This window comes from Engystomops pustulosus, chromosome 5, assembly GCF_040894005.1.
Source record: "Engystomops pustulosus chromosome 5, aEngPut4.maternal, whole genome shotgun sequence".
NCBI classification, from domain to species: domain Eukaryota; kingdom Metazoa; phylum Chordata; class Amphibia; order Anura; family Leptodactylidae; genus Engystomops; species Engystomops pustulosus.
In genome coordinates this window covers 1,379,617-1,519,521 of record NC_092415.1, presented here as the reverse complement: position 1 = coordinate 1,519,521, position 139,905 = coordinate 1,379,617, and the positions used below count along the sequence as shown (strand labels likewise).

Sequence of the window (139,905 nt, the reverse complement as noted above, 5' to 3'; positions counted from 1 at the left end):
CGAGGTCCGCCGGAGTTCACCTGCTTCTTCCCAGTGCATATAAGTTCTGAAGATCTTGCAACACATTTGGTTTTTTAAATTTCGCAGCTTTTCCGAATCCATCGGGCTGTCCGACGGCCACGCCCCCCCCCCCCATTTCTGTCGCATGCAAGCCGGAGCTAATGTGCCACAATCCGATCGTGTACACCAAAATCCTGGGGCACTGTGGTGCAAAACGGAAATATTCCGTGGACCCTTAGTAAATGAGCCCCATTGTGTTGTTGTTTTTAACCAAATGCTGGACTTAGAGAAATGGACGTCACCCCCTTCACAACCGCCGTACGGCTCTCACTGCCCTGAGCGGGGCCACGTATATATACGTCATGACATTGTCCCACTAGCAATGACTGGGAAATAATTCTCTCCTCGATGTCATCTAGAAAACTTCTCTGACCACGCGGTTATTGTTGGTCGTATTAGGGACGGGGAGGACGAACTCTACCGGGAGGTCATCAGCAAGTGAGAACAATAAACTCATCCTAAACGTGGACCAAACCAGGGAGATGGTCCTTGACCCGAGGAACGGTGCCCGGAGCCGCCATCAGAACAGGGAATAGAACAGGATCGCACCTACAAATACCGGGGTCCAGTCATCGGCGATAAACCGGAATGGCCGGCCAATGGCGACACGGTGCATGTTCTGCCCGAGGAAAAGCCTCCACAAGTCAGGGAGATCCCCGTGTGCAGCCCCCCTGTCCTCTACATTACACCCGCAACTGCTTCATCCCCCAAACCACAAGCGGGGCTCATGGGACACATCGCCTGTAACACTGGGCACAAACTATCTCATACGGAATCTATAACGTTCTATCGTAACAAGGATTGTGCTTCTGGGAGACACAGAACCGGAGATCCGATGTTACATTATATAATAAACAATTCCCGGCTGTAGATGTAATATATGATGTCTCCGGATTCACCTAGAAACAAAATACAGCATACAGGAGATTCTCCTCTTTACAGGGACACCAGAACTGTGTGTCAGGTGATTGACCCTGCGGCCGGTCACCATAAGGCAGAAAGCAGGAGGAGAAGTACATGCACCCTCTCCCTCTGCACCCACTGCAGCCTCTGCATATATGTCCCCTATATGTGTCTGACATATGGGGGACATGCAGGTGACATACAGGTGACATATGGGGGACATTCAGGTGACATACAGGTGACATGTGTCTGACATATGGGGGACATGCAGGTGACATACAGGTGACATATGGGGGACATGCAGGTGACATACAGGTGACATATGGGGGACATTCAGGTGACATACAGGTGACATGTGTTTGACATATGGGGGACATGCAGGTGACATGTGTCTGACATATGGGGGACATGCAGGTGACATACAGGTGACATATGGGGGACATTCAGGTGACATACAGGTGACATGTGTTTGACATATGGGGGACATGCAGGTGACATGTGTCTGACATATGGGGGACGTACAGGGACACATACAGGTGACATGTGTCTGACATATGGGGGACATGTAGGTGACATACAGGTGACATGTGTCTGACATATGGGGAACATGCAGGTGACATACAGGTGACATGTGTCTGACATATGGGGGACATGCAGGTGACATACAGGTGACATGTGTCTGACATATGGGGGACATGCAGGTGACATACAGGTGACATGTGTCTGACATATGGGGGACATGCAGGTGACATACAGGTGACATGTGTCTGACATATGGGGGACATGCAGGTGTCATACAGGTGACATGTGTCTGACATATGGGGGACATGCAGGTGACATACAGGTGACATATAGGGGACATGCAGGTGACATACAGGTGACATATGGGGGACATGCAGGTGACATACAGGTGACATATGGGGGACATTCAGGTGACATACAGGTGACATGTGTTTGACATATGGGGGACATGCAGGTGACATGTGTCTGACATATGGGGGACATGCAGGTGACATACAGGTGACATATGGGGGACATTCAGGTGACATACAGGTGACATGTGTTTGACATATGGGGGACATGCAGGTGACATGTGTCTGACATATGGGGGACGTACAGGGACACATACAGGTGACATGTGTCTGACATATGGGGGACATGTAGGTGACATACAGGTGACATGTGTCTGACATATGGGGGACATGCAGGTGACATACAGGTGACATGTGTCTGACATATGGGGGACATGCAGGTGACATACAGGTGACATGTGTCTGACATATGGGGGACATGCAGGTGACATACAGGTGACATGTGTCTGACATATGGGGGACATGCAGGTGACATACAGGTGACATGTGTCTGACATATGGGGGACATGCAGGTGTCATACAGGTGACATGTGTCTGACATATGGGGGACATGCAGGTGACATACAGGTGACATGTGTCTGACATATGGGGGACATACAGGGACACATACAGGTGACATGTGTCTGACATATGGGGGACATGCAGGTGACATGTGTCTGACATATGGGGGACATGTAGGTGACATACAGGTGACATATGGGGGACATGTAGGTGACATACAGGTGACATGTGTCTGACATATGGGGGACATGCAGGTGACATGTGTCTGACATATGGGGGACATGCAGGTGACATGTGTCTGACATATGGGGGACATGCAGGTGACATACAGGTGACATATGGGGGACATGTAGGTGACATACAGGTGACATGTGTCTGACATACAGGTGACATACAGGTGACATATGGGGGACATGCAGGTGACATACAGGTGACATATGGGGGACATGAAGGTGACATACAGGTGACATATGGGGGACATGCAGGGGACATACAGGTGACATATGGGGGACATGTAGGTCACATATAGGGGACATGCAGGTAACATACTGGTGACATGTGTCTGACATATGGGGGACATACAGGTGACATACAGGTGACATATGGGGGACATACAGGTGACATGTGTCTGACATATGGGGGACATGCAGGTGACATACAGGTGACATGTGTCTGACATATGGGGGACATGTAGGTGACATACAGAAGACATGTTGGTCAGGTGTAGCAGGGCTGAGGTGGGCAGGTGTAGCAGGCCTGAGGTGGTCAGGTGTAGCAGAGCCGAGGTGGTCAGGAGCAGCAGGACTGAGGTGGTCAGGTGTAGCAGAGCCGAGGTAGTCAGGTGCAGCAGAGCTGAGGTGGTCAGGTGCAGCAGAGCTGAGGTGGTCAGGAGCAGCAGGACTGAGGTGGTCAGGTGCAGCAGAGCTGAGGTGGTCAGGAGCAGCAGGACTGAGGTGGTCAGGAGCAGCAGGACTGAGGTGGTCAGGAGCAGCAGGACTGAGGTGGTCAGGTGCAGCAGAGCTGAGGTGGTCAGGTGTATCAGGACTGAGGTGGTCAGGTGCAGCAGAGCTGAGGTGGTCAGGAGCAGCAGGACTGAGGTGGTCAGGTGCAGCAGAGCTGAGGTGGTCAGGAGCAGCAGGACTGAGGTGGTCAGGAGCAGCAGGACTGAGGTGGTCAGGTGTATCAGGACTGAGGTGGTCAGGCGCAGCAGAGCTGAGGCGGTCAGGTGCAGCAGGACTGAGGTGGTCAGGCGCAGCAGAGCTGAGGCGGTCAGGTGTAGCAGGACTGAGTTGGTCAGGTGTAGCAGGGCTGAGTTGGTCAGGTGTAGCAGGGCTGAGTTGGTCAGGTGCAGCAGAGCTGAGGTGGTCAGGTGCAGCAGGACTGAGGTGGTCAGGTGCAGCAGAGCTGAGGTGGTCAGGTGCAGCAGGACTGAGGTGGTCAGGTGCAGCAGGACTGAGGTGGTCAGGTGCAGCAGAGCCGAGTTGGTCATATGCAGCAGAGCTCAGGTGTAGCAGAGATGAGTTGATCAGGTGTAGCAGAGCTGAGTTGGTCAGGGGTAGCAGAGCTGAGTTGGTTAGGTGTAGAAGAGCCGCGGTGGTTAGGGGTAGCAGGGCTGAGTTGGTCAGGTGTAGCAGAGCTGAGTTGGTTAGGGGTAGCAGAGCCGCGGAGGTCAGGGGTAGCAGAGCTGCGGAGGTCAGGGGTAGCAGAGCTGAGTTGGTCAGGTGTAGCAGAGCTGAGGTGGTCAGGAGCAGCAGAGCTGAGGTGGTCAGGAGCAGCAGGACTGAGGTGGTCAGGTGTATCAGAGCTGAGGTGGTCAGGCGCAGCAGAGCTGAGGTGGTCAGGAGCAGCAGGACTGAGGTGGTCAGGAGCAGCAGGACTGAGGTGGTCAGGTGTAGCAGGACTGAGGTGGTCAGGAGCAGCAGGACTGAGGTGGTCAGGTGCAGCAGAGCTGAGGTGGTCAGGAGCAGCAGGACTGAGGTGGTCAGGTGCAGCAGAGCTGAGGTGGTCAGGAGCAGCAGGACTGAGGTGGTCAGGTGCAGCAGAGCTGAGGTGGTCAGGTGTAGCAGGACTGAGGTGGTCAGGTGTAGCAGGACTGAGGTGCTCAGGCGCAGCAGGGCTGAGGTGGTCAGGAGCAGCAGGACTGAGGTGGTCAGGTGCAGCAGATCTGAGGTGGTCAGGAGCAGCAGGACTGAGGTGGTCAGGTGTAGCAGGACTGAGGTGGTCAGGCGCAGCAGGACTGAGGTGGTCAGGAGCAGCAGGACTGAGGTGGTCAGGTGCAGCAGAGCTGAGGTGGTCAGGAGCAGCAGGACTGAGGTGGCCAGGAGCAGCAGGACTGAGGTGGTCAGGTGCAGCAGAGCTGAGGTGGTCAGGAGCAGCAGAGCTGAGGTGGTCAGGAGCAGCAGGACTGAGGTGGTCAGGTGCAGCAGAGCTGAGGTGGTCAGGTGCAGCAGAGCTGAGGTGGTCAGGAGCAGCAGGACTGAGGTGGCCAGGAGCAGCAGGACTGAGGTGGTCAGGTGCAGCAGAGCTGAGGTGGTCAGGAGCAGCAGGACTGAGGTGGTCAGGAGCAGCAGGACTGAGGTGGTCAGGTGTAGCAGGACTGAGGTGGTCAGGTGCAGCAGAGCTGAGGTGGTCAGGTGCAGCAGAGCTGAGGTGGTCAGGAGCAGCAGGACTGAGGTGGTCAGGAGCAGCAGGACTGAGGTGGTCAGGTGTAGCAGGACTGAGGTGGTCAGGTGCAGCAGAGCTGAGGTGGTCAGGTGCAGCAGGACTGAAGTGGTCAGGAGCAGCAGGACTGAGGTGGTCAGGTGCAGCAGGACTGAGGTGGTCAGGAGCAGCAGAGCTGAGGTGGTCAGGAGCAGCAGGACTGAGGTGGTCAGGAGCAGCAGGACTGAGGTGGTCAGGTGCAGCAGGACTGAGGTTGTCAGGTGCAGCAGAGCTGAGGTGGTCAGGAGCAGCAGGACTGAGGTGGTCAGGTGTAGCAGGACTGAGGTGGTCAGGCGCAGCAGAGCTGAGGTGGTCAGGTGTAGCAGGACTGAGGTGGTCAGGAGCAGCAGGACTGAGGTGGTCAGGTGCAGCAGGACTGAGGTGGTCAGGTGCAGCAGAGCTGAGGTGGTCAGGTGCAGCAGAGCTGAGGTGGTCAGGAGCAGCAGAGCTGAGGTGGTCAGGAGCAGCAGGACTGAGGTGGTCAGGTGTAGCAGGACTGAGGTGGTCAGGTGCAGCAGAGCTGAGGTGGTCAGGTGCAGCAGGACTGAAGTGGTCAGGAGCAGCAGGACTGAGGTGGTCAGGTGCAGCAGGACTGAGGTGGTCAGGTGTAGCAGGACTGAGGTGGTCAGGTGTAGCAGGACTGAGGTGGTCAGGCGCAGCAGGACTGAGGTGGTCAGGCGCAGCAGGGCTGAGGTGGTCAGGAGCAGCAGAGCTGAGGTGGTCAGGAGCAGCAGAGCTGAGGTGGTCAGGTGTAGCAGGACTGAGGTGGTCAGGCGCAGCAGGACTGAGGTGGTCAGGAGCAGCAGGACTGAGGTGGTCAGGAGCAGCAGGGCTGAGGTGGTAAGGTGCAGCAAAGCTGAGTTGGTCATGTGCAGCAGAGCTGAGGTGTAGCAGAGATGAGTTGATCAGGTGTAGCAGAGCTGAGGTGGTCAGGGGTAGCAGGGCTAAGGGCACATTCACATGGCCGTCTGTGGGGACGTACATGCGGCCGCAAATTTGCGGCCGCATGTACGTCCCCATAGACGGCAATAGCGGCGCGGCGCAGATGCATGCTCTATCTTTTGGCGTGTGTGCGGCCGTGCGCCGCTATTCTCTATGGAGGGAGGAGGGGCTGCCTCCTCCTCCTCTCCAGCACACGGCGGTATGCCCGCAGGGCGGGCATACCGTTGTGTGAATGTATCCTAAGTTGGTCCGGTGTAGCAGAGCTGAGTTGGTTAGGTGTAGAAGAGCCGCGGTGGTTAGGGGTAGCAGGGCTGAGTTGGTCAGGTGTAGCAGAGCTGAGTTGGTCAGGTGTAGCAGAGCTGAGTTGGTCAGGTGTAGCAGAGCTGAGTTGGTCAGGTGTAGCAGAGCTGAGGTGGTCAGGAGCAGCAGGGCTGAGGTAATCAGGAGTAGCAGGGCTGAGGTGGTCAAGTGGCATACCGCTGTGTGAATGTATCCTAAGTTGGTCAGGTGTAGCAGAGCTGAGTTGGTTAGGTGTAGAAGAGCCGCGGTGGTCAGGGGTAGCAGGGCTGAGGTGGTCAGGTGAAGCAGGGCTGAGTTGGTCAGGGGTAGCAGTGCCGAGGTGGTCATGTGTTGCAGAACTGGGTTTGTTAGATGTAGCAGAGCTGTGGTGCTCAGGGGTAGCAGAGGCTTGTTGGTCAGGTGTAGCAGAGGCTTGTTGGTCAGGTGTAGCAGAGCTGAGTTGGTTAGGGGTAGCAGAGCCGCGTAGGTCAGGGGTAGCAGAGCTGCGGAGGTCAGGGGTAGAAGAACTGAGTTGGTCAGGTGTAGCAGAGCTGAGGTGGTCAGGAGCAGCAGGGCTGAGGTAATCAGGAGTAGCAGAGCTGAGGTGGTCAAGTGGCATACCGCTGTGTGAATGTATCCTAAGTTGGTCAGGGGTAGCAGAGCTGCGGAGGTCAGGGGTAGCAGAGCTGAGTTGGTTAGGTGTAGAAGAGCCGTGGTGGTCAGGGATAGCAGGGCTGAGGTGGTCAGGGGTAGCAGAGCTGAGTTGGTTAGGTGTAGAAGAGCCGCGGTGGTCAGGGGTAGCAGGGCTGAGGTGGTCAGGGGTAGCAGTGCCGAGGTGGTCATGTGTTGCAGAACTGGGTTTGTTAGATGTAGCAGAGCTGTGGTGCTAAGGGGTAGCAGAGGCTTGTTGGTCAGGTGTAGCAGGGCTGAGGTGGACAGGGGTTGCAGTGCTGAGGTTATCAGGTATAGCAGGCTGATTTGGACACGTGTAGCTGTGGCGAGGCGGTCAGGTGTAGTAGGGCGGAGGTTATCAGGTGTAGTAGGGCTGAGCCATTAAAGCAGCTATTAAAATGCCGCCCCCAGGTTGACCAGCAGGAGTCGCCGCCTGAGGTGAGAGTCTCAGGTCGCCCCTTGGCAGTTGAGCTGCGGTGGATCCCGGAGCCGCACAGCGATACCCGGAGGCTCTAGGACCGCGCACCCCCCGTTCCCCCGCACTCCGCGCAGGCGCAGTGTCCTCTGTGGCGCTGAGAGATGGCGGCTCCGGGCACCGTCACCGTCCTCGTCCTCTCCGTCACCCTCGGCCTCTTCTTCGTCTTCATGGGAACAATCAAGATGACGCCGAGACTCAGCAAGGAAGCTCACAGCGAGATGGTAAGACGCGAGGTGCAGGAACCGCAGGACACTACCGCTGTGTGCACGGGATCCTATCAGTGCTGACATACTGCGGCTTAGATACATCACCCGCTGTATCCAAGGAGCCCTAATGTATGTAATGTAATGTAAGGAAGCTCACAGCGAGATGGTAAGACGCGAGGTGCAGGAACCGCAGGACACTGCCGCTGTGTGCACGGGATCCTATCAGTGCTGTGATACTGCGGCTTAGATACCTCACCCGCTGTATCCAAGGAGCCCTACTGTATGTAATGTAATGTAAGGAAGCTCACAGCGATAGATAGGGGGAGGTGCAGGAACCGCATGACGCTACCGCTGTGTGTACAGGATCCTATCAGTGATACTGCGGCTTAGATACATCACCCACTGTATCCAAGGAGCCCTACTGTATGTAATGTAATGTAAGGAAGCTCACAGCGAGATGGTAAGACGCGAGGTGCAGGAACCGCAGGACACTACCGCTGTGTGCACGGGATCCTATCAGTGCTGACATACTGCGGCTTAGATACATCACCCGCTGTATCCAAGGAGCCCTAATGAATGTAATGTAAGGAAGCTCACAGCGATAGATAGGGGGAGGTGCAGGAACCGCAGGACACTACCGCTGTGTGCACGGGATCCTATCAGTGCTGTGATACTGCGGCTTAGATACCTCACCCGCTGTATCCAAGGAGCCCTAATGTATGTAATGTAATGTAAGGAAGCTCACAGCGAGATGGTAAGACGCGAGGTGCAGGAACCGCAGGACACTACCGCTGTGTGCACGGGATCCTATCAGTGCTGTGATACTGCGGCTTAGATACATCACCCGCTGTATCCAAGGAGCCCTAATGTATGTAATGTAATGTAAGGAAGCTCACAGCGAGATGGTAAGACGCGAGGTGCAGGAACCGCAGGACACTACCGCTGTGTGCACGGGATCCTATCAGTGCTGTGATACTGCGGCTTAGATACATCACCCGCTGTATCCAAGGAGCCCTAATGTATGTAATGTAATGTAAGGAAGCTCACAGCGAGATGGTAAGACGCGAGGTGCAGGAACCGCATGACACTACCGCTGTGTGCACGGGATCCTATCAGTGATACTGCGGCTTAGATACCTCACCCGCTGTATCCAAGGAGCCCTAATGTATGTAATGTAATGTAAGGAAGCTCACAGCGAGATGGTAAGACGCGAGGTGCAGGAACCGCAGGACACTACCGCTGTGTGCACGGGATCCTATCAGTGCTGTGATACTGCGGCTTAGATACATCACCCGCTGTATCCAAGGAGCCCTAATGTATGTAATGTAATGTAAGGAAGCTCACAGCGAGATGGTAAGACGCGAGGTGCAGGAACCGCATGACACTACCGCTGTGTGCACGGGATCCTATCAGTGATACTGCGGCTTAGATACCTCACCCGCTGTATCCAAGGAGCCCTAATGTATGTAATGTAATGTAAGGAAGCTCACAGCGAGATGGTAAGACGCGAGGTGCAGGAACCGCAGGACACTACCGCTGTGTGTACAGGATCCTATCAGTGATACTGCGGCTTAGATACCTCACCCGCTGTATCCAAGGAGCCCTAATGTATGTAATGTAATGTAAGGAAGCTCACAGCGAGATGGTAAGACGCGAGGTGCAGGAACCGCATGACACTACCGCTGTGTGCACGGGATCCTATCAGTGCTGTGATACTGCGGCTTAGATACATCACCCGCTGTATCCAAGGAGCCCTAATGTATGTAATGTAATGTAAGGAAGCTCACAGCGAGATGGTAAGACGCGAGGTGCAGGAACCGCATGACACTACCGCTGTGTGCACGGGATCCTATCAGTGCTGTGATACTGCGGCTTAGATACATCACCCACTGTATCCAAGGAGCCCTAATGTATGTAATGTAATGTAAGGAAGCTCACAGCGATAGACAGGGGGAGGTGCAGGAACCGCATGACACTACCGCTGTGTGTACAGGATCCTATCAGTGCTGTGATACTGCGGCTTAGATACATCACCCACTGTATCCAAGGAGCCCTAATGTATGTAATGTAATGTAAGGAAGCTCACAGCGAGATGGTAAGACGCGAGGTGCAGGAACCGCAGGACACTACCGCTGTGTGCACGGGATCCTATCAGTGCTGTGATACTGCGGCTTAGATACATCACCCGCTGTATCCAAGGAGCCCTAATGTATGTAATGTAATGTAAGGAAGCTCACAGCGAGATGGTAAGACGCGAGGTGCAGGAACCGCATGACACTACCGCTGTGTGCACGGGATCCTATCAGTGCTGTGATACTGCGGCTTAGATACATCACCCACTGTATCCAAGGAGCCCTAATGTATGTAATGTAATGTAAGGAAGCTCACAGCGATAGACAGGGGGAGGTGCAGGAACCGCAGGACACTACCGCTGTGTGCACGGGATCCTATCAGTGCTGACATACTGCGGCTTAGATACATCACCCACTGTATCCAAGGAGCCCTAATGTATGTAATGTAATGTAAGGAAGCTCACAGCGATAGATAGGGGGAGGTGCAGGAACCGCATGACGCTACCGCTGTGTGTACAGGATCCTATCAGTGATACTGCGGCTTAGATACCTCACCCGCTGTATCCAAGGAGCCCTAATGTATGTAATGTAATGTAAGGAAGCTCACAGCGATAGACAGGGGGAGGTGCAGGAACCGCAGGACACTACCGCTGTGTGTACAGGACCCAATCAGTGATACTGCGGCTTAGATACCTCACCCGCTGTATCCAAGGAGCCCTAATGTATGTAATGTAATGTAAGGAAGCTCACAGCGAGATGGTAAGACGCGAGGTGCAGGAACCGCAGGACACTACCGCTGTGTGCACGGGATCCTATCAGTGCTGACATACTGCGGCTTAGATACATCACCCGCTGTATCCAAGGAGCCCTAATGTATGTAATGTAATGTAAGGAAGCTCACAGCGATAGACAGGGGGAGGTGCAGGAACCGCAGGACACTGCCGCTGTGTGCACGGGATCCTATCAGTGCTGACATACTGCGGCTTAGATACATCACCCGCTGTATCCAAGGAGCCCTAATGTATGTAATGTAATGTAAGGAAGCTCACAGCGATAGACAGGGGGAGGTGCAGGAACCGCAGGACACTACCGCTGTGTGTACAGGACCCAATCAGTGATACTGCGGCTTAGATACATCAAGGAGGAAGAGGATGGAGACAGCTCACCCCATTGTTCTGTCTCGGCCTTTGTTTGGGTGGGGGAGGGGGGTCACTATCAGGTCACGGGTCATAGGTCACACACTGCAGGATATTATCAGTATCAGGTGCAGGTTATACACTGCAGGATATTATCAGTATCAGGTTATACACTGCAGGATATTATCAGTATCAGGTGCAGGTTATACACTGCAGGATATTATCAGTATCAGGTTATACACTGCAGGATATTATCAGTATCAGGTACAGGTTATACACTGCAGGATATTATCAGTATCAGGTTATACACTGCAGGATATTATCAGTATCAGGTGCAGGTTATACACTGCAGGATATTATCAGTATCAGGTTATACACTGCAGGATATTATCAGTATCAGGTTATACACTGCAGGATATTATCAGTATCAGGTTATACACTGCAGGATATTATCAGTATCAGGTGCAGGTTATACACTGCAGGATATTATCAGTATCAGGTACAGGTTATACACTGCAGGATATTATCAGGATCAGTATCAGGTTATACACTGCAGGATATTATCAGTATCAGGTGCAGGTTATACACTGCAGGATATTATCAGTATCAGGTACAGGTTATACACTGCAGGATATTATCAGTATCAGGTTATACACTGCAGGATATTATCAGTATCAGGTTATACACTGCAGGATATTATCAGTATCAGGTTATACACTGCAGGATATTATCAGTATCAGGTTATACACTGCAGGATATTATCAGTATCAGGTTATACACTGCAGGATATTATCAGTATCAGGTTATACACTGCAGGATATTATCAGTATCAGGTTATACACTGCAGGATATTATCAGTATCAGGTTATACACTGCAGGATATTATCAGTATCAGGTTATACACTGCAGGATATTATCAGTATCAGGTTATACACTGCAGGATATTATCAGTATCAGTATCAGGTTATACACTGCAGGATATTATCAGTATCAGGTTATACACTGCAGGATATTATCAGGTGCAGGTTATACACTGCAGGATATTATCAGGTGCAGGTTATACACTGCAGGATATTATCAGTATCAGGTTATACACTGCAGGATATTATCAGTATCAGGTTATACACTGCAGGATATTATCAGTATCAGGTTATACACTGCAGGATATTATCAGTATCAGGTGCAGGTTATACACTGCAGGATATTATCAGTATCAGGTACAGGTTATACACTGCAGGATATTATCAGTATCAGGTGCAGGTTATACACTGCAGGATATTATCAGTATCAGGTACAGGTTATACACTGCAGGATATTATCAGTATCAGGTACAGGTTATACACTGCAGGATATTATCAGTATCAGGTACAGGTTATACACTGCAGGATATTATCAGTATCAGGTGCAGGTTATACACTGCAGGATATTATCAGTATCAGGTGCAGGTTATACACTGCAGGATATTATCAGTATCAGGTGCAGGTTATACACTGCAGGATATTATCAGTATCAGGTTATACACTGCAGGATATTATCAGTATCAGGTGCAGGTTATACACTGCAGGATATTATCAGTATCAGGTACAGGTTATACACTGCAGGATATTATCAGTATCAGGTTATACACTGCAGGATATTATCAGTATCAGGTACAGGTTATACACTGCAGGATATTATCAGTATCAGGTTATACACTGCAGGATATTATCAGTATCAGGTGCAGGTTATACACTGCAGGATATTATCAGTATCAGGTTATACACTGCAGGATATTATCAGTATCAGGTACAGGTTATACACTGCAGGATATTATCAGTATCAGGTACAGGTTATACACTGCAGGATATTATCAGTATCAGGTACAGGTTATACACTGCAGGATATTATCAGTATCAGGTTATACACTGCAGGATATTATCAGTATCAGGTTATACACTGCAGGATATTATCAGTATCAGGTACAGGTTATACACTGCAGGATATTATCAGTATCAGGTTATACACTGCAGGATATTATCAGTATCAGTATCAGGTTATACACTGCAGGATATTATCAGTATCAGGTGCAGGTTATACACTGCAGGATATTATCAGTATCAGGTGCAGGTTATACACTGCAGGATATTATCAGTATCAGGTTATACACTGCAGGATATTATCAGTATCAGGTTATACACTGCAGGATATTATCAGTATCAGGTTATACACTGCAGGATATTATCAGTATCAGGTTATACACTGCAGGATATTATCAGTATCAGGTACAGGTTATACACTGCAGGATATTATCAGTATCAGGTACAGGTTATACACTGCAGGATATTATCAGTATCAGGTTATACACTGCAGGATATTATCAGTATCAGGTTATACACTGCAGGATATTATCAGTATCAGGTTATACACTGCAGGATATTATCAGTATCAGGTACAGGTTATACACTGCAGGATATTATCAGTATCAGGTACAGGTTATACACTGCAGGATATTATCAGTATCAGGTACAGGTTATACACTGCAGGATATTATCAGTATCAGGTGCAGGTTATACACTGCAGGATATTATCAGTATCAGGTACAGGTTATACACTGCAGGATATTATCAGTATCAGGTGCAGGTTATACACTGCAGGATATTATCAGTATCAGGTACAGGTTATACACTGCAGGATATTATCAGTATCAGGTACAGGTTATACACTGCAGGATATTATCAGGTACAGGTTATACACTGCAGGATATTATCAGTATCAGGTACAGGTTATACACTGCAGGATATTATCAGTATCAGGTACAGGTTATACACTGCAGGATATTATCAGTATCAGTATCAGGTTATACACTGCAGGATATTATCAGTATCAGGTTATACACTGCAGGATATTATCAGTATCAGGTGCAGGTTATACACTGCAGGATATTATCAGTATCAGGTTATACACTGCAGGATATTATCAGTATCAGGTACAGGTTATACACTGCAGGATATTATCAGTATCAGGTGCAGGTTATACACTGCAGGATATTATCAGTATCAGGTGCAGGTTATACACTGCAGGATATTATCAGTATCAGGTTATACACTGCAGGATATTATCAGTATCAGGTTATACACTGCAGGATATTATCAGTATCAGGTACAGGTTATACACTGCAGGATATTATCAGTATCAGGTACAGGTTATACACTGCAGGATATTATCAGTATCAGGTACAGGTTATACACTGCAGGATATTATCAGTATCAGGTACAGGTTATACACTGCAGGATATTATCAGTATCAGGTACAGGTTATACACTGCAGGATATTATCAGTATCAGGTACAGGTTATACACTGCAGGATATTATCAGTATCAGGTTATACACTGCAGGATATTATCAGTATCAGGTACAGGTTATACACTGCAGGATATTATCAGGTACAGGTTATACACTGCAGGATATTATCAGGTGCAGGTTATACACTGCAGGATATTATCAGTATCAGGTTATACACTGCAGGATATTATCAGTATCAGGTGCAGGTTATACACTGCAGGATATTATCAGGTACAGGTTATACACTGCAGGATATTATCAGGTGCAGGTTATACACTGCAGGATATTATCAGTATCAGGTTATACACTGCAGGATATTATCAGTATCAGGTGCAGGTTATACACTGCAGGATATTATCAATATCAGGTACAGGTTATACACTGCAGGATATTATCAGTATCAGGTGCAGGTTATACACTGCAGGATATTATCAGTATCAGGTACAGGTTATACACTGCAGGATATTATCAGTATCAGGTTATACACTGCAGGATATTATCAGGTACAGGTTATACACTGCAGGATATTATCAGGTACAGGTTATACACTGCAGGATATTATCAGTATCAGGTACAGGTTATACACTGCAGGATATTATCAGTATCAGGTACAGGTTATACACTGCAGGATATTATCAGTATCAGGTACAGGTTATACACTGCAGGATATTATCAGTATCAGGTGCAGGTTATACACTGCAGGATATTATCAGTATCAGGTGCAGGTTATACACTGCAGGATATTATCAGTATCAGGTTATACACTGCAGGATATTATCAGTATCAGGTTATACACTGCAGGATATTATCAGTATCAGGTTATACACTGCAGGATATTATCAGTATCAGGTGCAGGTTATACACTGCAGGATATTATCAGTATCAGGTTATACACTGCAGGATATTATCAGTATCAGGTACAGGTTATACACTGCAGGATATTATCAGTATCAGGTGCAGGTTATACACTGCAGGATATTATCAGTATCAGGTTATACACTGCAGGATATTATCAGTATCAGGTTATACACTGCAGGATATTATCAGTATCAGGTGCAGGTTATACACTGCAGGATATTATCAGTATCAGGTTATACACTGCAGGATATTATCAGTATCAGGTACAGGTTATACACTGCAGGATATTATCAGTATCAGGTTATACACTGCAGGATATTATCAGTATCAGGTACAGGTTATACACTGCAGGATATTATCAGTATCAGGTGCAGGTTATACACTGCAGGATATTATCAGTATCAGGTTATACACTGCAGGATATTATCAGTATCAGGTTATACACTGCAGGATATTATCAGTATCAGGTTATACACTGCAGGATATTATCAGTATCAGGTTATACACTGCAGGATATTATCAGTATCAGGTTATACACTGCAGGATATTATCAGTATCAGGTTATACACTGCAGGATATTATCAGTATCAGGTTATACACTGCAGGATATTATCAGTATCAGGTTATACACTGCAGGATATTATCAGTATCAGGTACAGGTTATACACTGCAGGATATTATCAGTATCAGGTACAGGTTATACACTGCAGGATATTATCAGTATCAGGTTATACACTGCAGGATATTATCAGTATCAGGTACAGGTTATACACTGCAGGATATTATCAGTATCAGGTACAGGTTATACACTGCAGGATATTATCAGTATCAGGTACAGGTTATACACTGCAGGATATTATCAGTATCAGGTGCAGGTTATACACTGCAGGATATTATCAGTATCAGGTACAGGTTATACACTGCAGGATATTATCAGTATCAGGTACAGGTTATACACTGCAGGATATTATCAGTATCAGGTGCAGGTTATACACTGCAGGATATTATCAGTATCAGGTTATACACTGCAGGATATTATCAGTATCAGGTTATACACTGCAGGATATTATCAGTATCAGGTTATACACTGCAGGATATTATCAGTATCAGGTTATACACTGCAGGATATTATCAGTATCAGGTGCAGGTTATACACTGCAGGATATTATCAGTATCAGGTTATACACTGCAGGATATTATCAGTATCAGGTGCAGGTTATACACTGCAGGATATTATCAGTATCAGGTACAGGTTATACACTGCAGGATATTATCAGTATCAGGTTATACACTGCAGGATATTATCAGTATCAGGTTATACACTGCAGGATATTATCAGTATCAGGTTATACACTGCAGGATATTATCAGTATCAGGTTATACACTGCAGGATATTATCAGTATCAGGTGCAGGTTATACACTGCAGGATATTATCAGTATCAGGTACAGGTTATACACTGCAGGATATTATCAGTATCAGGTACAGGTTATACACTGCAGGATATTATCAGTATCAGGTGCAGGTTATACACTGCAGGATATTATCAGTATCAGGTGCAGGTTATACACTGCAGGATATTATCAGTATCAGGTACAGGTTATACACTGCAGGATATTATCAGTATCAGGTTATACACTGCAGGATATTATCAGTATCAGGTTATACACTGCAGGATATTATCAGTATCAGGTACAGGTTATACACTGCAGGATATTATCAGTATCAGGTACAGGTTATACACTGCAGGATATTATCAGTATCAGGTGCAGGTTATACACTGCAGGATATTATCAGTATCAGGTTATACACTGCAGGATATTATCAGTATCAGGTTATACACTGCAGGATATTATCAGTATCAGGTTATACACTGCAGGATATTATCAGTATCAGGTTATACACTGCAGGATATTATCAGTATCAGGTTATACACTGCAGGATATTATCAGTATCAGGTTATACACTGCAGGATATTATCAGTATCAGGTTATACACTGCAGGATATTATCAGTATCAGGTTATACACTGCAGGATATTATCAGTATCAGGTTATACACTGCAGGATATTATCAGTATCAGGTTATACACTGCAGGATATTATCAGTATCAGGTTATACACTGCAGGATATTATCAGTATCAGGTTATACACTGCAGGATATTATCAGTATCAGTATCAGGTTATACACTGCAGGATATTATCAGTATCAGGTTATACACTGCAGGATATTATCAGTATCAGGTTATACACTGCAGGATATTATCAGTATCAGGTTATACACTGCAGGATATTATCAGTATCAGGTTATACACTGCAGGATATTATCAGTATCAGGTTATACACTGCAGGATATTATCAGTATCAGGTTATACACTGCAGGATATTATCAGTATCAGGTTATACACTGCAGGATATTATCAGTATCAGGTTATACACTGCAGGATATTATCAGTATCAGTATCAGGTTATACACTGCAGGATATTATCAGTATCAGGTTATACACTGCAGGATATTATCAGTATCAGGTGCAGGTTATACACTGCAGGATATTATCAGTATCAGGTTATACACTGCAGGATATTATCAGTATCAGGTGCAGGTTATACACTGCAGGATATTATCAGTATCAGGTTATACACTGCAGGATATTATCAGTATCAGGTTATACACTGCAGGATATTATCAGTATCAGGTGCAGGTTATACACTGCAGGATATTATCAGTATCAGGTTATACACTGCAGGATATTATCAGTATCAGGTGCAGGTTATACACTGCAGGATATTATCAGTATCAGGTTATACACTGCAGGATATTATCAGTATCAGGTTATACACTGCAGGATATTATCAGTATCAGGTTATACACTGCAGGATATTATCAGTATCAGGTACAGGTTATACACTGCAGGATATTATCAGTATCAGGTTATACACTGCAGGATATTATCAGTATCAGGTGCAGGTTATACACTGCAGGATATTATCAGTATCAGGTTATACACTGCAGGATATTATCAGTATCAGGTACAGGTTATACAGTGCAGGATATTATCAGTATCAGGTACAGGTTATACACTGCAGGATATTATCAGTATCAGGTTATACACTGCAGGATATTATCAGTATCAGGTGCAGGTTATACACTGCAGGATATTATCAGTATCAGGTGCAGGTTATACACTGCAGGATATTATCAGTATCAGGTTATACACTGCAGGATATTATCAGTATCAGGTACAGGTTATACACTGCAGGATATTATCAGTATCAGTATCAGGTTATACACTGCAGGATATTATCAGTATCAGGTTATACACTGCAGGATATTATCAGTATCAGGTTATACACTGCAGGATATTATCAGTATCAGGTTATACACTGCAGGATATTATCAGTATCAGGTTATACACTGCAGGATATTATCAGTATCAGGTTATACACTGCAGGATATTATCAGTATCAGGTTATACACTGCAGGATATTATCAGTATCAGGTTATACACTGCAGGATATTATCAGTATCAGGTTATACACTGCAGGATATTATCAGTATCAGGTTATACACTGCAGGATATTATCAGTATCAGGTGCAGGTTATACACTGCAGGATATTATCAGTATCAGGTTATACACTGCAGGATATTATCAGTATCAGGTTATACACTGCAGGATATTATCAGTATCAGTATCAGGTTATACACTGCAGGATATTATCAGTATCAGGTTATACACTGCAGGATATTATCAGTATCAGGTTATACACTGCAGGATATTATCAGTATCAGGTTATACACTGCAGGATATTATCAGTATCAGGTACAGGTTATACACTGCAGGATATTATTAGTATCAGGTACAGGTTATACACTGCAGGATATTATCAGTATCAGGTACAGGTTATACACTGCAGGATATTATCAGTATCAGGTTATACACTGCAGGATATTATCAGTATCAGGTTATACACTGCAGGATATTATCAGTATCAGGTACAGGTTATACACTGCAGGATATTATCAGTATCAGGTTATACACTGCAGGATATTATCAGTATCAGGTGCAGGTTATACACTGCAGGATATTATCAGGTGCAGGTTATACACTGCAGGATATTATCAGTATCAGGTACAGGTTATACACTGCAGGATATTATCAGTATCAGGTTATACACTGCAGGATATTATCAGGTACAGGTTATACACTGCAGGATATTATCAATATCAGGTACAGGTTATACACTGCAGGATATTATCAGTATCAGGTACAGGTTATACACTGCAGGATATTATCAGTATCAGGTACAGGTTATACACTGCAGGATATTATCAGTATCAGGTACAGGTTATACACTGCAGGATATTATCAGTATCAGGTGCAGGTTATACACTGCAGGATATTATCAGTATCAGGTTATACACTGCAGGATATTATCAGTATCAGGTTATACACTGCAGGATATTATCAGTATCAGGTACAGGTTATACACTGCAGGATATTATCAGTATCAGGTGCAGGTTATACACTGCAGGATATTATCAGTATCAGGTACAGGTTATACACTGCAGGATATTATCAGTATCAGGTACAGGTTATACACTGCAGGATATTATCAGTATCAGGTTATACACTGCAGGATATTATCAGTATCAGGTTATACACTGCAGGATATTATCAGTATCAGGTACAGGTTATACACTGCAGGATATTATCAGTATCAGGTGCAGGTTATACACTGCAGGATATTATCAGTATCAGGTACAGGTTATACACTGCAGGATATTATCAGTATCAGGTGCAGGTTATACACTGCAGGATATTATCAGTATCAGGTGCAGGTTATACACTGCAGGATATTATCAGTATCAGGTTATACACTGCAGGATATTATCAGTATCAGGTTATACACTGCAGGATATTATCAGTATCAGGTTATACACTGCAGGATATTATCAGTATCAGGTTATACACTGCAGGATATTATCAGTATCAGGTTATACACTGCAGGATATTATCAGTATCAGTATCAGGTTATACACTGCAGGATATTATCAGTATCAGGTACAGGTTATACACTGCAGGATATTATCAGGTGCAGGTTATACACTGCAGGATATTATCAGTATCAGGTTATACACTGCAGGATATTATCAGTATCAGGTGCAGGTTATACACTGCAGGATATTATCAGGTGCAGGTTATACACTGCAGGATATTATCAGTATCAGGTACAGGTTATACACTGCAGGATATTATCAGGTGCAGGTTATACACTGCAGGATATTATCAGTATCAGGTTATACACTGCAGGATATTATCAGTATCAGGTACAGGTTATACACTGCAGGATATTATCAGTATCAGGTACAGGTTATACACTGCAGGATATTATCAGTATCAGGTTATACACTGCAGGATATTATCAGTATCAGGTACAGGTTATACACTGCAGGATATTATCAGTATCAGGTACAGGTTATACACTGCAGGATATTATCAGTATCAGGTACAGGTTATACACTGCAGGATATTATCAGTATCAGGTTATACACTGCAGGATATTATCAGTATCAGGTTATACACTGCAGGATATTATCAGTATCAGGTTATACACTGCAGGATATTATCAGTATCAGGTGCAGGTTATACACTGCAGGATATTATCAGTATCAGGTGCAGGTTATACACTGCAGGATATTATCAGTATCAGGTTATACACTGCAGGATATTATCAGTATCAGGTTATACACTGCAGGATATTATCAGTATCAGGTGCAGGTTATACACTGCAGGATATTATCAGTATCAGGTACAGGTTATACACTGCAGGATATTATCAGTATCAGGTACAGGTTATACACTGCAGGATATTATCAGTATCAGTATCAGGTTATACACTGCAGGATATTATCAGTATCAGGTACAGGTTATACACTGCAGGATATTATCAGTATCAGGTGCAGGTTATACACTGCAGGATATTATCAGTATCAGGTGCAGGTTATACACTGCAGGATATTATCAGGTACAGGTTATACACTGCAGGATATTATCAGTATCAGGTACAGGTTATACACTGCAGGATATTATCAGTATCAGGTTATACACTGCAGGATATTATCAGTATCAGTATCAGGTTATACACTGCAGGATATTATCAGTATCAGGTTATACACTGCAGGATATTATCAGTATCAGGTTATACACTGCAGGATATTATCAGTATCAGGTTATACACTGCAGGATATTATCAGTATCAGGTTATACACTGCAGGATATTATCAGTATCAGGTACAGGTTATACACTGCAGGATATTATCAGTATCAGGTACAGGTTATACACTGCAGGATATTATCAGTATCAGGTACAGGTTATACACTGCAGGATATTATCAGTATCAGGTTATACACTGCAGGATATTATCAGTATCAGGTGCAGGTTATACACTGCAGGATATTATCAGTATCAGGTTATACACTGCAGGATATTATCAGTATCAGGTGCAGGTTATACACTGCAGGATATTATCAGTATCAGGTTATACACTGCAGGATATTATCAGTATCAGTATCAGGTTATACACTGCAGGATATTATCAGTATCAGGTGCAGGTTATACACTGCAGGATATTATCAGTATCAGGTGCAGGTTATACACTGCAGGATATTATCAGTATCAGGTGCAGGTTATACACTGCAGGATATTATCAGTATCAGGTTATACACTGCAGGATATTATCAGTATCAGGTACAGGTTATACACTGCAGGATATTATCAGTATCAGTATCAGGTTATACACTGCAGGATATTATCAGTATCAGGTACAGGTTATACACTGCAGGATATTATCAGTATCAGGTGCAGGTTATACACTGCAGGATATTATCAGTATCAGTATCAGGTTATACACTGCAGGATATTATCAGTATCAGGTTATACACTGCAGGATATTATCAGTATCAGGTGCAGGTTATACACTGCAGGATATTATCAGTATCAGTATCAGGTTATACACTGCAGGATATTATCAGTATCAGGTACAGGTTATACACTGCAGGATATTATCAGTATCAGGTACAGGTTATACACTGCAGGATATTATCAGTATCAGGTACAGGTTATACACTGCAGGATATTATCAGTATCAGGTGCAGGTTATACACTGCAGGATATTATCAGTATCAGGTTATACACTGCAGGATATTATCAGTATCAGGTTATACACTGCAGGATATTATCAGTATCAGGTTATACACTGCAGGATATTATCAGTATCAGTATCAGGTTATACACTGCAGGATATTATCAGTATCAGGTTATACACTGCAGGATATTATCAGTATCAGGTGCAGGTTATACACTGCAGGATATTATCAGTATCAGGTGCAGGTTATACACTGCAGGATATTATCAGTATCAGGTACAGGTTATACACTGCAGGATATTATCAGTATCAGGTACAGGTTATACACTGCAGGATATTATCAGTATCAGGTGCAGGTTATACACTGCAGGATATTATCAGTATCAGGTACAGGTTATACACTGCAGGATATTATCAGTATCAGGTACAGGTTATACACTGCAGGATATTATCAGTATCAGGTTATACACTGCAGGATATTATCAGTATCAGGTACAGGTTATACACTGCAGGATATTATCAGTATCAGGTTATACACTGCAGGATATTATCAGTATCAGGTACAGGTTATACACTGCAGGATATTATCAGTATCAGGTTATACACTGCAGGATATTATCAGTATCAGTATCAGGTTATACACTGCAGGATATTATCAGTATCAGGTACAGGTTATACACTGCAGGATATTATCAGTATCAGGTACAGGTTATACACTGCAGGATATTATCAGTATCAGGTGCAGGTTATACACTGCAGGATATTATCAGTATCAGGTACAGGTTATACACTGCAGGATATTATCAGTATCAGGTTATACACTGCAGGATATTATCAGTATCAGGTTATACACTGCAGGATATTATCAGTATCAGGTGCAGGTTATACACTGCAGGATATTATCAGTATCAGGTGCAGGTTATACACTGCAGGATATTATCAGTATCAGGTTATACACTGCAGGATATTATCAGTATCAGGTTATACACTGCAGGATATTATCAGTATCAGGTTATACACTGCAGGATATTATCAGTATCAGGTTATACACTGCAGGATATTATCAGTATCAGGTTATACACTGCAGGATATTATCAGTATCAGGTTATACACTGCAGGATATTATCAGTATCAGGTTATACACTGCAGGATATTATCAGTATCAGGTACAGGTTATACACTGCAGGATATTATCAGTATCAGGTACAGGTTATACACTGCAGGATATTATCAGTATCAGGTACAGGTTATACACTGCAGGATATTATCAGTATCAGGTTATACACTGCAGGATATTATCAGTATCAGGTTATACACTGCAGGATATTATCAGTATCAGGTGCAGGTTATACACTGCAGGATATTATCAGTATCAGGTGCAGGTTATACACTGCAGGATATTATCAGTATCAGGTGCAGGTTATACACTGCAGGATATTATCAGTATCAGGTTATACACTGCAGGATATTATCAGTATCAGGTACAGGTTATACACTGCAGGATATTATCAGTATCAGGTGCAGGTTATACACTGCAGGATATTATCAGTATCAGGTGCAGGTTATACACTGCAGGATATTATCAGTATCAGGTGCAGGTTATACACTGCAGGATATTATCAGTATCAGGTTATACACTGCAGGATATTATCAGTATCAGTATCAGGTTATACACTGCAGGATATTATCAGTATCAGGTGCAGGTTATACACTGCAGGATATTATCAGTATCAGGTTATACACTGCAGGATATTATCAGTATCAGGTTATACACTGCAGGATATTATCAGTATCAGGTGCAGGTTATACACTGCAGGATATTATCAGTATCAGGTACAGGTTATACACTGCAGGATATTATCAGTATCAGGTGCAGGTTATACACTGCAGGATATTATCAGTATCAGGTTATACACTGCAGGATATTATCAGTATCAGGTTATACACTGCAGGATATTATCAGTATCAGGTTATACACTGCAGGATATTATCAGTATCAGTATCAGGTTATACACTGCAGGATATTATCAGTATCAGGTTATACACTGCAGGATATTATCAGTATCAGGTACAGGTTATACACTGCAGGATATTATCAGTATCAGGTTATACACTGCAGGATATTATCAGTATCAGTATCAGGTTATACACTGCAGGATATTATCAGTATCAGGTACAGGTTATACACTGCAGGATATTATCAGTATCAGGTTATACACTGCAGGATATTATCAGTATCAGGTGCAGGTTATACACTGCAGGATATTATCAGTATCAGGTACAGGTTATACACTGCAGGATATTATCAGTATCAGTATCAGGTTATACACTGCAGGATATTATCAGTATCAGGTTATACACTGCAGGATATTATCAGTATCAGGTTATACACTGCAGGATATTATCAGTATCAGGTTATACACTGCAGGATATTATCAGTATCAGGTTATACACTGCAGGATATTATCAGTATCAGGTACAGGTTATACACTGCAGGATATTATCAGTATCAGGTGCAGGTTATACACTGCAGGATATTATCAGTATCAGGTGCAGGTTATACACTGCAGGATATTATCAGTATCAGTATCAGGTTATACACTGCAGGATATTATCAGTATCAGGTACAGGTTATACACTGCAGGATATTATCAGTATCAGGTGCAGGTTATACACTGCAGGATATTATCAGTATCAGGTTATACACTGCAGGATATTATCAGTATCAGTATCAGGTTATACACTGCAGGATATTATCAGTATCAGGTTATACACTGCAGGATATTATCAGTATCAGGTGCAGGTTATACACTGCAGGATATTATCAGTATCAGGTACAGGTTATACACTGCAGGATATTATCAGTATCAGGTGCAGGTTATACACTGCAGGATATTATCAGTATCAGGTACAGGTTATACACTGCAGGATATTATCAGTATCAGGTTATACACTGCAGGATATTATCAGTATCAGGTTATACACTGCAGGATATTATCAGTATCAGGTTATACACTGCAGGATATTATCAGTATCAGGTTATACACTGCAGGATATTATCAGTATCAGGTACAGGTTATACACTGCAGGATATTATCAGTATCAGGTTATACACTGCAGGATATTATCAGTATCAGGTTATACACTGCAGGATATTATCAGTATCAGGTACAGGTTATACACTGCAGGATATTATCAGTATCAGGTGCAGGTTATACACTGCAGGATATTATCAGTATCAGGTACAGGTTATACACTGCAGGATATTATCAGTATCAGGTTATACACTGCAGGATATTATCAGTATCAGGTGCAGGTTATACACTGCAGGATATTATCAGTATCAGGTACAGGTTATACACTGCAGGATATTATCAGTATCAGGTTATACACTGCAGGATATTATCAGTATCAGGTACAGGTTATACACTGCAGGATATTATCAGTATCAGGTGCAGGTTATACACTGCAGGATATTATCAGTATCAGGTACAGGTTATACACTGCAGGATATTATCAGTATCAGGTTATACACTGCAGGATATTATCAGTATCAGGTTATACACTGCAGGATATTATCAGTATCAGGTGCAGGTTATACACTGCAGGATATTATCAGTATCAGGTACAGGTTATACACTGCAGGATATTATCAGTATCAGGTTATACACTGCAGGATATTATCAGTATCAGTATCAGGTTATACACTGCAGGATATTATCAGTATCAGGTACAGGTTATACACTGCAGGATATTATCAGTATCAGGTACAGGTTATACACTGCAGGATATTATCAGTATCAGGTACAGGTTATACACTGCAGGATATTATCAGTATCAGGTACAGGTTATACACTGCAGGATATTATCAGTATCAGGTGCAGGTTATACACTGCAGGATATTATCAGTATCAGGTACAGGTTATACACTGCAGGATATTATCAGTATCAGGTACAGGTTATACACTGCAGGATATTATCAGTATCAGGTACAGGTTATACACTGCAGGATATTATCAGTATCAGGTGCAGGTTATACACTGCAGGATATTATCAGTATCAGGTACAGGTTATACACTGCAGGATATTATCAGTATCAGGTGCAGGTTATACACTGCAGGATATTATCAGTATCAGGTTATACACTGCAGGATATTATCAGTATCAGGTACAGGTTATACACTGCAGGATATTATCAGTATCAGGTACAGGTTATACACTGCAGGATATTATCAGTATCAGGTACAGGTTATACACTGCAGGATATTATCAGTATCAGGTACAGGTTATACACTGCAGGATATTATCAGTATCAGGTACAGGTTATACACTGCAGGATATTATCAGTATCAGGTTATACACTGCAGGATATTATCAGTATCAGGTTATACACTGCAGGATATTATCAGTATCAGGTACAGGTTATACACTGCAGGATATTATCAGTATCAGGTACAGGTTATACACTGCAGGATATTATCAGGTACAGGTTATACACTGCAGGATATTATCAGTATCAGGTTATACACTGCAGGATATTATCAGTATCAGGTTATACACTGCAGGATATTATCAGTATCAGGTTATACACTGCAGGATATTATCAGTATCAGGTGCAGGTTATACACTGCAGGATATTATCAGTATCAGGTTATACACTGCAGGATATTATCAGTATCAGGTGCAGGTTATACACTGCAGGATATTATCAGTATCAGGTTATACACTGCAGGATATTATCAGTATCAGGTTATACACTGCAGGATATTATCAGTATCAGGTTATACACTGCAGGATATTATCAGTATCAGGTTATACACTGCAGGATATTATCAGTATCAGGTTATACACTGCAGGATATTATCAGTATCAGGTGCAGGTTATACACTGCAGGATATTATCAGTATCAGGTGCAGGTTATACACTGCAGGATATTATCAGTATCAGGTTATACACTGCAGGATATTATCAGTATCAGGTGCAGGTTATACACTGCAGGATATTATCAGGTACAGGTTATACACTGCAGGATATTATCAGTATCAGGTTATACACTGCAGGATATTATCAGTATCAGTCTTCTTTGCTCTGCCCCCCTTCCCCCCTTTTCCATAGTCCTGATTGACACTTCTCATCTGTAATATTTGGCTCTGCATGGTGCATTGGGTGCGTGGGATAGGGGAGCGGCTGCGCCCAGTGCACCCTGCGCTGTCGGCTCCTTTGCATTTCTTTAGACTTTGTACAATATTTAGGTGTAAATTTGGATTATTAATTGTTTCTTTTATATTCTCTCTTTGTAGAAACGGGCGTATAAAAGTTACCTGAAGGCGCTGCCGGGGCTGAAGTCGCTCGGCGTTACTTCTGTGTTGTTACGGAAAACCATCGGATCGCTGGAGTTGGCCTGTGGGATTGTGCTGACGCTGGTCCCCGGTCGCCCCAGGGATGTGGCCAATTTCGTGCTCCTCCTCCTGGTCCTGGTGGTCCTGTTCTTCCACCAGCTGGTGGGGGATCCGCTCAAGCGTTACGCGCATGCGCTGGTCTTCGGGATTCTCCTGACTTGTCGCCTGCTGGTTTCACGTCAGCCCGAAGAGGAACTGCATGACAGGAAGGAGAAGCAGTGGGAAAATGGCGCGGCCCCCCGAGACCCCAAGAAGATGAAGGCGTCTTAATGACAAGATGCAAGGATCCCCCGGATTTATAATCTTCCATATGAACAAACATTAACACAACTGTACAAAGATCCTCAGGAAAGAACATTGACCGGATGCTGGGGGTTATCCTGCTCATGAGCAGCTGCCAGGGCGAGCGGATGCTGGGGGTTATCCTGCTCGTGAGCAGTTACCAGGGAGAGCGGATGCTGGGGGTTATCCTGCTCGTGAGCAGTTACCAGGGAGAGCGGATGCTGGGGGTTATCCTGCTCATGAGCAGCTGCCAGGGAGAGCGGATGCTGGGGGTTATCCTGCTCATGAGCAGCTGCCAGGGCGAGCGGATGCTGGGGGTTATCTTGCTCATGAGCAGCTGCCAGGGAGAGCGGATGCTGGGGGTTATCCTGCTCGTGAGCAGCTGCCAGGGAGACCCCAGCGCTGGAACTTCAACTGGACAATGGGATTTTTTACAATTATTATTTATTTATTTATTTATTTTTCTTTTTTATGTAAAGTGTGAGAAATCTCCATCCTGATAATCCAGGGACATTCCTCCAGGACCCGGGACTGTGGCATCTTCTTATGTCTTCTGATATCAGCTATTATAATTATGCTAATGAGCCTCTGTGTTGTAGCTTCATACCCTCCCCCCTCCTACACTCTCCTCTCACATAGTTCTGCACAGTGTAACAGCCTGTGAAGCTACAGCACGTTGGGGCTCTGGTAACACTCACAGGAGTCCTTTTTGGCTCATTGGCATAATTATAAAAGTTGATTTTAGAAGGGTGAAGAGATCTATGAAGATTCTCACAGTCCCAGGACCCGGATCTATGAGTAAGACCCCAGGATTATCAGGATGGAGATTCCCTTTAAGTACTAGATGAGAATCCATGTAGCGCTGCCCCACAATTCCTCCCCCTCTGCATCGCAATAAACCTTGTGAACCCCCCCCCCCCTGTGATGTGTGGTGTATATATATATACTGGTCTGTGACTCCCCTTTCTGTGTCTTATCCGCGGCTCAGACCTGTTGATCATTTGGGAAGTGACACTTCTTACCAAGTAATTAGGGAAGGAAGCGGAAACTCCTCAGCTGTGGGGACTGTGTGCAGTGTGCTACAGGCCATAGGGAGCGACGCTACAGAAGAGACTGCCCCTAGTGGACAGAGCGAGTATACAACATCATGGTGGAAAACATTTATCCCCTACTTAAGGACCCCTGACTTGCAGACAACCCCTAGTTACAGACGGACCCCTCTGCCCCCTGTGACCTCTCTGCCCCCTGTGACCTCTGGTGACCTCTCTGGATGTTACTATAGCCCCCGGCTGCAATGATCATCTGTAAGGTGTCTGTAATGAAGATTTATGGATAATCCCTGGTCCCATTACAGCAAAAAATGTTTAAACTCCGATTGTCACCGGGGCCCAAATTTTTTTGTCTGGATCTACAATTATAAAATATACAGTTTCGACTTACATACAAATTCAACTTAAGAACAAACCTCCGGACCCTATCTTGTACGTAACCCGGGGACTGCCTGTATTTTAATGAGATTAAAGGTCAATAAACCGGTAAACTATTAATAATCTTCGTATGAAACTCTTTCCTTATATATAAAAAACCTTTCTGTAATAAACCCCAGGGGTCAGCGGCTCTATGTCTCCTCCGGCCGGGGATTGTGGGGTCCTGGAGGTAATAAACTCCAGGGGTCAGCGGCTCTGTGTCTCCTCCGGCCGGGGATTGTGGGGTCCTGGAGGTAATAAAACCCCAGGGGTCAGCGGCTCTATGTCTCCTCCGGCCGGGGATTGTGGGGTCCTGGAGGTAATAAAACCCCAGGGGTCAGCGGCTCTATGTCTCCTCCGGCCGGGGATTGTGGGGTCCTGGAGGTAATAAAACCTTTCTGTAATAAACCCCAGGGGTCAGCGGCTCTATGTCTCCTCCGGCCGGGGATTGTGGGGTCCTGGAGGTAATTAACCAAAGGGGTCAGCGGCTCTTGTCTCCTCCGGCCGGGGATTGTGGGGTCCTGGAGGTAATTAACCAAAGGGGTCAGCGGCTCTATGTCTCCTCCGGCCGGGGATTGTGGGGTCCTGGAGGTAATAAAACCCCAGGGGTCAGCGGCTCTATGTCTCCTCCGGCCGGGGATTTTGGGGTCCTGGAGGTAATAAAGGGCACAATTCAGGATTAAACTAAAATATTGAGTGGTAGGACCAGGGGTCAGGGACCTTTGGCTCGCAGAGAGGGCTCCTGCCTGTCGTTAGGATGGATGCCATGGGCTGCTGGCGCTGGTGGTTTTCGGCTGATCCGGTCCCCATTGGCGGCAGCGCTCAGACTACATGTCCCATCATTCCCTCCGTAGTCTTGGCCCCTGTTGCCTGCAGGACCCTCCAGGACCCCCGGGCAGATATAAAGGGGATTATTATGGCCGCCAGGAATCGCCTCAGCAGCAGATTAGACTTTATACAGCGTTCACACCCCCGAAAAAATACATAACATACGACTTCCCCCAAACGTAAGGCCTTTACTCCGGGGGAGTCCTGGGTGAGGCCTGTTTGGGGGGGGGGGGGGAGGTCTTAGAGTGCCAAGGCTCCGCCCACCCTGTACAGCGGCCGCTACATCCGATAAAATCACCGCCATATGCAGAGAAATCTGATTATTTATTCTTATCGCCGACCCATAGAAGTCTAGAAGATTCTGCCAGAAGATGGGGCAGCGCTATAAAGGACGCGGCTTTACACGTAGTGTACGGCTCTCACACAATTAGATTTTAAGATTTGTGGCGCAAAAGGTTCCTGACCCCCGGGTGAGAGGTAAGTACTTCTAGATCACCTAAATCATACAGGACCCCAGTCTGACTCCCATGTGTCTGGGCCCAATCCTGCGCCATGGGCGAGCGCTCACGTATTCCTACCACGTCTGCCGGTGCCACAGACTGGAGGTATTCCCCGGACCACAACATGCAGCGGGGCAATTATAGTGCAGGGGAGCGCCGGCAGTGTGGGGGCAATTCTTTGCACATGTGTCTGTAGGAGGCACCACAGGTCCCAGCGGAGGCGTCCTTCCGGTTTGGAGGAGTCCATTAGACCTTGTGACTCCAGGCGTCCATGCGGCTGATTGCACCCAGCTTTCCACAGAGTAAAGTTACTGAGTGTTCATGGCCGATCCTCTTTGTATATTGTAAGATGATAATAGCAGGGGGCTATGAGCGGGGCACCAGCAGGGGGCTAAGAGTGGCACCACCAGGGGGCTATGGGCGGGGGCACCAGCAGGGGGCTATGGGAGGGGCACCAGCAGGGGGCTAAGAGTGGCACCAGCAGGGGGCTATGGGCGGGGCACCAGCAGGGGGCTATGGGCGGGGGCACCAGCAGGGGACTATTGGCGGGGGCACCAGCAGGGGGCTATGGGTGGGGCACCAGCAGGGGGCTAGGAGTGGCACCAGCAGGGGGCTATGGGTGGGGCACCAGCAGGGGGCTATGGGCGGGGCACCAGCAGGGGGCTATGGGCGGGGGCACCAGCAGGGGGCTATGGGCGGGGCACCAGCAGGGGGCGCCGGGGGCAATAACATGGACACGTTTGTAGAACCTCCCATTATCTCCTCCTGATGACACAGATACGAGAACGTTCCATGAATAATTTTTATTGAGATGTTTAACCCTTTCATTATGAGCGAAACATTCAGATTGTCAACAAAGTCCAGAATGTTCTGATAAAGGTTCTGCAAATCCCATGAAACATAAAAAATCACATGCAATAAAAATATAGAACATTTATATTAAAAAAACCTCCAGAACCCGAAGAGAAGCTGCAGGATATGTACCGGATCACAACCGGGTCTTCTGCTCCTGGTTCTGTCCGGCTGTTATGTTGTGGAGACATTGGGTCAAATATTTAAGCATAAATGGTAACATTGTAGCAGCAGGTATCTAAGCCCCAGCACGTATCACACTACTGAGGTCCAGGAGACACGACCCCGACCCCTGGCCACATCCCATAGTCACAGCTTCCCGTGTGTATGGGATGTAGATGCCGGGATCACCAGGATGCAGGGAGCCGAGCAGAACACACATGGACCGTGTTTCCAGAACCGCTCCCGGGCCTCTGTTTTAAGGACGTCTTTGTCCTGCTGAAGAACAAGGATGACATTTTTTTTCACAATAGGTTTAATATCAGTCCCAGATTTTGTCCCTATGACCCCCAGTCCCTCAGGTCGGGGATGAAATGTCCTTTCTAGAATTCTCTATATGTGACAACGAGCAGAGAAGAGTCAGATTTGACCTCAGATGAGTCAGGCTCAGAGGCTGGAGGGGGAGGGTCACATCAGATGCCTCTTTTCTGTAGCACCTGGAAACATGTTGCTGGTGTCATGTTACAGATAGGAATCGCATCTTTCAGGTCACATCAGGCTTGTGGTTCTGTGAGCTGGAGAACTGGAGCTATAGACATAGTTGGGATTGTGATCCACTTACCGGGACCCCAGGACTTAACAGGACACCCATTCTGCTGTGCGGGGACCTGCTCCATCTACTAGTGATAACGGGACCCCCATTCTGCTGTGCGGGGACCTGCTCCATCTACTAGTGATAACGGGACCCCCATTCTGCTGTGCGGGGACCTGCTCCATCTACTAGTGATAACGGGACCCCCATTCTGCTGTGCGGAGACCTGCTCCATCTACTAGTGATAACGGGACCCCCATTCTGCTGTGACCTGCTCCATCCACTAGTGATAACGGGATCCCCATTCTGCTGTGACCTGCTCCATCTACTAGTGATAACGGGACCCCCATTCTGCTGTGCGGGGACCTGCTCCATCTACTAGTGATAACGGGACCCCCATTCTGCTGTGCGGGGACCTGCTCCATCTACTAGTGATAACAGGACCCCCATTCTTCTGTGACCTGCTCCATCCACTAGTGATAACGGGACCCCCATTCTTCTGTGACCTGCTCCATCCACTAGTGATAACGGGACCCCCATTATTCTGTGACCTGCTCCATCCACTAGTGATAACGGGACCCCCATTCTGCTGTGCGGTGACCTGCTCCATCTACTAGTGATAACAGGACCCCCATTCTTCTGTGACCTGCTCCATCCACTAGTGATAACAGGACCCCCATTCTGCTGTGACCTGCTCCATCTACTAGTGATAACGGGACCCCCATTCTGCAGTGACCTGCTCCATCTACTAGTGATAACGGGATCCCCATTCTGCTGTGACCTGCTCCATCTACTAGTGATAACGGGACCCCCATTATTCTGTGACCTGCTCCATCCACTAGTGATAACGGGACCCCCATTCTGCTGTGACCTGCTCCATCTACTAGTGATAACGGGACCCCCATTATTCTGTGACCTGCTCCATCCACTAGTGATAACGGGACCCCCATTCTGCAGTGACCTGCTCCATCTACTAGTGATAACGGGACCCCCATTCTGCTGTGACCTGCTCCATCTACTAGTGATAACAGGATCCCCATTCTTCTGTGACCGGCTCCATCCACTAGTGATAACGGGATCCCCATTCTTCTGTGACCTGCTCCATCCACTAGTGATAACGGGACCCCCATTATTCTGTGACCAGCTCCATCTACTAGTGATAACGGGACCCCCATTCTGCTGTGCGGTGACCTGCTCCATCCACTAGTGATAACGGGACCCCCATTATTCTGTGACCGGCTCCATCCACTAGTGATAACGGGATCCCCATTCTTCTGTGACCTGCTCCATCCACTAGTGATAACGGGACCCCCATTCTTCTGTGACCTTCTCCATCCACTAGTAATAACGGGACCCCCATTCTGCTGTGCGGGGACCGTCTCCATCCACTAGTGATAACAGGACCCCCATTCTTCTGTGACCTGCTCCATCCACTAGTGATAACGGGATCCCCATTCTTCTGTGACCAGCTCCATCCACTAGTGATAACGGGACCCCCATTCTGCTGTGACCTGCTCCATCTACTAGTGATAACAGGACCCCCATTCTTCTGTGACCGGCTCCATCTACTAGTGATAACAGGACCCCCATTCTTCTGTGACCTGCTCCATCCACTAGTGATAACGGGACCCCCATCCTGCTGTGACCTGCTCCATCCACTAGTGATAACGGGACCCCCATTATTCTGTGACCTGCTCCATCTACTAGTGATAACGGGACCCCCATTATTCTGTGACCTGCTCCATCTACTAGTGATAACGGGACCCCCATTATTCTGTGACCTGCTCCATCTACTAGTGATAACGGGACCCCCATTCTGCTGTGACCTGCTCCATCTACTAGTGATAACGGGATCCCCATTCTGCTGTGACCTGCTCCATCCACTAGTAATAACGGGACCCCCATTCTGCTGTGACCTGCTCCATCCACTAGTGATAACGGGATCCCCATTCTTCTGTGACCTGCTCCATCCACTAGTGATAACAGGACCCCCATTCTGCTGTGACCTGCTCCATCTACTAGTGATAACGGGACCCCCATTCTGCAGTGACCTGCTCCATCTACTAGTGATAACGGGACCCCCATTCTGCTGTGACCTGCTCCATCTACTAGTGATAACGGGACCCCCATTATTCTGTGACCTGCTCCATCTACTAGTGATAACGGGACCCCCATTATTCTGTGACCTGCTCCATCTACTAGTGATAACGGGACCCCCATTCTGCTGTGACCTGCTCCATCCACTAGTAATAACGGGACCCCCATTCTGCTGTGACCTGCTCCATCTACTAGTGATAACAGGACCCCCATTCTGCTGTGACCTGCTCCATCTACTAGTGATAACAGGACCCCCATTCTTCTGTGACCGGCTCCATCCACTAGTGATAACGGGATCCCCATTCTGCTGTGACCTGCTCCATCTACTAGTGATAACAGGACCCCCATTCTTCTGTGACCGGCTCCATCCACTAGTAATAACGGGACCCCCATTCTGCTGTGACCTGCTCCATCCACTAGTGATAACGGGATCCCCATTCTTCTGTGACCTGCTCCATCCACTAGTGATAACGGGACCCCCATTCTGCTGTGACCTGCTCCATCTACTAGTGATAACGGGACCCCCATTCTGCTGTGACCTGCTCCATCTACTAGTGATAACGGGACCCCCATTATTCTGTGACCTGCTCCATCTACTAGTGATAACGGGACCCCCATTCTGCTGTGACCTGCTCCATCTACTAGTGATAACGGGACCCCCATTCTGCTGTGACCTGTTACATCTACGACGGATCGCTAGGGTCCCAGTTCTCAGTCAGATCCACGTAACGGGCGCGCAACAGATTGTGGGCGGAGCCTGAACCTCTAGGATATAAAAGTGACGGATTATCCAGGTAACAGGATCCGCAGGTGAAGCTACAAAACATTTCTGAATAAATAAATCTACATTTACATAAGATCTCACAATTAACTCTGGGAACCCCCCCCCCAGTATATAGAAGGACCCCCACTATATAGAAGGCCCCCAGTATATATAGAAGGACCCCCAGTATATATAGAAGGACCCCGGTATATATAAAAGGCCCCCCAGTATATATAGAAGGCCCCCAGTATATAGAGGGCCCCCCAGTATATATAGAGGGCCCCCCAGTATATAGAAGGACCCCCAGTATATATAGAAGGCCCCCCAGTATATATAGAGGGCCCCCCAGTATATAGAAGGACCCCCAGTATATATAGAAGGCCCCCCAGTATATAGAAGGACCCCCAGTATATATAGAAGCCCCCCAGTATATATAGAAGGCCCCCAGTATATATAGAAGGCCCCCAGTATATATAGAAGGCCCCCAGTATATAGAAGGACCCCCAGTATATATAGAAGGCCCCCCCAGTATATATAGAAGGACCCCCAGTATATATAGAAGGCCCCCCAGTATATAGAAGGCCCCCCAGTATATAGAAGGACCCCCAGTATATATAGAAGGCCCCCAGTATATATAGAAGGACCCCCAGTATATAGAAGGCCCCCAGTATATAGAAGGACCCCCAGTATATATAGAAGGACCCCGGTATATATAAAAGGCCCCCCAGTATATATAGAGGGCCCCCCAGTATATAGAAGGACCCCCAGTATATATAGAAGGCCCCCCAGTATATATAGAGGGCCCCCCAGTATATAGAAGGACCCCCAGTATATATAGAAGGCCCCCCAGTATATAGAAGGACCCCCAGTATATATAGAAGCCCCCCAGTATATATAGAAGGCCCCCAGTATATATAGAAGGCCCCCAGTATATATAGAAGGCCCCCAGTATATAGAAGGACCCCCAGTATATATAGAAGGCCCCCCAGTATATAGAAGGACCCCCAGTATATATAGAAGGCCCCCAGTATATAGAAGGCCCCCAGTATATATAGAAGGCCCCCAGTATATAGAAGGACCCCCAGTATATATAGAAGGCCCCCAGTATATAGAGGGCCCCCCAGTATATATAGAAGGCCCCCCAGTATATAGAAGGCCCCCCAGTATATATAGAAGGCCCCCCAGTATATAGGACCCCCAGTATATAGAAGGACCCCCAGTATATATAGAAGGCCCCCCAGTATATAGAAGGACCCCCAGTATATATAGAAGGCCCCCAGTATATATAGAAGGCCCCCAGTATATAGAAGGACCCCCAGTATATATAGAAGGCCCCCAGTATATAGAGGGCCCCCCAGTATATATAGAAGGCCCCCCAGTATATAGAAGGACCCCCAGTATATAGAAGGACCCCCAGTATATATAGAAGGCCCCCAGTATATATAGAAGGCCCCCAGTATATAGAAGGACCCCAGTATATATAGAAGGCCCCCCAGTATATAGAAGGACCCCCAGTATATATAGAAGGCCCCCAGTATATAGAAGGCCCCCAGTATATATAGAAGGCCCCCCAGTATATAGAAGGACCCCCAGTATATATAGAAGGCCCCCCAGTATATATAGAAGGCCCCCCAGTATATAGAAGGACCCCCAGTATATATAGAAGGCCCCCCAGTATATATAGAAGGCCCCCCAGTATATAGAAGGACCCCCCAGTATATAGAAAGCCCCCCAGTATATATAGAAGGCCCCCAGTATATAGAGGGCCCCCCAGTATATATAGAAGGCCCCCCAGTATATATAGAAGGCCCCCCAGTATATAGAAGGACCCCCAGTATATAGAAGGCCCCCCAGTATATAGAAGGCCCCCCAGTATATAGAAAGCCCCCCAGTATATATAGAAGGACCCCCAGTATATAGAAGGACCCCCAGTATATATAGAAGGCCCCCCAGTATATAGAAGGCCCCCCAGTATATATAGAAGGCCCCCCAGTATATAGAAGGACCCCGGTATATATAGAAGGACCCCCAGTATATAGAAGGCCCCCCAGTATATATAGAAGCCCCCCCAGTATATATAGAAGGCCCCCCAGTATATAGAAGGACCCCCAGTATATATAGAAGGACCCCCAGTATATAGAAGGCCCCCCAGTATATAGAAGGCCCCCCAGTATATATAGAAGGACCCCCAGTATATAGAAGGCCCCCCGTATATATAGAAGGCCCCCCAGTATATATAGAAGGCCCCCCAGTATATATAGAAGGCCCCCAGTATATAGAACGCCCCCCAGTATATAGAAGGTCCCCCAGTATATAGAAGGCCCCCCAGTAAATATAGAAGGCCCCCCAGTAAATATAGAAGGCCCCCCAGTATATAGAAGGCCCCCCAGTATATAGAAGGCCCCCCAGTATATATAGAAGGCCCCCCAGTATATAGAAGGCCCCCCAGTATATATAGAAGGCCCCCCAGTATATAGAAGGCCCCCCAGTATATAGAAGGACCTCCAGTATATATAGAAAGTCCCCCAGTATATAGAAGGACCCCCAGTATATATAGAAGGCCCCCCAGTATATAGAAGGACCCCCAGTATATAGAAGGACCCCCAGTATATATAGAAGGCCCCCCAGTATATATAGAAGGCCCCCCAGTATATAGAAGGCCCCCCAGTATATAGAAGGCCCCCAGTATATAGAAGGCCCCCCAGTATATAGAAGGCCCCCAGTATATAGAAGGCCCCCCAGTATATAGAAGGCCCCCCAGTATATAGAAGGCCCCCAGTATATAGAAGGCCCCCAGTATATAGAAGGCCCCCCATATGTTTCCAAACTGCACTTGTTACTAATTGCTGCAACCTAATGACTTACTGGCCCCTCCCCCGGCCCCTCCCTCCAGCCACCGCTCATTATACTTCTTAAATTAGCTACATTAAAGGCAGAAGTCTAATTGCCTCCCCCTCATATGGGACCCCCAGAACCGCCGGCAGCAATAACCCCCCCCCCCTTATTCCGTCTCCTTCCCGGAAATGCAGCCGGACAAGTGATGGAGAGGGAACCTGTCAGGTAACACGTGCAGCGCCATCCGCAGGCCTCACCTTATAGAGGAGCTGGAGAGGCCCAGTATTATCCAGGGAACCCGGCATCTCCCAACCCCACAATAACCCAGAATAGTAGGTGACCCCCAACTGTGGTGTAATGGGGGCGCCTCTGCGTCTGATCCTTCTGAGGTCCAGGTAAGTAGCCGGGAGAGCACCCCCCCCCCCCCCCCCGAGCTCCAGGTCACCACGACTCGTCTGAGACCAATCCTCATCAGCACCGGGCAGGTCACACCACAGCCGGGGGGCAGTGACGTGGAGCTGAGGGGGTGACAAGGGACCTGGGGCAGATTTCCTGATGTGTACAGAACATTTCTATCGGGTTTCTAGAAGTTGTAGAAAAAATATTCAAACAAATGATACAATAATAAATAACAATCCTGATGGAAATGGATCCATCACCAGGACATGGAGGTTCATACATGACCCTATTACTCCATGTCCCTAATGACTGACCTCTAAATAACCTTCTCAAGGGAACCTGCCATCAGTTCTGACCTATCAACCTGATGATGAGTTCCTAAAGCTCAAACACCCAGAAACCAAACAAACCAGTTTCTCAGTAAATAGTCACATAGTGGACCGCACTGTATGAATACACCTCTGCGCCTGGACACGAGCTCTGGCGTCTACACCTCAGCGCATGCGCGTAGAGAACATAGAGCCGAGGTATAGACTCTCTACTCACTGCCCAAGCCCAGAGCTGAACAGCGAGGCCATTGAGGAATTCATGGGAGGACTTCATGACTTCGACCCTCCGTGAACCTCCTCCATGACTCAGATCCTTCATGAACCTCCTCCATGACTCAGATCCTTCATGAACCTCCTCCATGACTCAGATCCTTCATGAACCTCCTCCATGACTCAGAATCATCGTGATCCTCCTCCATGACTCAGAATCATCGTGATCCTCCTCCATGACTCAGACCCTCTGAGAGCCTCATACATCACTTGGTTCTTGTTGGCAATGACTTTATTTTATACTCAACAATGAAACTATTTTGCAAAAAAAGGTTTGGCTTTGGGGTGTTATAGGCTGTAGGGACCCGTCATCAGGGTGAGTGGTCAAAACCTGATGGCAGGTCCCCTTTAAGTGCCAAAAAGTACATTGTGGCTCATGTCCTTCTCATGTGAGATCTGCTCACCGCAACGATGACAGGAGACGAGACTTCCCACGCCCCAAACAAGGTCAGGGCAGGAGCTTCTCCGAGTGTTGGGGTTCAGGGGCCGCACCCACTAATCCATGTGCCTGAGGCCTCCCATTCCCTAAAGTCAGAGAACGGGGACTGCTCTTCCTTCATTAGAATTTGGTGCCTGCAGCCGCCCACGAGGAGAGGCCGCAACGCACCGATAATACTGATACATAAATAAAATAACACATAAAATAATATACAATGAGGTAACTAAATAAATACAAGGCAATAAAGTGAGATCAGAGCCCAAATCCCTCAGCATCACCTAAGGGTCAGGTAAGTCCCCAACACTGCATCAGTCACACACCACGAGGTCGCTCCGAGAATCACGTGCGGTGTTCTGATTCACAGACAGACCACAGTGTGGGGACTCCCAACATCATAACACATGCAGGGGCTCCTTGCATCATATATCACTAGATGTTTCGATTATTTTGATACATTTGTTGCATTTGTTATTTACCAACCCCAGGATGTATATACAGAGGTCATACACTGCAGAGGGTGATCTATATACAGAGGTCATACACTGCAGAGGATGATCTATATACAGAGGTCATACATTGCAGAGGATGATCTATATACAGAGGTCATACACTGCAGAGGATGATCTATATACAGAGGTCATACACTGCAGAGGGTGATCTATATACAGAGGTCATACACTGCAGAGGGTGATCTATATACAGAGGTCATACACTGCAGAGGGTGATGTATATACAGAGGTCATACACTGCAGAGGGTGATCTATATACAGAGGTCATACACTGCAGAGGATGATCTATATACAGAGGTCATACATTGCAGAGGATGATCTATATACAGAGGTCATACACTGCAGAGGATGATCTATATACAGAGGTCATACACTGCAGAGGGTGATCTATATACAGAGGTCATACACTGCAGAGGGTGATCTATATACAGAGGTCATACACTGCAGAGGATGATCTATATACAGAGGTCATACATTGCAGAGGATGATCTATATACAGAGGTCATACACTGCAGAGGGTGATCTATATACAGAGGTCATACACTGCAGAGGGTGATCTATATACAGAGGTCATACACTGCAGAGGGTGATCTATATACAGAGGTCATACACTGCAGAGGATGATCTATATACAGAGGTCATACACTGCAGAGTGTGATCTATATACAGAGGTAATACACTGCAGAGTGTGATGTATATACAGAGGTCATACACTGCAGAAGGTGATCTATATACAGAGGTCATACAATGCAGAGTGTGATCTATATAAAGAGGTCATACACTGCAGAGTGTGATGTATATACAGAGGTCATACACTGCAGAGGGTGATCTATATACAGAGGTCATACACTGCAGAGGGTGATGTATATAAAGAGGTCATACAATGCAGAGTGTGATGTATATACAGAGGTCATACACTGCAGAGTGTGATGTATATACAGAGGTCATACACTGCAGAGTGTGATGTATATACAGAGGTCATACACTGCAGAGTGTGATGTATATACAGAGGTCATACACTGCAGAGTGTGATGTATATACAGAGGTCATACACTGCAGAGGGTGATGTATATACAGAGGTCATACACTGCAGAAGGTGATCTATATACAGAGGTCATACACTGCAGAGGGTGATCTATATACAGAGGTCATACACTGCAGAGGGTGATCTATATACAGAGGTCATACACTGCAGAGGGTGATCTATATACAGAGGTCATACTCTGCAGAGGGTGATCTATATACAGAGGTCATACACTGCAGAGGGTGATCTATATACAGAGGTCATACACTGCAGAGGGTGATCTATATACAGAGGTCATACACTGCAGAGTGTGATGTATATACAGAGGTCATACACTGCAGAGTGCGATGTATATACAGAGGTCATACACTGCAGAGTGTGATGTATATACAGAGGTCATACACTGCAGAGTGTGATGTATATACAGAGGTCATACACTGCAGAGTGTGATGTATATACAGAGGTCATACACTGCAGAGTGTGATCTATACACAGAGGTCATACACTGCAGAGTGTGATGTATATACAGAGGTCATACACTGCAGAGGATGATGTATATACAGAGGTCATACACTGCAGAGTGTGATGTATATACAGAGGTCATACACTGCAGAGTGTGATGTATATACAGAGGTCATACACTGCAGAGTGTGATGTATATACAGAGGTCATACACTGCAGAGTGCGATGTATATACAGAGGTCATACACTGCAGAGTGTGATGTATATACAGAGGTCATACACTGCAGAGTGTGATGTATATACAGAGGTCATACACTGCAGAGTGCGATGTATATACAGAGGTTATACACTGCAGAGTGTGATGTATATACAGAGGTCATACACTGCAGAGGGTGATCTATATACAGAGGTCATACACTGCAGAGTGTGATGTATATACAGAGGTCATACACTGCAGAGTGCGATGTATATACAGAGGTCATACACTGCAGAGTGTGATGTATATACAGAGGTCATACACTGCAGAGGGTGATGTATATACAGAGGTCATACACTGCAGAGGGTGATGTATATACAGAGGTCATACACTGCAGAGTGCGATGTATATACAGAGGTCATACACTGCAGAGTGTGATGTATATACAGAGGTCATACACTGCAGAGTGTGATGTATATACAGAGGTCATACACTGCAGAGGGTGATCTATGTACAGAGGTCATACACTGCAGAGTGTGATCTATATACAGAGGTCATACACTGCAGAGTGTGATGTATATACAGAGGTCATACACTGCAGAGTGTGATGTATATACAGAGGTCATACACTGCAGAGGGTGATGTATATACAGAGGTCATACACTGCAGAGGGTGATGTATATACAGAGGTCATACACTGCAGAGTGTGATGTATATACAGAGGTCATACACTGCAGAGGATGATCTATATACAGAGGTCATACACTGCAGAGTGTGATGTATATACAGAGGTCATACATTGCAGAGTGTGATGTATATACAGAGGTCATACACTGCAGAGTGTGATGTATATACAGAGGTCATACACTGCAGAGTGTGATGTATATACAGAGGTCATACACTGCAGAGTGTGATGTATATACAGAGGTCATACACTGCAGAGTGTGATGTATATACAGAGGTCATACACTGCAGAGTGTGATCTATATACAGAGGTCATACACTGCAGAGTGTGATGTATATACAGAGGTCATACACTGCAGAGGGTGATGTATATACAGAGGTCATACACTGCAGAGGATGATCTATATACAGAGGTCATACACTGCAGAGTGTGATGTATATACAGAGGTCATACACTGCAGAGGGTGATGTATATACAGAGGTCATACACTGCAGAGTGTGATCTATATACAGAGGTCATACACTGCAGAGTGTGATGTATATACAGAGGTCATACACTGCAGAGGGTGATGTATATACAGAGGTCATACACTGCAGAGTGTGATGTATATACAGAGGTCATACAATGCAGAGGGTGTACAGAGCCATCAGGATGTATATATACACATTGCGGGATATTCTCTCGTAGCCGGAGTGAAGTGTTGGGGATGTTTGGACCTCGGATGTGATGAGGGCGGAGAGCGGCACCTGCGCGGCCAGGGTTGGGCTGTCAGAATTAATCAGTGAATTTATCTTCTCCGCCTCTTTATTACAGGCATCAATCTGGGAAAACAAAAGCACATCCTGATTTATCATCTGGAAGAGGAGCCCCCATCCCCGATGAGCCATGGAGGGGGGTGCAGAAATGGAGTATTATTAAAGAGGGGCTGCAGGAATGGAGTTTTATAAGAGGGAGGCTGCAGAAATGGAGTATTATAAGGTGGAGGCTGCAGAAAAGAAGTATTATAAGAGGGGGGCTACACGAATGGAGTTTTATAAGAGGGAGGCTGCAGAAATGGAGTATTATAAGGTGGAGGCTGCAGGAATGGAGTATTATAAGATGGGGCTGCAGGAATGGAGTATTATAAGAGGGGGCTGCAGGAATGGAGTATTATAAGAGGGGGCTGCAGAATAGAGTATTATAAGAGGGGGCTGCAGAAATGGAGTATTATAAGGCAGAGGCTGCAGGAATGGAGTATTATAAGAGGGGGGCTGAAGGAATGGAGTATTATAAGGGGGAGCTGCAGGAATCAAGTATTATAAGAGGGGGGCTGCAGGAATGGAGTATTATAAGGGGGAGGCTGCAGGAATGGAGTATTATAAGAGGGGGGCTACACAAATGGAGTATTATAAGAGGGGGGCTACACAAATGGAGTATTATAAGAGGGGGGCTACACAAATGGAGTATTATAAGAGGGGGGCTACACAAATGGAGTATTATAAGAGGGGGCTGCAGGAATGGAGTATTATAAGAGGGGGCTGCAGGAATAGAGTATTATAAGGCAGAGGCTGCAGGAATGGAGTATTATAAGAGGGGGGCTGAAGGAATGGAGTATTATAAGGGGGGGGCTGCAGGAATGAAGTATTATAAGAGGGGGCTGCAGGAATGGAGTATTATAAGGGGGAGGCTGCAGGAATGGAGTATTATAAGAGGGGGGCTGCAAGTATGGAGTATTATAAGATGGGGCTGCAGGAATGGAGTATTATAAGAGGGGCACTGCAGGAATGGAGTATTATAAGAGGGGGGCTGCAGGATAGAGTATTATAAGGGGGAGGCTGCAGGAATGAAGTATTTTAAGAGGGGGGCTACACAAATGGAGTATTATAAGAGGGGGCTGCATGAATGGAGTATTATAAGGCAGAGGCTGCAGGAATGGAGTATTATAAGGGGGGGTGCAGGAATGAAGTATTATAAGAGGGGGCTGCAGGAATGGAGTATTATAAGAGGGAGGCTGCAGGAATGGAGTATTATAAGAGGGGTCTGCAGGACTGGAGTATTATAAGAGGGGGTTGCAGGAATGGAGTAATATAAGAGGGGAGGCTGCAAGAATGGAGTATTATAAGAGAGGGGCTGCAGGAATGGAGTATTACAAAAAGGTGGCTGCAGGATAGGGGTATTATAAGCGGGGGGCTGTAGGAATGGAGTATTTTAGGAAGGGGGCTGCAGGAATGGAGTATTATAAGAGGGGGGCTGCAGGAATGGAGTATTATAAGGGAGGCTGCAGGAATGGAGTATTATAAGTGGGAGGCTGCAGGAATGGAGTATTATAAGAGGGGGCATCAGGAATGGAGTATTATAAGGGGGAGGCTGCAGGAATGGAGTATTATAAGAGGGGGGCTGCAAGTATGGAGTATTATAAGATGGGGCTGCAGGAATGGAGTATTATAAGAGGGGCACTGCAGGAATGGAGTATTATAAGAGGGGGGCTGCAGGATAGAGTATTATAAGGGGGAGGCTGCAGGAATGAAGTATTTTAAGAGGGGGGCTACACAAATGGAGTATTATAAGAGGGGGCTGCATGAATGGAGTATTATAAGGCAGAGGCTGCAGGAATGGAGTATTATAAGGGGGGGTGCAGGAATGAAGTATTATAAGAGGGGGCTGCAGGAATGGAGTATTATAAGAGGGAGGCTGCAGGAATGGAGTATTATAAGAGGGGTCTGCAGGATAGAGTATTATAAGAGGGGGCTGCAGGAATGGAGTATTATAAGGCAGAGGCTGCAGGAATGGAGTATTATAAGAGGGGGGCTGAAGGAATGGAGTATTATAAGGGGGAGCTGCAGGAATCAAGTATTATAAGAGGGGGGCTGCAGGAATGGAGTATTATAAGGGGGAGGCTGCAGGAATGGAGTATTATAAGAGGGGGGCTACACAAATGGAGTATTATAAGAGGGGGGCTACACAAATGGAGTATTATAAGAGGGGGGCTACACAAATGGAGTATTATAAGAGGGGGGCTACACAAATGGAGTATTATAAGAGGGGGCTGCAGGAATGGAGTATTATAAGAGGGGGCTGCAGGAATGGAGTATTATAAGAGGGGGCTGCAGGAATAGAGTATTATAAGGCAGAGGCTGCAGGAATGGAGTATTATAAGAGGGGGGCTGAAGGAATGGAGTATTATAAGGGGGGGGGCTGCAGGAATGAAGTATTATAAGAGGGGGCTGCAGGAATGGAGTATTATAAGGGGGAGGCTGCAGGAATGGAGTATTATAAGAGGGGGGCTGCAAGTATGGAGTATTATAAGATGGGGCTGCAGGAATGGAGTATTATAAGAGGGGCACTGCAGGAATGGAGTATTATAAGAGGGGGGCTGCAGGATAGAGTATTATAAGGGGGAGGCTGCAGGAATGAAGTATTTTAAGAGGGGGGCTACACAAATGGAGTATTATAAGAGGGGGCTGCATGAATGGAGTATTATAAGGCAGAGGCTGCAGGAATGGAGTATTATAAGGGGGGGTGCAGGAATGGAGTATTATAAGAGGGGTCTGCAGGACTGGAGTATTATAAGAGGGGGTTGCAGGAATGGAGTAATATAAGAGGGGAGGCTGCAAGAATGGAGTATTATAAGAGAGGGGCTGCAGGAATGGAGTATTACAAAAAGGTGGCTGCAGGATAGGGGTATTATAAGCGGGGGGCTGTAGGAATGGAGTATTTTAGGAAGGGGGCTGCAGGAATGGAGTATTATAAGAGGGGGGCTGCAGGAATGGAGTATTATAAGGGAGGCTGCAGGAATGGAGTATTATAAGTGGGAGGCTGCAGGAATGGAGTATTATAAGAGGGGGCATCAGGAATGGAGTATTATAAGAGGGAGGCTGCAAGTATGGAGTATTATAAGATGGGGCTGCAGGAATGGAGTATTATAAGAGGGGGGCTACACAAATGGAGTATTATAAAGGAGAGGCTGCAGGAATGAAGTATTATAAGAGGGGGGCTACACAAATTGAGTATTATAAGAGGGGGGCTACACAAATGGAGTATTATAAGAGGGGGCTGCAGGAATAGAGTATTATAAGGCAGAGGCTGCAGGAATGGAGTATTATAAGAGGGGGGCTGAAGGAATGGAGTATTATAAGGGGGGGCTGCAGGAATGAAGTATTATAAGAGGGGGCTGCAGGAATGGAGTATTATAAGGGGGAGGCTGCAGGAATGGAGTATTATAAGAGGGGGGCTGCAAGTATGGAGTATTATAAGATGGGGCTGCAGGAATGGAGTATTATAAGAGGGGCACTGCAGGAATGGAGTATTATAAGAGGGGGGCTGCAGGATAGAGTATTATAAGGGGGAGGCTGCAGGAATGAAGTATTTTAAGAGGGGGGCTACACAAATGGAGTATTATAAGAGGGGGCTGCATGAATGGAGTATTATAAGGCAGAGGCTGCAGGAATGGAGTATTATAAGGGGGGGTGCAGGAATGAAGTATTATAAGAGGGGGCTGCAGGAATGGAGTATTATAAGAGGGAGTTGCAGGAATGGAGTAATATAAGAGGGGAGGCTGCAAGAATGGAGTATTATAAGAGAGGGGCTGCAGGAATGGAGTATTACAAAAAGGTGGCTGCAGGATAGGGGTATTATAAGCGGGGGGCTGTAGGAATGGAGTATTTTAGGAAGGGGGCTGCAGGAATGGAGTATTATAAGAGGGGGGCTGCAGGAATGGAGTATTATAAGGGAGGCTGCAGGAATGGAGTATTATAAGTGGGAGGCTGCAGGAATGGAGTATTATAAGAGGGGGCATCAGGAATGGAGTATTATAAGAGGGAGGCTGCAAGTATGGAGTATTATAAGAGGGGGCTGCAGGAAAGGAACAGTATAAGAGGGGGCACTGCAGGAATGGAGTATTATAAGAGGGGGGCTACACGAATGAAGTATTATAAGAGGGGGGCTGCAGCATAGGGGTATTATAATAGGGGGGCTGCAGGAATGGAGTATTATAAGGGGGAGGCTGCAGGAATGGAGTATTATAAGAGGGGGTTGTAGAAATGGAGTATTATAAGAGGGGAGGCTGCATGAATGGAGTATTATAAGAGGGGGCTGCAGGATAGGAGTATTATAAGAGGGGGCTGCAGGATAGGAGTATTATAAGAGGGGGTCCACAGGAATGGAGTATTATAAGAGGGGGCTGCAGGAATGGAGTATTATAAGGGGGACGCTGCAGGAATGGAGTATTATAAGAGGGGGCTGCAGGAATGGAGTATTATAAGGGGGACGCTGCAGGAATGGAGTATTATAAGAGGGGGCTGCAGGATAGGAGTATTATAAGAGGGGGTCCACAGGAATGGAGTATTATAAGAGGGGGCTGCAGGAATGGGGTATTATAAGGGGGAGGCTGCATGGATGGAGTACCCACACCCCATTCACATGTGACATGAGTGACAGATGGTGTAATAAAGCAGTTTTTATAATAATGTGCAATTATAGGGGAAAAAATGTCCCCATGACCAAAAATATAATAATCCGTCCTTCTCACCTGAATTGGTTTTGTTTGATTGTCTACTGGGAGGACGAGGACGATGATCTCTGACTCCACGCTCAGGTACCCGAAGACGTCGCACTGGGGCACAGAGATGTGGAGGCGGATCTTCTGCAGGATGTCCAGGACACTTATCGCTCCCTTCTTTGTTGCCTGGGAAGATGATAATAATAATAATAATAATTTTTACCATTTATCGTGATTTTACATAAACGTTTCTTCTTCAACTTTCTTCTACTTTTAGAGGATCAGTTCCAATAAGAAGAGACGTATTCCCAAAGAATCAACTTATGTAAATCAGCCTGAGGAGTTTTGGCCGACGCCCCCGTAGCGGCTCTTGGCTCCACCTACTCATTATCCTCCCCCAATATTCAGTGCAGACCCCATTGACGTCTCCTGGAATATTGGGGGTGGATATTGAGTAGGTGGAGCCAAGAGCCGCTCCGGTGACGTCGGCCAAATGCCTCGGCCTCATTTGCGCCACATCTGTCAGGGTTCAGAACCAACTTTTAGAGACTTTGATGATGAGGGTGTGGCCTCAGAAAAGGGGCGTGGCTTGTCAGGAAAAGGGTTGGGCACCAAAATTATGCAGATGCAACATCCCTTTAATGATCACACTTCACACTATAGGAAATAAGTATGTGACCCCTGCAAGGAGCAGAATATACGGACTAAAATGTGAACGGCTTTAACCTATAAGAAGAAGAAGGTTTCAATTTTTATTTGGTTTTGTGGAATTATTACCGCACCTCAGCGAATCGGTCCAACTTTTCTTTATCGTATAAGATCCTCAGGACCCCAGCACATACCGGACAGCAGGCACCTGCACGGAGAGAAGAAGCCATGATACACGTATAATAGCCCCTGACAGCAATTCACTGCAGCCCCTGCTCCTCCAGACACTGCAGGGAAACCCCTAGCGCTCACACAGATCCCAAGTACTGGCTACATGATAGATTTACAGCTAAATTCCTTCATAAGAGAACATGAGGCATCATGGGAAGTGAGGGCAGCAAGTAATAGATTCAATTCTGGGGCAAAGGCCGGAAGAGGTTGGACTCCGCCCCTTCTCTGCTGCAGAAGAAAATGTCTGACATGTACAGAAACTTTAATGCCGTAACTCTGGAGAGATAAGGGAGAGACACACAAAAAGCCTCCTGTTTATTTTAAAAAGGCCAAAACAGTTACAAAAAGTTGTCAAAAATTATTATCAACACAGAGGTAATGTCAGGACCCTCGCTATGGATTCCGACTGCTCAATTCTGAGTTTGCTGATATCATCCAGAGCTCCTCTGCTGAGTGGTTACCTGCCTTGCAGTTGATTGCTTAGGCTCAGCTGGGTGTCTGTTCTCGGGAAAGTTGGGTGCTATCAGTGTCTAGGCTTTGTGTGTTTCACAGCTGGGGGTTGAGTAATGCAGGGACGAGCCAGTCAGTGGCTGGGGGCGGCTTCCAGGGCCTGGATAAATGGCTGCAGCTCAGCTCACTCAGGGCTGGTTATGTTTCCAGTGTGACCTCCGCCACATCCGGGACCCTGTATCCCGCCACATCCGGGACCCTGTATCCCGCCACATCCGGGACCCTGTATCCCGCCACATCCGGGACCCTGTATCCCGCCACATCCGGGACCCTGTATCCCTCCACATCCGGGACCCTGTATCCCGCCACATCCGGGACCCTGTATCCCTCCACATCCGGGACCCTGTATCCCTCCACATCCGGGACCCTGTATCCCTCCACATCCGGGACCCTGTATCCCTCCACATCCGGGACCCTGTATCCCTCCACATCCGGGACCCTGTATCCCTCCACATCCGGGACCCTGTATCCCTCCACATCCTGGACCCTGTATCCTGCCACATCCGGGACCCTGTATCCCTCCACATCCGGGACCCTGTATACCTCCACATCCGGGACCCTGTATCCCTCCACATCCGGGACTCTGTATCCTGCCACATCCGGGACCCTGTATCCCGCCACATCCTGGACCCTGTATCACTCCACATCCGGGACCCGGTATCCCTCCACATCCGGGACCCTGTATCCCTCCTCATCCGGGACCCTGTATCCCTCCACATCCGGGACTCTGTATCCTGCCACATCCGGGACCCTGTATCCCGCCACATCCTGGACCCTGTATCACTCCACATCCGGGACCCTGTATCCCTCCACATCCGGGACCCTGTATCCCTCCACATCCGGGACCCTGTATCCCGCCACATCCTGGACCCTGTATCACTCCACATCCGGGACCCTGTATCCCTCCACATCCGGGACCCTGTATCCCTCCACATCCGGGACCCTGTATCCCTCCACATCCAGGACTCTGTATCCTGCCACATCCGGGACCCTGTATCCCGCCACATCCTGGACCCTGTATCACTCCACATCCGGGACTGTGTATCCCGCCACATCCGGGACCCTGTATCCCTCCACATCTGGGACTGTGTATCCCTCCACATCTGGGGCTGTGTATCCCTCCACATCCGGGGCCGTGTATCGCTCCACATCCGGGACCCTGTATCCCTCCACATCCGGGACCCTGTATCCCTCCACATCCGGGACCCTGTATCCCTCCACATCCGGGACCCTGTATCCCTCCACATCCGGGACCGTGTATCCCTCCACATCCGGGACCCTGTGTCCTGCCACATCCGGGACTGTGTATCCCGCCACATCCTGGACCCTGTATCACTCCACATCTGGGACTGTGTATCCCGCCACATCCGGGACCCTGTATCCCTCCACATCTGGGACTGTGTATCCCTCCACATCCGGGACCCTGTATCCTTCCACATCCGGGACCCTGTATCCCTCCACATCCGGGACCCTGTATCCCGCCACATCCGGGACCCTGTATCCCGCCACATCCTGGACCCTGTATCACTCCACATCCGGGACCCTGTATCCCTCCACATCCGGGACACTGTATCCCTCCACATCCGGGACCCTGTATCCCTCCACATCCAGGACTCTGTATCCTGCCACATCCGGGACCCTGTATCCCGCCACATTCGGGACCCTGTATCCCTCCACATCCAGGACCCTGTATCCTGCCACATCCGGGACCCTGTATCCCTCCACATCCTGGACCCTGCATCCCTCTACATCCGGGACACTGTATCCCTCCACATCCGGGACCCTGTATCCCGCCACATCCGGGACCCTGTATCCCGCCACATCCGGGACCCTGTATCCCTCCACATCCGGGACCCTGTATCCCTCCACATCCGGGACCCTGTATCCCTCCACATCCGGGACCCAGTATCCCTCCACATCCGGGACCCTGTATCCCTCCACATCCGGGACCCTGTATCCCTCCACATCCGGGACCATGTATCCCTCCACATCCGGGACCCTGTATCCCTCCACATCCGGGACCCTGTATCCCTCCACATCCGGGACCCTGTATCCCTCCACATCCGGGACCCTGTATCCCTCCACATCCGGGACCCTGTATCCCTCCACATCCGGGACCCTGTATCCCTCCACATCCGGGACCCTGTATCCCTCCACATCCGGGACCCTGTATCCCTCCACATCCGGGACCCTGTATCTGCCCCCCTGCTCCTGCCTGTTTTGGGAACCTTGTACCCATCTATTGTGACTTTTGTGGCAACTTTCCAATTGTCATTTTGCAGTAACGATCGGGCACTTACCTGGAGGTATCACCGCTCTGCAGCCGCTGCGGCTCTTGGTCGGGCACTTAATAGATGCACATTCTGAATAAAAACTGTGCTCAGAGAAAATCCCGACATCCTGGCACCGGCCGTAATAATCCACAGCCACGCGGTCCGAATACGCGTTGCAGACGTTACTGTAGGTCTCCCCGTTGTGTCCACACACCGGCTCCAGCGACTTGCAGAAAGGCTACAAAACAGCAACAAAACGCTACAAATAATTTACATTGGATAAAACATTTATCCCGGTCCAAGGCTTACAGCTGCTATTGGATGACTCGGTTTATGCCAGAAATTGTGCCAATATTTTGACGCATTGGGGTACAAATTAGACCACGCCCACCTTTCTCAAAGTCACGCCCCTTTTACTTAAAGGCGTCTCCGCCTCTCACCTTCATTACTTCTTCATGTCCTACATTCCCTGAATTTACACAAAGGACGTTACAGTAGATGCTACTCCCAAGCTTGAAAGCTGAGCTCTACTCACCATCCTGCAGACACCAGTGTCATATCAGGGGGGAGATCTTACCAATACAATTCACTAAGAAATTCTGATTGGTTTGTAACACGTTAACTCTCTGTTAACAAGGAAATCCTGTGTACATTCTTTGTAGTGAGCTATGGGTGACTGCACACAAGCAAGTTTGTTCTGTTACACTTGTGTGTGTCTGCTTGATTAGCTGGGGCTACTATGCTCTGTGTCACTTCAGCTCAGCTACCCAGGGCTACTATGCTCTGTGTTACTCAAGAAGAGCCCTTCAGCTCAGCTACCCAGGGCTACTATGCTCTGTGTTACTCAAGAAGAGCCCTTCAGCTCAGCTACCCAGGGCTACTATGCTCTGTGTTACTCAAGAAGAGCCCTTCAGCTCAGCTACCCAGGGCTACTATGCTCTGTGTTACTCAAGAAGAGCCCTTCAGCTCAGCTAACCAGGGCTAGTATACTCTGTGTTACTCAAGAAGAGCCCTTCAGCTCAGCTACCCAGGGCTAGTATACTCTGTGTTACTCAAGAAGAGCCCTTCAGCTCAGCTACCCAGGGCTACTATGCTCTGTGTCACTTCAGCTCAGCTACCCAGGGCTACTATGCTCTGTGTTACTCAAGAAGAGCCCTTCAGCTCAGCTACCCAGGGCTACTATGCTCTGTGTTACTCAAGAAGAGCCCTTCAGCTCAGCTACCCAGGGCTACTATGCTCTGTGTTACTCAAGAAGAGCCCTTCAGCTCAGCTACCCAGGGCTACTATGCTCTGTGTTACTCAAGAAGAGCCCTTCAGCTCAGCTACCCAGGGCTACTATGCTCTGTGTTACTCAAGAAGAGCCCTTCAGCTCAGCTACCCAGGGCTACTATGCTCTGTGTTACTCAAGAAGAGCCCTTCAGCTCAGCTACCCAGGGCTACTATGCTCTATTACTCAAGAAGAGCCCTTCAGCTCAGCTACCCAGAGCTACTATGCTCTATTACTCAAGAAGAGCCCTTCAGCTCAGCTACCCAGGGCTACTATGTTCTGTGTTACTCAAGAAGAGCCCTTCAGCTCAGCTACCCAGGGCTACTATGCTCTGTTACTCAAGAGGAGCCCTTCAGCTCAGCTACCCAGGGCTACTATGCTCTGTGTTACTCAAGAAGAGCCCTTCGGCTCAGCTACCCAGGGCTACTATGCTCTGTGTTACTCAAGAGGAGCCCTTCAGCTCAGCTACCCAGGGCTACTATGCTCTGTGTTACTCAAGAAGAGCCCTTCGGCTCAGCTACCCAGGGCTACTATGCTCAGTGTCACTTCAGCTCAGCTACCAGTGTCCATGGCGCTTGTTGGGCACACTTGCTTGTGTTCCCCCTGCTTAGAGTCTGCCCTTTGTCTCCCTGTGTTACTTTATACATTTCTGAGCATTGAGTTTTAACACTTTCTGCTCTCAGCCCTGCTATAGTATACTACAAGCACTATCATCTAACAGAACAGCTTGTAAGTCCCTGCTCAGCACATCTGGCTGTAAGTAAGAGACATACAAGCAGGGCAGTGGGGGCAGACACAAGGCGAGCAGCTCAGACATGTAATACAGTCTGGAATACAGGATTTCCTGAGTCTTATTAACTTTTATTCTCATCTTGTTTTTTCACAAACCAAGCAGATTATTACACAAGATTCTAGATTGCCTCATGTGACACTTACACTTCATGGGGAACCTGTCATCAGAAATTGACCTAATTAACCATTGGGAAGCAGATTAACACCTTCCAGATGATGCTTCTTTCATGGCTCAGTGCGGCGGCATCATCCAGATAATCAACTTTGCAGTGAGTTGTAAATAGTTTGTATAAAGTCATGGAGGCGGAGCTCAGAAATGAAGTCAAGCTCTCCTCACCTCAGAATGAAGGAGATCTGGTTAGTGATGTGTCTGGATGTAGGACCATCAGTTACAGTGAAGAGGACCTTCTGGAGTGGGGAGAGCTTGACTTCAGTGTTAAACTCTCCGCCTTCTTGACTTTATACAACCAAATTACGTGTCACTTCAAAGTTGATTTTCTGGATGTTGCCACCGTCCTGGGCCATGAAATAGACCTGTTCTAGAAGGTGTTCATTAGGTCATTTTCTACTGACAGGTTCCCTTTAAACCACCTCGGGCCTTACTTTCCAGACTGTTGTAATAATAGTTTGCTATGAGGCGCATTGTGAGCCCCCCCCCACCTCTCACAAGTGTTAATTATATTATATTATTATTATAATAAAGTGCTAGGGCTGCCCTGACTCCGCCCCTCTTATAATACTTACCTCTGTGGGTAAAAGAGCCGCACTGAACTCTTTCTGTAACTCCTGACATTTGCAGACACTTTCATGTAACTATTTGTTAGTTTTATTCACTTTTTTGTACAATTTTTTTGTATCATTCTTATACATTTTTTTATTTCTTCTCCAGTAAACATTTTGGTGACTTTGGACCTGACCACAAGGTCTGGAGCGCTCGCTCATGCCCCTGTAGCTGTGATGGACAGGACCCTGTTCTCTCTATGACGGGGGTGTGAGGGGGGCACTGGACGTCTTGGCCTCGCTCATTGTCCAATGAAATGCTCATTCATTATTTTTACTAGAGGGAACCCGTCATCATGATTTACCTTCTCACACTAACTGCTATGTCTTACATTTGCCCATTCCTGCCACCAATAATTCCTTCTGTGCCAAAAATTCCTTTTAGAAAATGAGGCTGAAGTTCTTTGTGATGTGTTAGCAGAGCACTTCCCGTCTCCAACTACAATTTTTAATTAAAAAATTAACTTTTAAAAAGTATCTTACAACCTTAGAACCCTCATCTGACTAATGGGGGCATCTATTATTTTCAGCTGAGTCATTGAGCTCTATTGCAGCTCCCTCGTCCCCCCTCCCTTCTGACTACATCATACTGTAAGTGCCAGTCCCGGGCTTGTGCACTCCGCTCATCTCTTGAATCCTGCAGAGTGCGCATTGGAGAGCCAAGCGGAGGACCTAAGCCCAGGACATGCGCCGTCACACAGGATAATGTAGTCAGAAGGCAGGGGGGAAGAGGGAGCTGCCACAGACATTGCAGAAACCTGTAATGACCATGATACTGTCACCATCCAGTCTCTTCTCTCTTCCTCCAGCTAAGTCATGTCGATCTGGAGCCCCGAGCTGCTCTGGACCCTATTGACTTTACTGGGGAATCCATCTATCTATACGATCACTGTATTCCTCCCTGCACCTGGCACCGGCCGTCAGACCACAATTGCAGTAAGGTCTCTCCATAGAAGCCTTTGTGGATGCGGCTTGTTTATGGTGGCTCACAAGTAATATAAGGGAGACGTATACTAACAAACCGTTGGGTGCATGAGGCCTAAATCTAAATCCATTGCTTCTTCTCCATAAAAATTAACTTTTAAAAAGTAACTGACAACCTCAGAACCCTCATCCGACTAATGGGAGCATCTATTATCTTCAGCTGAGTCATTGAGCTCTCTTGTAGCTTCCTCGTCCCCCCTCCCTTCTGACTATGTCATCCTGTAAGTGCCAGTCCCGGGCTTGTGCACTCCGCTCGTCTCTTGAATCCTGCACAGTAAGCATTGGAGAGACAAGCGGGGGACCTAAGCCCGGAACATGCGCCTTTGCACAGGATGACGTAGTCAGAAGGGAGGGGGGAAGAGGGAGCTGCCACAGACATTGCGGAAACCTGTAATTAGGTTTTAAGGTTTTTAAAAAATAGAAAAGGAAGCTTCAGATCCGGGGCATTTTACGGAGAAGTCTATAAGTTTCCTCAATCTGTGACCCGACATGGATTTATGACCGGTCCCTTTTATAGTTTATAGTGGAAACTACATGGTACGCAACAAACAAGCCAAAGCCGTGCTAGAATTTCAGGGCTCTTAGGGCCGGTACGGTCAATCCTGGGCGGGGCACCGGCCGGATCTCATGGACCACAGTGATCACGGTGCCAGGGACCGGACTCCATGCATCATATAGATTTATACAAGGAGTCATAGAGATTACATATCACTGTGATGCTCAGACTCCCGGCCTGCGCTGTGGTCGGCCCATGAAATCCGGACACTGCAGGTCTGTGGTTTGGCTGGAGAAGCCTCTGCAGGAGGTCCATACGTTCTGTAATGCTGCACAGGGGAGTCCGTACTATTCAGTGGTCACTCTCCCAGATGGGGACTTTTCAGGACTGTCTAGAGTACAGACTTACATACATATTGAGGTAAGTGACACGGATGTAGAGAGGGGGTTAGATCACATTCACTACAATGAGGACGGTCCTTGTGCTGGTGATGATTCTCCTCTAACACTTTGTATCTATGAGGACGGCACCGGGACATAGAATGAAGATGGATTCATCTGCAATAAACTTCAGAGACTCAGGACGGACCAGGAGCCGCCATTACAAGGTCCTGCGTGTCTGAGGGTCATTGCATGAGGTCTAGACATGGAGCTAGATATAATGTATCATATAATGTATAGTATAATGTATAATGTGTCTATGGATGAGAAGACTGGATGGAGACACAATGGGGATTGTTCATGGAAACAAAGTGGCTTCTTACTTAAGACATTAAGCATCAGATTCTGTTTCAGTGATTTCCATTTTGCCGTCTTGGGAGACAAAAAGCAGATGCAAAGTCAATAAACAGCAGAGGCTTCATGACAAGTGACTGGTTCTGGTCCGGTGTCATTGGATCTTACCTGACAGGAGCCTCGGTAGCTCAGCTGCTTCCCCCGCTGATACAAGGAGCAGAGGTTCATGTGCTCTGTGTGGTCGCTGTCACACGCGGGGTCCCTCACGTGTTCGCACTTCATCTGTCGGGGGACACATTCATACTGAGGGCACGGGAACTTCTCAAAGCTGGTGAGACAAACCTGTCTGCGGGGGATACACCTGCCGGAAGATATATAAGACGCCATCAATATAATGACCCCCTGTCTGCGGGGGATACACCTGCCGGAAGATATAGAGGACGCCATCAATCTAATGACCCCCTGTCTGCGGGGGATACACCTGCCGGAAGATATACAAGACGCCATCAATGTAATGACCCCCTGTCTGCGGGGGATACACCTGCCGGAAGATATAGAGGACGCCATCAATGTAATGACCCCCTGTCTGCGGGGGATACACCTGCCGGAAGATATAGAGGACGCCATCAATGTAATGACCCCCTGTCTGCGGGGGATACACCTGCCGGAAGATATACAAGATGCCATCAATGTAATGACCCCCTGTCTGCGGGGGATACACCTGCCGGAAGATATAGAGGACGCCATCAATGTAATGACCCCCTGTCTGCGGGGGATACACCTGCCGGAAGATATACAAGACGCCATCAATGTAATGACCCCCTGTCTGCGGGGGATACACCTGCCGGAAGATATAGAGGACGCCATCAATGTAATGACCCCCTGTCTGCGGGGATACACCTGCCGGAAGATATACAAGACGCCATCAATGTAATGACCCCCTGTCTGCGGGGAATACACCTGCCGGAAGATATAGAGGACGCCATCAATGTAATGACCCCCTGTCTGCGGGGGATACACCTGCCGGAAGATATACAAGACGCCATCAATGTAATGACCCCCTGTCTGCGGGGGATACACCTGCCGAAAGATTTACAAGACGCCATCAATGTAATGACCCCGTGTCTGCGGGGGATACACCTGCCGGAAGATATACAAGACGCCATCAATGTAATGACCCCCTGTCTGCGGGGGATACACCTGCCGAAAGATATACAAGACGCCATCAATGTAATGACCCCCTGTCTACGTGGGAAACACCTGCCGGAAGATATACAAGACGCCATCAATGTAATGACCCCCTGTCTACGTGGGAAACACCTGCCGGAAGATATACAAGACGCCATCAATGTAATGACCCCCTGTCTACGTGGGATACACCTGCCGGAAGATATACAAGACGCCATCAATGTAATGACCCCCTGTCTGCGGGGGATACACCTGCCGGAAGATATAGAGGACGCCATCAATGTAATGACCCCCTGTCTGCGGGGGATACACCTGCCGGAAGATATAGAGGACACCATCAATGTAATGACCCCCTGTCTGCGTGGGATACACCTGCCGGAAGATATACAAGACGCCATCAGTCTAATGACCCCCTGTCTGCGGGGGATACACCTGCCGGAAGATATAGAGGACATCATCAATGTAATGACCCCCTGTCTGCGGGGGATACACCTGCCGGAAGATATACAAGACGCCATCAATGTAATGACCCCCTGTCTGCGGGGGATACACCTGCCGGAAGATATACAAGACGCCATCAGTCTAATGACCCCCTGTCTGCGGGGGATACACCTTCCGGAAGATATACAAGACGCCATCAATGTAATGACCCCCTGTCTGCGGGGGATACACCTGCCAGAATATATACAAGACGCCATCAATGTAATGACCCCCTGTCTGCGGGGGATACACCTCCCGGAAGATATACAAGACGCCATCAATGTAATGACCCCCTGTCTGCGGGGGATACACCTGCCGGAAGATATACAAGACGCCATCATTGTAATGACCCCCTGTCTGCGGGGGATACACCTGCCGGAAGATATACAAGACGCCATCAATGTAATGACCCCCTGTCTGCGGGGGATACACCTGCCGGAAGATATACAAGACGCCATCAGTCTAATGACCCCCTGTCTGAGCGGGATACACCTGCCGGAAGATAAAGAGGACGCCATCAATGTAATGACCCCCTGTCTGCGGGGGATACACCTGCCGGAAGATATACAAGACGCCATCAATGTAATGACCCCCTGTCAGCGGGGGATACACCTGCCGGAAGATATACAAGACGCCATCAATGTAATGACCCCCTGTCTGCGGGGGATACACCTGCCGGAAGATATACAAGACGCCATCAGTCTAATGACCCCCTGTCTGCGGGGGATACACCTGCCGGAAGATATACAAGACGCCATCAGTCTAATGACCCCCTGTCTGCGGGGGATACACCTGCCGGAAGATATACAAGCCGCCATCAATGTAATGACCCCCTGTCTGCGGGGGATACACCTGCCAGAAGATATACAAGACGCCATCAGTCTAATGACCCCCTGTCTGCGGGGGATACACCTGCCGGAAGATATAGAGGATGCCATCAATCTAATGACCCCCTGTCTGCAGGGGATACACCTGCCGGAAGATATACAAGACGCCATCAATGTAATGACCCCCTGTCTGCGGGGGATACACCTGCCGGAAGATATAGAGGACGCCATCAATGTAATGACCCCCTGTCTGCGGGGGATACACCTGCCGGAAGATATACAAGACGCCATCAATGTAATGACCCCCTGTCTGCGGGGGATACACCTGCCGGAAGATATACAAGACGACATCAATGTAATGACCCCCTGTCTGCGGGGGATACACCTGCCGGAAGATATACAAGAAGCCATCAGTCTAATGACCCCCTGTCTGCGGGGGATACACCTGCCGGAAGATATACAAGACGCCATCAGGCTAATGACCCCCTGTCTGCGCGGGATACACCTGCAGGAAGATATACAAGATGCCATCAGTCTAATGACCCCCTGTCTGCGGGGGATACACCTGCCGGAAGATATACAAGACGCCATCAATGTAATGACCCCCTGTCTGCGGGGGATACACCTGCCGGAAGATATACAAGACGCCATCAGTCTAATGACCCCCTGTCTGCGCGGGATACACCTGCAGGAAGATATACAAGATGCCATCAGTCTAATGACCCCGTGTCTGCGGGGGATATACCTGCCGGAAGATATACAAGACGCCATCAGTCTAATGACCCCCTGTCTGCGGAGGATACACCTGCCGGAAGATATGCAAGACGCCATCAATGTAATGACCCCCTGTCTGCGGGAGATACACCTGCCGGAAGATATACAAGACGCCATCAATGTAATGACCCCCTGTCTACGTGGGATACACCTGCCGGAAGATATACAAGACGCGATCAATGTAATGTCCCCCTGTCTGCGTGGGATACACCTGCCGGAAAATATACAAGACGCCATCAGTTTAATGACCCCCTGTCTGCGGGGGATACACCTGCCGGAAGATATAGAGGACGCCATCAATGTAATGACCCCCTGTCTGCGGGGGATACACCTGCCGGAAGATATACAAGATGCCATCAATGTAATGTCCCCCTGTCTGCGGGTGTTACACCTGCCGGAAAATATACAAGACGCCATCAGTCTAATGACCCCCTGTCTGCGGGGGATACACCTGCCGGAAGATATAGAGGACGCCATCAATGTAATGACCCCCTGTCTGCGGGGGATACACCTGCCGGAAGATATACAAGACGCCATCAATGTAATGACCCCCTGTCAGCGGGGGATACACCTGCCGGAAGATATACAAGACGCCATCAATGTAATGACCCCCTGTCTGCGGGGGATACACCTGCCGGAAGATATACAAGACGCCATCAGTCTAATGACCCCCTGTCTGCGGGGGATACACCTGCCGGAAGATATACAAGACGCCATCAGTCTAATGACCCCCTGTCTGCGGGGGATACACCTGCCGGAAGATATACAAGCCGCCATCAATGTAATGACCCCCTGTCTGCGGGGGATACACCTGCCAGAAGATATACAAGACGCCATCAGTCTAATGACCCCCTGTCTGCGGGGGATACACCTGCTGGAAGATATAGAGGACGCCATCAATGTAATGACCCCCTGTCTGCAGGGGATACACCTGCCGGAAGATATAAAGGACGCCATCAATGTAATGACCCCCTGTCTGCGGGGGATACACCTGCCGGAAGATATAGAGGACGCCATCAGTCTAATGACCCCCTGTCTGCGGGGGATACACCTGCCGGAAGATATACAAGACGCCATCAGTCTAATGACCCCCTGTCTGCGGGTGATACACCTGCCGGAAGATATACAAGACGCCATCAAACTAATGACCCCCTATCTGCGGGGGATACACCTGCCGGAAGATATACAAGAAGCCATCAGTCTAATGACCCCCAGTCTGCGGGGGCTACACCTGCCGGAAGATATACAAGACGCCATCAGTCTAATGACCCCCTGTCTGCGCGGGATACACCTGCCGGAAGATATACAAGACGCCATCAGTCTAATGACCCCGTGTCTGCGGGGGATACACCTGCCGGAAGATATACAAGACGCCATCAGTCTAATGACCCCCTGTCTGCGGGGGATACACCTGCCGGAAGATATACAAGACGCCATCAATGTAATGACCCCCTGTCTGCGGGGGATACACCTGCCGGAAGATATAGAGGACGCCATCAATGTAATGACCCCCTGTCTGCGGGGGATACACCTGCCGGGAGATATACAAGATGCCATCAATGTAATGACCCCCTGTCTGCGGGGGATACACCTGCCGGAAGATATAGAGGACGCCATCAATGTAATGACCCCCTGTCTGCGGGGGATACACCTGCCGGAAGATTTACAAGTCGCCATCAATGTAATGACCCCCTGTCTGCGGGGGATACACCTGCCGGAAGATATACAAGACGCCATCAATGTAATGACCCCCTGTCTGCGGGGGATACACCTTCCGGAAGATATACAAGACGCCATCAATGTAATGACCCCCTGTCTGCGGGGGTTACACCTGCCGGAAGATATACAAGATGCCATCAATGTAATGACCCCCTGTCTGCGGGGGATACACCTGCCGGAAGATATACAAGACGCCATCAGTCTAATGACCCCCTGTCTGCGGGGGATACACCTGCCGGAAGATATACAAGACGCCATCAGTCTAATGACCCCCTGTCTGCGGGGGATACACCTGCCGGAAGATATACAAGACGCCATCAGTGTAATGACCCCCTCTCTGCGGGGGATACACCTGCCGGAAGATATAGAGGACGCCATCAATGTAATGACCCCCTGTCTGCGGGGGATACACCTGCCGGAAGATATACAAGACGCCATCAGTCTAATGACCCCCTGTCTGCGGGGGATACACCTGCCGGAAGATATACAAGACGCCATCAGTGTAATGACCCCCTCTCTGCGGGGGATACACCTGCCGGAAGATATACAAGACGCCATCAGTGTAATGACCCCCTCTCTGCGGGGGATACACCTGCCGGAAGATATAGAGGACGCCATCAATGTAATGACCCCCTGTCTGCGGGGGATACACCTGCCGGAAGATATACAAGACGCCATCAGTCTAATGACCCCCTGTCTGCGGGGGATACACCTGCCGGAAGATATACAAGACGCCATCAGTGTAATGACCCCCTCTCTGCGGGGGATACACCTGCCGGAAGATATAGAGGACGCCATCAATGTAATGACCCCCTGTCTGCGGGGGATACACCTGCCGGAAGATATACAAGACGCCATCGGTCTAATGACCCCCTGTCTGCGGGGGATACACCTGCCGGAAGATATACAAGACGCCATCAGTCTAATGACCCCCTGTCTGCGGGGGATACACCTGCCGGAAGATATACAAGACGCCATCAGTGTAATGACCCCCTCTCTGCGGGGGATACACCTGCCGGAAGATATAGAGGACGCCATCAATGTAATGACCCCCTGTCTGCGGGGGATACACCTGCCGGAAGATATACAAGACGCCATCAATGTAATGACCCCCTGTCTGCGAGGGATACACCTGCCGGAAGATATACAAGACGCCATCAATGTAATGACCCCCTGTCTGCGGGGGATACACCTGCCGGAAGATATAAAGGACGCCATCAATGTAATGACCCCCTGTCTGCGGGGGATACACCTGCCGGAAGATATAGAGGACGCCATCAGTCTAATGACCCCCTGTCTGCGGGGGATACACCTGCCGGAAGATATACAAGACGCCATCAGTCTAATGACCCCCTGTCTGCGGGTGATACACCTGCCGGAAGATATACAAGACGCCATCAAACTAATGACCCCCTATCTGCGGGGGATACACCTGCCGGAAGATATACAAGATGCCATCAGTCTAATGACCCCCAGTCTGCGGGGGATACACCTGCCGGAAGATATACAAGACGCCATCAGTCTAATGACCCCCTCTCTGCGCGGGATACACCTGCCGGAAGATATACAAGACGCCATCAGTCTAATGACCCCGTGTCTGCGGGGGATACACCTGCCGGAAGATATACAAGACGCCATCAGTCTAATGACCCCCTGTCTGCGGGGGATACACCTGCCGGAAGATATACAAGACGCCATCAATGTAATGAACCCCTGTCTGCGGGGGATACACCTGCCGGAAAATATACAAGACGCCATCAATGTAATGACCCCCAGTCTGCGGGGGATACACCTGCCGGGAGATATACAAGACGCCATCAATGTAATGACCCCCTGTCTGCGGGGGATACACCTGCCGGAAGATATAGAGGACACCATCAATGTAATGACCCCCTGTCTGCGGGGGATACACCTGCCGGGAGATATACAAGACGCCATCAATCTAATGACCCCCTGTCTGCGGGGGATACACCTGCCGGAAGATATACAAGACGCCATCAATGTAATGACCCCCTGTCTGCGGGGGATACACCTGCCGGGAGATATACAAGACGCCATCAATGTATTGACTCCCTGTCTGCGGGGGATACACCTGCCGGAAGATATGCAAGACGCCATCAATGTAATGACCCCCTGTCTGCGGGGAATACACCTGCCAGAAGATATACAAGACGCCATCAATGTAATGACCCCCTGTCTGCGGGGGATACACCTGTCGGAAGATATACAAGACGCCATCAGTCTAATGATCCCCTGTCTGCGGGGGATACACCTGCCGGAAGATATACAAGACGCCATCAATGTAATGACCCCCTGTCTGCGGGGGAAACACCTGCCGGAAGATATAGAGGACGCCATCAATGTAATGACCCCCTGTCTGCGGGGGATACACCTGCCGGAAGATTTACAAGACGCCATCAATGTAATGACCCCCAGTCTGCAGGGGATACACCTGCCGGAAGATATACAAGACGCCATCAGTCTAATGACCCCCTGTCTGCGGGGGATACACCTGCCAGGAGATATACAAGACGCCATCAATGTAATGACCCCCTGTCTGCGGGGGATACACCTGCCGGAAGATATAGAGGACGCCATCAATGTTATGACCCCCTGTCTGCGGGGACACACCTGCCGGAAGATATACAAGACGCCATCAGTCTAATTACCCCCTGTCTGCGAGGGATACACCTGCCGGAAGATATACAAGACGCCATCAATGTAATGACCCCCTGTCTGCGGGGGATACACCTGCCGGAAGATATACAAGACGCCATCAGTCTAATGACCCCCTGTCTGTGGGGGATACACCTGCCGGAAGATATACAAGACGCCATCAATGTAATGACCCCCTGTCTGCGGGGGATACACCTGCCGGAAGATATACAAGACGCCATCAATGTAATGACCCCCTGTCTGCGGGGGATACACCTGCCGGAAGATATACAAGACGCCATCAATGTAATGACCCCCTGTCTGCGGGGGATACACCTGCCGGAGGATATAGAAGACGCCATCAATCTAATGACCCCCTGTCTGCGGGGGATACACCTGCCGAAAGATATACAAGACGCCATCAATGTAATGACCCCCTGTCTGCGGGGGATACACCTGCCGGAAGATATAGAGGACGCCATCAATGTAATGTCCCCCTGTCTGCGGGGGATACACCTGCCGGAAGATATACAAGACGCCATCAATGTAATGACCCCCTGTCTGCAGGGGATACACCTGCCTGAAGATATAGAGGACACCATCAATGTAATGACCCCCTGTCTGCGGGGGATACACCTGCCGGAAGATATACAAGACGCCATCAGTCTAATGACCCCCTGTCTGCGGGGGAAAAACCTGCCGGAATATATACAAGACGCCATCAATGTAATGACCCCCTGTCTGCGGGGGACACACCTGCCGGAAGATATACAAGACGCCATCAATGTAATGACCCCTTGTCTGCGGGGGATACACCTGCCGGAAGATATAGAGGACGCCATCAATGTAATGACCCCCTGTCTGCGGGGGATACACCTGCCAGAAGATATAGAGGACGCCAACAATGTTATGACCCCCTGTCTGCGGGGACACACCTGCCGGAAGATATACAAGACGCCATCAGTCTAATGACCCCCTGTCTGCGGGGGATACACCTGCCGGAAGATATACAAGACGCCATCAATGTAATGACCCCCTGTCTGCGGGGGATACACCTGCCGGAGGATATAGAAGACGCCATCAATGTAATGACCCCCTGTCTGCGGGGGATACACCTGCCGGAAGATATACAAGACGCCATCAATGTAATGACCCCCTGTCTGCGGGGGATACACCTGCCGGAGGATATAGAAGACGCCATCAATGTAATGTCTCCCTGTCTGCGGGGGATACACCTGCCGGAAGATATACAAGACGCCATCAATGTAATGACCCCCTGTCTGCGGGGGATACACCTGCCGGAAGATATACAAGACGCCATCAATGTAATGACCCCCAGTCTGCGGGGGATACACATGCCGGAAGATATAGAGGACGCCATCAATGTAATGACCCCCTGTCTGCGGGGGATACACCTGCCGGAAGATATACAAGACGCCATCAACGTAATGACCCCCTGTCTGCGGGGGATACACCTGCCGGAAGATTTACAAGACGCCATCAATGTAATGACCCCCTGTCTGCGGGGGATACACCTGCCGGAAGATATAGAGGACGCCATCAATGTAATGTCCCCCTGTCTGCGGGGGATACACCTGCCGGAAGATATACAAGACGCCATCAATGTAATGACCCCCTGTCTGCGGGGGATACACCTGCCGGAAGATATACAAGACGCCATCAGTCTAATGACCCCCTGTCTGCGGGGGATACACCTGCCGGAAGATATACAAGACGCCATCAATGTAATGACCCCCTGTCTGCGATGGGGATACACCTGCCGGAAGATATAGAGGACGCCATCAATGTAATGTCCCCCTGTCTGCGGGGGATACACCTGCCGGAAGATATACAAGACGCCATCAATGTAATGACCCCCTGTCTGCGGGGGATACACCTGCCTGAAGATATAGAGGACGCCATCAGTCTAATGACCCCCTGTCTGCAGGGGATACACCTGCCGGAAGATATACAAGATGCCATCAGTCTAATGACCCCCTGTCTGCAGGGGATACACCTGCCGGGAGAAATACAAGACGCCATCAATGTAATGACCCCCTGTCTGCGGGGGATACACCTGCCGGAAGATATACAAGACGCCATTAATGTAATGACCCCCTGTCTGCGAGGATACACCTGCCCGGAGATATACAAGACGCCATCATTGTAATGACCCCCTGTCTGCGGGGGATACACCTGCCGGAAGATATACAAGACGCCATCAATGTAATGACCCCCTGTCTGCGGGGGATACACCTGCCGGAAGATATACAAGACGCCATCAGTCTAATGACCCCCTGTCTGCGGGGGATACACCTGCCGGAAGATATACAAGACGCCATCAATGTAATGACCCCCTGTCTGCGAGGGATACACCTGCCGGAAGATATAGAGGACGCCATCAATGTAATGACCCCCTGTCTGCGGGGGATACACCTGCCGGAAGATATACAAGACGCCATCAATGTAATGACCCCCTGTCTGCGGGGGATACACCTGCCTGAAGATATAGAGGACGCCATCAGTCTAATGACCCCCTGTCTGCAGGGGATACACCTGCCGGAAGATATACAAGATGCCATCAGTCTAATGACCCCCTGTCTGCAGGGGATACACCTGCCGGGAGATATACAAGACGCCATCAATGTAATGACCCCCTGTCTGCGGGGGATACACCTGCCGGAAGATATACAAGACGCCATTAATGTAATGACCCCCTGTCTGCGAGGATACACCTGCCCGGAGATATTCAAGACGCCATCATTGTAATGACCCCCTGTCTGCGGGGGATACACCTGCCGGAAGATATACAAGACGCCATCAATGTAATGACCCCCTGTCTGCGGGGGATACACCTGCCGGAAGATATACAAGACGCCATCAGTTTAATGACCCCCTGTCTGCGGGGGATACACCTGCCGGAAGATATACAAGACGCCATCAATGTAATGACCCCCTGTCTGCGAGGGATACACCTGCCGGAAGATATAGAGGACGCCATCAATGTAATGACCCCCTGTCTGCGAGGGATACACCTGCCGGAAGATATAGAGAACACCATCAATGTAATGACCCCCTGTCTGCGTGGGATACACCTGCCGGAAGATTTACAAGACGCCATCAATGTAATGACCCCCAGTCTGCGGGGGATACACCTGCCGGAAGATATACAAGACGCCATCAATGTAATGACCCCCTGTCTGCGGGGGATACACCTGCCGGAAGATATAGAGGACGCCATCAATGTTATGACCCCCTGTCTGCGGGGACACACCTGCCGGAAGATATACAAGACGCCATCAGTCTAATGACCCCCTGTCTGCGGGGGATACACCTGCCGGAAGATATACAAGACGCCATCAATGTAATGACCCCCTGTCTGCGGGGGATACACCTGCCGGAAGATATACAAGACGCCATCAATGTAATGACCCCCTGTCTGCGGGGGATACACCTGCCGGAAGATATAGAAGACGCCATCAATCTAATGACCCCCTGTCTGCGGGGGATACACCTGCCGGAAGATATACAAGACGCCATCAATGTAATGCCCCCTGTCTGCGGGGGATACACCTGCCGGAGGATATAGAAGACGCCATCAATCTAATGACCCCCTGTCTGCGGGGGATACACCTGCCGGATTATATACAAGACGCCATCAATGTAATGACCCCCTGTCTGCAGGGGATACACCTGCCGGAAGATATACAAGACGCCATCAGTCTAATGACCCCCTGTCTGCGGGGGATACACCTGCCGGAAGATATTCAAGACGCCATCAATGTAATGACCCCCTGTCTGCGGGGGATACACCTGCCGGAAGATTTACAAGACGCCATCAATGTAATGACCCCCTGTCTGCGGGGGATACACCTGCCGGAAGATACACAAGACGCCATCAATGTAATGACCCCCTGTCTGCGGGGGATACACCTGCCGGAAGATATACAAGACGCCATCAATGTAATGACCCCCTGTCTGCGGGGGATACACCTGCCGGAAGATATAGAGGACGCCATCAATGTTATGACCCCCTGTCTGCGGGGACACACCTGCCGGAAGATATACAAGACGCCATCAGTCTAATGACCCCCTGTCTGTGGGGGATACACCTGCCGGAAGATATACAAGATGCCATCAATGTAATGACCCCCTGTCTGCGGGGGATACACCTGCCGGAAGATATACAAGACGCCATCAATGTAATGACCCCCTGTCTGCGGGGGATACACCTGCCGGAGGATATAGAAGACGCCATCAATCTAATGACCCCCTGTCTGCGGGGGATACACCTGCCGGAAGATATACAAGACGCCATCAATGTAATGACCCCCTGTCTGCGGGGGATACACCTGCCGGAAGATATACAAGACGCCATCAATGTAATGACCCCCTGTCTGCGGGGGATACACCTGCCGGAAGACATACAAGACGCCATCAATGTAATGACCCCCTGTCTGCGGGGGATACACCTGCCGGAAGATATAGAGGATGCCATCAATGTAATGTCTCCCTGTCTGCGGGGGATACACCTGCCGGAAGATATACAAGACGCCATCAATGTAATGACCCCCTGTCTGCGGGGGATACACCTGCCTGAAGATATAGAGGACGCCATCAATGTAATGACCCCCTGTCTGCGGGGGATACACCTGCCGGAAGATATAGAGGACGCCATCAATGTAATGACCCCCTGTCTGCGGGGGATACACCTGCCGGAAGATATACAAGACGCCATCAATGTAATGACCCCCTGTCTGCGGGGGATACACCTGCCTGAAGATATAGAGGAAGCCATCAATGTAATGACCCCCTGTCTGCGGGGACACACCTGCCGGAAGATATACAAGACGCCATCAATGTAATGACCCCCTGTCTGCGGGGGATACACCTGCCGGAAGATATAGAGGACGCCATCAATGTAATGACCCCCTGTCTGCGGGGGATACACCTGCCGGATGATATAGAAGATGCCAACATCTGCAGCGCGACCCACAATGTAATGACCCCCTGTCTGGTAACTCCTACCAGACACTGATTTATTGCTGCGCCACATGCACCATACTTATCATATGCCGGTGCCACAATTTAGCTTCTTTTCTGACACTCACTTTTTTTCTTTGCTTAATTTTGGAACCAGGCCACTGCCGCAGCACCCCGGCCATTGGCACAGAACCCAGGACATTGGCAGAGCACCCAGGAAATTGCCGCAGCACCCAGACCATTGCCGCAGCACCCAGACCATTGCAGCAGCACCCAGGACATTGCCACAGCACCCGGGCCATTGCTGCAGCACCCAGGCCATTGCCACAGCACCCAGGACATTGCCACAGCACCCAGGACATTGCCACAGCACCCAGGACATTGCCACAGCACCCAGGACATTGCCACAGCACCCAGGCCATTGTCACAACACCTAGGCCATTGCTGCAGCACCCAGGACATTGCCGCAGCACCCAGGCCATTGGCACAGCACCCAGCACATTGCCAGAACACCCAGGAAATTGCCGCAGCACCCAGACCATTGCTGCAGCACCCAGGACATTGGCACAGCACCCAGGACATTGCCAGAACACCCAGGAAATTGCTGCAGCACCCGGGACATTGCTGCAGCACCCAGACCATTGTCACAACACCCAGGCCATTGCTGCAGCACCCAGGACATTGCCGCAGCACCCAGGACATTGCCGCAGTACACAGGACATTGCTGCAGTACCCAGGACATTGCCTGTGAGGAGTTGTAGAGAGCATTATCATTGGAGCTTGTCCTCCGGGCCCCATTATTCTTTCTGGTCAGGGAGACCCTGGAGAGATGCTACAATCATGATCCAGATTTCTCCTCCGTCCTTCAATGGTAATGAAGACACCAATACGATTTAGAGATGGGGCAGAGCAGGAAGCAATAAGTAACTGCCAGGGGGGAATTTACAAGAAATAAGTAGGTTTTGGTTGAAATTGGGGAAATTGATCTCTTGAAGTTTTGCTATCACTGTCTTAGGCAGCACAAGATGCAGAATGGCTGGAAGTAAAAAAAAACCTACCCTCACCTATCGTCCTCCTCTTCATTCCGATCCCGGCTCTTGTCTTCTTACACTTGACACATCGGGATCACCTGAAAAAAAGACTTATAAAATGCAGCCAGGACAAGGCGTCCATCGCTCCAGGCGGCTAATTATTCCTGCCCCCTGTGTGACGTCACCTCCAGCCCTGGAAGATGGAGAGAGGCGGGAATAATCAGCATCGGACATCTCATCCCTGAGCTCCCAGCGGCTTTATATAAATCTATTATTCAGGTGATCCCTGAGCTTAGAGAAGACAAGAGCCGGGATCAAGAAGAGGACGATAGGGGAGTGCAGGATTTTTTACTTTTATTGAGTGGTAGATTTCCTGTAAGAATTTACACCGTGGTAATTCTGTAGCCATTCTGCAAGAAGATGAAACCTTGACGTGATGTACAATAACACAAGACAAGCTGCACAAACCCCCAACACCAAACATTTTATCTCACCGCAAAGAAAAGCCAAAAAAAAGCACAAATCATTAATAAATCAGATAATTCCAGCAGAAAAGGCGCCAGAAATGTATCAAAGTAAAGTAAAATGGAACTGAAGGTTGATACATCGTCCCCAATGTGACATAGAAAATAAAGGAACCCAATTAAAATAATTAATAATTACAGAAATGTGATGATTCCTGATCGGGGACAACACACACAATTTTAATAATAAATTGTATTTTTGTATCACATAACTTTAGCAACCCAAGAATAAAGTCCCAATATTCACTAATGCTGAACAACACAACATTTATGAAGAGGCAATAATTCAATTGTTTTTTCAATTCTCTCGACACATTTTAATCAGTCAGTTACATTTACCCCCGATAATGGAGCCATCGAAACCTGCAAATTGTCCTGCAAAAATCAATATATGGATTTACTGTTAGAAAAATAGGCCGGTCCATAAGGGGTTAAGGACAGGAGTCAAAGATTCTGCTGCTGTTATCTAGGCTGCTCACTACAGGAGAAAGAAGCAGAACGAGGCAGAGGAGAGGCTTTACTAATGGAATATAACACAAAGTTTCCTTTTCTTATCGCCTCCATTCATTACTGAAATGATACAAAGTAATAAATCTAAGGTCTGGTTATCCTCAGAATCAGCAGCAGCTAATGGAGGATAGAGTGACAAAGTTTAACCATTTCTAGACCTTGGTACTTACCTTTGGTTTCTGGAGCAAGGGTTCGGATCACACGGGTCCTTTGAGGAACATTCTCCAAATGAGAACTGGTGGTCGAGCAGTCCGATGCAGCGCGCTATGCAGGCACTCGGGTAGCTGCGCCCATTCTTGCCACACACAGGAACAAACTTGTCGGCACAATTACAGGGCAGTCCTGGAAAATGAAAAACACATTAAAAGAAGGTTTTTTGCACCGAGCAAAGAAAAAAATTACTATTACATTTCGAATCCATGTTCGACAAGAGAAAATTCATCAGAGTCCAGCGTATGTACAAGTGGGAGGAGGACCCTGCCCATGCGGAGTCATGATGTAAGGGTGGATGGAGACTCGAGGTGCGGGAGCAGAGCAATGGGGTCACTGTGTATTAAAGTTTGTTTGTGACTTTATTATTATAAACATTTTTACTTTTTTTTTTTTATTTGAAATGTGTTTTTATTTTTGCACAATTTAGTAAAGTTCCTCTAGTAATTGTGCACTTAGGTAGCAAATTCCATCCAGCACTGGATCATGCACGGGTAACCTGAGTGCCTGAAGTAGGAAAGCGCTGTGCTCAGCAATCTCCAACCGCTCCTATAGGATTGGATGGAGCAGTAGGACATGGCGATGATCACACATGAAGGTCTCCAGCGGGTGGTGTGTGCAAGAGAATGGAGGGAGAGGCTGATGCAATGGTTTCTCCATCGGGAAACCCCAATGTGTAGCTAAGGATCCCTGGGGATGGAGGATGGGGCGCCCGTGGTGGTGAACAGCCGGATCCAGGGATGACTCAGGTTGGTTAATTACAACTTATAGTTCTTCATTCAGCTGAATGGAGGACACTGGTTGGAGCTCCGGTCCTCAGGAAGGTGTCACCCAGCCACGTATAAAGCTTCAGGCTGGGCTGGTTGTGCAGGAGTCCTGGAGGTGGAGCTCTGCTCTGGGTTGTAGGTCCAGGTGTCAGGACACCTCTGCTTCCCGGGGTCTCCTTTCTACTCCAGAGACCTCCTGGAACTTTCCAGCCACAAGGGGCTTTATAACCTCCCCTTGTCCAACCAGATCACTCCTACCATCACAGTAACACAGAGCATATGATTGGACAATGAGATTAACCCTTGCCTATCAAGCAGAGACTTACGGCTGCTATTAACCCTTTGCATCGGCAGGGATGTTGCATTTGTGTCTTACTAATTTTTCTCCCAATTGTTGGTTTTTTGGGTGTGATCACAGGGTTTTAGTAGTAGTTGCAGTGCTGTTTTTACAAGACTTTCTCGCAGTTTTTTCTCGGTTCCGGTTATTTGGGTTTTTGCACTTCTCACCAGTGAACATGCTGCGATCCCCCTCTGCGGCCGCTTCCTCCATGCACTGGCGCTTCGAGCACTGGACTTTACCAGCGACGCACGAGCAGCTGTTACAGGACACCTTGAAGGACGTTCCGTGATCTAGAAGAAATTTAGACATTAATTGATCAGAGATGGAATTATTAACCATTTGTATTATTTTTATGTTCCAAATTTTTACTTTTAATTGAAATTTTAGGCTTAAAAAATAGTAAATGTAGCAGATCAGATGTTTGGGAACTATGGTTTTTACCTTTTTTTTACATATTTTTTATTTTTTACTGTATTTGGGATTTAAAAAGTAACTTGTCTTATACAGAATTTCTACGGTGACAAGGGTCAGTGTTGGGCGTTTCAGTGATCACATGTTTAGTCACATGACCCCCGGGATGCATCGAGACGACGGACCCGCTGCTGGTACCTACCTCTTCTGCCTCCTCTCCGGGGTCCCTACTGTAACACGCACTGGGGCTCCTGACACATAAATATGCTCAGTCGGTGGGAACTATGGAACGAGCGCAGTGCAGTATAACAGCCCTTGAATCATAGAGAAATATGCGGCACGGACACTATAACAGTTGTTACGGCTGGTGGGACACGACCTGGAGGACACCTTGATACATCCACATAAATTCAGCCGACGTTCAGTGTATTTCACATTTCTGTAAGTGCATTTAAAATATATTGTTTTATTCACTCCTCTCTATATTACCGTATTTTTTGGACTATAAAACGCATGTTTAAGCAAGAAAAAATCTTGCTTAAAAGGATCCAGCACTGCCAGACCCTTCTGACTGCATTAATGGAGATCTGGTGATGCCCTGATATAGAGCTGCACCCGATCTCCCACAGAGGAGAGGCTCCGCACTGCTCTCTCCTCTCCCAGGCATCCTACAGGACCTGCGGCGATGTCAGAATCATGTGACTGATCACATGCTTCTTACATCACCACATACTGCTGAGGATGGGGACATGCTGCGCTGGGACAGGGTAAGAAGAAGGGAAAGAGGGGAAGGTGGGAAGTGTGTGTGTGTGTGTGGGGGGGGTTGTTATGTGTGTACAGCTGAGCTGTGTGTGTGTAACTGTATGGATGCAGCAGAACTGTGTGTGTAACTGTATGGATGATGCAAAGTTGTGTGTGTAACTGTATGGATGATGCAGAGTTGTCTGTGTGTAACTGTATGGATGATGCAGAGCTGTGTGTGTAACTGTATGGATGATGCAGAGCTGTGTGTGTAACTGTATGGGTGATGCAGAGCTGTGTGTGTAACTGTATGAATAAAGCAGAGCTGTGTGTGTGTAACTGTATGGATGATGCAGAGCTGTGTGTGTGTAACTGTATGGATGATGCAGAGCTGTGTGTGTAACTGTATGGATAATGCAGAGCTGTGTGTGTAACTGTATGAATAAAGCAGAGCTGTGTGTGTGTAACTGTATGGATGATGCAGAGCTGTGTGTGTGTAACTGTATGGATGATGCAGAGCTGTGTGTGTAACTGTAAGTATGAATCAGAGCTGTGTGCATAACTGTATGGATGTATCAGAGCTGTGTGTGTAACTGTATGGATGATGCAGAGCTGTGTGTGTAACTGTATGGGTGATGCAGAGCTGTGTGTGTAACTGTATGAATAAAGCAGAGCTGTGTGTGTGTAACTGTAAGTATGATGCAGAGCTGTGTGTGTGTAACTGTATGGATGAATCAGAGCTGTGTGCGTAACTGTATAAATGATGCAGAGCTGTGTGTGTAACTGTATGGATAATGCAGAGCTGTGTGTGTAACTGTATGGATGCAGCAGAACTGTGTGTGTAACTGTAATGATGATGCAGAGCTGTGTGTGTAACTGTATGGATGCAGCAGAGCTGTGTGTGTAACTGTAAGGATGATGCAGAGCTGTGTGTGTAACTGTATGGATGATGCAGTGCTGTGTGTGTAACTGTATGGATGATGCAGAGCTGTGTGTGTAACTGTATGGATGATGCAGAGCTGTGTGTGTAACTGTAAGTATGATGCAGAGCTGTGTGTGTAACTGTATGGATGAATTAGAGCTGTGTGCGTAACTGTATGGATGATGCAGAGCTGTGTGTGTAACTGTATGGATGATGCAGAGCTGTGTGTGTAACTGTATGGATGCAGCAGAACTGTGTGTGTAACTGTAATGATGATGCAGAGCTGTGTGTGTAACTGTATGGATGCAGCAGAGCTGTGTGTGTAACTGTAAGGATGACGCAGAGTTGTGTGTGTAACTGTATGGATGCAGCAGAGCTGTGTGTGTAACTGTATGGATGATGCAGGCTGTGTGTGTAACTGTATGGATGATGCAGAGCTGTGTCTGTAACTGTATGGATGATGCAGAGCTGTGTGTGTAAATGCATGGATGATGCAGAGCTGTGTGTGTAACTGTATGGATGATGCAGAGCTGTGTCTGTAACTGTATGGATGATGCAGAGCTGTGTGTGTTTTGCTTTAGTGCGATCAACAGGGATATTTTAATTGGTGTAAGATATATTTTTCCTTTTTTTGGAGTGTGTCCTATAGTAAGAAACGTCTTATAGTCTGCAAAATACAGGTATATATATATACACAGGGGGTACAGAAGGTGTTCAGACCCCATAACATTTTTCACTCTTTGTTGTTTCATTGCAGCCAAGATCCAAAAAGTTCTTGTGCCCTAATTAATGAGGAAAAATTTACTTTTTTGATCTTACCTATTGGCTGCAATGAAACCAAGAATGAAAATAGGATGTTCCTGCAGGTTTTATGTGGCTGCAGTATTAGATACTTTGTATTGGTCCTGGTGATCATTTCACGACGTTGCGATTATTTGGACATCGTGTTACGAGATCCTGTGGCCGGTGAGTTTTTCTTACTTTTGTGTTGTCCTCCGACGTTGCAGGAGATCTGATCCACACAATTCATTTCCTTGCAGTTCTCCAATGTTCCGCTTTGTCTGCAGGAGCAGATCTTGTAGCAGCCGGATTTCCCCGATGGAACCTGAATGAGATCTCCTTGTCGTACCAGAAAGTCCGATGCTTCCCCCAACTTACAACCTGCGGGAAACAAGACATCATGACAGAACCAGAAGAGCGGGACACAGAAGAGGAAGACATGGACCTGCATCTCCGGAGATCCCATCAGCGCTCTCATAGCTGGTATTTCTGCCGCAGTTTTACAAAATCTCAGAAAAATTTGTGTTCATGAACTTTACATGGATTCTGGATAGAAGATTCAACATTACACACCGGTTCTGCAGGGTCCAGGAGAACATGGAGGAACATCTCACCAATAGTGATGAGTGGACCAGAACTGTGCCGGACCAACCGACTCCAGCGACCACCAGCAGCATCCGGCTCTATGACCGTCACTCCCCAATCACAGGGACTGCCGGCATTTATAAGGTACCACCTGCAATCGGTACCAGAGCACAGCCCGAAATGTCAGGTTCTAGTTCAGCTGAAGTCCAATGGGTTATTGGTGGGAGGTGTCATCACTCTCATCCACACAACGACACCAACAAGGAAGGAGACAGAGGGGGTGACCCCGATACAGGGGATTCCGGTCCCAGGGATTGGACCCCCAGGGTAGATGATGGTCCTACCTTTGGTGCAGACGTAGGGGAGACACGGTTCTCCTACAAGACACTCCTTCCGGTTGACCTCACACAGGTGATTGGCAGGACATGGGTTTGGGTTACACGGGTGGGTGACATCCTCCGTCACATTGTCCAGCAGACTGGACCCTAAGAGGAACAACAAGACCTCAGGAGACACAAAGTCTGATACAACCCCAACATACAGACACATCTACCCCCACATAGAGCAGAGATCAGAGTATAAACCCAAGGGGCAGAATAACCCCCCCACTTCTCAGGTTATTAAGGGGGTGAATACTTTTGCAGGGCACAGCACTTTCCTTGTAGGACTTACGGAGGTAGGTGTCCAGGGGGATACAGGCGTCCGTGTCCTCGGTGGAGGAGAGGCGCTCGCATATACTCTCCGCTGTGTCACTCTCCGGGAACTTACTGTGGTCTCCGCACTTTCTCAGGATCTCAACACAATCTGTTCTTCAAGATAAAGAAAGACAGGAAGAAATAAATGAAAAATGTGATGCAAAAAACCAGGGCCAAGACTTTGGATATGCCCCCGCACCGTGGTCATGTGCCCCCGCACTGCGGTCCTGATGCCCCCACACTGTGATGATGCCCCCGCACTGTGGTCATAATGCCCCCACACTGTGGTAATGCCCCTGCACTGTGGTAATGCCCCCGCTCCGTGATCATGTATCCCCCGCACTGTGGTGGTGCCCCCATTGTATAATGTCCCTTCCCCGGCCCCCACCTCTTCCTGGGACCCCATGTATAATGTGGGGGCTCTGAGACTTGGGTATTGGTCCCATAGTTGGGGCAGGAGGTCCCCGGGACTCGGATAGCTGTGGGGTGGGGCACTGTAGGGATGGCCGCTCCTTACTTGCAGATGATGCTTCCTCTAGATTTGCTATGACACGGTTTGATCTGGAGGGAGCAGGCGATGGCCTTCCACATTTCCGGGTGACATTTCCTAATATCCAGGACGGGAATATTCATGAAGGGCATCTTGATGCTTCCCTTCTCCCACAGCTTCATGTCATTCATGGCTCCTTGGTCCGACTGCGCGTTACAGCTCCGGAATAACTCAGTCGGCCTAAAGCAAAGCAACGAGGTTAGGACGTGTTCACACCTGGGGGGCACAGACAGAGCCCTAGATAACCCCATCTCATGAGCTTCCATATAAAGGGAACCTGTCATCAGACTTCACCCCAATAGACTATCAGCACCCTCAGGTCTGAAAAGTCCTTTCTACAATCCCCTCCTATGTGTCAAATCTCACCCATTTACTCATATAAAGCTCCTCCAAAGCTGAGAAGAGTCACTTTTATCCTGCAGGAGGCTGCAGGAGGAGTGTTAATTCAAATGCCCCTATCTTCAGGTCTATAGCAACAAACTTCTGGTGTCACTTTAAAGACAAGAATTTCTTCTTTCAGATCCCATCAGGGATACAGACAGATACAGACGCAGAGATACAGACAGATACAGACGCAGAGATACAGACAGATACAGACGCAGAGATACAGACAGATACAGACGCAGAGATACAGACAGATACAGACGCAGAGATACAGACAGATACAGACGCAGAGATACAGACAGATACAGACGCAGAGATACAGACAGATACAGACGCAGAGATACAGACAGATACAGACGCAGAGATACAGACAGATACAGACGCAGAGATACAGACAGATACAGACGCAGAGATACAGACAGATACAGACGCAGAGATACAGACAGATACAGACGCAGAGATACAGACAGATACAGACTCAGAGATACAGACAGATACAGACTCAGAGATACAGACAGATACAGACGCAGAGATACAGACAGATACAGACGCAGAGATACAGACAGATACAGACTCAGAGATACAGACAGATACAGACGCAGAGATACAGACAGATACAGAAGCAGAGATACAGACAGATACAGACGCAGAGATACAGACAGATACAGACGCAGAGATACAGACAGGTAGAGTCGCAGTTTGGACATGTGAGCTGCAGATAAAGGTCCAGTTCCCTCCCCCCATTTCTCTCATCTGCAGAAGATTATTTGGACATTTTGTACATTTTTGTCCTATAAGACGTTATAGAGCAGGAGAGGCAGTTACCGGTTGTTGAAGTTGGTGCAGTAGGTCAGGTTGCGGCACCCGAGCTGGCAGGGCTCGCGCACATCCGCCAGGCACGTCAGCATCGGCGTCTCCATAGGGTTGTATTCACATGAGAGGTCAAACTCCTGCCAGTTCTGCGTGTTCCCCCAGCTGGTGTTGTAAAGCTTCGTGCACAAATCCCTAAAATCAGAGAAAGCGGGAGAGTAAGAGCTGGACACAGCGGGGCATTCGCTGCTTCTGTGACCCACAATGCACTGCTCCATGCATCATCTATACATCACTACGATGCAAGGAATCCTGTCCATGAGATAAGATACTGCTCGGTCCGTGATTCTACTCACATTATAACTACAGGATGAGATTGGAGCCTTGGTGTCTGTTCACATGATGCAGATGACACAGGGTCACATCTGCGGTGACAACCAATGTCTTTCATCCAGAACAGAAGAGCCCAGAACAAGCGGACACCGGGGGGAAACACGTTTTACTATTTATATACATCCATGAGGGGAGCACTGTGTATATACATCCATGAGGGGGGCACTGTGTATATACATCCATGAGGGGGGGTACTGTGTATATACATCCATGAGGGGGGGTACTGTGTATATACATCCATGAGGGGGGCACTGTGTATATACATCCATGAGGGGAGCACTGTGTATATACATCCATGAGGGGAGCACTGTGTATATACATCCATGAGGGGGGCACTGTGTATATACATCCATGAGGGGGGGGTACTGTGTATATACATCCATGAGGGGGGCACTGTGTATATACATCCATGAGGGGGGCACTGTGTATATACATCCATGAGGGGGGCACTGTGTATATACATCCCTGAGGGGGGCACTGTGTATATACATCCATGAGGGGGGGTACTGTGTATAAACATCCATGAGGGGGGGTACTGTGTATATACATCCATGAGGGGAGCACTGTGTATATACATCCATGAGGGGGGCACTGTGTATATACATCCATGAGGGGGGCACTGTGTATATACATCCATGAGGGGGGGTACTGTGTATATACATCCATGAGGGGGGGTACTGTGTATATACATCCATGAGGGGGGCACTGTGTATATACATCCATGAGGGGAGCACTGTGTATATACATCCATGAGGGGAGCACTGTGTATATACATCCATGAGGGGGGCACTGTGTATATACATCCATGAGGGGGGGTACTGTGTATATACATCCATGAGGGGGGCACTGTGTATATACATCCATGAGGGGGGCACTGTGTATATACATCCATGAGGGGGGCACTGTGTATATACATCCCTGAGGGGGGCACTGTGTATATACATCCATGAGGGGGGCACTGTGTATATACATCCATGAGGGGGGGTACTGTGTATAAACATCCATGAGGGGGGGTACTGTGTATATACATCCATGAGGGGAGCACTGTGTATATACATCCATGAGGGGGGCACTGTGTATATACATCCATGAGGGGGGCACTGTGTATATACATCCATGAGGGGGGGTACTGTGTATATACATCCACGAGGGAAGCACTGTGTATATACATCCACGAGGGGAGCACTGTGTATATACATCCATGAGGGGGGCACTGTGTATATACATCCATGAGGGGGGGGTACTGTGTATATACATCCATGAGGGGGGGTACTGTGTATATACATCCATGAGGGGGGCACTGTGTATATACATCCATGAGGGGAGCACTGTGTATATACATCCATGAGGGGAGCACTGTGTATATACATCCATGAGGGGGGCACTGTGTATATACATCCATGAGGGGGGGTACTGTGTATATACATCCATGAGGGGGGCAGTGTGTATATACATCCATGAGGGGAGCACTGTGTATATACATCCATGAGGGGGGCACTGTGTATATACATCCATGAGGGGGGCACTGTGTATATACATCCATGAGGGGGGCACTGTGTATATACATCCATGAGGGGGGGTACTGTGTATATACATCCACGAGGGAAGCACTGTGTATATACATCCACGAGGGGAGCACTGTGTATATACATCCATGAGGGGGGCACTGTGTATATACATCCATGAGGGGGGGGTACTGTGTATATACATCCATGAGGGGGGGTACTGTGTATATACATCCATGAGGGGGGCACTGTGTATATACATCCATGAGGGGAGCACTGTGTATATACATCCATGAGGGGAGCACTGTGTATATACATCCATGAGGGGGGCACTGTGTATATACATCCATGAGGGGGGGTACTGTGTATATACATCCATGAGGGGGGCAGTGTGTATATACATCCATGAGGGGAGCACTGTGTATATACATCCATGAGGGGGGCACTGTGTATATACATCCATGAGGGGGGCACTGTGTATATACATCCATGAGGGGAGCACTGTGTATATACATCCATGAGGGGGGCACTGTGTATATACATCCATGAGGGGGGCAGTGTGTATATACATCCATGAGGGGAGCACTGTGTATATACATCCATGAGGGGGGCACTGTGTATATACATCCATGAGGGGGGCACTGTGTATATACATCCATGAGGGGGGCACTGTGTATATACATCCATGAGGGGGGCACTGTGTATATACATCCATGAGGGGGGCACTGTGTATATACATCCATGAGGGGGGCACTGTGTATATACATCCATGAGGGGAGCACTGTGTATATACATCCATGAGGGGAGCACTGTGTATATACATCCATGAGGGGGGGCACTGTGTATATACATCCATGAGGGGGGCACTGTGTATATACATCCATGAAGGGAGCACTGTGTATATACATCCATGAGGGGGGGCACTGTGTATATACATCCATGAGGGGGGCACTATGTATATACATCCATGAGGGGGGCCCTGTGTATATACATCCATGAGGGGGGCACTGTGTATATACATCCATGAGGGGGGCACTGTGTATATACATCCATGAGGGGGGCACTGTGTATATACATCCATGAGGGGGGCACTGTGTATATACATCCATGAGGGGGGCACTGTGTATATACATCCATGAGGGGGGCACTGTGTATATACATCCATGAGGGGGGCACTGTGTATATACATCCATGAGGGGGGGTACTGTGTATATACATCCATGAGGGGGGGTACTGTGTATATACATCCATGAGGGGGGGTACTGTGTATATACATCCATGAGGGGGGGTACTGTGTATATACATCCATGAGGGGAGCACTGTGTATATACATCCATGAGGGGGGCACTGTGTATATACATCCATGAGGGGGGCACTGTGTATATACATCCATGAGGGGGGGTACTGTGTATATACATCCACGAGGGAAGCACTGTGTATATACATCCATGAGGGGAGCACTGTGTATATACATCCATGAGGGGAGCACTGTGTATATACATCCATGAGGGGGGCACTGTGTATATACATCCATGAGGGGGGCACTGTGTATATACATCCATGAGGGGGGCACTGTGTATATACATCCATGAGGGGGGCCCTGTGTATATACATTCATGAGGGGGGCACTGTGTATATACATCCATGAGGGGAGCACTGTGTATATACATCCATGAGGGGAGCACTGTGTATATACATCCATGAGGGGGGCACTGTGTATATACATCCATGAGGGGGGCCCTGTGTATATACATTCATGAGGGGGGCACTGTGTATATACATCCATGAGGGGGGCACTGTGTATATACATCCATGAAGGGAGCACTGTGTATATACATCCATGAGGGGGGCACTGTGTATATACATCCATGAAGGGAGCAGTGTGTATATACATCCATGAGGGGGGCACTGTGTATATACATTCATGAGGGGGGCACTGTGTATATATATCCATGAGGGTGGCACTGTGTATATACATCCATGAAGGGAGCACTGTGTATATACATCCATGAGGGGGGCACTGTGTATATACATCCATGAGGGGGGGCACTGTGTATATACATCCATGAGGGGGGGCACTGTGTATATACATCCATGAGGGGGCACTGTGTATATACATCCACGAGGGGAGCACTGTGTATATACATCCACGAGGGGAGCACTGTGTATATACATCCACGAGGGGGGCACTGTGTATATACATCCATGAGGGGGGCACTGTGTATATACATCCATGAGGAGGGCACTGTGTATATACATCCACGAGGGGAGCACTGTGTATATACATCCATGAGGGGGGCACTGTGTATATACATCCATGAGGGGAGCACTGTGTATATACATCCATGAGGGGAGCACTGTGTATATACATCCATGAGGGGAGCACTGTGTATATACATCCATGAGGGGAGCACTGTGTATATACATCCATGAGGAGGGCACTGTGTATATACATCCATGAGGGGAGCACTGTGTATATACATCCATGAGGGGAGCACTGTGTATATACATCCATGAGGAGGGCACTGTGTATATACATCCATGAGGGGGCACTGTGTATATACATCCATGAGGGGGGGGGGGGCACTGTGTATATACATCCATGAGGGGGGCAGTGCGTATATACTTCCATGAGGGGGGCAGTGTGTATATACATCCATGAGGGGAGCACTGTGTATATACATCCATGAGGAGGGCACTGTGTATATACATCCATGAGGGGGGCACTGTGTTTATACATCCAAGAGGGGGCACTGTGTATATACATCCATGAGGGGGGGCACTGTGTATATACATCCATGAGGAGGGCACTGTGTATATACATCCATGAGGGGGGCACTGTGTATATACATCCATGAGGGGGGCCCTGTGTATATACATCCATGAGGGGGGCCCTGTGTATATACATCCATGAGGGGGCACTGTGTATATACATCCATGAGGGGGGCACTGTGTATATACATCCATGAGGAGGGCACTGTGTATATACATCCATGAGGGGGGCACTGTGTATATACATCCATGAGGGGAGCACTGTGTATATACATCCATGAGGGGGGGCACTGTGTATATACATCCATGAGGGGGGCACTGTGTATATACATCCATGAGGGGGGCACTGTGTATATACATCCATGAGGGGGGCCCTGTGTATATACATCCATGAGGGGGGCACTGTGTTTATACATCCATGAGGGGGCACTGTGTATATACATCCATGAGGGGGGCACTGTGTATATACATCCATGAGGGGGGCACTGTGTATATACATCCATGAGGGGGGCACTGTGTATATACATCCATGAGGAGGGCACTGTGTATATACATCCATAACGGTGGCCACAATATAGCAGGGAGGGGCTATATACATTCATTAGGGGGCAGTGTATATTGTAACATTGTATCTCATCCTGTGGGTACGTGCGGTGGGATACAGTAACATTGTATCTCATCCTGTGCGGTTGGATACAGTCCTGAGCACTTACCTGCACAGGGAGGAGTTGGCTTTGGAGCAGCAGTGCAGTTTGGCTCCGTCCAGTCCCGTGGTTGGCTGATGGGGGACGGTGACTCCGTTCTGGACGGACCTGGAGCTCTCCAGGAAGCATTGCCAGAGCGGGTCCTGCGGCAGCGGAGACCTCTTACACTCCCGGATCAGGTCCTCCACAATGTCATGTTCTGACTTATTAGACAGGAGAATCACCTTGCAGGCCGCCTGGCAGGCCTTCTCCTCTGCCCGCTCACAGCAGTGCACACCTGAAAGAGATAACCGGCTCAGAGGGAACCTGACAGCACAGATACCCCAGGGGACAGCACCTCCTGCAGGATGTGATCTCAGGCCTTCTCCTCCGCCCGCTCACAGCAGTGCACACCTGAAAGAGAACCTGTCAGCACAGATGCACCAGGGGACAGCACCTCCTGCAGGATGTGAGCTCAGGCCTTAGAGGGAACCTGTCAGCACAGATGCCCCAGGGGACAGCACCTCCTGCAGCATGTGATCTCCGGCCTTAGAGGGAACCTGTCAGCACAGATGCCCCCAGCAGACAGCACCTCCTGCAGGATGTGATCTCCGGCCTTAGAGGGAACCTGACAGCACAGATGCCTCCAGTGGACAGCACCTCCTGCAGGATGTGATCTCAGGCCTTAGAGGGAACCTGACAGCACAGATGCCCCCAGCAGACAGCACCTCCTGCAGGATGTGATCTCCGGCCTTAGAGGGAACCTGACAGCACAGATGCCTCCAGTGGACAGCACCTCCTGCAGGATGTGATCTCAGGCCTTAGAGGGAACCTGACAGCACAGATGCACCAGGGGACAGCACCTCCTGCAGGATGTGATCTCCGGCCTTAGAGGGAACCTGACAGCACAGATGACCCCAGTGAACAGCACTGGGCTGTTGTATCTAAGCTGCCAGTACATGGAGCTGGGCTGCTGTATCTAAGCTGCCATTCCATGGAGCTGTAGCTGTATCTAAGCTGCCATTCCATGGAGCTGCTACTGTCCCTTAGTACTGGAGGCACCAGTGGCTTATCTATGGGTAGGTACTTGGAGAGCACTTACTGTCGCTTGCGTTGCGCACGGGATACGACTGCGTGTAGTTGGTGACGCACTCCAGGAGTTGGGGGCTGATGGAGGCGCAGTAGTTCTCCACGGCTTTGATCTGGGAGGGTCCTGGGGATGAATCCGTGCGGAATATGGCCTGGCAGTATTCCCGGCAGTTGGTGTGCCGCCCGGCGTATCCGCAGCACACGGAGCCCACTGCACGGAAACACAAGGGTTAATATAGAGGGAAGAACTACAACCCCCAATATCCACAGAGAGGAAGGTGCTGGATCTCATGTGTAGCGGAATATACCGTACACCATGTGCAGAGAGGAGGGGCAGGGGCAGAGTCTGGGGCCCTGGGGTCACTTCTCGGGTCTGGGGCCCTGGGGTCACTTCTCGGGTCTGGGGAACTGGGGTCACTTCTCGGGTCTGGGGAACTGGGGTCACTTCTCGGGTCTGGGGCCCTGGGGTCACTTCTCGGGTCTGGGGCCCTGGGGTCACTTCTCGGGTCTGGGGCCCTGGGGTCACTTCTCGGGTCTGGGGCCCTGGGGTCACTTCCCGGGTCTGGGGACCTGGGGTCACTTCTCGGGTCTGGGGAACTGGGGTCACTTCTCGGGTCTGGGGCCCTGGGGTCACTTCTCGGGTCTGGGGCCCTGGGGTCACTTCCCGGGTCTGGGGCCCTGGGGTCACTTCCCGGGTCTGGGGACCTGGGGTCACTTCTCGGGTCTGGGGCCCTGGGGTCACTTCTCGGGTCTGGGGCCCTGGGGTCACTTCTCGGGTCTGGGGCCCTGGGGTTACTTCTCGGGTCTGGGGCCCCCTGAACCCCCGGACATTTCATCACTTACTCTCATTCCTGGTGACACAGCTGATGAGCGCATTCTAGAAAGGAAGGGAAGCGTTAGTGCTCACATTCCAGATATTACACGTTTACTGATAAGTCACAGATATAGGGAGGTGGGAATATCCCATAAGTCATTGGGACCCATTACAAAAATACAATGGGCCACAATTATCATAACTAGTGCAGGGGGTGTACTATGTGCAGGGGGTGTACTATGTGCAGGGGGTGTACTATGTGCAGGGTGTGTACTATGTGCAGGGGGTGTACTATGTGCAGGGGGTGTACTATGTGCAGGGGGTGTGTACTATGTGCAGGGGGTGTGTACTATGTGCAGGGTGTGTACTATGTGCAGGGTGTGTACTATGTGCAGGGTGTGTACTATGTGCAGGGGGTGTAATATGTGCAGGGGGTGTAATATGTGCAGGGGGTGTAATATGTGCAGGGGGTGTACTATGTGCAGGGGGTGTACTCTATGTGCAGGGGGTGTGTACTATGTGCAGGGGGTGTGTACTATGTGCAGGGGGTGTAATATGTGCAGGGGGTGTACTATGTGCCGGGTGTGTACTATGTGCAGGGGGGTGTACTATGTGCAGGGTGTGTACTATGTGCAGGTGGTGGTACTATGTGCAGGGGGTGTGTACTATGTGCAGGGTGTGTACTATGTGCAGTGTGTGTATTATGTGCAGGGTGTGTACTATGTGCAGGGTGTGTACTGTGTGCAGGGTGTGTACTGTGTGCAGGGTGTACTATGTGCAGGGGGTGTACTATGTGTTGTGTGTACTATGTGCAGGGTGTGTACTATGTGCAGGGTGTACTATGTACAGGGGGTGTACTGTGTGCAGGGTGTGTACTGTGTGCAGGGTGTGTACTGTGTGCAGGGTGTGTACTGTGTACTATGTGCAGGGGGTGTACTATGTGCAGGGTGTACTATGTGCAGGGGGTGTACTGTGTGCAGGGTGTGTATTGTGTGCAGGGTGTGTACTGTGTGCAGGGGGTGTACTGTGTGCAGGGTGTGTACTGTGTGCAGGGTGTACTATGTGTTGTGTGTACTATGTGCAGGGGGTGTACTATGTGCAGGGTGTACTATGTGCAGGGTGTGTGCTATGTGCAGGGGGTGTGTACTATGTGCAGGGGGTGTGTACTATGTGCAGGGGGTGTGTAGTATGTGCAGGGGGTGTGTACTATGTGCAGGGTGTGTACTATGTGCGGGGTGTGTACTATGCGCAGGGTGGTGTACTATGTGCAGGGTGTGTACTATGTGCAGGGGGTGTACTATGTGCAGAGGGGTGCATTATGTGCAGTGTGTACTATGTGCAGGGGGTGTACTATGTGCAGGGTGTGTACTATGTGCAGGGTGTGTACTATGTGCAGGGTGTGTACTATGTGCAGGGTGTGTACTATGTGCAGGGTGTGTGTACTATGTGCGGGGTGTACTATGTGCAGGGTGTGTGTACTATGTGCGGGGTGTACTATGTGCGGGGTGTGTGTACTATGTGCAGGGTGTGTACTATGTGCAGGGTGTGTACTATGTGCAGGGTGTGTACTATGTGCAGGGTGTGTACTGTGTGCAGGGGGTGTACTATGTGCAGGGTGTACTATGTGCAGGGTGTGTGCTATGTGCAGGGGGTGTGTACTATGTGCAGGGGGTGTGTACTATGTGCAGGGGGTGTGTACTATGTGCAGGGGGTGTGTAGTATGTGCAGGGGGTGTGTACTATGTGCAGGGGGTGTACTATGCGCAGGGTGGTGTACTATGTGCAGGGTGTGTACTATGTGCGGGGTGTGTACTATGCGCAGGGTGGTGTACTATGTGCAGGGTGTGTACTATGTGCGGGGTGTGTACTATGTGCGGGGTGGTGTACTATGTGCAGGGTGTGTACTATGTGCAGGGGGTGTACTATGTGCAGGGGGTGTACTATGTGCAGAGGGGTGCATTATGTGCAGTGTGTACTATGTGCAGGGGGTGTACTATGTGCAGGGTGTGTACTATGTGCAGGGTGTGTACTATGTGCAGGGTGTGTACTATGTGCAGGGGGTGTACTATGTGCAGGGGGTGTACTATGTGCAGGGGGTGTACTATGTGCAGGGGGTGTACTATGTGCAGGGGGTGTGCTATGTGCAGGGGGGTGTGCTATGTGCAGGGGGTGTGCTATGTGCAGGGGGTGTACTATGTGCGGGGTGTGTACTATGTGCGGGGTGTGTACTATGTGCAGGGGTGTACCATGTGCAGGGGGTGTACTATGTGCAGGGGGTGTACTATGTGCAGGGGGTGTACTATGTGCAGGGGGTGTGCTATGTGCAGGGGGTGTACTATGTGCGGGGTGTGTACTATGTGCGGGGTGTGTACTATGTGCAGGGGTGTACTGTGTGCGGGGTGTGTACTATGTGCAGGGGGGTGTGCTATGTGCAGGGTGTGTACTATGTGCAGGGTGTGTACTATGTGCCGGGGGGTGCACTATGTGTTGTGTGTACTATGTGCAGGGGGTGCACTATGTGCAGTGTGTACTATGTGCAGGGTGTACTATGTGCAGGGGGTGTACTATGTGCAGGGGGTGTACTATGTGCAGGGGGTGTACTATGTGCAGGGGGTGTACTATGTGCAGGGGTGTACTGTGTGCGGGGTGTGTACTATGTACAGGGTGTACTATGTGCAGGGTGTACTATGTGCTGGGTGTGTAGTATGTGCGGTGTGTACTATGTGCAGGGGGTGTACTATGTGCAGGGGTGTACTGTGTGCGGGGTGTGTACTATGTACAGGGTGTGTACTATGTGCAGGGGGTGTGCTATGTGCAGGGGGTGTACTATGTGCAGGGGGTGTACTATGTGCAGGGGGTGTGCTATGTGCAGGGTGTGTACTATGTGCAGGGTGTGTGTACTATGTGCAGGGGGTGTACTATGTGCAGGGTGTGTACTATGTGCAGGGTGTACTATGTGTTGTGTGTACTATGTGTGTACTATGCCGCAGTGTCTATAGTAGGGCGATGGTTTTCGGCTCTTACCTCGTATTCTTTCCTGCAGTGTTTTAAGATGTCGTTTGTGGAAGACGCCTGAACAGGAAAGACAAGACGGAGAATAAGAACATCTACAGAATTCTTACACTATACACAGGTCTCCTTACCAGGGCCGGCTCCAGGTAACAGTGGGCCCCTGGGTGACGGAGGCTCATTGGGCCCCTGGGTGACGGAGCCTCATTGGGCCCGTGGGTGACGGAGCCTCATTGGGCCCGTGGGTGACGGAGCCTCATTGGGCCCCTGGGTGACGGAGCCTCATTGGGCCCCTGGGTGACGGAGCCTCATTGGGCCCCTGGGTGACGGAGCTGTGGAGGTACGATGGAGCCGTAACTGGGGACAGAACCTTTAGGCTTCCGACACCCGAAGGTGATGATGGATAATGGGCGGTTCCAGTTTTTCATGGACAATTTGCCTTCATGTTTCTTCCATCTTTGATCCACCTGTTTCCATCAGACGAGGGGCAGCAGATTTTTACCACCTCGGCCTTGACCAGGACCGGCTCCGCTTTATATCGGATCAGACGCACAGGCGGGACGTGTGGACACTGATCCGCATCAGGATTGGATCGGCACAGGCCTGCCTCCTCCCGGTTCTGTGTTATGGATCGGGAAGCGTTTGGCTCGATGTGAATGAGAAGAGATAAGAAAGTCGTCTCTGACCTGTTTACACGAGCGGCGACATTCTGCGGCGATCGCCAGTTCACAGCATCCGAGGCCGACCCAACCGTCAGACTTCCTGGAGGCGCCTGGGGAGGGAGACAGCGGGGTGAGGCTGCACGCTCTGCACTAGGGGCTCTGGGATTTGTCTCTGTTATGTATGAAAGTTGTATTTTGCTTTGTTGTTATTGTTGTTGTATTGTTTCCATATTATGGGATGTGGCCCCGCCTCCTGCCGGGTGCACCGGGTGTGGGGGACATCTCCAGCTTACTCTGATGTAACTGAAGCTCCTGGAGCAGTGACCGGGGCACGACACTGACCAAAGTGTAGAAAGTATAAGAAATGTTCTGACGAAAAAATTAATTTGTAAATTAAAAAAAATCCCCAAATCCTCGTTACACATAAAACTGACATTTATTATTTTTGAAAATCCCCATAGAAACCGCCCAGATCCCACGTCCACAGCGACCCATAAAATATAATAAAACCTTTACTGATCCTGCACAATGATCCCCATCACATCCACTAAATATACAGCAAAAAATGTATCGACCCGACAAAAAATAAGCCCTCATCCAGCTCCAACAACAAATAAGGCTTATTCCTCCAGGGAGAGGGCGATGCCGAAAACTGGCATCCATAAGGGTCAGATAAAGGTCAGATACCCCAAAACTAGTGTCAGTGTATATCACCCCACAAAAAACAATCCCTCACACGGAAAACAAAAGCTTTCTACCCGTGATGAATGTGTGGGGCAGAAGTGGCGGCTGCACGGAGGAGGGAAGGGGAGTATATAGAGATGTCCTCTCCACGATACAGATGTGTGAGGGGGAAGGGACCGGCAATGACCCCCAAGACTGCAGCACAGGGCAATAACATGTGTGACAAAAACTTCTGCACCATCAGGGGTCATAGCACATGGAGAGGGGGGGGCTCAGGATGGGGGGCACTTTCTGCCACAATATAAACCCTCTAAATCTTCACTTCAAAACCCAAATCTCTCTGCGTCCTCCTGATCCCAAATATCAGTCCATGCCCCGTATATGACAGCACCGGGGCCGCCACTCCATGTCATACACCCAGGAACACCCTGCCCTTGGGTACCATACAGAACCTCAGGGGCGCCAGTACTGTGGACTCTCTGTGATGGGACAACATTTTGGAGACTGCCCCCTCAAAGGGAATCTCCCAGCACAATCCTGATAGAGCAGGGACATCACTCATAGATCCGGGACCAGGACTGTGGGAGCTACTCATATCTCTTCCTCCTCCTGTACTAATGAGCCAGAAGTGCTCTGGGTGGTGTTACCAGAGCCCCTTCACGCTGTAGCTTCACAGACTGTTACACTGTGCACTTCCTCCTCCCCATTTATCATTATTATGTATAGAGCAGCAGTATTTCCCTGGCGCTGTACAATCAGTGAGGGGGTCACATACTTTACATAAGGACAAAATACAAATCTACAGAGAGCAGGAGATCACCGGACACGTAGGGCTTGTAGGTCATGGTTAGCATTTGGGGGATTTTACATCAGGCAGAAAGAGGAGGGAAGTGCAGACAGTGCAACAGCCAGCGAAGCTACTGCACAGAGGGGCTCTGGTAACATTAGCATAATTGTACAAGTTGATATTAGAAGGCAGGAGGCCATGGATGACAGATATAAGAAGATTCCCACAGTCCCGGGGCCCGGATCCATGGGTAATATCCGGGGATTATCAGGATGGGGCTTCATATTAGATGAATTTATCAGGGGGGGGGGGGGGGTAGTGAGTGTTTTACACAGTGTTCTGTATCTTTATTTTGCACAAATGTTGCAAAAACTTTACAAAAATCTGCCATTTCCATTCCCCATATTCTGTACCCAGATTGTGTGAGTTACTGTATGTGTGTATATATGATGTGTATATATGCTCTATATGTGTGTATATATGATGTGTGTATATGCTCTATATGTGTGTATATGTAATGTGTATATATGCTGTATGTATGTATATGTGGTGTATATAAATGTTGTATGTATGTATATGTGGTGTGTGTATATGTTGTATGTATGTATATGTGGTGTGTGTATATGTTGTATGTATGTATATGTGGTGTGTGTATATGCTGTATGTATGTATATGTGGTGTATGTATATGTGGTGTATGTATATGTGGTTTGTGTATATGTTGTATGTATGTATATGTGGTATGTGTATATGTTGTATGTATGTATATGTGGTGTGTGTATATGCTGTATGTATGTATATGTGATGTGTGTATATGCTGTATATATGTATATGTGGTGTGTGTATATGCTGTATGTATATGTGATGTGTGTATATGCTGTATGTGTGTATATGTGATGTGTATATATGCTATATATGTATATGTGGTGTGTCTATATTCTGTATGTATATGTGATGTGTGTATATGCTGTATGTGTGTATATGTGATGTGTATATGCTGTATGTGTGTATATGTGATGTGTCTATATGCTGTATATATGTATATGTGGTGTGTGTATATGTGGTGTGTGTATATGCTGTATGTGTGTATATGTGGTATGTGTATATGCTGTATGTATATGTGATGTGTGTATATGCTGTATGTATGTATATGTGATGTGTATATGCTGTATGTATGTATATGTGATGTGTATATGCTGTATGTGTGTATATGTGGTGTGTGTATATGCTGTATGTATGTATATGTGATGTGTGTATATGCTGTATGTATGTATATGTGATGTGTATATGCTGTATGTGTGTATATGTGATGTGTATATGCTGTATATGTGATGTGTCTATATGCTGTATATATGTATATGTGGTGTGTGTATATGCTGTATGTATGTATATGTGATGTGTATATATGCTGCATGTGTGTATATGTGGTGTGTGTATATGCTGTATGTGTGTATATGTGGTGTGTGTATATGCTGTATGTGTGTATATGTGATGTGTCTATATGCTGTATGTGTGTATATGTGGTGTGTGTATATGCTGTATGTATGTATATGTGATGTGTATATGCTATATGTGTGTATATGTGATGTGTATATGCTCTATATGTGTGTATATGTGATGTGTGTATGCTGTATATATATGTATATGTGATGTGTATATGCTGTATGTGTGTATATATGCTGTATGTGTGTATATGTGATGTGTATATGCTGTATGTGTGTATATGTGATGTGTATATGCTCTATATGTGTGTATATGTGATGTGTGTATGCTGTATATGTATGTATATGTGATGTGTATATGCTGTATGTGTATATGCTGTATGTGTGTATATATGCTGTATGTGTATATGTGATGTGTATATGCTTTATGTGTGTATATGTGATGTGTATATGCTGTATATGTGTGTATATGTGATGTGTGTATGCTCTATATGTTTGTACGTTTATGTATATATGAGAGTATGATATGCATGTTGTAAGGCGGGAACGGGCCCCATTCAGAAGTCTGCTATGGGGCCCTGCCTCTCCTAGTTACACCCCTGGAAGATCGCCCTCCACAGGGGATAATAAAAAAGGAATCTTAGATAATTTCTAGAGATGTGTAATAAGTGACCCCTCGCAGTGATATTACTCTACTGTGTGGACAATGAGTTGTAGGAGTTTTCCTCTTACCCGGCAGAGAAGAATTCATACAGCTCCAAAATTCTGTCTGAAAGAAAACCAGAAAGATCAATCATCATGTAATATATATATAATGTACAATAATCTGTAATATTGCAAAATCTGGAAATTCTTTTGGGTAAAATCACAGAACTTCACTATAACAGAAATCAAGGAGCGGGAGACATCGGCAGGTTACAGGACAGTAATCACGCAGCAGTATCTCCCCTCAGTAGTCACGCAGTAGTATCTCCCCTCAGTAGTCACGCAGCAGTATCTCCCCTCAGTAGTCACGCAGCAGTATCTCCCCTCAGTAGTCACGCAGCAGTATCTCCCCTCAGTAGTCACGCAGCAGTATCTCCCCTTAGTAGTCACGCAGCAGTATCTCCCCTTAGTAGTCACGCAGCAGTATCTCCCCTTAGTAGTCACGCAGCAGTATCTCCCCTCAGTAGTCACGCAGCAGTATCTCCCCTCAGTAGTCACGCAGCAGTATCTCCCCTCAGTAGTCACGCAGCAGTATCTCCCCTCAGTAGTCACGCAGCAGTATCTCCCCTCAGTAGTCACGCAGCAGTATCTCCCCTCAGTAGTCACGCAGCAGTATCTCCCCTCAGTAGTCACACAGTAGTATCTCCCCTCCGTAGTCACGCAGTAGTATTTCCCCTCCGTAGTCACGCAGTAGTATCTCCCCTCAGTGGTCAGGCAGTAGGATCTCCCCTTAGTAGTCACACAGTAGTATCTCCCCTTAGTAGTCACACAGTAGTATCCCCCTCAGTAGTCACGCAGCAGTATCTCCCCTCAGTAGTCACACAGTAGTATCTCCCCTCAGTAGTCACGCAGCAGTATCTCCCCTCAGTAGTCACGCAGCAGTATCTCCCCTCAGTAGTCACACAGTAGTATCTCCCCTCAGTAGTCACACAATAGTATCCACCCTCAGTAGTCACGCAGCAGTATCTCCCTCAGTAGTCACGCAGCAGTATCTCCCCTCAGTAGTCACGCAGCAGTATCTCCCCTCAGTAGTCACACAGTAGTATCTCCCCTTAGTAGTCACACAGTAGTATCTCCCCTCAGTAGTCACACAATAGTATCCACCCTCAGTAGTCACGCAGCAGTATCTCCCCTCAGTAGTCACGCAGCAGCATCTCCCCTCAGTAGTCACGCAGCAGTATCTCCCCTTAGTAGTCACACAGTAGTATCTCCCCTCAGTAGTCACACAATAGTATCCACCCTCAGTAGTCACGCAGCAGTATCTCCCCTCAGTAGTCACGCAGCAGTATCTCCCCTCAGTAGTCACGCAGCAGTATCTCCCCTCAGTAGTCACACAGTAGTATCTCCCCTTAGTAGTCACACAGTAGTATCTCCCCTCAGTAGTCACACAATAGTATCCACCCTCAGTAGTCACGCAGCAGTATCTCCCCTCAGTAGTCACGCAGCAGTATCTCCCCTCAGTAGTCACGCAGCAGTATCTCCCCTTAGTAGTCACGCAGCAGTATCTCCCCTCAGTAGTCACACAGTAGTATCTCCCCTCCGTAGTCACGCAGTAGTATTTCCCCTCTATAGTCACGCAGTAGTATCTCCCCTCAGTGGTCAGGCAGTAGGATCTCCCCTTAGTAGTCACGCAGTAGTATCTCCCCTTAGTAGTCACACAGTAGTATCCCCCTCAGTAGTCACGCAGCAGTATCTCCCCTCAGTAGTCACACAGTAGTATCTCCCCTTAGTAGTCACACAGTAGTATCTCCCCTCAGTAGTCACACAATAGTATCCACCCTCAGTAGTCACGCAGCAGTATCTCCCCTCAGTAGTCACGCAGCAGTATCTCCCCTTAGTAGTCATGCAGCAGTATCTCCCCTTAGTAGTCACACAGCAGTATCTCCCCTCAGTAGTCACACAATAGTATCTCCCCTTAGTTGTCACGCAGCAGTATCTCCCCTCAGTAGTGATGCAGCAGTATCTCCCCTTAGTAGTCACGCAGTAGTATCTCCCCTTAGTAGTCACACAGTAGTATCTCCCCTCAGTAGTCACGCAGCAGTATCTCCCCTTAGTAGTCACACAGTAGTATCTCCCCTCAGTAGTCACACAGTAGTATCTCCCCTCAGTAGTCACACAGTAGTATCCCCCCTCAGTAGTCACGCAGCAGTATCTCCCCTCAGTAGTCACGCAGCAGTATCTCCCCTCAGTAGTCACACAGTAGTATCCCCCCTCAGTAGTCACACAGTAGTATCTCCCCTCAGTAGTCACGCAGCAGTATCTCCCCTCAGTAGTCACACAGTAGTATCTCCCGTCAGTAATCACGCAGCAGTATCTCCCCTCAGTAGTCACACAGTAGTATCCCCCCTCAGTAGTCACGCAGTAGTATCCCCCCTCAGTAGTCACGCAGCAGTATCTCCCCTCAGTAGTCACACAGTAGTATCTCCCCTCAGTAGTCACACAGTAGTATCTCCCCTTAGTAGTCACACAGTAGTATCTCCCCTCAGTAGTCACACAGTAGTATCTCCCCTTAGTAGTCACACAGTAGTATCTCCCGTCCGTAATCACGCAGCAGTATCTCCCCTCAGTAGTCACACAGTAGTATCCCCCCTCAGTAGTCACGCAGTAGTATCTCCCCTTAGTAGTCACGCAGCAGTATCTCCCCTCAGTAGTCACACAGTAGTATCTCCCCTTAGTAGTCACACAGTAGTATCTCCCCTCAGTAGTCACACAGTAGTATCCCCCCTCAGTAGTCACACAGTAGTATCTCCCCTCAGTAGTCACACAGTAGTATCCCCCCTCAGTAGTCACGCAGCAGTATCTCCCCTCAGTAGTCACGCAGCAGTATCTCCCCTCAGTAGTCACACAGTAGTATCCCCCCTCAGTAGTCACACAGTAGTATCTCCCCTCAGTAGTCACGCAGCAGTATCTCCCCTCAGTAGTCACACAGTAGTATCTCCCGTCAGTAATCACGCAGCAGTATCTCCCCTCAGTAGTCACACAGTAGTATCCCCCCTCAGTAGTCACGCAGTAGTATCCCCCCTCAGTAGTCACGCAGCAGTATCTCCCCTCAGTAGTCACACAGTAGTATCTCCCCTCAGTAGTCACACAGTAGTATCTCCCCTTAGTAGTCACACAGTAGTATCTCCCCTCAGTAGTCACACAGTAGTATCTCCCCTTAGTAGTCACACAGTAGTATCTCCCGTCCGTAATCACGCAGCAGTATCTCCCCTCAGTAGTCACACAGTAGTATCCCCCCTCAGTAGTCACGCAGTAGTATCTCCCCTTAGTAGTCACGCAGCAGTATCTCCCCTCAGTAGTCACACAGTAGTATCTCCCCTTAGTAGTCACACAGTAGTATCTCCCCTCAGTAGTCACACAGTAGTATCTCCCCTTAGTAGTCACACAGTAGTGTGACATCACTGAATCAGAAAGCGACTCAATCACTCAGTAATATCATCAAGAAAGTGATATAAAGGTAATTTTAATGTATCTCTGAGCCCGTGCTGAGCAGTTACCATGGATGACGGGCAGTAATCTGGAGCCCTCTGCAGCAGGTGCTTCTGATGGGACTCACTTTTGGACGACAAAATCTGAAAAAAAAGAGAAGTATAAAAATAAATGTGTTCTACGCACTGAAGAATCGATAAAACGGGATAAAACTGATGTCACCTCTGACCCCGACCCTTCAGGAGATCCATAAGGAAATGAGTCACAGATCCAGGGACCTTGTCTCAGGACTGGGAATAACCAGCTCAATGATGAGGGTCCGGCTACTGGGACCCCCAGAGATCATCAGGACCCCCCTCCTATCCAGAGAATCGCTCCAGGTCTCGCTAATGGGCGGAGCGGCAGGTTAAACGTGCGTTCTGCCGCTCCGTTCAATTTTATGGGAATGTGGGACATTTCTGAGCACAGCGCCCGGGTATTTCTGGCCCTTCCAATCACTTCCTACTGAGAACCCACTGGGGGGTGGGATTCCTGCCCCCCTGGCACCTTGTGACCCAATAAGAAAGACATTTACCTGTTCACAGGTTTCACGACATGTCAGTTCCTTTGCCTGATAGCAGCACGACGCGTCTGCAAACGAGAAAAAAGAGAATATTTCCTTCCATACGATGGTTACACGACACATGAAATACAAGCGACACCAATCATCCGGAGGTAAAGGGAAAACAAATCATAGAAATGTAAGTCTAAGCCACAGGAGGAGTGACCCCCCCGCAGGAACCATTTAGATTTACACTCCAGAGGAGAGGTGAGCGGAGCCCACATTCCCGTTTGGCTTTGGTCACCCGACCTGGACGGATATTTATGGATTTTCTATATTTCCGGATGAACATCTGATCCGCTCACCTCTACTCCTCAGGACACCATAAACGCGTTCTTCACATGTCCCCAAGAGTTAAACACATAAGGTATATTTCATAGAAACAGGGGGTGAAAGCACATGTAGTGTAATGCTGCTATAAAAGTGTAATGCTGCTATAATAGTGTAATGCTGCTATAATACTATAATGCTGCTATAATAGTGTAATGCTGCTATAATAATGTAATGCTGCTATAATAGTGTAATGCTGCTATAATAGTGTAATGCTGCTATAATAGTGTAATGTTGCTATAATAATGTAATGCTGCTATAATACTATAATGCTGCTATAATAGTGTAATGCTGCTATAATAGTTTAATGCTGCTATAATAGTGTAATGTTGCTATAATAATGTAATGCTGCTATAATACTATAATGCTGCTATAATAGTGTAATGCTGCTATAATAGTGTAATGCTGCTATAATAGTTTAATGCTGCTATAATAGTGTAATGCTGCTATAATAGTGTAATGCTGCTATAATAGTGTAATGCTGCTATAATAATGTAATGCTGCTATAATAGTGTAATGCTGCTATAATAGTGTAATGCTGCTATAATAGTGTAATGCCGCTATAATAATGTAATGCTGCTATAATAGTGTAATGCTGCTATAATAATGTAATGCTGCTATAATAGTGTAATGCTGCTATAATAGTGTACTGCCGCTATAATAGTGTAATGCTGCTATAATAGTGTAATGCCGCTATAATAGTGTACTGCCGCTATAATAGTGTAATGCTGCTATAATAGTGTAATGCCGCTATAATAATGTAATGCCGCTATAATACTGTAATGCTGCTATAATAGTGTAATGCTGCTATAATAATGTAATGCCGCTATAATAGTGTAATGCTGCTATAATAGTGTACTGCCGCTATAATAGTGTAATGCTGCTATAATAGTGTAATGCTGCTATAATAGTGTACTGCCGGTATAATAGTGTAATGCTGCTATAATAATGTAATGCTGCTATAATAGTGTACTGCCGCTATAATAGTGTAATGCTGCTATAATAGTGTAATGCCGCTATAATAGTGTACTGCCGCTATAATAGTGTAATGCTGCTATAATAGTGTAATGCTGCTATAATAGTGTACTGCTGCTATAATAGTGTAATGCCGCTATAATAGTGTAATGCTGCTATAATAGTGTAATGCCACTATAATAGTGTAATGCCGCTATAATAATGTAATGCTGCTATAATAATGTAATGCCGCTATAATAGTGTAATGCTGCTATAGTAGTGTACTGCCGCTATAATAGTGTAATGCTGCTATAATAGTGTACTGCCGCTATAATAGTGTAATGCTGCTATAATAGTGTAATGCTGCTATAATAATGTAATGCTGCTATAATAGTGTACTGCCGCTATAATAGTGTAATGCTGCTATAATAATGTAATGCTGCTATAATAGTGTAATGCTGCTATAATAATGTAATGCTGCTATAATAATGTAATGCTGCTATAATAGTGTAATGCTGCTATAATAGTGTAATGCTGCTATAATAATGTAATGCTGCTATAATAGTGTACTGCCGCTATAATAGTGTAATGCTGCTATAATAATGTAATGCTGCTATAATAGTGTAATGCTGCTATAATAGTGTAATGCTGCTATAATAGTATAATGCCGGTATAATAGTGTACTGCCGCTATAATAGTGTACTGCCGCTATAATAGTGTAATGCTGCTATAATAGTGTAATGCTGCTATAATAGTGTACTGCCGCTATAATAGTGTAATGCTGCTATCAGAGGTCGCATTAACGCCTCACCACGCGTCATAGACGCGTGATGAGGCGCCATTACCCCCCAAAATAATTGCCATGCGTAAAGTTACGCTTGGCAATTATTCCCTGTAGCGCGCAGGCTGAGCGGTTCAGCGCGCGCCGCAAAGGAGAGAAATATCAGTAGCGCGATCACAGCGCGCGCTGGACCGCTCAGCGGGACACATGACTAGGGGCGGGCCGGAGTGAGAGCACCCGCCCCAGGGGAGACGTGTGGGCAGTGGCGTACCGTCCGCGGTCGCCATTGAGACGGCCCATCAGAAGGGGGGGCCGGGGCTGTGTGTGTGGAGTGTGTGCGGTGCTGTGTGTGTGGAGTGTGTGCGGTGCTGTGTGCCGTGAGTGTGTGCGGTGCTGTGTGTGTGGAGTGTGTGCGGTGCTGTGTGTGTGGAGTGTGTGCGGTGCTGTGTGTGTGGAGTGTGTGCGGTGCTGTGTGTGTGGAGTGTGTGCGGTGCTGTGTGTGTGGAGTGTGTGCGGTGCTGTGTGTGTGGAGTGTGTGCGGTGCTGTGTGTGTGGAGTGTGTGCGGTGCTGTGTGTGTGGAGTGTGTGCGGTGCTGTGTGTGTGGAGTGTGTGCGGTGCTGTGTGTGTGGAGTGTGTGCGGTGCTGTGAGTGTGGAGTGTGTGCGGTGCTGTGTGTGTGGAGTGTGTGCGGTGCTGTGTGTGTGGAGTGTGTGCGGTGCTGTGTGTGTGGAGTGTGTGCGGTGCTGTGTGTGTGGAGTGTGTGCGGTGCTGTGTGTGTGGAGTGTGTGCGGTGCTGTGTGTGTGGAGTGTGTGCGGTGCTGTGTGTGTGGAGTGTGTGCGGTGCTGTGTGTGTGGAGTGTGTGCGGTGCTGTGTGTGTGGAGTGTGTGCGGTGCTGTGTGTGTGGAGTGTGTGCGGTGCTGTGTGTGTGGAGTGTGTGCGGTGCTGTGAGTGTGGAGTGTGTGCGGTGCTGTGTGTGTGGAGTGTGTGCGGTGCTGTGTGTGTGGAGTGTGTGCGGTGCTGTGTGTGTGGAGTGTGTGCGGTGCTGTGAGTGTGGAGTGTGTGCGGTGCTGTGTGTGTGGAGTGTGTGCGGTGCTGTGAGTGTGGAGTGTGTGCGGTGCTGTGTGTGTGGAGTGTGTGCGGTGCTGTGTGTGTGGAGTGTGTGCGGTGCTGTGTGTGTGGAGTGTGTGCGGTGCTGTGTGTGTGGAGTGTGTGCGGTGCTGTGTGTGTGGAGTGTGTGCGGTGCTGTGAGTGTGGAGTGTGTGCGGTGCTGTGTGTGTGGAGTGTGTGCGGTGCTGTGTGTGTGGAGTGTGTGCGGTGCTGTGTGTGTGGAGTGTGTGCGGTGCTGTGTGTGTGGAGTGTGTGCGGTGCTGTGTGTGTGGAGTGTGTGCGGTGCTGTGTGTGTGGAGTGTGTGCGGTGCTGTGTGTGTGGAGTGTGTGCGGTGCTGTGTGTGTGGAGTGTGTGCGGTGCTGTGTGTGTGGAGTGTGTGCGGTGCTGTGTGTGTGGAGTGTGTGCGGTGCTGTGTGTGTGGAGTGTGTGCGGTGCTGTGTGTGTGGAGTGTGTGTTTTGTGTGCGTGTGCTGTGTGAGTGTGCTATGTGTATTACCGAAATTTTCATACTCCTCCTCGGGTAAAAATACTCCTCAAAAATGGTGAGAGGAGTATTTTTACCCTTCTGGAAAAATGTTAGTGCGACCTCTGGCTGCTATAATAGTGTAATGCTGCTATAATAGTGTACTGCCGCTATAATAGTGTAATGCTGCTATAATAGTGTAATGCTGCTATAATAGTGTACTGCCGCTATAATAATGTAATGCTGCTATAATAGTGTAATGCTGATATAATAGTGTACTGCCGCTATAATAGTGTAATGCTGCTATAATAGTGTAATGCTGCTATAATAGTGTAATGCTGCTATAATAGTGTAATGCTGCTATAATAGTGTAATGCTGCTATAATAGTGTACTGCCGCTATAATAGTGTAATGCTGATATAATAATGTAATGCCGCTATAATAGTGTAATGCTGCTATAATAGTGTAATGCCGCTATAATAGTGTACTGCCGCTATAATAGTGTAATGCTGCTATAATAATGTAATGCTGCTATAATAGTGTAATGCTGCTATAATAGTGTAATGCTGCTATAATAGTGTAATGCTGATATAATAGTGTAATGCTGCTATAATAGTGTACTGCCGCTATAATAGTGTAATGCTGATATAATAATGTAATGCCGCTATAATAGTGTAATGCTGCTATAATAGTGTACTGCCGCTATAATAATGTAATGCTGCTATAATAGTGTACTGCCGCTATAATAGTGTAATGCTGATATAATAATGTAATGCCGCTATAATAGTGTAATGCTGCTATAATAGTGTACTGCCGCTATAATAGTGTAATGCTGCTATAATAGTGTACTGCCGCTATAATAGTGTAATGCTGATATAATAATGTAATGCCGCTATAATAGTGTAATGCTGATATAATAATGTAATGCCGCTATAATAGTGTAATGCTGATATAATAATGTAATGCCGGTATAATAGTGTAATGCTGCTATAATAATGTAATGCCGCTATAATAGTGTAATGCCGGTATAATAGTGTACTGCCGCTATAATAGTGTAATGCTGATATAATAATGTAATGCCGCTATAATAGTGTAATGCTGCTATAATAGTGTACTGCCGCTATAATAGTGTAATGCTGCTATAATAGTGTACTGCCGCTATAATAGTGTAATGCTGATATAATAATGTAATGCCGCTATAATAGTGTAATGCTGATATAATAATGTAATGCCGCTATAATAGTGTAATGCTGATATAATAATGTAATGCCGGTATAATAGTGTAATGCTGATATAATAATGTAATGCCGGTATAATAGTGTACTGCCGCTATAATAGTGTAATGCTGCTATAATAATGTACTGCTGCTATAATAATGTAATGCCGCTATAATAGTGTAATGCTGCTATAATAGTGTAATGCTGCTATAATAGTGTAATGCTGCTATAATAATGTAATGCCGCTATAATAGTGTAATGCTGATATAATAATGTAATGCTGCTATAATAGTGTAATGCTGATATAATAATGTAATGCTGATATAATAGTGTACTGCCGCTATAATAGTGTAATGCCGCTATAATAGTGTAATGCTGCTATAATAGTGTACTGCCGCTATAATAGTGTAATGCTGATATAATAATGTAATGCTGCTATAATAGTGTAATGCCGCTATAATAGTGTAATGCTGCTATAATAGTGTAATGCTGCTATAATAGTGTACTGCCGCTATAATAGTGTAATGCTGCTATAATAGTGTACTGCCGCTATAATAGTGTACTGCCGCTATAATAGTGTAATGCTGATATAATAATGTAATGCTGCTATAATAGTGTAATGCCGCTATAATAATGTAATGCTGCTATAATAGTGTAATGCTGCTATAATAATGTAATGCCGCTATAATAGTGTAATGCCGCTATAATAGTGTAATGCCGCTATAATAGTGTACTGCCGCTATAATAGTGTAATGCTGCTATAATAGTGTAATGCCGCTATAATAGTGTAATGCTGCTATAATAGTGTAATGCTGCTATAATAGTGTACTGCCGGTATAATAGTGTAATGCTGCTATAATAGTGTAATGCTGCTATAATAGTGTAATTCTGCTATAATAGTGTAATGCTGCTATAATAGTGTAATGCCGCTATAATAGTGTAATGCTGATATAATAATGTAATGCCGCTATAATAGTGTAATGCTGCTATAATAGTGTAATGCTGCTATAATAGTGTAATGCTGCTATAATAGTGTAATGCCGCTATAATAGTGTAATGCTGATATAATAATGTAATGCCGCTATAATAGTGTAATGCCACTATAATAATGTAATGCTGCTATAATAGTGTACTGCCGCTATAATAGTGTAATGCTGCTATAATAATGTAATGCTGCTATAATAGTGTAATGCTGCTATAATAGTGTAATGCCGCTATAATAGTGTAATGCTGCTATAATAGTGTACTGCCGCTATAATAGTGTAATGCTGCTATAATAGTGTAATGCTGCTATAATAGTGTACTGCCGCTATAATAGTGTAATGCTGCTATAATAGTGTAATGCTGCTATAATAATGTAATGCCGCTATAATAATGTAATGCTGCTATAATAGTGTAATGCTGCTATAATAATGTAATGCCGCTATAATAGTGTAATGCTGCTATAATAGTGTAATGCTGCTATAATAGTATAATGCCGGTATAATAGTATAATGCTGCTATAATAGTGTACTGCCGCTATAATAGTGTAATGCTGCTATAATAATGTAATGCCGCTATAATAGTGTAATGCTGCTATAATAATGTAATGCCGCTATAATAGTGTAATGCTGCTATAATAGTGTAATGCTGCTATAATAGTGTAATGCCGCTATAATAGTGTAATGCCGCTATAATAGTGTAATGCTGCTATAATAGTGTAATGCTGCTATAATAGTGTAATGCTGCTATAATAATGTAATGCCGCTATAATAATGTAATGCTGATATAATAATGTAATGCCGCTATAATAGTGTAATGCTGCTATAATAGTGTAATGCTGCTATAATAATGTAATGCTGCTATAATAATGTAATGCCGCTATAATAGTGTAATGCTGCTATAATAGTGTAATGCTGCTATAATAGTGTAATGCTGCTATAATAATGTAATGCTGCTATAATAATGTAATGCCGCTATAATAGTGTAATGCTGCTATAATAGTGTAATGCTGCTATAATAGTGTACTGCCGCTATAATAGTGTAATGCTGCTATAATAGTGTAATGCTGCTATAATAGTGTACTGCCGCTATAATAGTGTAATGCCGCTATAATAGTGTAATGCTGCTATAATAGTGTAATGCCGCTATAATACTATAATGCTGCTATAATAGTGTACTGCCGCTATAATAGTGTAATGCTGCTATAATAGTGTAATGCTGCTATAATAGTGTAATGCTGCTATAATAGTGTAATGCCGCTATAATAGTGTAATGCTGCTATAATAGTGTAATGCCGCTATAATAGTGTAATGCTGCTATAATAGTGTAATGCTGCTATAATAGTGTAATGCTGCTATAATAGTGTAATGCTGCTATAATAATGTAATGCCGCTATAATAGTGTAATGCTGCTATAATAGTGTAATGCTGCTATAATAGTGTAATGCTGCTATAATAGTGTAATGCCGCTATAATAGTGTAATGCCGCTATAATAGTGTAATGCCGCTATAATAGTGTAATGCTGCTATAATAGTGTAATGCTGCTATAATAGTGTAATGCTGCTATAATAGTGTACTGCCGCTATAATAGTGTAATGCCGCTATAATAGTGTAATGCTGCTATAATAGTGTAATGCCGCTATAATACTATAATGCTGCTATAATAGTGTACTGCCGCTATAATAGTGTAATGCTGCTATAATAGTGTAATGCTGCTATAATAGTGTAATGCTGCTATAATAGTGTAATGCCGCTATAATAGTGTAATGCTGCTATAATAGTGTAATGCCGCTATAATAGTGTAATGCTGCTATAATAGTGTAATGCTGCTATAATAGTGTAATGCTGCTATAATAGTGTAATGCTGCTATAATAATGTAATGCCGCTATAATAGTGTAATGCTGCTATAATAGTGTAATGCTGCTATAATAGTGTAATGCTGCTATAATAGTGTAATGCCGCTATAATAGTGTAATGCCGCTATAATAGTGTAATGCTGCTATAATAGTGTAATGCTGCTATAATAGTGTAATGCTGCTATAATAATGTAATGCCGCTATAATAATGTAATGCTGATATAATAATGTAATGCCGCTATAATAGTGTAATGCTGCTATAATAGTGTAATGCTGCTATAATAATGTAATGCTGCTATAATAATGTAATGCCGCTATAATAGTGTAATGCTGCTATAATAGTGTAATGCTGCTATAATAGTGTAATGCTGCTATAATAATGTAATGCTGCTATAATAATGTAATGCCGCTATAATAGTGTAATGCTGCTATAATAGTGTAATGCTGCTATAATAGTGTACTGCCGCTATAATAGTGTAATGCCGCTATAATAGTGTAATGCTGCTATAATAGTGTAATGCTGCTATAATAGTGTAATGCCGCTATAATAGTGTAATGCTGCTATAATAGTGTAATGCCGCTATAATAGTGTACTGCTGCTATAATAATGTAATGCCGCTATAATAGTGTAATGCTGCTATAATAGTGTACTGCCGCTATAATAGTGTAATGCCGCTATAATAGTGTAATGCTGCTATAATAGTGTAATGCTGCTATAATAGTGTAATGCTGCTATAATAGTGTAATGCTGCTATAATAGTGTAATGCCGCTATAATAGTGTAATGCTGCTATAATAGTGTAATGCCGCTATAATAGTGTAATGCTGCTATAATAGTGTAATGCTGCTATAATAGTGTAATGCTGCTATAATAGTGTAATGCTGCTATAATAATGTACTGCCGCTATAATAGTGTAATGCTGCTATAATAGTGTAATGCTGCTATAATAGTGTACTGCCGCTATAATAGTGTACTGCCGCTATCAGAGGTCGCACTAACATTTTTCCAGAAGGGTAAAAATACTCCTCTCACCATTTTTGAGGAGTATTTTTACCCGAGGAGGAGTATGAAAATTTCGGTAATACACATAGCACACTCACACAGCACACGCACACAAAACACACACTCACGGCACACAGCACCGCACACACTCACGGCACACAGCACCGCACACACTCCACACACACAGCACCGCACACACTCCACACACACAGCACCGCACACACTCCACACACACAGCACCGCACACACTCACGGCACACACAGCACCGCACACACTCCACACACACAGCACCGCACACACTCCACACACACAGCACCGCACACACTCACGGCACACACAGCACCGCACACACTCCACACACACAGCACCGCACACACTCACGGCACACAGCACCGCACACACTCCACACACACAGCACCGCACACACTCCACACACACAGCACCGCACACACTCCACACACACAGCACCGCACACACTCCACACACACAGCACCGCACACACTCACGGCACACAGCACCGCACACACTCCACACACACAGCACCGCACACACTCCACACACACAGCACCGCACACACTCCACACACACAGCACCGCACACACTCCACACACACAGCACCGCACACACTCCACACACACAGCACCGCACACACTCCACACACACAGCACCGCACACACTCCACACTCACAGCACCGCACACACTCCACACACACAGCACCGCACACACTCACGGCACACAGCACCGCACACACTCCACACTCACAGCACCGCACACACTCCACACTCACAGCACCACACACACTCACGGCACACAGCACCGCACACACTCCACACTCACAGCACCGCACACACTCCACACTCACAGCACCGCACACACTCCACACTCACAGCACCGCACACACTCCACACTCACAGCACCGCACACACTCCACACTCACAGCACCGCACACACTCCACACACACAGCACCGCACACACTCCACACTCACAGCACCGCACACACTCCACACACACAGCACCGCACACACTCCACACTCACAGCACCGCACACACTCCACACACACAGCACCGCACACACACACACTCACAGCACCGCACACACTCCACACACACAGCACCGCACACACTCCACACTCACAGCACCGCACACACTCCACACACACAGCACCGCACACACTCACGGCACACAGCACCGCACACACTCCACACACACAGCACCGCACACACTCACGGCACACAGCACCGCACACACTCACCGCACACAGCACCGCACACACTCCACACACACAGCACCGCACACACTCCACACACACAGCACCGCACACACTCCACACACACAGCACCGCACACACTCCACACTCACAGCACCGCACACACTCCACACTCACAGCACCGCACACACTCACGGCACACAGCACCGCACACACTCACGGCACACAGCACCGCACACACTCACGGCACACAGCACCGCACACACTCCACACTCACAGCACCGCACACACACACACTCACAGCACCGCACACACTCACGGCACACAGCACCGCACACACTCACGGCACACAGCACCGCACACACTCACGGCACACAGCACCGCACACACTCACGGCACACAGCACCGCACACACTCACGGCACACAGCACCGCACACACTCACGGCACACAGCACCGCACACACTCCACACACACAGCACCGCACACACTCCACACACACAGCACCGCACACACTCCACACTCACAGCACCGCACACACTCCACACACACAGCACCGCACACACTCCACACTCACAGCACCGCACACACTCCACACTCACAACACCGCACACACTCCACACTCACAGCACCGCACACACTCCACACACACAGCACCGCACACACTCCACACACACAGCACCGCACACACTCCACACTCACAGCACCGCACACACTCCACACACACAGCACCGCACACACTCCACACTCACAGCACCGCACACACTCCACACTCACAACACTGCACACACTCCACACTCACAGCACCGTACACACTCCACACACACAGCACCGCACACACTCCACACACACAGCACCGCACACACTCCACACACACAGCACCGCACACACTCCACACACACAGCACCGCACACACTCCACACTCACAGCACCGCACACACTCCACACTCACAGCACCGCACACACTCCACACTCACAGCACCGCACACACTCCACACTCACAGCACCGCACACACTCCACACACACAGCACCGCACACACACACACTCACAGCACCGCACACCCTCACGGCACACAGCACCGCACACACTCCACACTCACAGCACCGCACACACTCCACACACACAGCACCGCACACACTCCACACACACAGCACCGCACACACTCACGGCACACAGCACCGCACACACTCACGGCACACAGCACCGCACACACTCACGGCACACAGCACCGCACACACTCCACACACACAGCACCGCACACACTCCACACACACAGCACCGCACACACACACACTCACAGCACCGCACACACTCCACACTCACAGCACCGCACACACTCCACACTCACAGCACCGCACACACTCCACACTCACAGCACCGCACACACTCCACACTCACAGCACCGCACACACTCACGGCACACAGCACCGCACACACTCACGGCACACAGCACCGCACACACTCACGGCACACAGCACCGCACACACTCCACACTCACAGCACCGCACACACACACACTCACAGCACCGCACACACTCACGGCACACAGCACCGCACACACTCACGGCACACAGCACCGCACACACTCACGGCACACAGCACCGCACACACTCACGGCACACAGCACCGCACACACTCCACACACACAGCACCGCACACACTCCACACACACAGCACCGCACACACTCCACACTCACAGCACCGCACACACTCCACACACACAGCACCGCACACACTCCACACACACAGCACCGCACACACTCCACACACACAGCACCGCACACACTCCACACTCACAGCACCGCACACACTCCACACTCACAGCACCGCACACACTCCACACACACAGCACCGCACACACTCCACACACACAGCACCGCACACACTCCACACACACAGCACCGCACACACTCCACACTCACAGCACCGCACACACTCCACACACACAGCACCGCACACACTCCACACACACAGCACCGCACACACTCCACACTCACAGCACCGCACACACTCCACACTCACAGCACCGCACACACTCCACACACACAGCACCGCACACACTCCACACTCACAGCACCGCACACACTCCACACACACAGCACCGCACACACTCCACACTCACAGCACCGCACACACTCCACACTCACAGCACCGCACACACTCCACACTCACAGCACCGCACACACTCCACACACACAGCACCGCACACACTCCACACACACAGCACCGCACACACTCCACACACACAGCACCGCACACACTCCACACACACAGCACCGCACACACTCCACACACACAGCACCGCACACACTCCACACACACAGCACCGCACACACTCCACACACACAGCACCGCACACACTCCACACTCACAGCACCGCACACACTCCACACACACAGCACCGCACACACTCCACACTCACAGCACCGCACACACTCCACACACACAGCACCGCACACACTCCACACACACAGCACCGCACACACTCCACACACACAGCACCGCACACACTCCACACTCACAGCACCGCACACACTCCACACTCACAGCACCGCACACACTCCACACTCACAACACTGCACACACGGCGCACGGGACAGGAGGAGGGGGTGAGCGCTGCTTACGCCCTCATACATACAGCATGTACACACATACAGTATATACAGACATGCTGCATACACAAAACAAATACGAATAAGTACAGCATAAACACAAACAGCACATACACCAACACAGCATATTCATACACTCACAATGTACACACACCATATACACTCACAGCGCAACCGCACACACCATACACAAACAGCACTCACTCACACAGCATATTCATACACTCACAGTGCACACACACCGGCACACACCATACACTCACACAGCATATTCATACACTCACACAGCATATTCATACACTCACACAGCATATTCATACACTCACACAGCATATTCATACACTCACAGTGCACACACACCCGCACACACCATACACTCACACAGCATATTCATACACTCACAGTGCACACACACCCGCACACACCATACACTCACACAGCATATTCATACACTCACACAGCATATTCATACACTCACACAGCATATTCATACACTCACACAGCATATTCATACACTCACAGTGCACACACACCCGCACACACCATACACTCACACAGCATATTCATACACTCACAGTGCACACACACCCGCACACACCATACACTCACACAGCATATTCATACACTCACAGTGCACACACACCCCATAAACACACAACAGCACAGCACACACAGACACACCACAGCACACACAGACACACCACAGCACACACAGACACACCACAGCACACACAGACACACCACAGCACACACAGACACACACGCACACACACACATCACACCCATAGAGGGACTTACAGTCGAGGGGAGCGGAGGAGCAGAGGAGTCGAGGAGCCGAGCAGCGGACGAGGGGGGAGGGTGTCAGGGAAGAGCGGCATTAGCGACAGCCCCGGCCCCCCCTTCTGATGGGCCGTCTCAATGGCGACCGCGGACGGTACGCCACTGCCCACACGTCTCCCCTGGGGCGGGTGCTCTCACTCCGGCCCGCCCCTAGTCATGTGTCCCGCTGAGCGGTCCAGCGCGCGCTGTGATCGCGCTACTGATATTTCTCTCCTTTGCGGCGCGCGCTGAACCGCTCAGCCTGCGCGCTACAGGGAATAATTGCCAAGCGTAACTTTACGCATGGCAATTATTTTGGGGGGTAATGGCGCCTCATCACGCGTCTATGACGCGTGGTGAGGCGTTAATGCGACCTCTGGCCGCTATAATAGTGTAATGCTGCTATAATAGTGTACTGCCGCTATAATAGTATAATGCCGGTATAATAGTATAATGCTGCTATAATAGTGTAATGCTGCTATAATAGTATAATGCCGGTATAATAGTATAATGCCGGTATAATAGTATAATGCTGCTATAATAGTGTAATGCTGCTATAATAGTATAATGCCGGTATAATAGTATAATGCTGCTATAATAGTGTACTGCCGGTATAATAGTGTACTGCCGGTATAATAGTGTAATGCTGCTATAATAGTGTAATGCTGATATAATAGTGTAATGCCGCTATAATAGTGTACTGCCGGTATAATAGTGTAATGCTGCTATAATAGTGTACTGCCGGTATAATAGTATAATGCTGCTATAATAGTGTACTGCCGGTATAATAGTATAATGCTGCTATAATAGTATAATGCCGGTATAATAGTGTAATGCTGCTATAATAGTGTAATGCTGCTATAATAGTGTAATGCGGCTATAATAGTGTAATGCTGCTATAATAGTGTAATGCTGCTATAATAGTATAATGCCGGTATAATAGTATAATGCCGGTATAATAGTATAATGCTGCTATAATAGTGTACTGCCGGTATAATAGTGTAATGTTGCTATAATAATGTAATGCTGCTATAATAATGTAATGCTGCTATAATAGTGTAATGCCGCTATAATAGTGTAATGCTGCTATAATAGTATAATGCCGGTATAATAGTATAATGCTGCTATAATAGTGTAATGCCGCTATAATAGTGTAATGCCGCTATAATAATGTAATGCTGCTATAATAGTGTAATGCCGCTATAATAGTGTAATGCCGCTATAATAGTGTAATGCCGCTATAATAGTGTAATGCTGCTATAATAGTATAATGCCGGTATAATAGTATAATGCTGCTATAATAGTGTAATGCCGCTATAATAGTGTAATGCTGCTATAATAGTATAATGCCGGTATAATAGTATAATGCTGCTATAATAGTGTAATGCCGCTATAATAGTGTAATGCTGCTATAATAGTGTAATGCTGCTATAATAGTGTAATGCCGGTATAATAGTGTAATGCTGCTATAATAGTGTAATGCTGATATAATAGTGTAATGCTGATATTATAGTGTAATGCTGCTATAATAGTGTACTGCCGCTATAATAGTGTAATGCTGCTATAATAGTGTAATGCTGCTATAATAATGTAATGCTGCTATAATAGTGTAATGCTGCTATAATAGTGTACTGCCGCTATAATAGTGTAATGCTGATATAATAGTGTAATGCTGATATTATAGTGTAATGCTGCTATAATAGTGTACTGCCGCTATAATAGTGTAATGCTGCTATAATAGTGTACTGCTGCTATAATAGTGTAATGCGGCTATAAGAGTGTAATGCCGATATAATAGTGTAATGCTGCTATAATAGTGTAATGCTGCTATAATAGTGTAATGCTGATATAATAGTGTAATGCCGCTATAATAGTGTAATGCTGTAATAGTGTACTGCCGGTATAATAGTGTAATGCCGCTATAATAGTGTACTGCCGCTATAATAGTGTAATGCCGCTATAATAGTGTAATGCTGTAATAGTGTACTGCCGGTATAATAGTGTAATGCCGGTATAATAGTGTAATGCTGCTATAATAGTGTAATGCTGCTATAATAGTGTAATGCCGCTATAATAGTGTAATGCTGCTATAATAGTGTAATGCCGCTATAATAGTGTAATGCTGCTATAATAGTGTAATGCTGCTATAATAGTGTAATGCTGCTATAATAGTGTAATGCCGCTATAATAGTGTAATGCTGCTATAATAGTGTAATGCTGCTATAATAGTGTACTGCCGCTATAATAGTGTACTGCTGCTATAATAGTGTACTGCCGCTATAATAGTGTACTGCCGCTATAATAGTGTAATGCTGCTATAATAGTATAATGCTGCTATAATAGTGTAATGCTGCTATAATAGTGTAATGCTGCTATAATAGTGTACTGCCGCTATAATAGTGTACTGCTGCTATAATAGTGTACTGCCGCTATAATAGTGTACTGCCGCTATAATAGTGTAATGCTGCTATAATAGTATAATGCTGCTATAATAGTGTAATGCTGCTATAATAGTATAATGCTGCTATAATAGTGTAATGCTGCTATAATAGTATAATGCTGCTATAATAGTGTAATGCTGCTATAATAGTGTAATGCCGCTATAATAGTATAATGCCGGTATAATAGTATAATGCTGCTATAATAGTGTACTGCCGGTATAATAGTGTAATGCTGCTATAATAGTGTAATGCTGCTATAATAGTGTAATGCTGCTATAATAGTGTAATGCTGCTATAATAGTGTAATGCTGCTATAATAGTGTAATGCTGCTATAATAATGTAATGCCGCTATAATAGTGTACTGCCGCTATAATAGTGTACTGCCGCTATAATAGTGTACTGCCGGTATAATAGTGTAATGCTGCTATAATAGTGTAATGCTGCTACTCCCAGGGGGATCATCTGACGGGATAATGGAGGGTCGTAGATTCAGCACAGATCCATCATTTTTCAGGCACCAAAGTGAAGCCCAATGATTGGTCGACCTCGGCTGAATGTTTCGTTGCTTTGATGCCGCTCGTTTTCCTGATTTTTGTTATTTTTATCCCGGATGCCTCCGCGTGTGTATAACTCCATCTGCCTCCAATTAGGGGAAATATTTGGAAGCTTTGAAACCGCAAAATGCCGGACAAGGCGTCTTCTTTCACACCTGCTCCCAATGCTCTGTGTGTCAGCGTCACCCTGACAGGATCTTCCCAGGGAGCAGGGAGGAGGACAATCAGGGAAAATGTCACAGCAAATAGACCCAGACCCAAACAAATGTTCTGCTGCACAGTTCTGGTTCTGTATCTTTCCTGTGTTTGTGGCCAGATATACGTCCCTACAGACGCTATGGCGACCCGGTGGCGTTCTGGTTCTGTATCTTTCCTGTGTTTGTGGCCAGATATACGTCCCTACAGAAGCTATGGCGACCCGGTGGCGTTCTGGTTCTGTATCTTTCCTGTGTTTGTGGCTAGATATACGTCCCTACAGAAGCTATGGCGACCCGGTGGCGTTCTGGTTCTGTATCTTTCCTGTGTTTGTGGCTAGATATACGTCCCTACAGACGCTATGGCGACCCGGTGGCGTTCTGGTTCTGTATCTTTCCTGTGTTTGTGGCCAGATATACGTCCCTACAGACGCTATGGCGACCCGGTGGCGTTCTGGTTCTGTATCTTTCCTGTGTTTGTGGCTAGATATACGTCCCTACAGACGCTATGGCCACCCGGTGGCGTTCTGGTTCTGTATCTTTCCTGTGTTTGTGGCCAGATATACGTCCCTACAGACGCTATGGCGACCCGGTGGCGTTCTGGTTCTGTATCTTTCCTGTGTTTGTGGCTAGATATACGTCCCTACAGACGCTATGGCGACCCGGTGGCGTTCTGGTTCTGTATCTTTCCTGTGTTTGTGGCTAGATATACGTCCCTACAGACGCTATGGCGACCCGGCGGCGTTCTGGTTCTGTATCTTTCCTGTGTTTGTGGCCAGATATACGTCCCTACAGACGCTATGGCGACCCGGTGGCGTTCTGGTTCTGTATCTTTCCTGTGTTTGTGGCTAGATATACGTCCCTACAGACGCTATGGCGACCCGGTGGCGTTCTGGTTCTGTATCTTTCCTGTGTTTCTGGCTAGATATACGTCCCTACAGACGCTATGGCGACCCGGCGGCGTTCTGGTTCTGTATCTTTCCTGTGTTTGTGGCTAGATATACGTCCCTACAGACGCTATGGCGACCCGGCGGCGTTCTGGTTCTGTATCTTTCCTGTGTTTGTGGCCAGATATACGTCCCTACAGACGCTATGGCGACCCGGTGGCGTTCTGGTTCTGTATCTTTCCTGTGTTTGTGGCCAGATATACGTCCCTACAGACGCTATGGCGACCCGGTGGCGTTCTGGTTCTGTATCTTTCCTGTGTTTGTGGCTAGATATACGTCCCTACAGACGCTATGGCGACCCGGTGGCGTTCTGGTTCTGTATCTTTCCTGTGTTTGTGGCTAGATATACGTCCCTACAGACGCTATGGCGACCCGGCGGCGTTCTGGTTCTGTATCTTTCCTGTGTTTGTGGCCAGATATACGTCCCTACAGACGCTATGGCGACCCGGTGGCGTTCTGGTTCTGTATCTTTCCTGTGTTTGTGGCTAGATATACGTCCCTACAGACGCTATGGCGACCCAGTGGCGTTCTGGTTCTGTATCTTTCCTGTGTTTGTGGCTAGATATACGTCCCTACAGACGCTATGGCGACCCGGTGGCGTTCTGGTTCTGTATCTTTCCTGTGTTTGTGGCTAGATATACGTCCCTACAGACGCTATGGCCACCCGGCGGCGTTCTGGTTCTGTATCTTTCCTGTGTTTGTGGCCAGATATACGTCCCTACAGACGCTATGGCGACCCGGCGGCGTTCTGGTTCTGTATCTTTCCTGTGTTTGTGGCTAGATATACGTCCCTACAGACGCTATGGCGACCCGGTGGCGTTCTGGTTCTGTATCTTTCCTGTGTTTGTGGCCAGATATACGTCCCTACAGACGCTATGGCGACCCGGTGGCGTTCTGGTTCTGTATCTTTCCTGTGTTTGTGGCTAGATATACGTCCCTACAGACGCTATGGCGACCCGGTGGCGTTCTGGTTCTGTATCTTTCCTGTGTTTGTGGCTAGATATACGTCCCTACAGACGCTATGGCGACCCGGTGGCGTTCTGGTTCTGTATCTTTCCTGTGTTTGTGGCCAGATATACGTCCCTACAGACACTATGGCGACCCGGCGGCGTTCTGGTTCTGTATCTCTCCTGTGTTTGTGGCCAGATATACGTCCTCACAGACACTATGGCGACCCGGTGGCGTTCTGGTTCTGTATCTTTCCTGTGTTTGTGGCCAGATATACGTCCCTACAGACGCTATGGCGACCCGGTGGCGTTCTGGTTCTGTATCTTTCCTGTGTTTGTGGGCAGATATACGTCCTCACAGACGCTATGGCGACCCGGCAGCGTTCTGCCGCTCTGTCTTTCCCATGGTTGCGGCGGCGCTGTTGCCTATGGAGAGGGGAGGGGTGAACAGCGCCCCCAGTGCTCCGCCATGCGCTCGGTACCACCCGGTCAGCGCACGCTAGTGTGGATGTAGCCATATTCTGTCTTGTTCCTGGTTCTTTGGCGCGGTCCCTTCTCTCTCTCGGCTTTGATACGGAGCTATAAATACAGATTCCAGCGTCACTGAGAACCGCGCCCAAGTCTAAATCAAACACGAAAACTTGTGTATGTGGCAGCCGCTCCGAGGATGAAATCTCCAAAAATGTTCCAAAAATATTTGACATAAAGATTTCAAAGGGAGAAGAGAGAAGCGAAGGGCGACCGCGGGATGTGGAGGTCACATGGGCGGCAGATGTGGCGTCTGATGGAGGGAGATGAAGCGATAAGAGAACTTTCAAGTGAAATATCTGATTTATGTTCTTGTAGAATTATTTGCAAATGTTTTCTCTCGCACATTAGAACAGAGACTGGAGAATAAGAGGCCACCGTGCGGGGCGCAGCGCTAAATACCCACATTACATCCCATAACCTGGAAACACGTACAACGCGCCCTGGTTAACCCCGTATGGAGCCGTCACATGTTCTGTCTGCATTGTGTACAGAAACGCAATGCAAATGTGCAGGGGCGGAGCCTCTCAGGCTGAGACCCCCTCCCACAGTGCAGGGGCGGAGCCTCACAGGATGAGCCCTCCTCCCACAGTGCAGGGGCGGAGCCTCACAGGCTGATCCCTCCTCCCACAGTGCAGGGGTGGAGACTCACAAACTGAGCCCTCTAACAGTGCAGGGGCGGAGCCTCACAGGCTGAGCCCTCCTCCCACAGTGCAGGGGACTGCTGTATTACACAGACAGTGGGGCATATTTACTTACCCGGTCCATTCGCGAACTAGCGGCGCGTTCTCTGCGCTGGATTCGGGTCCGGACAGGATTTATTAAGGTAGTTCCTCCGCCGTCCACCAGGTGGCGCTGCTGCGCTGAAAAGCATCGGAACGCGCTGGAGTTCACCGAGTCGGGCTGAGTGAAGGTAAGTGCAAGCTCCCCGACATATTTTCTGTTTTAAATGCGGCGGTTTTTCGGAATCCGTCGGGTTTTCGTTCGGCCACGCCTCCCGCTTTCCGTCGCGTGCATGCCAGCGCCGATGCCCCACAATCCGATCGCGTGCGCCAAAATCCCGGGGCTATTCAGGGGAAATCGGCGCAAATCGGAAATATTCGGGTAACACGTCGGGAAAACCCGAATCGGGCCTTTAGTAAATGACCCCCAATGGGTCTCATTTACCTAACCGGTCCAGTCGCGATCGAGCGGAGTGTTCTATGTCGCAAATTTTTCCGAATCCGTCAGGTTTTCGGATGGCCCCCCGATTTCTGCCAGCGCGATTGTGCCAAAATCCGATCATGTGCGCCAAAATCCTGGAGGAATTCGTTGCAAAACGTAAAAAGTCGGGAAAACTGACAAAAGTGCGGCCGCGGAGCCCCAATTATCTGATCATGATCGAACCCGCCCCCCAGCGCTGGAATGTCCGTACACAGCGAGTAAAGAGCAGCGCTCCCAGTATAATAACCGCGTGATACATTATAGAACTGGCAACAAAGCCCCAGATATTGTCACATTGTAAGAGACACCGGAGACATTGCGACATTTTCATCCATTAATCACAGAAAATTGAGTTTGATGATGAAAACGGCAGAAAACAATCTCCGGAACACGAGCAGAGATTCTACAGAACATTCAGTCACTAAAAAGAACAAACAAAAAGATGTTCTTAAAGGGGTTGTCCAGGGGTTAAAAATCATGGCTGCTTTATTCCAAAAACCCTGCCCATAGGTAATGCCTGGTACTGCAACTACGCTCCATGCCCTTCTATGAGGCTGAGCTGCAGTACCGGCACTCACCACTGTGAGGTGTGGCGCTCTTCTGGAAAAAAGCAGCCATAATAATAATAATAATAATAATAACATCTTTATCTCTACAGCCCCATCATATTCTACATCACAGCTCATGGGGCAAATACACAAAATAAAATAATGTATTTCTACCCATGGACAACCCCTTTAAACTAGAAATTTTAAAACTGGCACAAGGTACTAAATATAGCGAATACACACATTCTGTTGACCCCTAAAAACTTTATATTTTGGGAAAGTACAGAGAACGGGGATTGCATTTATCTTCATAAACTGCTGACAGCCTAAAACACCTTCATGCAACTTTGTGATAAACACAAAATTATTCATGGAGATTCACGATGACATGGGAGAGGTTTTCATACAAAAATAAGAGGTCACGGTGAGAAAAGTTTGTATATACAACAAGAGTTTACAATCTCAAAAATATAAAAAGAAGCCATAAAGTAATTCGTAGAAATTCATGGCTCAGAATGTAAAGAAAATTCATACTAAAAAGTGACTATTACAAACCAATGCGCAGCACGTCCCGTACAACGCAATCATTAACACACAGACGCCTTCATGCAACTTTGCTACAAACAGAGATTACATACAAAAACTACAAGCTTTAGATGTTCAACTACAATATGAACAAATCATAGACCTTATACAAAGAGAATCACCGGGATTTTCCAGTTACAGCAAATTAATGTTATTGTTTGTATTATAAAGAGTTCTACAATTTACCAATCTACTTTCTGTATCAATTATCCAGTTTTCTAGATCTCTGCTTGCTGTAATTCTATAGGAAGCTTTACTTCCAGTGGTCACACAGGTGACTATATGATATAACGGCTCATGCACCTGTGTGATATAACGGGTCATGCACCTGTGTGATATAACGGCTCATGCACCTGTGTGATGTAACGGCTCATGCACCTGTGTGATATATAATGGGTCCTGCACCTATGTGAAGTAATGGGTCCTGCACCTGTGTGATATAACGGCTCATGCACCTGTGTGATATAACGGCTCATTCACCTGTGTGATGTAACGGCTCATGCACCTGTGTGATATATAATGGGTCCTGCACCTATGTGATGTAATGGGTCCTGCACCTGTGTGATATAACGGCTCATGCACCTGTGTGACCAGGGACAGATTTCTGTCCACCAGTAGTAAACCTAGAAGCTTCCTATAGAATGACAGCAAGCAGAGATCTAGAAAACCCTGAGGAATTGATACAGAAAGTAGATGGGAAAATTATAAAACTGTTTATTGTAAAAACAATAACATTAATTAGCTGTAATATGAAGGACCCCCGCCCCCCCCCCCCCCCCCCACATGTGTATACAGCACCCGGGCAGAGTCATGTCTGCAGAACATTGCACTTGGGCCCCTATAGAAATCAATAACTATATATCCCTATGGGGCCCTCAGATGTGGAACACGTGGCCCTCGTGTTATGGACACCAGAACCTCCTGCTGGTCATAGGACCCGGAGACACAGCGCCACCACTCTGGTTCTGATGAACCAGGTCCAGAATATGGAGAGAAGACAAAGCGCTGGAGAGTCCCCACATACAGACGTGTATATATATATATATGGGACAGTCAGCGGGTAACGGCGCACGTTCTCACTGATGGGAATTTTTCCATTAGAAAACTCATTTCCTCCAGTGATTCGTGTAGTGTGCAGCGGGCGCCGGTCCCTCACCCCTCCACAGGTTCAGCAGCAGAGGGTGCATGTACTTCAGCTGACAGTTCTGGTGTAATTTCTAAGAGCTGAATCCCCTCTTTAATACTGCACCAGGATTGTGTCTCTGCTCCTGTGGCACCTAGAAACACAATCCTGATGAGATATTAAAGAGGGGATTCGCCAGCTGGATGCCATGTATGAAGTCCGCCCCCTGCCAGGACATCTCTATATATGCTAATGAGGGCGCGTGCAGTCATTGAAGGGTTAAACAAACAATGTAATCAACAAACAAAACAAAGTGACAGACTGCACCAACAATGGGACAAGGATCTAGAGGATGAGATCTGGAGTGAGAGGATCCACACTGACAACTAGGAGTGAGAGGATCCACACTGACAACTAGGAGTGAGAGGATCCACACTGACAACTAGGAGTGAGAGGATCCACACTGACAACTAGGAGTGACAGGATCCACACTGACAACTAGGAGTGAGAGGATCCACACTGACAACTAGGAGTGAGAGGATCCACACTGACAACTAGGAGTGAGAGGATCCACACTGACAACTAGGAGTGAGAGGATCCACGCTGACAACTAGGACTGAGAGGGTCCACACTGACAACTAGGAGTGAGAGGATCCGCACTGACAACTAGGAGTGAGAGGATCCACGCTGACAACTAGGAGGGAGAGGATCCACACTGACACCTAGGAGTGAGAGGATCCACACTGACAACTAGGAGTGAGAGGATCCACACTGACAACTAGGAGTGAGAGGATCCACACTGACAACTAGGAGCGAGAGGATCCACGCTGACAACTAGGAGCGAGAGGATCCACGCTGACAACTAGGAGTGAGAGGATCCACGCTGACAACTAGGAGTGAGAGGATCCACACTGACAACTAGGAGTGAGAGGATCCACACTGACAACTAGGAGTGAGAGGATCCACACTGACAACTAGGAGTGAGAGGATCCACGCTGACAACTAGGAGTGAGAGGATCCACACTGACAACTAGGAGTGACAGGATCCACACTGACAACTAGGAGGGAGAGGATCCACACTGACACCTAGGAGTGAGAGGATCCACACTGACAACTAGGAGTGAGAGGATCCACGCTGACAACTAGGAGTGAGAGGATCCACACTGACAACTAGGAGTGAGAGGATCACACTGACAACTAGGAGGGAGAGGATCCGCACTGACAACTAGGAGTGAGAGGATCCACCCTGACAACTAGGAGTGAGAGGATCCACACTGACAACTAGGAGGGAGAGGATCCGCACTGACAACTAGGAGAAGAGGATCCGCACTGACAACTAAGAGTGAGAGGATCCACACTGACAACTAGGACTGAGAGGGTCCACACTGACAACTAGGAGTGAGAGGATCCGCACTGACAACTAGGAGTGAGAGGATCCACGCTGACAACTAGGAGGGAGAGGATCCACACTGACACCTAGGAGTGAGAGGATCCACACTGACAACTAGGAGTGAGAGGATCCACACTGACAACTAGGAGTGAGAGGATCCACGCTGACAACTAGGAGTGAGAGGATCCACACTGACAACTAGGAGTGAGAGGATCCACACTGACAACTAGGAGTGAGAGGATCCACACTGACAACTAGGAGTGAGAGGATCTACACTGACAACTAGGAGAAGAGGATCCACACTGACAACTAGGAGTGAGAGGATCCACACTGACAACTAGGAGTGACAGGATCCACACTGACAACTAGGAGGGAGAGGATCCACACTGACACCTAGGAGTGACAGGATCCACACTGACAACTAGGAGTGAGAGGATCCGCACTGACAACTAGGAGTGAGAGGATCCACACTGACAACTAGGACTGAGAGGATCCACACTGACAACTAGGAGTGAGAGGATTCACACTGACAACTAGGAGGGAGAGGATCCGCACTGACAACTAGGAGTGAGAGGATCCACCCTGACAACTAGGAGTGAGAGGATCCACACTGACAACTAGGAGGGAGAGGATCCGCACTGACAACTAGGAGAAGAGGATCCGCACTGACAACTAAGAGTGAGAGGATCCACACTGACAACTAGGAGTGAGAGGATCCACACTGACAACTAGGAGCGAGAGGATCCACACTGACAACTAGGAGTGAGAGGATCCACGCTGACAACTAGGAGTGAGAGGATCCACGCTGACAACTAGGAGTGAGAGGATCCACACTGACAACTAGGAGAAGAGGATCCGCACTGACAACTAGGAGTGAGAGGATCCACACTGACAACTAGGAGTGAGAGGATCCACGCTGACAACTAGGAGTGACAGGATCCACACTGACAACTAGGAGTGACAGGATCCACACTGACAACTAGGAGTGACAGGATCCACACTGACAACTAGGAGTGAGAGGATCCGCACTGACAACTAGGAGTGACAGGATCCACACTGACAACTAGGAGTGAGAGGATCCACACTGACAACTAGGAGTGAGAGGATCCACACTGACAACTAGGAGTGAGAGGATCCACACTGACAACTAGGAGTGAGAGGATCCACACTGACAACTAGGAGTGAGAGGATCCACACTGACAACTAGGAGCGAGAGGATCCACACTGACAACTAGGAGCGAGAGGATCCACACTGACAACTAGGAGTGAGAGGATCCACACTGACAACTAGGAGTGACAGGATCCACACTGACAACTAGGAGTGAGAGGATCCACACTGACAACTAGGAGGGAGAGGATCCGCACTGACAACTAGGAGTGAGAGGATCCACACTGACAACTAGGAGTGAGAGGATCCACACTGACAACTAGGAGTGAGAGGATCCACACTGACAACTAGGAGCGAGAGGATCCACGCTGACAACTAGGAGTGAGAGGATCCACGCTGACAACTAGGGAGTGAGAGAATCCACACTGACAACTAGGAGTGAGAGGATCCACACTGACAACTAGGAGTGAGAGGATCCACACTGACAACTAGGAGAGGATCCGCACTGACAACTAGGAGTGAGAGGATCCGCACTGACAACTAGGAGTGAGAGGATCCACACTGACAACTAGGAGGGAGAGGATCCGCACTGACAACTAGGAGTGAGAGGATCCGCACTGACAACTAGGACTGAGAGGGTCCACACTGACAACTAGGAGTGAGAGGATCCACACTGACAACTAGGAGTGAGAGGATCCACGCTGACAACTAGGAGTGAGAGGATCCACACTGACAACTAGGAGTGAGAGGATCCACACTGACAACTAGGAGTGAGAGGATCAACGCTGACAACTAGGAGGGAGAGGATCCACGCTGACAACTAGGAGCGAGAGGATCCACACTGACAACTAGGAGTGAGAGGATCCACGCTGACAACTAGGAGTGAGAGGATCCACACTGACAACTAGGACTGAGAGGATCCACACTGACAACTAGGAGAAGAGGATCCACACTGACAACTAGGAGTGAGAGGATCCACACTGACAACTAGGAGTGAGAGGATCCACACTGACAACTAGGAGTGAGAGGATCCACACTGACAACTAGGAGTGAGAGGATCCACACTGACAACTAGGAGTGAGAGGATCCACACTGACAACTAGGAGTGAGAGGATCCACACTGACAACTAGGAGTGACAGGATCCACACTGACAACTAGGAGTGAGAGGATCCACACTGACAACTAGGAGGGAGAGGATCCACACTGACAACTAGGAGTGAGAGGATCCACACTGACAACTAGGAGAAGAGGATCCACACTGACAACTAGGAGTGAGAGGATCCACACTGACAACTAGGAGTGAGAGGATCCACACTGACAACTAGGAGGGAGAGGATCCACACTGACAACTAGGAGTGAGAGGATCCACACTGACAACTAGGAGTGAGAGGATCCACACTGACAACTAGGAGGGAGAGGATCCACACTGACAACTAGGAGTGAGAGGATCCACACTGACAACTAGGAGGGAGAGGATCCCCACTAACAACTAGGAGTGATAGGATCCACACTGACAACTAGGACTGAGAGGATCCACACTGACAACTAGGAGTGAGAGGATCCACACTGACAACTAGGAGTGAGAGGATCCATACTGACAACTAGGAGTGAGAGGATCCACACTGACAACTAGGAGGGAGAGGATCCACACTGACAACTAGGAGTGAGAGGATCCACACTGACAACTAGGAGGGAGAGGATCCGCACTGACACCTAGGAGTGAGAGGATCCACACTGACAACTAGGAGTGAGGGGATCCACACTGACAACTAGGAGTGAGAGGATCCACACTGACAACTAGGAGTGAGGGGATCCACACTGACAACTAGGAGTGAGAGGATCCACACTGACAACTAGGAGGGAGAGGATCCGCACTGACACCTAGGAGTGAGAGGATCCACACTGACAACTAGGACTGAGAGGATCCACACTGACAACTAGGAGTGAGAGGATCCACACTGACAACTAGGAGTGAGAGGATCCACACTGACAACTAGGAGTGAGAGGATCCACACTGACAACTAGGAGTGAGAGGATCCACACTGACAACTAGGAGTGAGAGGATCCACACTGACAACTAGGAGTGAGAGGATCCACACTGACAACTAGGAGTGAGAGGATCCGCACTAACAACTAGGAGTGAGAGGATCCACACTGACAACTAGGAGGGAGAGGATCCACACTGACAACTAGGAGTGAGAGGATCCACACTGACAACTAGGAGTGAGAGGATCCACACTGACAACTAGGAGTGAGAGGATCCACGCTGACAACTAGGAGTGAGAGGATCCACGCTGACAACTAGGAGTGAGAGGATCCACACTGACAACTAGGAGTGAGAGGATCCACACTGACAACTAGGAGCGAGAGGATCCACACTGACAACTAGGAGTGAGAGGATCCACACTGACAACTAGGAGTGAGAGGATCCACACTAACAACTAGGAGTGAGAGGATCCACACTGACAACTAGGAGAAGAGGATCCACACTGACAACTAGGAGTGACAGGATCCACACTGACAACTAGGAGTGAGAGGATCCACACTGACAACTAGGAGTGAGAGGATCCACACTGACAACTAGGAGTGACAGGATCCACACTAACAACTAGGAGTGAGAGGATCCACACTGACAACTAGGAGAAGAGGATCCACACTGACAACTAGGAGTGACAGGATCCACACTGACAACTAGGAGTGAGAGGATCCACACTGACAACTAGGAGTGAGAGGATCCACACTGACAACCAGGAGTGAGAGGATCCACACTGACAACTAGGAGTGAGAGGATCCACACTGACAACTAGGAGTGAGAGGATCCACACTGACAACTAGGAGTGAGAGGATCCACACTGACAACCAGGAGTGAGAGGATCCACACTGACAACTAGGAGAGGATCCGCACTGACAACTAGGAGTGAGAGGATCCACACTGACAACTAGGAGTGAGAGGATCCACCCTGACAACTAGGAGCGAGAGGATCCACACTGACAACTAGGAGTGAGAGGATCCACACTGACAACTAGGAGTGAGAGGATCCACACTGACAACTAGGAGTGAGAGGATCCACACTGACAACTAGGAGTGATCTGTTACTATCCTGGTACTCAGGGGCTCCTGTATGATGAGCGGAGGTCCCTGTGAGTGGGTATCCGGAGGTCCCTGTGAGTGGGTATCCGGAGGTCCCTGTGAGTGGGTATCCGGAGGTCCCTGTGAGTGGGTATCCGGGGGTCCTGTGAGTGGGTATCCCGAGGTCCTGTGAGTGAGTATCCGGAGGTTCCTGTGAGTGGGTATCCGGAGGTCCCTGTGAGTGGGTATCCGGAGGTTCCTGTGAGTGGGTATCCGGAGGTTCCTGTGAGTGGGTATCCGGAGGTTCCTGTGAGTGGGTATCCGGAGGTTCCTGTGAGTGGGTAGCCGGAGGTCCTGTGAGTGGGTAGCCGGAGGTCCTGTGAGTGGGTATCCGGAGGTTCCTGTGAGTGGGTATCCGGAGGTTCCTGTGAGTGGGTATCCGGAGGTTCCTGTGAGTGGGTATCCGGAGGTCCCTGTGAGTGGGTATCCGGAGGTCCTGTGATTCAATATCCGGAGGTCCTGTGATTGGGTATCCGGGGGTCCCTGTGAGTGGGTATCCGGGGGTCCTGTGAGTGGGTATCCGGAGGTCCTGTGATTGGGTATCCGGAGGTCCTGTGAGTGGGTATCCGGAGGTCCTGTGAGGCTCCCCCATCCCCGGAGCATGTGTCCCGCTTCCCCCTGGTCTCTGATGATGAGGAGGGGGAGGTGCAGACATCTGGGGCTTGTGCATTCATCGGCCTCTTCCTGTGTGACCTGAAGTTCAGAGTTGGAATTCTCTCCTATAAGTTCTTCCAGCTTCTCCCGGCTCCTCTCTCTGGGTGATCAGTGCGGAGCGTCACCCTCTAGCCTCCCGCTTAGATTGTCAGCTCTGGGGGCGAGGGTCCTCCTCACACATTTCCTATATCAGTGCAGTTTTGTAATAGTTTGTGTCTTAATGTAAAGTATGTGAACTCCTGATCTACACATAATAATGATGCAAGGATCCCCTCCAGAACTATGCACCCCAGGACATATGTAGGGTCCATGACTCCCCCATCACTGGTCCCATCAGCTGATCCATCCCCAGTCCCTCACCCCCGTTACTTACCCGCAGCCTGGGGCAGGAGCAGGAGCAGCGCAGCCGCCAGGGGCAGCCCGGACATGACCCACACACAGGCTGGGACCATCACATCACATCAGTGGTGTAGAAGCCCCTGTGGCTTCCTTCTCCTCCTCCTCCTCTTCCACTTCCCTCACTCCTCCTCTCCCACCCCCTCTTCTCCGCTTTCCTATCACTTGGAGGAGTCCTGGAAGTTCCTCCTCTGCCTCCAGACAATCCCAGAGACAAGAACTGAACTTTTCCTCCATGTGACGTCACAGCCAGGACATAGCAGAAGGGGTTAACCTCCCGCATCCTCCATTTCCTTCCCGGAGTTATAGAGGATTCGGGAACAATGAGGAAAGATTCATGGAAGAGGCCACAATCCAAACATATACTAATAACAGTGTATATCCTGCGCGGCTCTATGTATACATTGTATACCTGGTGTGTGTATATGTATACATTGTATACCTGGTGTGTGTGTATATATACATTGTATACCTGGTGTGTGTATATATATACATTGTATACCTGGTGTGTGTATATATATACATTGTATACCTGGTGTGTGTGTATATATACATTGTATACCTGGTGTGTGTATATATATACATTGTATACCTGGTGTGTGTATATATATACATTGTATACCTGGTGTGTATCTATATATATATATACATTGGGGGTCATTTATTAAGGGCCCGATTCGCGTTTTCCCGACGTGTTACCCGAATATTTCCGTTTTGCGCCGCTTGTACTTAAATTGCCCCGGGATTTTGGCGCACGCGATCGGATTGTGGCGCATCGGCGCTGGCATGCGCGCGACGGAAATCGGGGGGCGTGGCCGAACGAAAACCCGACGTATTCGGAAAAACCGCCGCATTTAAAAACCGAAAATGTGTCGCATAAGGACCGCTTACCTTCACCTGGTCCAGCTCGGTGCATTCCGGCGCGATGAGTTTACTTTCAGCGCAGCAGCGCCACCTGGTGGACGGCGGAAGAACTACCTTATTAAATCCCGGCCGGACCCGAATCCAGAGCGGAGAAGCCGCCGCTGGAACGCGAATGGACCGGGTAAGTAAATTTGCCCCATTGTGTACCTGGTGTGTATATATATACATTATATACCTGGTATCTATATACATTATATACCTGGTGTGTATATATACACATTATATACCTGGTGTCTATATATCTATATACATTATATACCTGGTGTCTATATATCTATATACATTATATACCTGGTGTCTATATATCTATATACATTATATACCTGGTGTCTATATATCTATATACATTATATACCTGGTGTGTATATTTAAGGTTGAAATAACTGTAGGGAGGACTCCAGAAAGGACTCCAGAAATCCAAAATTCCAAAGGGTGAAGTTTATGGAACCAGTGGCGACGTTTCGGTGTGAACCTCCTTCATTAAGCAATTTTACAAGTGAACCCATTGGGGTTTATATAGGAACTTCCTGCTACAACATTAGATACAAGTGGGCGTGTCTTGCAGTGCAGGCTGCAGGATTTACATAGAAATAGAATTATACATATAAAATGGATACATTTCTCTACAGTCATCACATACATATCAGTGCAAGGTATATACATGTATATATGTGTATATACAAGGTATATATGTGCATAGTGATGCATCAGGTGTGAATAGGTGTTTATAAAACCTCTATTGGGTCTCCATGTGTTTTACATCCCACTCCAGCGAGTCACATGTATCGGTGTCTCTGCAGTCCCAATGCGCCCGCACCAATATTCACGCACGCACAATGCGATCCAGAGACGCCCGGCTCATCGCTCCATAACACATGGTACTGGGTATAACAGGGTATTAGAATTATATGAGGGGCATAGAAATATATAGAATGCATGTGCGACACTTATTGAGGGCTAAACTGCACATGCACTATAGAGAATAAGTCACTCTTAAAGGGGAAGTGCCAAGTAATGCAAACCCCATGTGTGTGGCTGTGTACACATTCACACTTCACACATTCATATATACACACACATATACACACACACATATACACACACATATACACACACACATATACACACACACATATACACATACATATATATACATACATATATATACATACACATATACACATACACATATACACACACACATATACACACACACATATACACACACATATACACACACACATATACACACACACATATACACATACATATATATACATACATATATATACATACACACATACATATACACATACATATACACATACATATATACACACACACATATACACACATATGCATATACACACACACATATACACACACACATATACACACACATATGCATATACATACACACATACATATACACATACATATATACACACACATATACACACACACATATACACACACACATATACACACACATATGCATATACATACACACATACATATACACATACATATATACACACACACATATACACACACATATGCATATACACATACATACACACAACCACACACATATACACACACATATGCATATACACATACATACATACAGTATATACGTTGTATACATGGGGCCACATTTATCACTTTTGTGCGCCTAAGTGTAGTAGTTGCGCCTAAATTCGGGCGCACTGTTTTGCTAGAATTATCACAAGCTACAACCATCTGTGATAAGTATATTTTCTGCCTCTTATTAATCACTTTAGTTTAGGCGCAGTTTAGGCGCAATGTTAGATTCGGGCACTTACATGTGATCCTGCTACAAGCTCCTCTCTGCTTCTCCCACAGCCCAGAATGAAGATAACACTCACAGCAGCACCCAGGTGTGTGACACCCAGCACCCAGTGACCTCCTCAGCAGGGGCTTCTCCTGGAGGGGATCCCCCAGTGCTGGTCTCCTGCTGCACCCCTGTAATTCTGCACAATATCCCCCTCAGACACTGTGCAGAATTACATGGGGGACACTTGTATGTTGTATCTGCAAAATTCTGCAAGCTTCTGCAAACTTGTGCAAACTTCTTTTGCTCTTGCTGTGAGCTCAGCGTTTGCAGAATATTTTGTAAATAGAAGTGATGAACTGTAAATAGTCTGCAGCTCCTGTCTGTAATGTATCTAATGTATCTATTATATGTACTAGTGTCTGTAATGTATCTAATGTATCTATTATATGTTCCAGTGTCTCCAGTGTATCTAATGTATCTATTATATGTTCTAGTGTCTGCAGTGTATCTAATGTATCTATTATATGTACTAGTGTCTGCAGTGTATCTAATGTATCTATTATATGTTCCAGTGTCTGTAATGTATCTAATGTATCTATTATATGTTCCAGTGTCTGGCTGAGCTCTGCTGCTAGAAATGAGCTCTTCTGCACAGGGGCTCAGTGCTTTCTTCTCAGATAACGCCACCTTCGAGCTGGAGTGTTTTTGCGCCCGTTTTTGCGCCTAAATGCAAAAGTCGCCCATGATGAATATCATTAGGCGCAGCAAAACATCTGGAATTGAACGATAGATGAGGGAAAGGTGGTTATTTTAGCTGCGCGGCTAATTTGACGTTTAATCGCAAAAATGGCGCAAAAACGGTGCGCCTAAACGAAAAGGCGCAAAAACAACAGAAAAAACAAGTGATAAATGTGGCCCATGGTGTGTATCTATATATACAATCTATATATACATTGTATACCTGTTGTGTCTATATACATTGTATATCCTGTGTGTATCTATATACATTGTATATCCTGTGTGTATCTATATACATTGTATATCCTGTGTGTATCTATATACATTGTATATCCTGTGTGTATCTATATACATTGTATATCCTGTGTGTTGTCATGAATACATCGGCTGCTGCTTTGTGCCATCATCACATACAGCAGATGCTATGGAGGATGTATATTATGGGATGGATGGTAATTGCTGTACAGATGACTCCGATGGCTCCAGCACCAAGACCTGAAGAAATAGTCACAGGGAAAAAAGTTCAGACCCCCCCCCCCTAGACCCCTCCTCCTCCTCTGGAATGCAAGGAAACAATAAACAAACAGCTGTCACATGACTGAGGTGCAACTACAAGGGGTTAATGGAATTCACACGCTTCTCACCTTTTACCCAGGTCACAAATTTATAGATCTCCCCAAAAGGCTCCAAATAGGGGGAGGGGGGGGGGGGGATTTATAAAGTTCTCTGCAGAAAATAAATCGCCCAATTCATCTCAGACCCTCAGATGCCGAAGTCTGGAAAAATCACACATTTTTAGTGCAAATAAAGCAAAGGGGGCAAAGGCGCCCCGACATCTCCACCGGCTCGGGATCTCCTGGAGGGAGCCCCTGACTAGTTCAGGAAGGTGCCCGGACATCTCCACCGGCTCGGGATCTCCTGGAGGGTGCGTCTGACTAGTTCAGGAAGGTGCCCGGACATCTCCACCGGCTCGGGATCTCCTGGAGGGCGCCCCTGACTAGTTCAGGAAGGTGCCCGGACATCTCCACCGGCTCGGGATCTCCTGGAGGGTGCCCTGACTAGTTCAGGAAGGTGCCCGGACATCTCCACCGGCTCGGGATCTCCTGGAGGGTGTCCCTGACTAGTTCAGGAAGGCGCCCGGACATCTCCACCGGCTCGGGATCTCCTGGAGGGCGCCCCTGACTAGTTCAGGAAGGTGCCCGGGCATCTCCACCGGCTCTGGATCTCCTGGAGGGTGCCCCTGACTAGTTCAGGAAGGCGCCCCGACATCTCCACCGGCTCTGGATCTCCTGGAGGGTGCCCCTGTCTAGTTCAGGAAGGTGCCCGGACATCTCCACCGGCTCGGGATCTCCTGGAGGGTGCCCCTGACTAGTTCAGGAAGGTGCCCGGACATCTCCACCGGCTCGGTATCTCCTGGAGGGTGCCCCTGACTAGTTCAGGAAGGTGCCCGGACATCTCCACCGGCTCGGTATCTCCTGGAGGGTGCCCCTGACTAGTTCAGGAAGGTGCCCGGACATCTCCACCGGCTCGGGATCTCCTGGAGGGTGCTCCTGACTAGTTCAGGAAGGTGCCCCGACATCTGCACCGGCTCGGGATCTCCTGGAGGGCGCCACTGACTAGTTCAGGAAGGTGCCCGGACATCTCCACCGGCTCGGGATCTCCTGGAGGGTGCCCCTGACTAGTTCAGGAAGGTGCCCGGACATCTCCACCGGCTCGGGATCTCCTGGAGGGCGCCCCTGACTAGTTCAGGAAGGCGCCCTGACATCTCCACCGGCTCTGGATCTCCTGGAGGGTGCTCCTGACTAGTTCAGGAAGGTGCCCCGACATCTGCACCGGCTCGGGATCTCCTGGAGGGCGCCCCTGACTAGTTCAGGAAGGTGCCCGGACATCTCCACCGGCTCGGGATCTCCTGGAGGGCGCCCCTGACTAGTTCAGGAAGGTGCCCGGACATCTCCACCGGCTCTGGATCTCCTGGCGGGCGCCCCTGACTAGTTCAGGAAGGTTCCCGGACATCTCCACCGAATCGGGATCTCCTGGAGGGCGCCCCTGACTAGTTCAGGAAGGTGCCCGGACATCTCCACCGGCTCGGGATCTCCTGGAGGGCGCCCCTGACTAGTTCAGGAAGGTGCCCGGACATCTCCACCGGCTCTGGATCTCCTGGAGGGTGCCCCTGACTAGTTCAGGAAGGGGCCCGGACATCTCCACCGGCTCGGGATCTCCTGGAGGGTGCCCCTGACTAGTTCAGGAAGGTGCCCGGACATCTCCACCAGCTCTGGATCTCCTGGAGGGTGCCCCTGACTAGTTCAGGAAGGGGCCCGGACATCTCCACCGGCTCGGGATCTCCTGGAGGGTGCCCCTGACTAGTTCAGGAAGGTGCCCGGACATCTCCACCAGCTCTGGATCTCCCGGAGGGTGCCCCTGACTAGTTCAGGACGGCGCCCCGACATCTCCACCGGCTCTGGATCTCCTGGAGGGCGCCCCTGACTAGTTCAGGACGGCGCCCCAACATCTCCACCGGCTCTGGATCTCCTGGAGGGCGCCCCTGACTAGTTCAGGAAGGTGCGCGGACATCTCCACCGGCTCGGGATCTCCTGGAGGGCGCCCCTGACTAGTTCAGGAAGGTGCGCGGACATCTCCACCGGCTCGGGATCTCCTGGAGGGTGCCCCTGACTAGTTCAGGAAGGTGCCCGGACATCTCCACCAGATCTGGATCTCCTGGAGGGTGCCCCTGACTAGTTCAGGAAGGTGCCCGGACATCTCCACCGAATCGGGATCTCCTGGAGGGCGCCCCTGACTAGTTCAGGACGGCGCCCCGACATCTCCACCGGCTCTGGATCTCCTGGAGGGCGCCCCTGACTAGTTCAGGAAGGTGCGCGGACATCTCCACCGGCTCGGGATCTCCTGGAGGGCGCCCCTGACTAGTTCAGGAAGGTGCCCGGACATCTCCACCGGCTCGGTATCTCCTGGAGGGTGCCCCTGACTAGTTCAGGAAGGTGCCCGGACATCTCCACCGGCTCGGGATCTCCTGGAGGGTGCTCCTGACTAGTTCAGGAAGGTGCCCCGACATCTGCACCGGCTCGGGATCTCCTGGAGGGCGCCCCTGACTAGTTCAGGAAGGTGCCCGGACATCTCCACCGGCTCGGGATCTCCTGGAGGGCGCCCCTGACTAGTTCAGGAAGGTGCCCGGACATCTCCACCGGCTCGGGATCTCCTGGAGGGTGCCCCTGACTAGTTCAGGAAGGCGCCCCGACATCTCCACCGGCTCTGGATCTCCTGGAGGGTTCTCCTGACTAGTTCAGGAAGGTGCCCCGACATCTGCACCGGCTCGGGATCTCCTGGAGGGCGCCCCTGACTAGTTCAGGAAGGTGCCCGGACATCTCCACCGGCTCGGGATCTCCTGGAGGGTGCTCCTGACTAGTTCAGGAAGGTGCCCCGACATCTCCACCGGCTCTGGATCTCCTGGCGGGCGCCCCTGACTAGTTCAGGAAGGTTCCCGGACATCTCCACCGAATCGGGATCTCCTGGAGGGCGCCCCTGACTAGTTCAGGAAGGTGCCCGGACATCTCCACCGGCTCGGGATCTCCTGGAGGGCGCCCCTGACTAGTTCAGGAAGGTGCCCGGACATCTCCACCGGCTCTGGATCTCCTGGAGGGTGCCCCTGACTAGTTCAGGAAGGTGCCCCGACATCTGCACCGGCTCGGGATCTCCTGGAGGGCGCCCCTGACTAGTTCAGGAAGGTGCCCGGACATCTCCACCGGCTCGGGATCTCCTGGAGGGCGCCCCTGACTAGTTCAGGAAGGGGCCCGGACATCTCCACCGGCTCGGGATCTCCTGGAGGGTGCCCCTGACTAGTTCAGGAAGGTGCCCGGACATCTCCACCAGCTCTGGATCTCCCGGAGGGTGCCCCTGACTAGTTCAGGACGGCGCCCCGACATCTCCACCGGCTCTGGATCTCCTGGAGGGCGCCCCTGACTAGTTCAGGACGGCGCCCCGACATCTCCACCGGCTCTGGATCTCCTGGAGGGCGCCCCTGACTAGTTCAGGAAGGTGCGCGGACATCTCCACCGGCTCGGGATCTCCTGGAGGGCGCCCCTGACTAGTTCAGGAAGGTGCGCGGACATCTCCACCGGCTCGGGATCTCCTGGAGGGTGCCCCTGACTAGTTCAGGAAGGTGCCCGGACATCTCCACCAGATCTGGATCTCCTGGAGGGTGCCCCTGACTAGTTCAGGAAGGTGCCCGGACATCTCCACCGAATCGGGATCTCCTGGAGGGCGCCCCTGACTAGTTCAGGATGGCGCCCCGACATCTCCACCGGCTCTGGATCTCCTGGAGGGCGCCCCTGACTAGTTCAGGAAGGTGCGCGGACATCTCCACCGGCTCGGGATCTCCTGGAGGGCGCCCCTGACTAGTTCAGGAAGGTGCCCCGACATCTCCCACGGCTCTGGATCTCCTGGTGGGTGCTCCTGACTAGTTCAGGAAGGTGCGTGGACATCTCCACCGGCTCGGGATCTCCTGGAGGGTGCCCCTGACTAGTTCAGGAAGGTGCCCGGACATCTCCACCGGCTCTGTATCTCCTGGAGGGTGCCCCTGACTAGTTCAGGAAGGTGCCCCGACATCTCCACCGGCTCTGGATCTCCTGGAGGGTGCTCCTGACTAGTTCAGGAAGGTGCCCGGACATCTCCACCAGCTCGGGATCTCCTGGAGGGTGCCCCTGACTAGTTCACGAAGGTGCCCGGACATCTCCACCGGCTCTGGATCTCCTGGAGGGTGCCCCTGACTAGTTCAGGACGCCGCCCCGACATCTCCACCGGCTCTGGATCTCCTGGAGGGCGCCCCTGACTAGTTCAGGACGGCGCCCCGACATCTCCACCGGCTCGGGATCTCCTGGAGGGCGCCCCTGACTAGTTCAGGAAGGTGCGCGGACATCTCCACCGGCTCGGGATCTCCTGGAGGGCGCCCCTGACTAGTTCAGGAAAGTGCCCAGACATCTCCACCGAATCGGGATCTCCTGGAGGGCGCCCCTGACTAGTTCAGGAAGGTGCGCGGACATCTCCACCGGCTCGGTATCTCCTGGAGGGCGCTCCTGACTAGTTCAGGAAGGTGCCCGGACATCTCCACCGGCTCTGGATCTCCTGGAGGGCGCCCCTGACTAGTTCAGGAAGGTGCCCCGACATCTCCACCGGCTCTGGATCTCCTGGAGGGTGCTCCTGACTAGTTCAGGAAGGTGCCCGGACATCTCCACCAGCTCGGGATTTCCTGGAGGGCGCCCCTGACTAGTTCAGGAAGGTGCCCGGACATCTCCACCGGCTCAAGATCTCCTGGAGGGTGCCCCTGACTAGTTCAGGAAGGTGCCCAGACATCTCCACCGGCTCGGTATCTCCTGGAGGGTGCCCCTGACTAGTTCAGGAAGGTGCCCGGACATCTCCACCGGCTCTGGATCTCCTGGAGGGCGCCCCTGACTAGTTCAGGAAGGTGCCCCGACATCTCCACCGGCTCTGGATCTCCTGGAGGGTGCTCCTGACTAGTTCAGGAAGGTGCCCGGACATCTCCACCAGCTCGGGATCTCCTGGAGGGCGCCCCTGACTAGTTCAGGAAGGTGCCCGGACATCTCCACCGGCTCTGGATCTGCTGGAGGGTGCTCCTGACTAGTTCAGGAAGGTGTCTGGACATCTCCACCGGCTCGGGATCTCCTGGAGGGTGCCCTGACTAGTTCAGGAAGGTGCCCGGACATCTCCACCGGCTCTGGATCTCCTGGAGGATGCCCCTGACTAGTTCAGGAAGTTGCCCCGACATCTCCACCGGCTCTGGATCTCCTGGTGGGTGCTCCTGACTAGTTCAGGAAGGTGCGCGGACATCTCCACCGGCTCGGTATCTCCTGGAGGGTGCCCCTGACTAGTTCAGGAAGGTGCCCGGACATCTCCACCGGCTCTGGATCTCCTGGAGGGTGCCAATGACTAGTTCAGGAAGGTGCCCCGACATCTCCATCGGCTCTAGATCTCCTGGAGGGTGCCCCTGACTAGTTCAGGAAGGTGCCCCGACATCTCCACCGGCTCTGGATCTCCTGGAGGACGCCCCTAACTAGTTCAGGAAGGTGCCCCGACATCTCCACCGGCTCTGGATCTCCGGAAGGGCGCCCCTGACTAGTTCAGGAAGGTGCCAGGACATCTCCACCAGCTCTGGATCTCCTGAAGGGTGCCCCTGACTAGTTCAGGAAGGCGCCCCGACATCTCCACCGGCTCGGGATCTGCTGGAGGGTGCCCCTGACTAGTTCAGGAAGGTGCCCGGACATCTCCACCGGCTTTGGATCTGCTGGAGGGTGCTCCTGACTAGTTCAGGAAGGTGCCCGGACATCTCCACCAGCTCGGGATCTCCTGGAGGGTGCCCTGACTAGTTCAGAAAGGTGCCCGGACATCTCCACCGGCTCTGGATCTGCTGGAGGGTGCCCCTGACTAGTTCAGGAAGGTGCCCCGACATCTCCATCGGCTCTGGATCTCCTGGAGGGTGCCCCTGACTAGTTCAGGAAGGTGCCCGGACATCTCCACCGGCTCGGGATCTCCTGGAGGGCGCCCCTGACTAGTTCAGGAAGGTGCCCGGACATCTCCACCGGCTCTGGATCTCCTGGAGGGAGCCCCTGACTAGTTCAGGAAGGTGCCCGGACATCTCCACCGGCTCGGGATCTCCTGGAGGGTGCTCCTGACTAGTTCAGGAAGGTGCCCGGACATCTCCACCGGCTCGGGATCTCCTGGAGGGCGCACCTGACTAGTTCAGGAAGGTGCCCGGACATCTCCACCGGCTCGGGATCTCCTGGAGGGTGCCACTGACTAGTTCAGGAAGGTCCCCAGACATCTCCTCCGGCTCTGGATCTCCTGGAGGGTGCCCCTGACTAGTTCAGGATGGCGCCCCGACATCTCCACCGGCTCTGGATCTCCTGGAGGGTGCCCCTGACTAGTTCAGGACGGCGCCCCGACATCTCCACCGGCTCTGGATCTCCTGGAGGGTGCCCCTGACTAGTTCAGGAAGGTGCGCGGACATCTCCACCGGCTCGGGATCTCCTGGAGGGTGCCCTGACTAGTTCAGGAAGGTGCCCGGACATCTCCACCGGCTCTGGATCTCCTGGAGGGTGCCCCTGACTAGTTCAGGAAGGTGCCCGGACATCTCCACCGGCTCGGGATCTCCTGGAGGGCGCCCCTGACTAGTTCAGGAAGGTTCCCGGACATCTCCACCGAATCGGGATCTCCTGGAGGGCGCCCCTGACTAGTTCAGGAAGGTGCCCGGACATCTCCACCGGCTCTGGATCTCCTGGAGGGTGCTCCTGACTAGTTCAGGAAGGTGCCCGGACATCTCCACCGGCTCGGGATCTCCTGGAGGGTGCCCCTGATGAGTTCAGGAAGGTGCCCGGACATCTGCACCGGCTTGGGATCTCCTGGAGGGTGCCCCTGACTAGTTCAGGAAGGTGCCCGGACATCTTCACCGGATCTGAATCTCCTGGAGGGTGCCCCTGACTAGTTCAGGAAGGTGCCCGGACATCTCCACCGGCTCTGGATCTCCTGGAGGGCGCCCCTGACTAGTTCAGGAAGGTGCCCGGACATCTCCACCGGCTCTGGATCTCCTGGAGGGTGCCCCTGACTAGTTCAGGAAGGTGCCCGGACATCTCCACCGGCTCGGGATCTCCTGGAGGGCGCCCCTGACTAGTTCAGGAAGGTTCCCGGACATCTCCACCGGCTCTGGATCTCCTGGAGGGCACCCCTGACTAGTTCAGGAAGGTGCCCGTACATCTCAACTGGATCGGGATCTCCTGGAGGGTGCCCCTGATGAGTTCACGAAGGTGCCCGGACATCTGCACCGGCTTGGGATCTCCTGGAGGGTGCCCCTGACTAGTTCAGGAAGGTGCCCGGACATCTCCACCGGCTCTGGATCTCCTGGAGGGCGCTCCTGACTAGTTCAGGAAGGTGCCCGGACATCTCCACCGGCTCTGGATCTCCTGGAGGGCGCCCCTGACTAGTTCAGGAAGATGCCCGGACATCTCCACCGGCTCTGGATCTCCTGGAGGGTGCCCCTGACTAGTTCAGGAAGGTGCCCGGACATCTCCACCGGCTCTGGATCTCCTTGAGGGCGCCCCTGACTAGTTCAGGAAGATGCCCGGACATCTCCACCGGCTCTGGATCTCCTGGAGGGCGCCCCTGACTAGTTCAGGAAGGTGCCCGGACATCTCCACCGGCTCTGGATCTCCTGGAGGGCGCCCCTGACTAGTTCAGGAAGGTGCCCGAGCATCTACACCGGCTCTGGATCTCCTGGAGGGCGCCCCTGACTAGTTCAGGAAGGTGCCCGGACATCTCCACCGGCTCGGGATCTCCTGGAGGGCGCCCCTGACTAGTTCAAGAAGGTGCCCGGACATCTCCACCGGCTCTGGATCTCCTGGAGGACGCCCCTGACTAGTTCAGGAAGGTGCCCGGACATCTCCACCGGCTCTGGATTTCCTGGAGGGTGCCCCTGACTAGTTCAGGAAGGTCCCCGGACGATTCCACCGGCTCGGGATCTCCTGAAGGGTGCACCTGACTAGTTCAGGAAGGTGCCCGGACATCTCCACCGGCTCTGGATTTCCTGGAGGGTGCCCCTGACTAGTTCAGGAAGGTGTCCGGACATCTCCACCGGCTCTGGATTTCCTGGAGGGTGCCCCTGACTAGTTCAGGAAGGTGCCCGGACATCTCCACCGGCTCTGGATCTCCTTGAGGGTGCCCCTGACTAGTTCAGGAAGGTGCTCGGACATCTCCACCGGCTCTGGATCTCCTGGAGGGTGCCCCTGACTAGTTCAGGAAGGTGCCCGGACATCTCCACCGGCTCTGGATCTCCTGGAGGGAGCCCCTGACTAGTTCAGGAAGGTGCCCGGACATCTCCAATGGCTCTGGATTTCCTGGAGGGTGCCCCTGACTAGTTCAGGAAGGTGCCCGGACATCTCCACCGGCTCTGGATCTCCTGGAGGGCGCCCCTGACTAGTTCAGGAAGGTGCTCGGACATCTCCACCGGCTCTGGATCTCCTGGAGGGTGCCCCTGACTAGTTCAGGAAGGTGCCCGGACATCTCCACCGGCTCTGGATTTCCTGGAGGGTGCCCCTGACTAGTTCAGGAAGGGGCCCAGACATCTCCACCGGCTCGGTATCTCCTGGAGGGTGCCCCTGACTAGTTAAGGAAGGTGCCCGGACATCTCCACGGGCTCTGGATCTCCTGGAGGGTGCCCCTGACTAGTTCAGGAAGGTGCTCGGACATCTCCACCGACTCTGGATCTCCAGGACGGTGCCCCTGACTAGTTCAGGAAGGTGCGTGGACATCTCCACCGGCTCGGGATCTCCTGGAGGGCGCCCCTGACTAGTTCAGGAAGGTGCCCGGACATCTGCACCGGCTCTGGATCTCCTGGAGGGAGCTCCTGACTAGTTCAGGAAGGTTCCCGGACATCTCCACCGACTCGGGATCTCCTGGAGGGTGCCACTGACTAGTTCAGGAAGGTGCCCGGACATCTCCACCGGCTCTGGATCTCCTGGAGGGTGCCCCTGACTAGTTCAGGAAGGTGCCCGGACATCTCCACCGGCTCGGGATCTCCTGGAGGGTGCCCCTGACTAGTTCAGGAAGGTGCCCCGACATCTCCACCGGCTCGGTATCTCCTGGAGGGCGCCCCTGACTAGTTCAGGAAGGCGCCCGGACATCTCCACCAGCTCTGGATCTCCTGGAGGGTGCCCCTGACTAGTTCAGGAAGGCGCCCGGAAATTTCCACCGGTTCTGGATCTCCTGGAGGGTGCCCCGGACTAGTTCAGGAAGGTGCCCGGACATCTCCACCGGCTCTGGATCTCCTGGAGGGTGCCCCTGACTAGTTCAGGAAGGTGCCCGGACATCTCCACCGACTCTGGATCTCCTGGAGGGTGCCCTTGACTAGTTCAGGAAAGTGCCCGGACATCTCCTCCGGCTCTGGATCTCCTGGAGGGTGCCCCTGACTAGTTCAGGAAGGTGCCCGGACATCTCCACCGGCTCTGGATTTCCTGGAGGGTGCCCCTGACTAGTTCAGGAAGGTGCCCGGACATCTCCACCGGCTCTGGATCTCCTGGAGGGTGCCCCTGACTAGTTCAGGAAGGTGCTCGGACATCTCCACCGGCTCTGGATCTCCTGGAGGGTGCCCCTGACTAGTTCAGGAAGGTGCCCGGACATCTCCACCGGCTCTGGATTTCCTGGAGGGTGCCCCTGACTAGTTCAGGAAGGTGCCCGGACATCTCCACCGGCTCGGGATCTCCTGGAGGGTGCCCCTGACTAGTTCAGGAAGGTGCCCGGACATCTCCACCGGCTCTGGATTTCTGGAGGGTGCCCCTGACTAGTTCAGGACGCGCCCCGACATCTCCACCGGCTCTGGATCTCCTGGAGGGCGCCCCTGACTAGTTCAGGAAGGTGCGCGGACATCTCCACCGGCTCGGGATCTCCTGGAGGGCGCCCCTGA

At 48.8% G+C, this 139,905-nt stretch overlaps 2 protein-coding genes and 1 long non-coding RNA gene across 3 annotated transcripts; 1 reads left to right on the top strand and 2 right to left on the bottom strand.

Annotated features, from left to right (window-relative positions):
* Window positions 1-7,356: 7,356 nt before the first annotated feature.
* TMEM35A (transmembrane protein 35A) lies at window positions 7,357-28,740 on the top strand. The gene is made up of 2 exons (XM_072150983.1): window positions 7,357-7,628; window positions 27,447-28,740. The coding sequence occupies exons 1-2, from the start codon at window positions 7,509-7,511 to the stop codon at window positions 27,813-27,815; spliced, it is 489 nt and encodes a 162-aa protein (XP_072007084.1). The 5' UTR covers window positions 7,357-7,508; the 3' UTR covers window positions 27,816-28,740.
* Window positions 28,741-31,409: 2,669 nt separating this feature from the next.
* Window positions 31,410-35,306, bottom strand: LOC140132332 (uncharacterized). The gene is made up of 2 exons (XR_011855591.1): window positions 32,641-35,306; window positions 31,410-32,540 (listed from the first exon to the last, which is right to left on the bottom strand). It is a non-coding gene; the product is annotated as an uncharacterized lncRNA (long non-coding RNA).
* A 7,270-nt stretch (window positions 35,307-42,576) lies between these two features.
* RECK (reversion inducing cysteine rich protein with kazal motifs) lies at window positions 42,577-126,084 on the bottom strand. Its single transcript, XM_072150981.1, has 21 exons — window positions 125,946-126,084; window positions 96,856-96,911; window positions 96,350-96,424; window positions 92,880-92,916; window positions 89,260-89,345; window positions 88,589-88,636; window positions 85,595-85,628; window positions 84,765-84,962; window positions 83,693-83,960; window positions 78,325-78,504; window positions 77,083-77,295; window positions 76,543-76,679; window positions 76,215-76,355; window positions 75,487-75,666; window positions 72,599-72,721; window positions 71,285-71,456; window positions 56,592-56,784; window positions 51,398-51,608; window positions 48,491-48,564; window positions 47,739-47,894; window positions 42,577-43,053 (listed from the first exon to the last, which is right to left on the bottom strand). The coding sequence occupies exons 1-21, from the start codon at window positions 126,022-126,024 to the stop codon at window positions 42,850-42,852; spliced, it is 2,865 nt and encodes a 954-aa protein (XP_072007082.1). The 5' UTR covers window positions 126,025-126,084; the 3' UTR covers window positions 42,577-42,849.
* Between the last annotated feature and the right edge of the window lie 13,821 nt (window positions 126,085-139,905).

What these genes read in the sequence shown, in the direction of transcription:
- TMEM35A (XM_072150983.1), top strand. Translation starts at nt 7,509, where the DNA reads ATGGCGGCTCCGGGCACCGTCACCGTCCTCGTCCTCTCCGTCACCCTC. An exon ending in AGGAAGCTCACAGCGAGATG is followed by an intron (nt 7,629 to 27,446) that starts GTAAGACGCGAG and finishes CTCTCTTTGTAG; the next exon opens with AAACGGGCGTATAAAAGTTA.
- RECK (XM_072150981.1), bottom strand. Translation starts at nt 126,024, where the DNA reads ATGGTCCCAGCCTGTGTGTGGGTCATGTCCGGGCTGCCCCTGGCGGCT. An exon ending in GCTACCGAGGCTCCTGTCAG is followed by an intron (nt 51,609 to 56,591) that starts GTAAGATCCAAT and finishes GCTGTTTTGTAG; the next exon opens with CCTTTCTGCAAGTCGCTGGA. An exon ending in AGTTGGACCGATTCGCTGAG is followed by an intron (nt 47,895 to 48,490) that starts GTGCGGTAATAA and finishes TCATCTTCCCAG; the next exon opens with GCAACAAAGAAGGGAGCGAT.